Source organism: Choloepus didactylus, chromosome 3 (genome assembly GCF_015220235.1).
Source record: "Choloepus didactylus isolate mChoDid1 chromosome 3, mChoDid1.pri, whole genome shotgun sequence".
Classification (NCBI taxonomy): Eukaryota; Metazoa; Chordata; class Mammalia; order Pilosa; family Megalonychidae; genus Choloepus; species Choloepus didactylus.
Genome location: NC_051309.1, coordinates 64,867,825 through 65,012,003, shown reverse-complemented (window position 1 = coordinate 65,012,003; position 144,179 = coordinate 64,867,825). Strand labels below are relative to the sequence as shown.

The following is a 144,179-nucleotide window of genomic DNA, read 5'->3' as shown; positions in this document are numbered from 1 at the left end:
CTGTGTTTGCTATAAAGATGAAACTTTAAGTGTTTCCTCTACTTTTGATCTCTTCTTTATCTTTAGCAAAAAATCAATAAATTTTTCTGCAAGAACATTATTTTATGCATGTTGTAAAATAATCTCCCTTAATTTATCAAAATAAATCAGTGGCTTTAAAAATAGGGATCCTATGTTCACAAATGTCCCAGATCAAATGACAATTTACAATGTGCTCTTTCTAGCCACACCCTACCACTGCAGTGAGTGAGCTCCAGGACCAACTATGACCCAAAATTATGATGTCTGAGATCCCCTCTGTTGGGGGAGCATACAAGTGACCTGGACCATGGGATAGTGGATCATCCACAGGTAATGAGGCATTTGGGAGCAGGCAAAACAGAGTCCGAGTATCTGTCCAGTTGCAGACCAGTTTCATTGCAATCAGATTGTATTAGCCAAGGTTCTTCAGAGAATGGCTCACATGACCTTGGGGCCTGGCAAGTCCAAACTTCATAGAGCAGGATGCAAGCTAGAAACTACCATAAAGGTGATGTTGAAGTTCTTAGTCCAAATTTCCCAGGGGAAGCTGGTTGGCTGGAAATTCCATCCAAAGCCACTGCTGAAATTGAGACAAATTGTTCTGACCTCTGAAATCTTCAGTTCTGGCTCTTAAGACCCCTAACTGATTGGAGAGGGAGACTCCCCACATTGCTGAGGACAATCTCCTTTGTTGATTGTAGATCCAATCAACTAATTATACATGAGAATCCCATTTACAAAAAGACCCTCACAGTAAAAAGCACTTTACCAAACAACTGGACACCATAACCTGACAGTTGACACTTCAGATTAGCCATCACTGAGGTGTGCATCTCAAAAAGCTGAAACTTGTCTATTTGTGAGCCTCTCTATGGGTGGTTGACAAGGTCCATGCAGGGCTCTTGTGCCTTAAACTAAAGGTATTTTCTGTCTATACCTCAGACAAGAACATGGATTTTTGAGTCCTTCCTTTCCTGACTCCATTCTTTCTCTTCCCCCTTTTTGCCCTGTCCTTCCCTCTCCATTTCTTCCCTTTCTTCTTTTATCTTTTCTTCTCTTTCTTTGTGATCTTATACTTTTTATTGATGCTTCACATGATTTCTCTAACTCATGTGATCCAGCAGAGGTAAAATATTCTTAGGATACAAGCTACAGAAATCGCAAGGAAGCATAGGGAACACACCAATTAATCCTTCAAGAAATCATCCTGTCCGGCATTTATGTCTCTGTTTGACAAGAATTTATAAACAAAATTGAACAGGGGAATAGTGGTAAATGAATCTCCAGTCAAATATAATTCAATTTTGTTTAGATATTCATAAATGTACTTCCCATTTGCACTTTTCTTTTCTTGCTGCTGATGTGAAATCATGACACTTGCTGATTTATTTGTTCCAACATACAGATTTGCATTCCATATTCACCACTGGAGACCAATTCACTCTTTGTTTATGATGTTATTTTGGGTTGTACTATTTATATTGCTCTTTTCATCACATTATATGCTTCCATAAATCACATTTTAGTCATGGGTTCATTTCTGAGAATTGATAATATAATGCAGGACAAGTATAAAAACAAAATTATAAATTTAATAATGTTAACAGTAGCATGAAAACAGCATGAAAATGTATTAGGTGAGACAAACTATCCTATTAGCTAAATATTTGCAAACAAATAAACCAATGCAGTCCTTAAAAGGACATGTAGAACTTTAGAGGGCATAATAATCACTAACTGTATGAATAATGGGATTTCTATGAAAATAAAAATTTACATTTTTATCTCATATTTGTTTAAGGCTGTGAATAAAATGGTTTCATGGATCTTTCCTCTTAAAAATGGCAAAATTCTTCCAACATGGCCACAAAGCATACTTTAATAATTCTGCTCTGGCTGTCAAAGCATCATGTCTCCTCTCACATTTCTTGTCTCTAAATTCATTGTACATTACATTTCCTTTTTTGTGCATTTTTTTGCATTTTCCCTAAGACATTATATGTGTACACACACACACACACACACACACACACACACACAATCATTAGAAAATAAATTGAAGTTACTGTTTTGACCTTTTATCATAATTTAAAGCAATTAATAAAGAGCACAGCAGCATAAAAACTTATCTTGACCTTAGAGTGCTCATCTCTAAGAAGCCGGATAAAACACAACAGCAGTTTTCATGGCTTTCATTTGGCTACAGCTTACATTATTTCCATAGAATATACAATGACTGCATCCATACTCAAGAGGGATGCCATGTTATATTAAGAAAGCAAAAAATCTGAAGGAAGGAAACTGAAGTTACAGAAAAAATTATTATTACAACAATAATGGTATTGCATATTCTGAAAAGAACCCAAATTTACCTCTCCTACACACATTCAACACTATAGTGAATAAGCATATGTCTATGTGTAAAAAAAAAATACATAATGATTTTATAAACATAAAAAGTTGACAAATTATTGTTGCAAAAATAATCATTCACTACCTTAGCACTAATAAACATATTGGTTTGTATTAACTTCAGTCTCCTTACCTGTAAAATAAGAATACTAATACCTACCTTTCCTCACTTCAGAGTATATCATGAATAGGAAAATGTTAATGAAATTAATTTGAAACCTGAAAGCAGATATATAAATGTGAAGTGCTAACATAAAAAGACCTCTGTTCAAATAGATGAAAAATAGATAATAATTATAAGTAAAAATGATTTCCTAAGTAATACAGTTTATTATTTCTTAGAATAAATTAAATTATATGTTGAAGAGAATATGTACAAATACTTTTGGCACACTGATGTATAATCATATACAAAGCTTTATATAACTACATATGCATGAATAAAATGATATAAATATACATAGATTGATTCAGTCACATATATTGAACATATACCATGAGCAAGCAAGATCCCTGTTTCAGTTTCCTAGGCTGCTCAAGAAAATACCATGAAATGATTCGGTTTAAACAATGGGAATTTATTTGCTCACAATTTTCAGGCTGGGGAAATGTCCAAATCAAGGCATCATCAAGATGATGCTTTCTCCCCAAAGACTAGCATTCTGGGGCTGACAGCTGGTGTTCCTTGGCTCCTCTGTTACATGGGAAGGCACATGGTGGTGACTTCAGGTCTTTCCCTTCTCTTCCGGGCTCCATTTGTTTCAACTTCTTACTCCCTGTGGCTTTCTCTCTATCTGAATTGCATTCTCTTATAAAGGACTCTAGTAATAGGTTTAAGACCCATCTTGGTTGAGATGGGTCACACCTTAACTGAAGTAGCCTCAACAAAAGGTCCTACTTAAAATGGAATCACATCCACAGGAATGTATTAAATTTAAGAACATGTTTCTCTGGGGTACACACAGCTTCAAACCATCATAGCTTTGAAATAATACTTAGTGCTGACTGTCCGCCTGCACCATGTGGTGGGGAACTGAAATATGTGCCACTGAAAAATTCATTACACTAAAATTTACAGAAGGCAGAGGTAAGAACAGCACTTACTGAGTTCTCAACATTCCTGTTCATATTTTATCATTAATTTAAAAAGTTATATTGAGTGATATCACTTACTTTATGAGTGGCTTTATGAGAGGATCAATTATATGTCTTGAAACTGAATGAAAGAAAGGAGCAAGAGTGCTACAAGAGTTGCTTTACAGCAGGAATGGTAAAGGGAGCTTTGGGTAGCTAAAATAAGTTAGCAAAGCAGATAGCTTCTATCATCAGACAGGCCATTCATAACTACATCTTCCTTTCCACTCACGGCCAGGTAGATTTCAAACATAATTACAGAGAAACAGCTTGCTAAAAAGTCATTATGTAACAAGGCATCCTAAGATCTGTTATAAGTTTTTTAGTGTGTTTTATCAACTTGGGAGCAATTATAAATAATGAACTTTCTAGGGCATCTTTTATATTGACAGAACCAAGAATTCTCAGTTCTATTATGATGATAAAATTATGTCATCTGTGTTAAAAGCCATCCATTATTACTATTATATTTCATATATCTGAAGAGAAGGCCATATTTAAAATTTCCTGGCTATTATTTTGAAGAACTAGAGGATTCCTAAGGCACTCAGGTCAAAGAGTTCATGGTCTGAAAAATTGGATAATTTTTGAAAATTTAAAATAAAAAATAGCATAGAAAGAAAACAGAAAGGGTGCTTTTATAAGGTCAACTAAAATATTACAGTCTCTTTGACAAATATGGACCCTCTGATAGATGTTTCATCTATCTACCTACTATCTATCTATCTATCTATCTATCTATCTATCTATCTATCATCATATTGCTTTTTATGATACACTTGAAGTAGCTCTAAGTGGTTTTGACAAGGCTATTATTAGAAGTATGCATCTATGATAAATATTGTCACTTAATACTTGGCAAAGTACTTTGAAATCATTCACTAGCACTCATCACAACATAAGCCAAAATAAGAATTAAGGAAATAAAGATATTGAGAGTTGCCAAATGTCACAATGATCATCTTAGGACTGGAGCACAGTAGTTTCTTAATTTAAAGTCTACTCTAAGGAGATGTAGAGTCAGAAATAAGGGGAGATTTTAGGGAAATGAAGAAAAGTTGTTGAAATATTTAAATGTCTTTATAAGAAATTAATAAGCCTATAAAGTTAAAAAAATGTTATGACTGTATACTGGGTATATAAATTTTGGGATGATAAGTTTTGCTTTTGCCTTGAATAAATTAATTGATTTCCTCTTACCAGACTTAATATAACAGGAGTAACTTGGCATAAATTACTCCTAAGATTCCTCCAGGCATGGATAAAATGGAAAGATTACAGCTTTTAAAGTCATCACTGCCTGGATTTTAATTTAAAATTCACCATATGTAGGCTGGGTGAGCAGGGGCAAGTTATTTAATCTTCAAGAGCCTAAATTTACTCTTAAAAAATAAATATCTACCATCTAGGATTGTGGTGGACATTACATAAAATAATGGAAATTAAGGTGATGGCAAAGAATGTCATGTGTTAGGCACCAGAACATATTAGTTCCTTCCCCTTTAGTAATCTAAAATTCTATGATACCCAAGATGTATTCTAAAGATTCTCTAGGCCTTTTTAGCTAAGTGAACTTTGGCTAATAACTGAGTATGTTGCTTCATGTGTAAAATTAGGGTTAAAATATATGCTTTGTTTTCCTCTCTGCTTGTTATAATAATAACAATAAAAAGAAGTGAATCCTTGGTCACATAAAAAGTTTCACTTATGGACAGGGAGGGAATCAACACTTCTCGGCGCTTACAAGAATTCCTGCTGCTCTACCTGCAATACTATTCAGTCTTCATAACAATATTGTGAGGTATTTCTCTATTTCATAGATGAGAAAACACAGAATGTAAATACCTTGGCCAAGGTTACCCAGCTGTTAAGTCATAGAACAGGAAAGTCAGCCCAGTGTGCTCACCTACCCACTACACACATAGCTTCTAAAGTACTAAGGTTGTCAATAAGGGTAAAGGACTTTTTGATCTTAAAGCAGGACAGAGAAGGGTGAAGAAATAGGCCAGTTGTCGCTGTGAGCAAGTATTTAAGTGGCTGCTCATTTAGCATAATAAAATAAAACTCACAGATGAGAAGTAATAGACAAGTAAATAAATCACAGTAAAAAAAATTGGGTAATTACTAAATATAGATACACCTGTTTAATGCATATGCATAAAATTATTTTCCTACATTTATAAAATGAACAGTGAGAAAACTAGGAAAAATCTACCTTAATTCATCATATATTTTAATACTCTTCAGCTATAGGTTGAAGGAACCATGCCAGTTGCTGTGACTCCAGACAGAACGGAGAAATCCTCTACAAGCCCCATGGGTTTATAGAAGTCTATCAATCACCCTGTCAGTCTTCCGGATCATTATTCAAGTTGCTGTCCCCAATTTTGCTGGATATATCAGATCAACTCCAACTCCACAGGTAATTTTTCTCCCTAATGGATTTGGAATTTAATCATTTTTTATTATTTTTGGGCTAGTGTGCTGCTCAAAGCCTTTAAAAATGGAAGAATGTCAATCATTAGTGATGTGTGTGTATGTCTGTATGAATATATGTATACATATATATAAATATATATACACACATTTGTGTATAAGTGTGTGTGTGTGTGTATAATATGTATTTAATCCACAATCATCTTATAACTACTATACAGGGAATGTAAAGTTGTATGTAGAACAGTTGTATTAACTTTGAATATCACGCATTCTCATATTTTTATTAATATAATTGTTTTAGATATTCTTTTGTCTATTTCAAGGTTCTGTAAGGACAGAGAATAACATGTCTACATGGTTCCAAGTTGAAGTAGAAATTTGGAAGTTATCTAGTCATTTGATCAATGAAGACCAACAAATTGGAAATATTAGGTAAACATTTATCAATCAACAAAATGATAAATATATTGAACAAAGCAAAGATGGCTCTTGAATATGCTTGCAAAGAAAATTTATTCTTTCACTCAACAAGCATTTATTGCATATCTACAGTGTGTGAGAGATTGGGTTTATTATGGGTGACACACAGATGAAGAAGATCAACCCTGCCTTCAAGTAAAAAATCAATAATGGTAAAGAAATATGTTAAGTGTAATATTAGAGAGCATATAATGGCACATAAAATATGGGGACATCTCCCAGCCTGCAAAAATCCACAAGGCTTCATGAAGGAGGTGAAAACTAAGCCGAATACTAAAGATTAATAGACATTACCTAGGTGAAAAGGGAGGGGAGAGCATTGCATGTAGAGGCTAATAGGTAAAAAAAGCCACGGCTTCTGAGACACTCATAAGCATTTTTATATTTCTCATCTTTTCATCTTTTTTTATTCACAGACACATTCCCATTACTTAAAACAGTGCATGATAAATAGTAAGAATATTTGAAATACTTATTAAATTATAAAATACAAGTCAGGGAATTGAGTAATATGAATTTGGAATGGGACCAAATCACTAAAGGTCTGTAAGCATTTTTTAGTGATCCTTTGGTGGTAACCTTTTCCCTTTTAATCCCTTCCCAGTTCTAGGATATCTAGTGATAACGTAATTCCCCTTCTCTATAATTAATACTCCTTTTCATATTTGATTTCTAAACCTTAAATGCAGAAATTTTTTTTTGATTTGATTTCCATAACCTACCTGTGTCCATTAAAATTGGGACATATCTTTAATAAGAGGAGACAATTAAATTTGCCCTAAATAATTCATGGGAGAAAACCCTCTGCAGAGTGAGCCACTACATGGCGAAAAGAGCACTACTCACTGGAGTTAAAAGAATTAAATTCATATTTCAGATCTGAATGAACAAACTACAGCCAAAGTGCAACCTTGAAAAAAAATTTTCAAAATGCCTAAATCATAGTCTTGAGTAAAATTTAAATTAAATAATAAATGTGAAAAAGTCTTGCAAATTTTAAAACATGGAACAAATGTAAGAAATTATCTATTTAGAAAGGACTACTAGGTCTTGAAAACAAAATAAATAATATGAAAATTGCCCATGTGGGATAAGCATTTTGTAAAACATGCATAAGCATTTTTGTCAGCTTTCAGATCATATGATGTAGGCAGTACCTTTCTCCATCTATGTAAAAACTGGTATTAAAGTAAAACTGTATGGATAGTGGAGATTATGATTTATTGTCAAATAACTTTTGATCTCCTTGTTCCTTCTCAAATTTGGGAGGAATGATGTCCTTTGGTCCCTGTATAAACATTATTGCAATTAATTCTTATATGAACTAATGCTTCAAGATGGTAATCATCATCCACATTTTATAGATGAATCAGCTACGAAACCTGCTTAAGGTCCAACGCACTATGCCTGGCTCCGTTATATTTGGGCTTTCTAGCATATACTGCTGCCTTTTTCCTTACACTTGTTTAGAAATTGTATCTGGGACAAAGTTTTTGAGAAGAGATACCATTCATTATGATATAAACATGCATAAAATAACCATTCTTTTTTCTTATTGCTGTTACTGAAATAAGACAATTTTTTTGCCCAATGGGCAAGGTGGTTAATTGTCTACACAGTTTATGCTTTACTCATTATTCAGTCTCTGTATTGTAAGGCCTAAAATTTCCTATGCTGTCCTGATATCTTTGATCTTCACAGGGTCCAAAAGGCCTAACCGAGTGTTCCCTGCTATCACCAGGTATTTTCCCCACCCACTGGAAAAGGGGACCCACCCAGCTAGTTCCCCTGTCAGTTGGACTAGTGACACTCCACCTTGTCTCAGCCTAAAGGTGTTTCTTCCCTGCCAACCCACATAAGTCTCCAAACAAACCAATCACATCCTTTCATAGAAACCAGGGGGAACCACAACCTCTTGTTACTATGAAGGCTGTCTCCCGCAGCCGCTGTGGGTTCCTCTGTTCTCACATGCAGTCCTCTTGTGGTCTTGCGTGATGTGCAGTGTCCTCCTATTCTCCGCTGAGTATATGTGACAAACATCTGTCCACTCCTCTGACCAGTGTTGGATGCCAGGTGTTTGGCCACTTCATACTATTTTTTTTTCTTTAATTTAAGTTAGTGCTAATATTTTTATTATGGCATAAAGCAATATTTTATACATTAACTCAATTTTACAGTAAAAACATTTTTATGTATAACTGTGGAGAAACTGCTGTACAGATTGCCTCCAACTTAAAAATGGGTTGTATTTTAAAAGTCCATTGAGCTGTTTGAAAAGTAAATTGGAAAATATTTGCTCTGTAGAAACGAAAAAGAACATTCCCCAGACTGGCCTAATAGGCCATTTAAGCCAAGCAGAAATTGAATTATACATTTATAAATATGGCTTGAGTTGTGGGATTCAAAAAAAAACATTAATCTTCCATCTTATTCTTATTATATATCCAATTATTTTTCTGTAGGATAATCCACATCAGGGTTTTAGCTGTCCCTTCCTAAAGGACAGGTACCATATCCTTTCGGCAAGGCACCCAGCCCTATCCAAATTGTGACATGTTTTAGTTGTCATTAAAGCATGTCCAATATTTGGGTAAAAGTAGAATCTAAGTTTTAATACACAGTACAAATACATGTGGATTGATCAAACACCTCCCCCCAAAACCTCGTGGCTTGATTAGGAGGCCACCATCTCATACTATATAGGGTGGGGGAATCTCTTCCTTACCAACATGGTGAATAGGCAATGAATGAAACAATCTCATACTATTAATTTGTATGTTTATTATTTTTGCATATGCATGTATATGTATAGCACAAAGTAAACATATCTATCTATATATATACATGTATATACAGACTTAAACATACACTCAACAAACATTCATTCCCTTCCTTTGCTGCCTATATGGACACTTCCATTTATTTCTCTTTGAAAGAAAGGGCCAAATTTCTCTCTTACATAAACTAAAATTTACTTGTTACCAATCTTCCATGTAATTATTAAAATTAGAAGAAGGCTTTCAAATCAGACACGTGGTAAATTAGAGGCAATGAAATGTTAACATTAATTAATGTTATTTTGGCAGAAGCACAGTTCTAAAGAGCAAACTTTGTTCATCTAGCACAATGAGTGAGGTAGGTCATCATAAAAATGGTACTTAAGATCCACACATAATATGACATTGGTGAAATTCTCAGAAAAGAAGGCCAGTACCTAAGTTATAATGGTTTACTATAAAAATAGTCACAAACTCCCCAAATCATCATGTTTACTAGTTAATATATTTGATATGTCATGGATTTCCTCTTTTGTTTTGAGACTTAATGTATTATACTATAATATCCTTTACTATTTTTGAACATAATGACACCTCATAAAAATGATTGTAATATTTAAAAATATATTTAATGCTGCCTTTATTTTCTTTTATTTCTAGATGAATAGTGTGTTATCATCCTATTTTTAAAGACAGCAAAGTGGAAAACTGGTGACTGTTATAAGGACACACTGAAAAGTGCACTGTAACTATGGCAATAAAACAGAGAGCAAATGTTCAAATTAATTTCGGTAAAATTCAGTTTCTCTGTGTGAAAACTGTAGTTCCCTGCATTAAGTGTAAGCAAATATCCTTTGAAATATTTTCAATTGAATTTTAAATATTTACATTTGGTTTACACATATTGAACATCTACTATGTTCCTGGTATATCATGATACAAAGATGACTAAAATACCTTTGCTGACTTCCATAATATTGAAGCCTATGGAGGAAAATGGACAAACTGATGAGCTCAGTGCAAAGTAACAGGTAGTATAACAGGAGTTTGAACAGACACAAAGCAGCCAACACTTATTCTCCTTTTCCTTCTTTAGAGGGATTGGAAGGAGTACATTAGAGAAAGAGGTCAGGGAAGGATTTCAAGACCTATGGCTTTCAGAAATTTAAGTTAACAATATAAATATTTTTTCTGGGTTCAGTTACACAACTAGAATTATGGAAAACTAGTTAGTTTATTGTCATGATTCCAAAGTTGCATAATCTTTCCTATAAATGTTTTATCAAAAATGCTATTGTATGTGTTATTTACTGCTGCATAACAATATTATCACTAATTTAGCAGATTAAAACAACATACATTTATTATCTCTCAGTTTCTGTGGGTTTGGCATTTAGGCATGGTTAAACTGGGTCCTCTGCAATGCTGCAAAGTATCAGCCATTGCTGAGCGCTCATCTGAAGGCTCAGCTGGGGAAAAACCCACTTAACTGTTCATGTGGTTATTAGCACATTTAGTTCCTTTCTTCTGCTTTTCTGCTGGCTTTTGGCTGGAGGCAGTCCTCAGGTCCTAGAGGCTGCCTGTAGTAACTTGCCATGTGGGTTTCCCTGAATGACCATTTGCTACCTCTTGGCCAGCACTGGTGAAAGACCAGCAAGTTAGGCACTAAAATCTTATGTAACATAATCGCATTATCATATACAGACATATATATACATCCCACCACCTTTCCTGTATTTGAATGGTTAAAACAAAGTCACAGGTCCCACCCATACTGAAGAGATGATTCATAAAAGCATAAACAATAGGAAGTGGGGATTTGTGTGGCTGCCTTAAGAGTTTGTCTGGCACAAGTTATTATCAATAGAATGCGTAATCCATACTCTACCACAATATTTTAGGATTGCTTTACAAATTAATGAAAATTGAGACATTGCACTGTAATTCATAGTACTGAATCTCACATCATCAGCTGCATCATCATTATTAGAAAAGTAATGAAAAATGTATGGAAATATTAGATTCATAAATTGTATCAATATTATCTTCAACATAGATTTATATAGGACTTTAATGTAGTAAACACTTAATTTTAAACATTAATTCACTTAATGTTCATAATGCCATGTGGAACAGATATTTTTATTATCAATTCTATTTTAGACATGAGGACTGCTTTAGATTTTATACATCCTAGACTGTATAGGCAAATACCATGAAAATGGGTCAGGTTAAACAATGGGAATTTATTTGCTAATGGTTTTGAGACCAAGAAAATGTCCAAATCAAGGCATCGAGGCAATGCTTTCTCCTCAAAGACTGTAACATTCTGAGGCTGTCTCCCAGTGATCCTTAAGTTCCTTAGTTTGTCATAAAGCAAGGCACATGGTGGCATTTCCTGGTCTCTTCCTTCACTTCCAGGTTCCATTTGTTTCTTGCTTCCTGTGATTTTCTCTCACGTGTGAATTCATTCTACTTATAAAGGACTCTGATAATTGGGTTAAGACCCATCCTGATTGGGCTGGGCCACACACATCTTAACTGAAGTAACCTCAACAAAAGGTCCTACCTACAATGGTTTCACTCCCACAGGGATGGATTAAATTTAAGAACTGTTTTCCTGGGTACATGCAGCTTCACACTACCACACTCCACACTCTGGAACCCAAAAAGACATGTTATTTCTATATGCAAAATACATTCATTCCATCACAATATCCCAAAAGCCTTAAGTCATTTCAGAAACAATGCTAAATACAAAGTCTCATCATCAGCTATGGTTGTGGTCTGTTTGGGTCACAATTCCCCTATCTGTGGATCTGTGAAGCCTAGAGAACAAGTTATCTGCTTCTGATATAAAATGGAGCGATACACATAGGACAAACATTTCCATTCCAGAAGGGAGAAATTGGAAGGAAAACAGTGTTCATGGGTCTCAAGCAATTCTGAAACCCTGCTGGGGGTACTCCATTAGATTTCAAGGTTTTAGAATCATCCGTGGAACAGTGTTTTGTCCTCAGGGCCTGAAAGAGCAGCAGTCCCACTGCTTCCAAGTGCTGGCTCAGTGGCTATGCTCTCCTAGAACATTGGGAAGAAGGACCACCCTTTCAGAGCACTGGGGTGGCAACCAGGCTCTCTGCAATCCCCAGGGCACAAGCTCATCCCCTCTGAGCACTGGGGTGGCAGCACTTTTTCTGAACAACAGGGCAGAAGGCCCATCCTCTCCAAGCGCCAGAAGCAGATAAACCTTCTCCACACACAGAATCTTCTAAACCATCAATTTCTGGTTCCTTTATGCCCAGCAGTTTCTCAGCTCACCCCTTTCCTCTCATATTTTACTATCAGCAAGGAAAAACCAGGCTGCACTTTCCACATTTAGCTTGGAAATCTCCTCAGCTACATATTCAAGTTCATTGTCTTCATGTTCTGCCTTCCATCCAACATCGGAACTCAATTTTGCCATGTTCTCTGCCACTTTAAAGCAAGGATTGCCTTTTCTACAGTTAGCAATTCATCATTTCCATCTAAGGAATCATCAGAAGTGTCTTTAATGTCTGTATTTCTATCAACAGTCTCTTCAAAGCAATCTAGGCATTTTCTATAAAGCACCTCACAATTCTTCCAGCCTCTACCCCTTTACCAATTCAAAAGCTATTTCTACATCTATAGTATTTGCAATAGCAGTACTTCATACACCTGGTACCAAAATTTTCTTTTAATTTCCTAGGCTTCTCAAGCAAATACCAATGCAATGGTTTGGCTTGGACCATGGGAATTTTTTCACTCACAGTTTTGATGCTGGAAAAATGTCCAAATCAAGGCATTATCAGAGTGATGTTTTCTCCCCAAAGGTTATGACATTCTGGGGCTGGCTGCTGGTCATCTTGAGGTTCTTAGCTTGTCACATGGCAAGGTACATGGTGACATCTCCTGGTCTCTTCCTTCTCTTCCAGGTCCCAATTCAATTTCTTGCTTCCTGTGGCTTTCTCTCTGTCTCATGTCTGAATTCATTCTGCTTATAAAAGACTCCAGTAATAAGATTAAGACTCATCCTTATTGTGCTGGGCCACACACACCTTATCAGAAGTAATCTCGTCAAAAGGCCCTATTTACAATGGGTTCACACACACAGGAATGGATTAAATTTAAGAATATATTTTTCCTTGGTATATACAGCTTCAAACTACCAGAAGGACATCAAAGCACCTCCAGTTTAAGTAACTTTCCCAATGTCACACCACCTGTGAATAAATTTTATTTTATTTTTAAAAATAAAAATAAAAGTAAGTACAAACAGGTCACTTGGTTTTATAGTCTTGCTGTCAACCACTAAGCTATGTCATTTCTTGCTATGCTGATTGTCGAATATGCTCATAATGTGCTACAATTGTATTTTTGACAATAGAAGATTTCAGATCTTTAAAAATACTAGCTTAGTAATCGTAATACAATCCTAAGAGCACATTGAACAATAATCTTTTTTTGAAAAGTTCTGTTTGGGAAATGACATACAACAACAGCAAGATGACTAAATTTTAAAAGTCTGACAGTATTAAGTGCAGGCACGGTTGTGGAACAATGTAATTCTTACACACTGATAGTGAGATTAAAAATCAATGCAACCATTTTGGAAAATAGTATTGCATTATCTTCCTCAATTGGAAGATATGCATGCATATATCCTAGCAATTCTGTGTCTAGTTATATTTTTGGAAGAAATGTTTGTGTTAACCAAATATCATGTATCAAAACACTTGGAACAGCATAAGTCTTAATAGTCTCAATCTAGCAACAAGCCAAATAACCAATAACTGAACTGAAAATTAAATTGTGTAGAGCTATATAATGGAACATTGGCAATGAAAATGAACTGTTATAGAAATGTTAAAGAAATATATAGAAATATTAAATGCAATAGCATAGTTATATCAAACAAATATTATTTTGATCCAAAGAAAAGCCAGGTAGAAAAGAGTATTTACTGAAAGATGCCAATTATTTAGGTAAAAATATAAATAAAATAATGAACTGATTACCATAAAAGTCAGAATACTGGTTAAACACCAGGATATTCATTATCTTTAGGTGGAACAGAGTAGTAGTCAATGAGAAGAATCATGCAGAGGGTTTCTGGGGGACTGACAATGCAGCATTTTCCACATAGGTGGATATATAGGTGTTCATTTTATAATAATTTTTTAATTGTGAAGTTTATGTACTTTTCTTTATGCATGATATATTTTGCACAAATTTTTTACAGAAAAAAATTACAGAAAAATACATGAGGTATAAGATCAAAATAATAGTTTATGTAGACTTAGCAAAATAAAAAATGGATAGGAAAGGAATAATTCCAGTGGAAAAAGTAACTCGCATAACAATATTCTTTAGTGGATCAAGAGAATTTCTAGAACAGGATTTCAAATACAGACATACTCTTTCTAATGGCAAAGCCAAAAAGGAAACTACAACCTGTGACAATATATGCAATGCCTCAGAGATCAAGTCTCACCAATTATTTAAGAAAAGCAGGTAAGATAGTGTTAAACAAAGAAAATGCAAGTGGTGAATTATTTATACAATAGTGAATTTAATATAGCTATTGTACTTTTAATGTAGGTTGATAACATAATGCCAGTTGAAAACATATGAACATTTATACTGAGGTTTATGGTGTACAAAGAGAATTACAAAAAGTCTGGCGATGTCGAGTAATGATAAAGAGAAGCCCACATGAACTACGAGGCTACAAAAGCAACTGAAGAACAGATGGGAAAGTACCTGAAATGAAATTCTGATGGGTTTATAGTTTATGTATGTATACTCTGGTGCTTCTCACCTGTGCAAGTGTTCGTGTGTTTGTGTGTGTGTGATAGAGAGAAAGACAGATTGAGTGTACATGTGCAAAGGATGAGTGGTGGGGAGCAAGAGAAGGAGTGGTAATGGACACATTCATGACTTAGGAGTTTTACAAAGCATGATAAATATGATAAGTATGATATGATAAAGCATATTTAATATACATGCACTTTTATTCCCCAAAATAAAAACTATAGGAAATAAATCTTAACATTTTCTTAATCAGTAAGAATATATAGAAGAAAATATGAAAAGTTAGCATAGAAAATAATCAGGTTGTAAGAATCTGCCAAAGAAAAAATAATTAGCATGAAACCATGCTAATTCACTGCTTAAAACCCTTCAGTAGTGAAAACTGGGAACATGGTCTAAAAGGCCTTTTGAAATCTAGACCTTGCTTAATCTAAAGTCCTATCAGGTGCCATTCTCCCTCTTTCTCCATGCTCAGGCCCTCTGACCTTATTTAACTTCTGTGAACATTCCTCCTGCCCCCAAAGTCTCTCTGTATATTGTTCTCTCTGCCTGGAAGAGCTCCCAAGTTCAAGCATCAGTTTAAATGTCCTTGTCAAAGTCTCAGCTTTCCTTAACCTCCAGCCCATTACCACCACTGCCACCACCACCATCACCACTCTTGTAGACCAGCTCAGGTCCTTCCTATACATACCTTAGGTGTTGACGTATAATAAAGGCACAGTATATATTTGTTGGGCAGAAAGGATTTTCAAGATCTGATTGTAATGAAAAACGGGAAGGATGATTGAAAGAAGTTGAGACTAAACATAGCAGGATGAGTGCATAAGTTTCCTAGGGCTACCATAAAGTCCCACAAAGTGGATGGCTTAAAACAACAGAAATTTACTCTGGAGCCTAGAAGCCTGAAATCAAGGTGTCAACAGGGTCATGCTTCCTATGAAGTTTCCAGGGAAGAATCCCTCCTTGCCTTTTTCTTTCTTCTGTTGGCCCCAGGTGTTCCTTGGCTTCTGGCAGCATGATTCCAAAATCTGCCTACATCTTCACATGGCCATCTTCTCCCTGTGTGTCCCCATCTTTCCATGGCATTGTCTTCTTTCTGTGTCTCTTCTCTAACCGATCACATCTGCAATCACCTTATTTCCAAGTAAGTTCACATTCTGAGTATTGGGGTCAGGACTTCAATGTATCTTTTTGGGGGACACAAACAATTCCATCAATAATAATGAGTTAGGAGACTTTTTAATGAGTCCAAAGAGATTTAAATAAAAAAGCTGGAAAAAGATATACATAAAATACAAAGGAAGGAGAGAACAAATCTCATTAAATGGCTCAGAGAAATCTTTACTATGGATGGACATTTGAGTTGAACTTAAAGGAAAGTGGAAGGTTTAAACAGCAGAGATAGAAGCAGAGAAGGTTATGGCGTAGATAGATTTAAGGGCCCCCAAAGATATCTGATCCTAATTCCAGGAGCATGTGAATATTTCCTTCTGTAGGAAAAGAGACTTTGAAAATTTAATTACGTTAAGGATCTCGAGATGGAATATAATGCTAGATTATCTGGGTAGACCCAATGTAATCACAAGGGATTAGAAGAGGGAGACAAGAGGGTCAAAATCAGAAAAAGATTTGACTATGGAAGTTTTGGAGTAACATGCTTTGAAGATGGAGTAAGAGGCCATGAGACAAGGAATACAGGAGGCCCCTAGAAGATGGAAACGGCAAAGAAACAGAGTCTTTCCTGGAACCTCCAAAAGGAACATCATCATGCTGACACCTTAAAACTTATTTCACACTTTTTCTACTTCTAGAACTGTAAGATAATAATTTCTGTTGTTTTTAAGGCAGTAAGTTTGTGGTAATTTTTTATAATAGAAATAGAAAATTAATGCAGTTTCACAAAGAAAATAACCCAAGTTAATGTAAAGTTGTCAGGTGTGTATGTGTGTGTGTTCATAGGAATCTTGGTAGGTGGGCTGTGAATAAGAGTGAAGGCTAATACACAACTCCTATTAATTATACTTTGTTATTATTCCAAACCCTCTATAGGTTACTAGATGATGGGAGTATTTTTATGTCAGCTATATCAGAAGAAAAATAAAACATAAAACATAAAGAGGGTGGAAAAGGCTGCATAAAAGAAAGAAACAAACTAATTGCTGCCTAGTGTCATATTGCCAGTAGGCAAAAAGTAGAAAAATAAAAAATGGCCAGTGTTATACTTTTTGTTTTGCTTATATTTCTATTCTGGTTTATTTCTCCAATTCAAAATGTTCTCCAAAGGATGAATTTTGGAACAGTTGTCAGTTTATTAATAGAGGTAGCACTTCTGACATCAAGTGAGAATCAGTTCTATATTTCAACAGTAGAACACTAAAAGGCTTGAATTCCTTAAGGATTCCACAAACTGCTTATTAATCTTTCACAGGCTGCTTCAAAAAGCAGAAACAAGAGTCAGGTGAAAAAGCCTTGAAGAGAAAGTTCACATAAGCAGCACTGCCAAAGACAAGGTTAGATCCAAAGCTGAAGTTGACCGTTTTATGATGAGGAGAGTTGTGGTGAACCAAAAAAATTTTTTTCATCTGGACACTTACTGGAAACCAGTGCAGGACTTGTTGGGTTATAACTATAGATGCCATTATTCTCAAATCCTGAATCAAATACAGTGTCTGGGCAATTTTTTTGTAAATAAAGTCATCTCTTAAGAGATTGAAAATGATTAAAAGTTGAAAACTTGGATTCTTTCTATGTGTTAATGATGTAGCCTTCACACAGCAAAAGGTGTTTCCAGGAATAAACTTTCCCCAAGAGCTCAATTTCTTCTACAAAATTTATCTCCTATAATTATAGTACATAGAATAAAAAATATTACTAAATCAAAAATATGGGAAGGTACATAATATATAAACAGACTTAATTGTCAATGTATACTTTTTCATCTACATGAAATACTGCCAGTAATTTCAAACAGGTGCCAAAATAGAGGTAATACTTTTCATCATTATGATTTCCTTATAAGGAGAAGCTATTTCATAGCTGCAATCTTTTATAAAAAATTATATGCTTCAAATAAGTGAAAGCTGCAAATATAGCCTAGGAGAAGGGACTACTGCACTATGATTAAATTTATACAGGAAAGTTTTACTCAAAAGAAAAGATTGCAGGAAATGGTTCCATGGTAATAAAAAAATAACTTTTGAATATAAACTTATAAATATTGAGAAAATATATGTAAAGATGATAATTTAATAGTTGGTGGGGTTTAGTACCTTGCTTTAGTTGTCTGATATGAAAATAACTTCATCCTACTCATCTACAACAGTGCTCTCTCCTCTTCTGTGTCAAAAAGCAGCTGAAAACTTATCTCCTTCAAAAAGTCTTCACCAAGTAACCCTCTCAAAATCTGTTTTCATTGCATATTTCTTCTCAGTATTTATAATGGTAATCTGAATTAAATATAGCTTTGCAAATAATATTAAACCCTTATCCTATATATAATATCTAGAGAATTGAGTTCATTTATTTTATTATTTTTGTATCCCATGGTATCTGGCACAATGTCAAGTATGCATTGACTACTTACTGTTGAATCCCTTAGAAAAGTCATCATTTTCTGCATATTTCATTGCCTAGATTACTAAAATGTTCAAATTAGCTGTACAAATTTATTGGCAAGAAATTGTTAAAATACAAATGTTCCTAAACTTTAATTTGAGCATTTATAATTCTAGGAATAATAGAGTCTGCAAGCAAATATTATAGAAAACTAAGCCATGATTTAAAAATGCATTTGATCTGGATAATTTTACTAATTATATTGCTTTCTAGCTATGAGTCATTTAGCATTCAATAACCTAGTTTCCTCATATCCAAAATAGAGATTTCATTTGTCCTATGAGAATCAAAGTAGGCATAAGTGAATATACTAGTGCATATTAAACAAATGAATGTATAATTATAAAATTTTATGTATTTTGCAACAAGTATATAAAAATATACAAATTTTTGAGTGTTTATGCACACTTAATTTTTTATGCACACTTAATGTGTTTTCATTATTAAACATTTAATATAATATTTTAAATGCCTATTTAGTAGTTCATATAAAAATTCAGAACAGTAGACTTCAACTTATTACCTTGGTCTCCTTTGCCTAACAAAATTCTTCTGGTGTACTAGGTACTAGATGAGTCATCTTTTGCCTCTCTTTCCGTGGTACTTCATAGGGATATGAGCCTGATATTTCAACCCCAGCAATATGGTTGGAAAACTTCTAACAACCCAGGAACTTTCATGATGTATTCTATATATAAACATCAAATTATATACATATAATCATAACACTTATATACATACATATATGGAAAGAAAGACTGAAAGATTTAGACATAGATGCAAATATAGATATAGATATGTAGAGAAGTTAGACAGATAGATAGATGAAAGATAGGTAGTATAGTGGCTTGAACTTACGTATCCTAGAAAAATATATTCTTAATCTTAATCCATTCCTGTGGGTGTGAACCCATTGTTAATGGGAACTTTGGATGAAGTTACTTCAGTTAAGATGTGGTGCAACTGAATCAGGATGGGTCTTAATTCTATATTCTATTACTGGAGGCTTACAGAGAAGATCACAGAGAGAAAAAACATAGAGATAAGCCAAAATCTGAAAGTCAGCAGAACCTGGAAGAGAAAGAAGCAGCTGTCATCTGCATTGCCATGAGATAGAAACACCATGGATTTACAAAGACTGCTGACCAGCAAGAAGATACTAACCCAGGGAGAAAGCAACTTTCTGACCTTTGAAACCATGAGCGAAAAAATTCCTGTTGTTAAGCCAACCCATAGCATGGTATTTATTTTAAGAGCTAAGAAAGCAAAACGCATAGATAGATAGATAGACAGATAATAGATAGATAGTGTTCTGGTTTGCTAATGCTGCCAGAACGCAAAACACCAAAGATGGACTGGCTTTTATAAAAGGCGGTTCATTTGGTTACACAGTTACAGTCCTAAGGCCACAAAGTGTCCAAGGTAATACATCAGCAGTAGGGTACCTTCACTGGAAGATGGCCAATGGTGTCCAGAAAACCTCTGTTAGCTGGGAAGGCACATGGCTGGTGTCTGCTCCAAAGTTCTGGTTTCAAAATGGCTTTCTCCCAGGATGTTCCTCTCTAGGCTTCAGCTTCTCTCCAAACTGTCACTCTCAGTTGCTCTTAGGGCGTTTGTCTTCTCTTAGCCCCGGAACAAAAGTCTGCTTTCAAAGGCCGTCTTCAAACTGACTCTCATCTGCAGCTCCTGTGCTTTCTTCAAAGTGTCCCCCTTGGCTATAGCTCCTCTTCAAAATGTCACTCACAGCTGCACTGATTTCCTTCTGTTTGTCAGCTCATTTATATGGCTCCACTGAACAAGGCCCACCCTGAATGGGGCCACACCTTCATGGAAATTATCTCATCAGAGTTTTCACCTACAGTTGGGTGGGGCGCATTTCCTTGCAAACAACCTAATCCAAACGTTCCAACTTAATCCCCACTAATATGTCTGCCCCACGAGATTGCATCAAAGAATATGGCTTTTTCTGGGGGACATAATACATTCAAACCAGCACAGACAGATAGATACATAGATGCATAGATACATAGATACATAGCTAGGAGAAAGATTAATACAGATAAATGTCAGTATGCATGTGAGTATGCATGTACAAGTAAGGTGAACACACCAAAATATTGCCAGACAACCTATTATTGAATCAAAACTAAATTTATTTGAATTTATTCAATAAGGGAGAAGAATACTTGACAGATTCTTAGTTGTATCTCAGAAGGGGAAATACAAACATGGGGTATTTATAAGATGTTGGGATCCAGACTCAAGTGATTTAAACAATACTTTCCAAGGTGGGAATCTAATTGGTATTGGACAAAATTTAAAGCATGATAGTTTAGGATTTACAGAAATAATAAGTCGAGAGTCTTGAGGCAAAATTTATTAACTAAACTGTTGGTTGATTAGTAAGTTTTTGCCCAAGTATATTCTCAGATAAACTTTCTGGAAATTCCTACACCAAACAGTGAAGTTATTTAATGGTTTACAAATTATCTCTCTTGGACAAATTTTTCCTGTAACAAGTTAAGTCATATTAACATAGGTGGTATCAGTTCTCAATATATAATTATATACATACATAAATTTCTCAATTCCTTAGCTCTCTCAACTGAGATAGCCAGCAAGCAGTGACACCCAATAACAATGAGCAAACTTACAACTCAAATCAGTTTCTAGATAACATTCTCTACTAAAATGAACCAGGGGTTCTTGGAGAAATGGCTGATTGCAGAGATAGGTTAGGGAAAGAACAAGATAAGCCTGGAACATTTTTTATCACTGAGTAAACAATTGCTCAAATTATGAAAGCATGTCAAAATGAAACAGAAGCACAAATTGAAGGGACTTAAAAACCCTATCAAGGATAATTTGAGTATCAACATAAATAATTGCAGTAATAAATTATAACTCATTGAATAAAATAGGTATCAAATACTTCCCAAGAAAACACTTTTTTAATTATAAGGGAAAAGACTAAGTTTATAGTGGAAGATTTGTAGACAACACCTTAATCAAGTTATAAAAGTTAACATAACCACTTATGGGATAATGAGAACATAGTATTACATGTGTGATTTTCCTATCAAAGATGCATAACTGGATATAATCATGAAGAAACATAAGGTAAATCAAATTGTGGGACATTCTATACAATAACTGGCTTGTATGTGTGGCCTGTATACTTCAAAAGTGTCCTAGTCATGAAAGTCAAGGAGCAGCTAAGGAAACTTTCACACTGAAGGAGCAAAAAGAGACATGACAATGAAAAGCAATGGTCAAATTTGGACTAGATAATTTTGCTAGAAATAATGTTATTGGAATGATTGCCGAAACTTGTCTGAGGAAAATAGGGGACTGAGGAAAATTGGGATCTGATGAAATACTAGTAACTTCCTGTCTTTGATTGTTGTGTTGAGGTTATCTATAAGAATGTGCTGGTTTGTAGGAAATGTATAAGGAGTTATTCAGGAATAATGAAGTAATGTCAGCAAGTTACTCTCAAGGGTTTGGGGAAAGAAAGTTGAAAGAGAGAGAGAGAGAAAGATAGAAGGGAGGGAGGGAGGAAGGAGTAGAGTTATTTATATCATACTTAGAAGTTATCTATAAGCTTAAGATTGTTGTGAATTGTTCTAAAGGTTTAAAAAAATGAATAATATGGAATAAAACATTTTCAGGTATTTAGATTTCACTCTCCCACCCACCCTCTGTTCCAGCAAAGTAAGAGAGTATAAAAGAAAGGAAGAACATCCTATCAGAAAAGAATGCTTCTTCTCAGGAGAATGGAAAAGAACTGAAGATCTACCACAGAACCAACTGCCTAGAGTGGAGTCAGGGGACCCAGAGGATGAAAGCTCCAGGAAGGAAGACTTGGAAAAAAAGAGAAAATGTAGTAAGATACCTAATAGAGTAGATATGAAACTAGCACATACACAAAAAGAGAAAAGATTACTAGAAAGCAGTATTACAAAAAGAAATCAGTAGGAATCCTGGGGTAAAACAAAGATTATATGTGGCTGAAACTTCTATCTGTCCTCCAATATCCATCCTCATTTTCATCCAGATTAATAGAGATATCAGAATATAAGGAAGAAGGAGGCAAGGAATGTTAGCTTTTTCAATCAGGAAAAGAAGAGACAAAAACTTGATTAAAAGGAGCTTTATTGTCCCAGCATGCACAGGTGGGCTGAAGCCTAAGATGGTGACAGCCCTGAACCAGGGGAGCAGTCAGGCTTATAAAGGATTGTTGGTGGGAAGTTCTCTGTCCAGGGATGGGGAGACTGGCAGGTCTAGGTTGGCAGCTTCTCGGTGGCTACTTTGTGGAAGGGGGTAGCTGGCAAGTTTGCATTGGCTGGTTTGAAAGCAGGAGCTGGGGTAGTGGAAACTGGGGAGCGGAGACTTGGGAGCTAGAAAATTCAAAATTTTAAACGTTACTGCAAGCTTGCAGAATTCCTGAGGACAGGGTCAGTGGCGGTGGCTTATTGTGGATGTTCAGGGTTTCGGAGGGGGGGTGGGGAGCTTTATTGCAAACTTGCAGAATTCCTAAGGGCAGGGGTTCATGGCTCACCACAGATTTGCAGAATTTTAAAGTGTGTGGGGGGGGGGCAGTTGGGGGGGTGGTTACTGCCTAACAAGGAAGGTGATAATGGTGATTTCCATGGCAGGAATCAGTTAGGTAATGTCCAAAAATCGATACATCAAGGTATAGCAATATAAACTTAATTAGACATACGGAAGTAACTACCAAAAAAAATGAAAAAAATAGTTCAAAGTAATTAGAGGAATTGGGAAATTAGAAGAAGAGGTGTCATTCATAATAAAATTGTATTTTTTATGTATCGTTCAGGTTCATATAATAATTTTGGTTTTAGTAGATTATTTTTAATATGAGTTAATTTCATGACCAGTGGTACTATTATTTAAACAGAAATTCTTTAGAGGTCTGTACTCAAGTATTCAGATACCCAGACCACAGTTCTCTAAATTATAGTTTATGATTCATTACAAGATAATGAAGTCATTATAGTGAGCCTTGTTTTAGGCTATTTTTGCTTGAAGTAGAGTGGACATGGAATGGAGTGGAGTGAGTGGAGTGGAGTGGAGTGGAATGGAGTGGGGTGGGGTGGGGTGGTATGGGATTGGATGGGATAGGATGAAATGGGATAATAGAACAGAATGGAATGGAATGGAATAGAATAGAAAGAATAGAATAGAATAGAATAGAGTAGAGTAGAGTAGAATAGAATAGAATAGAATAGAATAGAATAGAATAGAATAGAATAGAATAGAATGGAATAGAATAGAATATCAGTGGAACACATACACACACACATACAAAGGAATTCTGGGTAATGTTGTAAAGGTACTTTCTGTTGTGGATCCCAGTAAAAAATTTTGAAAGCCACCTTATCTAAACTATTACCGTTTCTGAATTTTTGCAGCTTCTTCCCTTTTTTCTGTATTCAAAAATTAGATTAAAGAATAGAAATAAAATTGAAAGAAAATTTAAAACAGAAAAAATAGAGACAGGAGATAGAGACATACTAATGCATGCAACAATGCCAATTGAAAAAATGGGTGATCCTCTTCATAAATAAGTTAATCAAAATATGTAGTATTGAAAATATACATGCATAGGTGAAAGATGGTTACACATATATATACTGTACTTCAGTAAAGAATCAATGATCAATAATTTAGATCAAGCTTCAGCAATCTATGGTCTGCAGGCCAAATCTACCCATAGCCTGTTTTTGGAAATAATGTTTTACTGGAACACAGCCGCACCCATTTGTTTTTGTATTGTATATGCAGAGCTGAGTAGTTGCAACAGACTGCATGGCCAACAAAGCCTAAAATATTTCATATCTGGATCTTCACAAAGAAAAATTGCTGTACCCTAACTTAGACAAATTCTAAAATTCATTTGGTAATAGATTTGGGTATTTGTGCAATCTGGGAGAAAAGAGATAAGCAGTTTGAGAAAATTTATTGTATTCTATTGTAACCAGATTAGATGTATAAGGGAAAAACTAACTAACTGACTAAACCGACAATGCTTAAACAATTTATTAAAGCAATAATAATTGTACCATTTGTTAAATGTTCAACCCTTTGCTTTATTTACATATAATATCTCCTTTAATAATACCTTTAATAACAACCAAGATATTGTTATAGTTCTTTTTCATGTGATGAAAATGAGGTTTAGAAAGATTAGGAAAACAAAGCAAAATTTACCTAGCAATTTACCTAGGAAGTGATGTGGCTGATATTTGATTCCATGTCTGCTGAATTCCAGTGCTCTACTTTTAACTACCAAAAAAGATGCAAGATGGTGTACTTTTGGTCCTGACCAGTGACGTGTCTCATCAACACACATTACCTAGAAGAAAATAAAGTTCAAGTTGAATGCCCCACTGAGAATCAGTCTACAGACTCTTCCTTATTAAACACACACACTCATACACATATAATTTATTTACATTACAAGCATTTTCTTTGATAAGAAGGGAAAATGGCTGGGAACATAACTCATAAAAAGATTCATTACATGACTTTATAAGACCAGTTACCTACTGCCACTAAGAATAGAAAAAGGACATACAGTTATGTTGACTCATTAGCAGATGCTTTGATATTCTACCAGTTGTGCAACCTTATTCAAACTGTTCAAAGTCCTCATCACTAAAATGAGAAAAAGAAATTTGCCCTCACATAAATACTGTGAAAATTCAATAGAATGGTGATACAAAATGCACAGAACTTAGTAGATACTAAATAATAAATGACTAGTTAGAAAATACATTGGTAATATAGGAATACTGTTTTCCTTGTAACAATGTTGATTAAAAATTTAATTCATTTTCTAATGGTATTCCAAAACAATATTTTTCAATTTTTCTGAAATTGTGTAGGTCTAGCTTTCTTGTCTGAGTATGTAGTCTATGAAAGCAGAGATCAATAATCACTCAAAGCCTTTCTATTTCCACCACCTATGCAGTAGCATTATCAGGTTACTGGATACAAAGACCTGACTTCAGACACAGCACAATGTCACATGCTTGCCCTTGGTTCTCATCATGCCAGCTTGTCTGATCCAAACATTGCCTACTTTAAACTCTCACAGGCCCTTGACACTAACCTCACCCATTTCCGGAAGCCCAGTTCAGTGGACTGTTTCTAATTATCTACCACTATTTATTAAAAAATAAAATAAGCAGAAAATAGAGTTTTGTGTCAAACTTGTTTTCTTAGTTAAAACAAGATATTGAATCTTGTATTAACTGAGAATTCTCTAAGCTAATAAACCTGTGCCACATATATAAATAGACATACATACATGCAAATATGTAGTAAAAAATATTGCTGTCTTTGTAGCTATTCTTTCAAACCTATTTTAAGTCCAAGAAAAAGATCATTTTCCAAATGATCCTAATAAGCAACAGAATATTGTTATTAATTGGTGAGCTGCTCACTGTTTTAACATTATCTAGATTCTTCTTCCCTAACATTTACTAGGTACTAAATATATCATATCATTTAATATGCATTAAAACTCCATGAAGTGGCTTCTAAATGTATGTGGAAACTGATTAGAAATCATACATTTATTATCCAAAGTCTCACAGCTAGTATAAGGTAGAATTGGGACTAAGAGCCAGCCCTGACACTAAAATGTCTGCTCTTATACATTAGGGAATATTTGCATTTCAATTGTATTCATTTGTTATAGAGACTCTTCACCTGCAAATAACCATTATTATATTCAATGTGTGAGGGATTAGAAAATATTTTTTAAAAGCCTAGTATAATGACAGAGGACCAAAAATGTCAATGTGTTTATGGCTATATTCACTTCATTAGATATGCAAAACAAAATAGGGTACTGGGCTGAGACTATTAAAGCAAATTCTTTTGTACATTGACAAATCCCTGGTATCAAAACGTCTTTATACAAAGTCAGACTAATTAACAACAAGCAAAGAAAAGGAAGGCTACTGAAGAGCTGCCTATTATGCTTCAACAAGGCAAAAATACTTTCAAATTTGTCTCTCTATTGACACTGAGCCTGTTTAATTTCAGTGGGAACCCAGGTGCAATTGAATGTGAATCTTGTCTTCTGTAAATCCAACCTCTTCTTTATGCCCTCATCCCTCATTTCATGCATCCAATATATGTCTCACTCCACCTCCATTTACCTCAAGCTTCAAAACAAAATCAAATTGTATGCCAAATTGTGCTTGGGCTTATTGACTCTGATAAAACCAAATTATATAAAATTGCTCTTTCCTCAGGATATTTGCATTTAAGCCTTTTAATTCTCATTTACATCAAAGGATTTTTAACTTTTCTTATAGTGAAGGAATTTTTGACATTACAAGGAGCTAGAACATAGTTTTAGAGACAGAGACCATGTGAGTCATGGCGTTAGCTATTTTACAATAAAACTCTTGCAGATGGCCATACAGAAGGAATGGGCCCTGGTCCTGCAACAGGTTAAAAGAAAGAATGACCCACATCAGTGAAACAGTCTTAGGAGGTGTTAAGAATGGGGAAATTCTTTCACCGCATCGAGAGTTTAAATTGCACAGACTTGGCACTTGACCCTTTACTCGGGGACTTCTGCTCTGACTTTGTCTCTTAGCCCTGTCAAAGGTCTTTCAATGCCAAGAAGTCCAGATCTATAGTATATTCTTTCATTCATCTATAATACTTTATTTTTCTATTAATAGTTCCTTCCTTTTTATTGCTGAGTAATATTCCACTGCATGGATGTACCACAATTTGTTTTTCCATTCCCCCATTAATTGTCATTTTATTATTATGAATAAAAATGCTATGAATGTACATAAACAAGTTTTTGTCTGGAAATATGCTCACATTTATCTTAGGTAAATATATAAGTAGAATTGCAGGTCTATGTGGTAAGTACATAGTTGACTGTTGGTTTTTGTTCCCATTGTACTTTCCCAGGAGATGGTATGAGATTTCCACTTGCTGCACATTTTCACCAACTCTTAGTAGGGTTAAAATTAATTGAATAACTATGTTTGGGCCTGTGTCTGAATTCTCTATTCAATTTTATTGCTCTATGTGTCTATTGGTATATTACATTCTGCCAATATCACACTGTTTTGATTATTGTAGCTTTACAATAAGATTCAAAATAAGATATTTTAAGTACCTCGGATTTGTTCTTTTTCAAAACTGTTTTGGCTATTCTGGGTCCTTCATATTTATATGGAAATTTTAGAATCAGCCTGTTAATTGTAACAGAAAACATTCTGGGATTTTAATTGAGAGTTCATTGACTCTATCAATTTTAACAAAATAACGTCTTCTGATTTATAACTATCCAATACCCATCCACCCACTTATTACTCCTCCAAAAATTTCTCTCAGCAATGTTTTATCATTTTAAGTGTGTATATTCGCACCTATTTTAAAAAATACTTCCCTTAGTTTTACATGATTTTTGGTGTGGTAAATTTTACTTTTCATTTCCATATTTAAGATTCATTGCTAGTATATAGAAATACAGTAGGTTTGTTTTCTGGTGAAAATGGGCCACATATAATGTCTCCTCCATCTCTTTTTGTAGTAATTTTTTGTGAAATTTAACATATATACTTAACAGTGATAACTTTCAAAGTACAATTTAATGAGTAGCTATAGAATAAATTTCAAAAAATGTTATGGGTCACAGTACCACAATTTCAGTTATTTCCTACTAGTTATTCTAATACCCTAGCATCTAAAACAATATTTATATAAAGATTCAATATTCATAATCTTTTGTTAAATTCTGTCTTGTCTGTTGCTACCTCTTTCTCTCATTTGATCACTTTCTTGATCTTCAGGGGTGTCTAGGCAGTGACCACCCTAACTTGTTCATATTGAAAAGGGCTGTCAACATTATGGGGAAGGGGCTACATCTAGCTGTTTTTCCTAAAGAGGATGTTGCCTCTGGGTTTTAGGACTTGTCTGGCATAGGAACACTCTGGTGGATTTAAGTTTCTGAGAGATAAACTTAGTGAATGAAATTTTTCTAGAATCTCTGATAGGGACCTAGGTTTTTTGGGACTACTGTTGGTATGGGCTTAGCATACAGTGGCCATTTGGGATATCAAGCTGGAGCTTGCATAAGAGTAGCCCCCAGGATAGCCTCTTGACTCTGTTTGAAATCTCTTAGCCACTGTACCCTTATTTTGTGACTTTTCTTTTCCCCATTTTGGTCAAGAAGTCATTTTCAATCCCTCAATACCAGGGCCAGGCTTATTCCTGAGAGTCATGTCCCATGTCGCCAGGGAGATTCATGCCCCTGGGAGTCATGTCATATAATACTTTTTAAATACTGTGACACTTTTACAATGTCTTCTGGTTAATTTCTGTATTGCCTATTTGCAAAGGTTATGACGTTTGTTGTGAATAAATATCAGTAGCATACAACACCTCCATTAATGGTACCATTATTGTTCTCTAAGTTACTAAGCAATGCTGCTTCTAAAAGTAATAATTTCAAATATCAAATTACAAATTTTTTGCTGGGTATATTTTGATATATGATAAAATCAAAATTTCTATTTAATGCTAAAGTGTTGATTTATAGTTCATACTCAAGCATGATTTATTAAAAACAGGTCAAATTATTGCTCTTCATAAATCATAACTGAAAAAGCATAACAACAGGGAGATCTGCCTGACAATACATAGAATACATGACCACGGTCTAAATGTGACAGTCACATTGTATTCTATGAGGTCACAATGAAATACCCCAAAGTAATTATTTTCCAGTACAATTCTGAGATAATTGATTTAATATAACCAATCAATACCTGTTTGTTTCTGCTAATTTTTTTCAGAGAATTCAGATTGCTGCTTAGGTCAGCACTGCACATCTTTGTATGTCAAAATGAAAAGCAAGAGAGGTTTGTGAGTAGATGGTGGAGTAGGGCACTCCAGGACTCAGTCCTTCCACCAAAACATATAATAATCAGGCAACAACTGTCTTAAGTAACTATTTTGAAACTCCAGAGGCAAAAAGAACATTGTTCAGCATCCAGAGAAAAGGAGGAGGAAGAGGCTGATAAATTACAGTAAAGAATAATAAATTGCACTCTTTATACTCAGTTACTGGGACCCACAACCCAGTCTCATGGTAGGACACTGTGGAATTCAGATCCTGGTTAGCTTTCCCTGACAGAAAGGGAAATAAAAATCCTCTTCCCCAAGAACCCAGATGGACATGGCTGCTAACTGATCCCATTATGAATAACATACCTAGATCACTGAGGGCCAAGCTCTAAGGGCAGCTATTATGTCAACCAGCCCTGGACAAAGCAGCAGCCATTGTTTCAACCCACCCCAGGCAGGGGTGTTGGCTGTGGACATATAAAGACACTGCACTTCTTCAGGGCTGTGGGGAATGATTAGCTGAAGGGTTGGTCTTCAGGAGTGTCTAGGCAGTGACCACACTAACTTTCTGTGCAAGCCAGCTTTGGGGAATCCTTAGAGAAGCTCTTGGCACCCTTTCTGATCCAGTCTAGGGGAAATTTTGGAGCTGATCTATACCCCCTTCATGGATCCCTGGATCTGTTTTGGCTGGGAAAGACAGACTTGGGAAAGTCTTCTCCATTGTGCCTCTTCCCAGAATTTGCCTTCCAGGCAAAAGCAGCATGAGACACTGAAAGAAGTGTAGAAATCTGTAGAGGCAGACAGTCTGACACAAAGGCCTACCAGATTCAAACACTTGGGAGAGGGAGGTCTGTCTCCTGGGAAACAGAGGAGACAACCAAACTCCTATAAACAGGAAAAATCCAAAGCAACTAACAGACAAAAGCACAGGGCAAGACAGAGGCCCAGGAAGACAGGGAAAACCCTGCAAACTGCATTCACCTTGGGCAAGCTTTACTGATATGAGAGCTGAAATTAAATATCTCCAGGAGAGATTCAGGAGCAGGTTGGAGCTGGTAGAAGAATGAGTCAGTGAACTTGAAGACAAGATTCTTGAAATGAGTCAGACTGAAGAGCAGAAAGAAAAAAACAATATTAAAATTGAAAATAGCTTGACACCTCTGGGACACCATCAAGTATACCAATATTCAAATTATGGGAGTCCCAGAAGGAAAAGAAATAATGACAGAATTTCCCAAACTTAACAAAAGATGTTAATATGAAAATCCAAGAAATTCAGAGAACACCAAACAGGAAAAACATGAAGAAAGATACACCTGGTCATATACTGATTACACTATCAATGCAAAGGAAAAGGAGAGAGTTCTGAAAGATGCAATAAGAAAACAATGTGCAATGTACAAGTGAGTTCCAATCAGATTGAGTGCTGATTTCTGATCAGAAACCACGGAGGCAAGAAGATAGTAGGTTGATACTTAAAGTACTAAAAGAAAACAACTGCCAGCCAAGAATCTTACATCTAAAGAGACTATCATTCAAAAATGAGAGTTTAAGAGATTCTCAGATAAGTTTTGGAGTTATCACCACAAGTCCTGTTCTACAAGCAATCTAAAGAGAGTTCTTCATACTGAAAGGTAAGGAAAATTGACAGTGGCTCAACGCAGCATAAAGAAAGAAAAACTGGTAGTAAAGGTAACTATTTAGGTAATTATAAATGCCAGTAATATTGTAGGGTATTGTTTGTTATATAACTCTACTGCTCACTTCTTATGGGTACTAAAATGCAAATGTATAAAAAGTAATGACAAATCTATGTTTTGGGGCATAAAGCATACAAAGTTATAAGTGGTAACAAGTACAAAAAATAGGGGGAGGACAGAGGGGTATAGAAAAAAATAAATGTATGTACTGTTGAAGTTAAGTTGTTATCAAACCCAATATGATTGTGATATATTTAGGATGCTAAATTTTGACCCCATTATAACCACAGAGATGGAAAATACATCCAGATAGAAATCAGAAGGCACTCAAAATGGTAGCACACAAAAAAATCAAATAAATATAAAACTGAACATTAATGGAAGGGAGGGACAAAGAAAATATAAGACTTACAAAGGTTAAACAGTAGAATGGCAGAAGAAAATCCCATATCATCAATAGTGATGATGTAAATGTAAATGGATCAAATGCAACCGATCTAACTCTCCAGTCAAATGGCAGAGATCAAAGGAATGGATAAAAAAGCATGATCCAACTTTATGCTCTCTGCAAGACACTAGCCTCAAGTTCAAAAATACAAGTAGGTTGAAAGTGAAAGGATGGAAAAATATACACTATGCAAGTAGTAAACAAAAGAGAGCTTGAAGAGCTATACTAATATGAGCTAAAATAGATTTAAGTCAAAATCAGTTGTGAAGGACTGATTGTTATTGTATACCGATAAAGGTAACAATTAAACATAAAAATGCAACAATTATAAATATGTATGCATCTAATAGCAGAGCCCAAAAATATATGTAGCAAATACTGACAGAAAAAAAAAAAGCCCAGGACCAGATGGCTTCATAGGGAAATTCTACAAACATTTCAAGAATACATCTCCAATTCTGCTCAGACTCTTCCAAAACATTGAGGAGATGAGGGGAGACTCCCTAACTCATTCTACAAAGCCAACATCCCCCTCATACAAAAGCCAGATAAAGATGCCACATGAAATGAAAACTATAGACCAATATCTCTTATGAATATAGATGCAAAAATACTCAACAAAATACTAGCAAACCAAGTACAACAGCACATTTAAAGAATTATACACCATGATCAAGTGAGATTTATCACAGGTGTGCAAGGTTGGTTCAACACAAGAAAACTGATTAATGTAGTACACCACCTTAGCAGAATTAAGGGGAAAAAACCATGATCATCTTAATTGATGTAAAAAAAGCATCTGACAAAATCCATCACCCCTTCATGACAAAAACACTTGGAACACTAAGAAAAAAAGGAAACTTCTTCAACATGAGAAAGAGCATATTTGAAAAGCCCAATGCTAACATCCTAATAAATGGTGAAAAACTGAAAGCTTTCCTTCTTGTTTCTAATGTTTCTAAGATCGGAAACAAGACAAAGACACCCACTATCACCACTGTTATTTAACATTCAAGTCATTGCCAGAGAAATTAGGCCAGAAAGGGAAATAAAACACATCCAAATTGAAAAGGAAAAAGTAAAACTTGACTTATTTGCAAATGACATGATCTAATGTACAGAAACCATGAAAAATCTTCAACAAAGATTATAAAGCTAATAAATGAATTCAGCAAAGTGGCAGGGTACAAGATCAACACCCCAAAATCAGTAGTGTTTCTATACAGGAAATGAACAATGAGAAGAATTCAAGAAAGGAATTCCTGTCACAGTAGCAACTAAAACAATCAATTATCTAGGAATAAATCTACCCAAGGATGTAAAGGACTTGTACACAGAAAGCTACAAAACAATGTTAAAGAAAACCAAAGATCTAAATTAATGGAAGGAAATTCAATGCTCTTGGACTGGAAGACTAAGTATATTTAAGATGTCAATCCCACCCAAAACAATTTATAGAATCAATGCTATCCCAATTAAAATTCCAACAAGCTTCTTTGCAGAAATGGAAAAGCCAATTATCGAATTTATAAGGAAGGATAAGGGGCCTCAGGTAGCTAAAGCCATCTTGAAAAAGAATGAAGTTGGAGGACTCACACTTCCTGATCTTAAAGCTTATTACAAAGATACAGTAATCAATGCAGCATGGTAGTAGCACAAGGACAGATGTTTAGAACAATGGTATCAAACTGAGAGCTCAGAAATCAATCCTCACATTTGTGGCCAACTGATTTTTGAAAAGGTGGCATAGACCACTCAATTGGGAAAGAACAGTCTCTTCAAAAAATGGGGCTGTAAGAACTGGATCTCCTTTTGAAAAAAAAAAAAAAAAAAAAGAGGGTGGAACCCTACCTCATACCATAAACTAAAATAAACTCAGAATGGTGAAAGACCTAAATATAAGAGCTAGAACTATCAAACTCCTAGAAAAAAAACAGGAAAGCATATTCAGGATCTTGTGGTAGGCAATGGCTTGTTAGAAAGCAAAAGCCACAAGCCAAAGCACAAGCACAAGCCACAAAAGAAAATATAGATAAAAAGGACCTCATCAAAATTAAAAAAAAAAAAAAATGTACCTCAAAAGACTTTATCATGAAAGTAAAATGACAAGTTACACATGGTAGAAAATATTTGGAAACTACATATGCAATAAAGGTTTAAGATCCAGAATTTGCAAAGAAGTCCTTCAACTTAACAGCAAAAGACAAACAACCCAATTTAAAAATGGGCAAAAGACTTAAATAGACATCTCTCCAAAGAATGTACACAAATAAACAGAAAGCATACGAAAGGAAGTTCAACATCATTAGCCATCAGGGAAACGCAAATCAAAATCACAATTAAGATATCATTTCAAACCTATTAGAATGGCTGCTATTTACAAAATGGAAGATAGCAAGTATTGGAGAGGATGCAGAGAAATAGGAACACTCATTTATTGCTGCTGTCAATGTAAAATGGTGCAGCTGCTGTGGAAGACAGTTTGGCTCTTCCTCAAAAAGCCAAGTATAGAATTACCGTATGACCCAGCAATCCCACTTTTCGGTATATACCGAAAAGAATTGAAAGCAGGGGCTCAAAGAGATGTTTGCATAATGATGTTCAAGCAACATTATTCACAACTGTTTTGGGCATAAAGTCTAAAAAGATGGAAGCAACTCAAGTGTCCTTCAACTGATGAATGGATAAATAAAATATGGTATATACATATGATGGAATGTCAACCATAAAAGGAATGAAATCCTGATACGTGTAACAACATGGATGAATCTTGAAGACATCACATTGAGTGAAATTAGCCAGACACAAAAGGACAAATATATGATATCACTGATTTGAAACAATTAGAATAACCCTATTTCTAGAGTCAGAATCAAGAACATATGCTACTAGGGGGTGGGGTGGAGATAGGAAATGGGTAGTCAATGTTTAAAATGTACAGAGTTCCAAGGTGGTATTTTGGAAATGTTTTGCTAAATGGATGGTGGTGACTGTAGCATGCTATTCTTAATGCTATTAACATCACTGAAATACATATATCTTAATATGATTAAAAAGGGAAATGTCAGATTATATGTAAGGTAACATAATTTTTTTTAAATCCTTGGAACTACACTACACAGTGTACCCTAAGTTAAACCAAAATCTTTAATTAATAATACAGTTATAAAGATGTTACAATTGTAACAGATGCTCCACACCAGTGCAAGGTGTTGGTGGGGGAGTGGTGTATGGGAGTTCTGTATTTTATGCATGATTGTTCTGTAAATGCACAAATTCTCTAAACTAAAAATAAAAAAAAAAAAACAGCCAGAGAAAAAGGAAAAGCAAAATACATAGATAAACTGAAAACTACAGAACTTTAATTTTACCACTTGAAAACTCAGAAATAATCTCTAAGTTCATTGTCATAAATACCTCTTCTTCCTTTGCAAAAGATGAATCATCTTTTGCTTCCACACTTGATTCCAGTTTCCCCCATATTCAATCCATGTCACTTCTTTAGGGCCTTGCTTAAGCAAGTATCACTTTTCAAATCATTATCTTCCTCCCTGCTATCCCACCACATTCCAATACTGGCTTTTTTATTCCCATGCAGAATGTTCATATCTCTCCAGACATGGAGAAAATAGATAGTACTAGGGCTTCCCTTATTCCCTTCTCTCTTTTACTGTCAAGTTTAATATATATTAGCCCCAAGTTGAACACCTCCACTTCCTTGCCTTATATTCCCATCTTTATCCTCAGAAAACAATATAAATAAATTATCTTCCAATTTATCACTCTAAGGTCACCAATTATTTTTTGGTGGTCAAGTTTGGTGGACCTTTTTCTGGGTTGATTTGTCTTTGAGTTCATTAATACTGCCTGCTCCCTTAACTTCCATGGAAAACCTTTGCTTCCTTCTTCTGTTATCTCGCTACCAGTTACTGCTTTTCTATCAGTTCCTTTTCCTCCCATTCCCTTAGCTGACACCACCTATATAAAAGTGGTTCTCATTCCTCTTGAGTGCACATGTATATATTCAACTAACAACTATCCATTTAGATAAACTCAAGACTACTCAATCTCATCATTGATTATCTCGGCACATATGGAACAGTATCTGTTCCTCATCTTAGAAGAATTTTTTGTAGAGTAAGAGGGCTGAGAATTGTTCTTCAGTTCTCCTTTCCCATACCCTCACTTAGTCAATAAACTTCCTAAGTTCTATATTCTCAGTCTCGCGCTACACTCTATCCCTACTTTCACTGCTTGTCTTAGTTTCCCAGGATGCTATGACAAGTATCACAAAACGGGTTGGCTTTGTGGGAATTTATTGTCTCATGGTTTCACAGACTGGAAGGCTTGCTTTCTCCCTGTGGAAATAGCTTCTGCCAGACTAGCAATTCTTAGGTTTCCTGACTTCCCCATCACAGGACAATGTTCTCTTCTTCTCTACTCTTCCAGCTGACTTCTGGCTTCTTGCTCCTCCCCCTAGATTTCTTTCACTATTTCTGAATTTACTCTGCTTATAAATTGCTTATAGATTACTTATCCAGTAATCTAGATTAAGACCCAACCTCATTCTGTTGGGTGACACCTTAACTAAAATAAGTTCTTAAGGAGATCCTATTTGCCATGGGTCTACCCCACAGCAATGCAGAGAAAAACCAAGAACATGTCTAAATTTGGGGTGCATTACTCAAGCCACCACAATCCACTCTCCAGACCTCAAAAAGATATGCTCCTCTCACATGCAAAATACATTCATTCCATTACAACACTGTAAAACCCTTAGGATAGTTTCAGTAACAATGTTAGTGAAAAGACTCATCAAAGTTATTAATGGGTTTGGTCTGCACCAAGGCAAAATTCCACCATGTGTGGATTTTCCAAACAAAGAAAACCGGTTATCTGCTTCCAAAAGTAGGAAAACAAGGGTCACCATTCCCAAGCAAGTCCAAAACCCATCAGGCAAACCCATTAGATTTCAAGCTCTGAAATTCATCTGTGGCTTGATACTTTGCCCTCTAGACATCTTGGAACAACATCCCAACTCTTTACAGCCATGCTCTCCCCAAACGCTGTGGTCTAGGCCCCACACTTTCTGGTAACTGGAGTTGTAATCTCCCTCTGTCTGAAAGCAGGTGTAGGTCCTACCTTCTCCAAGCACTGGGGTGGTGGCTGAACTCTCCACGAACACTTGGGCATAGTCCTCTCTCCCTTCCAACTTTGGAATGGCAGTGAACTCTCCATAAATGGAACAGGAGCCTTGCTTCATTCAAGCACCTAGGCAAGAGGCCCACCAACTCCAAAACCTGAGGCAGACCTGCCCTTTCCACCTGCACAAATGGGCCCTCTCTCTTGGCCTGGGAAGATCATTTCAGTCCAAAACACTGCTTCTTGGTCCTTTCCTTGAAATCATTCTTCCTTCAATTCATCCCTTCTCTGTCCCTTTCAGTCTAGCATGGCAGTACTTCTGTTCATACAAATTCACAAGACCCTTGTTGGCTTTGCATGCAGTTCAAGGGGTTCCAAACCATGATACAAAAGGACATTCCACAAATCCTTCCTGGATAACTGCATTTCCAATCCTGACTTCCTCTGAAATGGATAACTGGATTTGTTTTCATCACACTTTCCTTTAGAAAGGGTTGTTCATTTAAGCCTTCACATGGAGCCCCGTTCTTTGGGGACTCTCTTCCCGGAAGTTCACAAAGGTCTCTGATAGAGCTGCTTCTGGCCCTTGCCTCAGAGCATGCCAGAAGGATAGGTGGAGAACTTTCCAAATTAACAACTTCTGATTCCTTTGTGCTTAAAAGTTCAATTCCAGCCTATCCTTTCCCTCTCACATTTTACTATAAGCTGCAAGGAGGAACCACGCTGCAAGTTAGCTTAGAAATCTCATTTAAAATCTACAGTCATCACTTACAAGTTCCACTTTCAATCCAACACAAGGACATAATTCAGTCAAGTTCTCTGATACTATGTAATAAGGATCATCTTTCCTCCAGTTTCCAATAGCATATTCATCATTTCCTTCTAAGGTCTTATCTGAAGTTTAATGTCCATATTCTTAACTGCAAACACTTCTAAGCAATCTAGGCTTAGAAGTGGTCACAATTCTCCCAGCCTCTACCCACTACTCAATTTCAAAGCTTCTTCCACATTTTTAGGTCTTTGTAATAGCAGCACCCTGCTTTCTGGTAGCACAAATTATCTTAGGTTCTGAGCTGTTATGACAGTGTTCAAACATCTTGACACTGCCCATCTTTCTAGGTTTTGATCTTTTCCTTTAGCCTCTAATATCATCACTCCCTCTTTTTGCGAACATCTGACAATCCTTTATTCACACATAAGCTTGGTCCCTATTTTAACACATCATTACTTTCCCTATTTCTCTCAATAAAAATCTAAATTTCTTAACATGTCTATGCCAACTAAATTCTCATCCTCTCACTTCCCTCTAGTTAGGCTATTTTCTGCCACAAAAGTCATTTGTATTTCCTGAGTGAATGTTACTTTCTCAGGGCTTTCTGCTTTGGCATATTCCTTGCTGGAATGTCCTTCCTTCTTTGACTAATTATTCTTCATTATTTCAGCTCAGGGGATAAACATTACCTCATGTAGTATTCTATCTATGACATACAATTCTGGATTGGTACTCTTCCCTGTTTCCAGAGCACACAGAACATAGCCACTATTACATGGAACACAGCCACTATTAAATTACTTATCACATGCCACTATAAATTTTGATATTCTTGTCAGCCTCCTCTGTGAAATTCCTTTGGGACATGGAATATGTTTAATTCCTTGTGTCTCCTATACCTAGCAGCTATAATTAATCAAATATTTGTGGAGAAAATATTTTAGTCTATAGAAAAAAGATGCATGGAAATATCAAATTAATCACAAATTGATGTGTTAAATAATAAATTCAGGATTTTATCACCCAGTAAAGCAAAATTGAATTACTGATGACAATTATTCAATCTTTGAGGAGGAATTTTGAGTCCCCAAACATTTCAGAGCAGGATGTTGTTTAGCCTTTAAATAGGGCACATGCTCCTGGTGTCCTCTTCAGATGAGGCCAAAGAGTCTAATACAAAAAGAAGGAATTCTAAGCACGTTGAGCTAAGAACCATCAACAACAATGAATTGGGGAGCTGTAGCTGGGTGCAGAATTGAGTACTAAACAAGGAACATTTCCTATCTTTCCTATCTCCATGGGAGAGGTACAACAATATGTTTGTCTGGCAGAATTTAGGAATTACTACTATAGGCTTCCCATTTCTTTTGCTTTCTGCATGAGAGTATTTGGTGTGATTATCTGTGCTTGTACCACCAATGTGCATTGAATGTGTGGGGGGGGGCAGATAATTTATCTGTTCAGTTTACAGACTTCTATATAATAGAGCCTTCTGAGGAGAGCTGATCAAACTATCCTGAATTTGAACCTGATTCAGTGATTAAATGAGACCTTTTGAGAGCTTTCTTAGGCAAGGTAAGAGTGTATTTGTCTTGCAAAATGAAAGGAAAGGAAAATGTGTGACCAAGATGGCAGGCTGTGATAGGCAATTTCATCAAACAAAATCATTCACGGTACCCACCCCCGGCTCAGTGGGAGGCAAATACTTAACCTACCTTATTGATAATGTTTGTGGCTATATAACCTTGTTTTGACCAATAGAATGTGAGCAGACACAAAATACAAGCAGAAGCTTTAACTACAATGAGTATTTCAGCTTTGGCATCACACTTCTGCACTCTGCTACCAAAATGGCATGTCCAAGTTAGGAGCAGTTCCTTCAGTTCAGGTTCCCAAGTGAGCAGACATGAAGCAGAGTAAGCAGAGCTGAGTAGAGTCAACCAGAGCCACATCTGACAGCAGCCTACGTGAAAAATGAACAATAAATAAATTAATTCAGCAACTAAACTCTTTTAAGCCATAAAAATATCATTATTGTGTTATATGTCTTCTAATGTAATTATGAATACTTGCCTAAATTTGGAAATTTCTAAAATATATATCCAGTTAATGCTTTAATACAATTTTTATAGTCTCAAAATTCACTCTTCTGTTCAAAATCCCCCATGAGAATTTTGTCTCACTCAGAAAAAAAAAAAATCAAAATCTTTTTCAAAGCCCACTAGACCCTTAAAATATAGTGATTAAAGATTTTGCAATATATTTTTAAAACTTAACAGATAGGCTGGGAGTAGGATGTTAGAACTCTGACCTTTCTTTTGAATTTTTCTGGCAAGGAAAAAAATACATAAAAATTGTCCCTGCCTCACTGATTTTGCACTTACAGTAGCCCTTTGCCTGGAATATTCTTCTCAAAAATATCAACATTATTTACTCCTTCACTGCCTGTTTGAACTGTGCTCAAATGCAAGGTAATCAGAGAAATCTTCCCCAACCACTTGTATAAATTACAACACATACCACTATCACTTCACTTTCTATCCCATTACCCTGCTTTATTTTTGTAATGAAACACTTATCACCACCTGATTTTTGTGTATTTATTTATGTATGCCTGCCCTCATTTTACTGTAAAGTCCATGAGATGGGTGACTTTATTGTATTCATTGATAAATCCTCAGGGCTTAGTAGAATGCTTGGCTCATGGTCAAAACTCAATGTTGAATAATGATTAAATAAATCCTGGAACATTAAAATTTTATGAAAATGATTTCCTCTCCCATTTTTTACATAGCAGTCTGACTGGTTGTGGTAGGTTGAATCAGATACCCCAAGCAAATGTATGTTCTTAATCTTAATCCAGATTCCTCTGGAAGTGAACCCATTGTAAATAGGACCTTTTGAAGATGTTATTTTTAATGGAGATTTGGCCAACTGAAGCAAAGTGGGGCTTAATCCAGATTACTGATTACTGGTGTCCTTATTGAGAGAATCTGGAAGTCAAGAATCAGGAAATCAGCAGTAACCCAGGAGAGAAAGTTGAGGATATAGCCTTGTGATGGGAAAGCCAAGGAAGCCCAAGGATTGCTGGCAGGCAGCACCAGAATCTTTGGGGGAAAAGCAAGCCTTGCCAATATCTAGATTTTGGATTTTTTCTAGCCCCCAGACCATGAGCCAATAAGTGCCCATTGCTTAAGCTGATCCATTGTATGGTATTTGGGATAGCACCACTGACTAATTAAGACACTGATCTTGGAAAATATAAAAAATACCATGTCATTTGCTACTACACTTAGAACAAATCTGAACTATTTACCATGTACTACAGGAACATGCATGATCTGATCTCTGCCTTCAGTTCCACCATATAGTCACCAAGGGGTGTCTGTTAAAGCTGAAGTAGGGATTTTAAGATCCCAGTAATCTCTATCAGCCTTTTCAAAGCTGTCACAAATAAATATGCAATCAAATTAAAAATAGCGTGCTTGCAACCCTGTGGACAATCTCTCAGCCTATGCTTCCAAATATGCTCCTTTCTATATAGAGATTTTTAAGCCATACATTAACTATCTTTTAACCTTATGGACTTGAATTGTTTACGCAAACATTCCAAATGTTTTTACTCCTCAGTGCCTCTGCCTTTTCTGGAACACTGTGATGCCAGATTTTCACATAATAGGCTTTTTCTTATAATTTGACTCTCAAATATTTTCTCTGAAAAATATTGTTTTCAGAGAAGCCTCAGCTCTTTGTGACCTCCTCTGGGAGCTGCTTCCATAAAGCGTTCCACACACACCTTCACGTTCCACTTCTACCTCCAGGCTGCAGTTCTTAAATCACTGCACTTATCAAAATCTGAAATGTCTTCTTTTATTTGTTCCTGGGTTTGTGATTTGTTTTCTTGGCCACTAGGGAGTAAGCTCCGTGAGAGCAAAGCCTTGTCTTTTTTATTTAGCACTGGGTTTCCCAAGTTGGAAACAGTAGCTAACACACAAAAGGTCCTTAAAGATTATTGAATGAACAAGCAAACCTTACAATCAGCCTAAATTCTAAAGCATTAAGACATTTGTCTCAAACAACACTCTAAGTGGGCACCATTTATATGACTATGACCTGCATTATAGGACTAGTCTTTAAAAATCCTCTGGAACTAATTTATTGTGACCTTTTGACTTCTAAAGTTCTATGATTCTGTGCCAAATCCACTAGCAAATGTCATTCTGGTTATATATATTTGAAGTCTTAGCTATATTGCAGTGTTTTGGGAGCTCAATTTCCCACTGAATTCCTATTTAAAGGAGAATAAAGTAGTGTCAATGTATATTATATAGCTATGGCTACAAAATACTGTTGCTGAGTAAAGCATTTAAACTTTACTGTTTCAGCAATATCCTATGAAAAGGAAAACTCTGAGTCACTTGAATATTCTGGTAGCAATATTACATAGAACTTATTAAGCAATATTAAGTTAATACAAGTTATACTTTCCAAATGCAAGTAACCTAGCTCTAGGCTTAGAAGTCTACACACCTCAGTTGTTCAGTAATATACTGAAGACCACAAAGCAAGATGAAGACTGTGTTTCTAAAAAAAATTAGGATCTAGGAGTCAAACAAATCTGAATCCAATTCTTGTTTTAGCCACTTTGGGCAAATTATATAATCTTTCCCACTCTCAGCTTTATCATCTCTGAAAAGGGGGATAATATTTATTGTATTCATTGTAAGAATTAGCAATATTGTGTTTAATATGCATGTCTTGGCACAGCATTTTAAATGTAGGAGGTGCTCAATAAATTCTATCTACTATTATCAAGGTAATTATTCATGCTTGATAATAGGGGAAATTTCCTCTGATCTTCCTTCAGTACACAAGACTGCCCTTTAAAAAATATATAAAAAAAACAATGAGGATGGCAAAATCTTTTAATGGAAAGAAAGTTACATAATCTTTTCCTTAAAATATGAGTAAAACCTGCGTCATAGTAGTTGCTAATGATATGAATACATATTTGACCTACACTTGAGCATAAGTCCCAGAACTCATGTAAATAATAATATTGATAAAGAAAATATTTGTACAAAACAGAGTGAAATTTTCAGGTAAGAAATGTCATAAATGGATATCTGAGTGTAAAACAACAACATAATTATACCATTTACTGAGCCATAGCTATTCCACTAGAAACTCTACAGGGGAGGATTTATCAGCTTGCTTTGACAGATGAGGAACCTGACGGTCTCAATCTATGACACAGCATGTGCTTTCCAAACACAACTATGAAGTTATTTAAAAAATAATCCAAAGTAGCTTGCATGGTTTTTCCCTGATGAATAAATACAAAAGTAAATAGATACCTATCACTGTATTTAGAATACCATAGCTCATTCTAATCTATGAAAAGAGTCAATACAGCATGTGAAATTGTGGTAATTGGTGAATTTTAGATCATTTATTTATGATATAATTTTCAGATTTAAAAATAATTGCAAATATTTAATATGCATGCTTTGCTGTTCTCTCTGACGCCTTAGGTCAATTTCAAGATGGTAATCTTGGGAGTTCCTTGGTTTCTTCTCTGATCCTCTCTGAGTGATTTTGTTGTAAACTCTGATTATAACCCAGAAGTTTTAACTACTTAGCAAGAAGATTAAGTACCTGCCTGATTTAGAAACACAAGGATCCCAAGGATCTGACTTTAACTCTAAGCACCCTGAGTAAGAAAATTTGAAAGCTTATCACATCCGTGAGAAATATATCAGGAAAATATATGTGTCAGGGATTAGGCACACATATTTTCTGTTTTAGGTAAACAGAAAAACAGATATTCTCATTTTTCATGATTACCGGTCTGGATGAAGTATGTTACACTTGTAAGAAATGAATATGTCAGGAAAATAATCAAATTAAATGAATTAAACTTGTAAGTGAAATGTATATGTGAAAAATGTATCCATATGCTATTAGGCTCTAGCATATAAAAACACATGCATTTTATTTATAAATTTATAGAAATCCACTGTCACCAAAGTTAATTCAATTAAAAATATTTTCACTAAATATATCTTAATATTTCTCATATCACAGATTTCTAAAAGCAAATAGTATGAACTATAGGACAAATCCCTTTGTACTTCCACTTAAAACAAAATACATAGCAAACGGGTTCTTTGGCAGGACTTTAATTGACTTCATTTTACTTAAATTCCATAAATAATGAATCAGATGCAATGTTCCCCAAGGCAGAAACAAACTTTCTCAGGTTTTATAATTTCTATGACATCATATGTGGTCTAAGTTGTAAATAGAGGTGAACCAAATGTTTCCCATTTAAAGCTGGCCACAGCATAGATTTAAACTCTATCCCATGACATATAAATATTCTACGGGTGAGAGCTCAAGAAAAGCTTATAAAAGAGGCACCTGTGGTTTTTAAATTAAGCCCATTTGCTGTAATTAATCAGCTTTATTTTTCATAAGTCAACTTTTTTCACTGTTTTTTAAACCATCCCTGTGGTGGCCATAAACACCATGCAGTTTTAATGGGAGAGGATTTTGTTTCCTAAAACCCCGGGCAACTTGAAATCAAATCACTCAGGCCACTGCTGAAGAAAAAAAGAAATTGCAGGCATTGGTTAACTCAGTTCTAGTTGTAGGCAATTCAATTCAAATAAAATTGACTGGCGTTAGTATAGCTCCGTCTTGTACAGTCTCAGTAGATTTACCTTTCCCTCAGAAGTTAATTCCCAGCATGGTTGTTCTTAACTCACAGCTTACTTTTCTGCACAGTTAGGCCTTTAAAAACAACTGGCATCCAAAAGGAAATATATTTTGAAATAAAATCTCAAGGAAGTTTATAGAAAATATGTGACTACAAAAAAGTTTTAATATATATCTAAGAATAGCCAGTGAGTTTTCAATCAATACAAAGCAATTGCAGATTTGTTTTATGTTTGAGGACCTTTTTAACATTTATTTGAGCTTTTGTGTTTTGTTTGTTTTATCAGATATGGCATCAATATTGCCACCCCTAAAAATTCACCCAGAAATGCTGTAATGATTTAGGTAAACATATTTTATGTCTGTTGCTTTGCTTAGCTCTTGCTGTGAAAACAGAAACTTTTGATTCTTTTGTGCATCAGAACAAGATGCTCAGAAGATTTAATAGGTGCTTTTCACTTGAACAGAAGACAATCTCAGAAATCACTCACACTTACAAAAACAAAAACAAACAACAACGGCAACAAACAATGCTTTCAGACTAATTTAATTTCATTGTCTTAACAAAAAGAATTTTGTTAAGAAAAGTATTTCTACTATTCTGGGAAGCAGGGAAACTCCCCTATTTATAATAAATAGTTGATCTGGACAGGAAAAATTATAAAAGTATACTTGGTTCTGCCAAATCTCTTCTTTGATGCTATTGTACAATAGACTTTCAACAACTGTACTATGCTTCACAAGGCGGCAAAAGAATATAGATATTTGCAAACTTCCCAAAATAAGAGCATATTTTTAAACATAAAAAATTGTACTGAGCCTCAGAAATTATTAAACACTTAATCAAAGAACTTCAAATCCAAGAATTGATCATAAGGAAAGAAATAGAGACTTTCATACAGGGAATAAAGTACACAAAGAAATTCACTGTAGCATTACACATAATCATAAAGAAAGTACAGCAAGCTAAATTCCCAGCATTAGAGAACCACAGAGTTTCCATTCAAATAAATACTTTCCTAGGGTTAAAAAGCACAATTTTATTGGTCTAATCTTCTTGTAAAACAGTTTTCTTTTCCTGGAAAAGTTGAAAATGTGCATATTCTGTGATACAACAATTCCACCCATAGTATGAACCCTAGAGAAATTCATGTTTATACGCATAGGCTATAAATGTATACAAGTGATCAGAGCAGTGCTATTTGTAATAACAAAGTACTGAAAACAAATCACATGTTATCCATGTAGAATGAATAAATAATTTGTGGTATAGAGATACAATATTATAATATGTATTTTAAAAATGACTATTCTATTTACAGATTCTTGTAATACAATGCATTAGATATATAAGTGCTGCATTAAAGAAGCAAAACAAGTAATAGATACAGTATAATTCATTGTTTAACAATCAAAGAAAGCAAAACTGTACCATATTGGTTAGGGAAACAGAAATGATGAAAGTAATATACAATAAGAGAATAATTTCCATAAAGCCAAGTTAATGAATACTTCTTGGAATAGGGAAAGGGCTATGACTGAGAAAGAATAAACAGTAGGCTTCTGATGTTTGACTTTGTTCCATGAGTTATGTTTTACAGATGTTTATAATTTATTTTCTTATAAACATAAAGTTTAAGATGTATACTCTCAAAATTTATTTCTTGAAAGGAGAAAATAGCTGTTACAACAGATGGAATAACTGGATTTCCTTGGTATGTGTGTTTGTGCCTGTCTGTGTATTCATACATATACATACATAATAACTGTATTTCAGTAGATGTATAAATATTTATATGTGTATTTTAAGCTTTTTTATGTAATTAGCTTAAAATTTACTTTTGCTAAAATTTGGATGTTCAGAACTAACATAAATCTAATAACCAATGTAATCTTGTTTCTGAGTCTTTTCTCCCTAGGTATAAGAGAAAACTATATTTACTCAACACTTACTAGTTAGTCAAGCCAAACATTTAGAAAAATATAATGAATCAGTTTGGGGGGGTAATGATTCATCTTCTCTTAATTTTTTTTCCTCACCAAATCCCTGCCCCTCTCCAAGATCCCATCTGGATGAATGTAAAGAAGCTCATGTGACTTTGTGGAACAGAAGAGGTGGGTCTTTGGCTCAGCAAGGTGGCCTCTTCCTACTTTGGCCATGGCAGCAGCCCTTCTCCACCTGGCTCTGTTTGATGGCATTTAAGGAGGTGTCAGCAGATGGTACAACTCATGAATCTACCCCTCTACTCTGTTCTCAATAGTCCTTTCTGTTGACATGACCTCCAGCTAACTCTCATCTGCTGAAACAATTTTTGAATTTTTACAACATTTTCCATCTAAATCTGTGACCCATCTACAGTCCCCACTTAGGGTCCAGTCCACCCTTACAATGCCTGACCCTGGTGGATACTTGCCCTTAATTCAGCAAGCCACCATACAGAAGTCAAAGGAACCTTACATGTAAGCTTGTCTCTTTCTCTCTGCCTTAGCACAGAGCATTCTCTCTTATATGGCCACCCCATTTAAGTTCAATTCAGTTCTGTCCTTGGTGCTTTACTTAACTTTTCCATAATTTTCAATTATGTCCCCTCTCCCCCATTTTGAAGTTTGGTCCTTGGCTTGCATTGGAGACAGAGAAGACTGGGAACATAATTAGCCTCAGATTCTGACTTTCTCAATCCATTTTTGTCTTTCTTTTCCTTTCATGTCTTTTTCATGGTTCTACAATCCATGGTTGCATACCCCCTTCTTCCCATTTCTAGTCCCTTAAATCTTAAGAGAAGACAGGATATCTTCTCAGTAGTATCTTTAAAAAATAATAATAATAATCCTCTGTGATCTGGCCATTGATATGTTAACGTGAGAGGAAATGAATTTAGAAAATCCCTCCCTTCTCATAAACACTGGCTTTAAAGATTTTTTTGGAAAATCTTTGAATGTCAAAAGTTTATCACCATTCTTTCTCTATATATCTTCTCTAATAATCCATATATTTCCCCAGGTAAAAGAATCCTTGCGATAAGAAAGGCATAACAAATTATATTAATTTTCTTTCAAAATGTTACCTCATTGTATATGCATAATAAAAAGCTTTAAAAAGCCGTACCCAAAATGTTAACAGTAGTTTTTTTTTGATGGTACAATTATGGGTGATTTTTATTGCCTTCATATACAATTTTTCCCCAGATACTTTACAATGATGATGTTTTATTCTTATAACCAGGGGAAAAAAGCAATTAAACTTACTTTATAAAACCTAAAAAATCTAGATCATAAGTATTTAGTATAACTGTATAGTACAAAGCACTTGATTTTTATTAGCCTGAACAATGAAAGCACAACAAAGAATTCACAGCTTCAATCAAAGTGGGGAAATCTAAACAATTTGTCTTGACAATTGTAACAGTTAATTTCATATATCAACTTGGCTAGGAAATGGTGTCCAGTTGTTTGGTCAAATACTGGTCTACTTATTAATGTCAGAGTATTTTGTGAATGGGATTTGCATCTATAATCAGTTAATTACATCTATGATCAACAAAGGAGACTGCCCTCAGCAATTGGGAGTCTCCTCATCCAACCAGACCTCCAATGAGGTCTTAAAAGCTGGACCTGAAGACTTCAAAGGTCAGAAGTACTTTTGCCACAGTATTGGCTCTTGCCAGAATTTCTGGCCTGCCACCTTTCCCTGGAGAATTAGCATGAAGGACTTCAGCATTACCGTAATTGGGGTTTCCAGCTTATGTTGACAGTGCCTACAGAAGTGTGAGCCTATTCCTTATAATAAGTCTCTTTATATATACATAAAATCTCCTTTTGTTTCTGTAAGAAACTTAACACAAAAATTTAACAATTAAACAGTTTAATAAATGATTTTAACATTTATTTTTCTTTAATCACTGAGATAATCAATGTCCGAGCTCTGGAATCAACAAGAAATAAAATGAAAATATTAAATGTAAAAGTTATTCTAAAAAAAATTTGGTAAGCTTAGCCTTAATCATTAGAATTCAGCTCAGTCTATAATTGTCAGCTCATCCCTATAATTGTATTCTAACTTAAGGTTAATCGTGTAGCACTCAGAATTACGTCATTCAGAAGTTTGATCAGAAAAAAAAGACACTTCAATTTACCATAGCTTGAGTTATTTGAATGCATCAAGAAAATGGCTAATCAACAAAAGATATCTAATTTAAATTCAGTCAGTGACAGAAAATGCAGCCTCCGCTCTGAGCTCAGCAGTTTTGCTGATTAGTTTTCTAAATTTCTGAAAAATATTTGTCTCCGGTAGACTATTCCTTTCAGATAAACTATGCATCTTTAATGTTGAAAAGTAGTTATTTAAAAATTAAGTGTTATGTTCATAAATATAAAACTAAATGGATTAATGGTAAAAAAAAAATGAAAAGTTGAAGTTACTACATGGGTATTTTTTAAAATTAAGCCACTGTTTTTATCCTAACAAACCAGGTCCACATGAGGGCAGTAGACCTTGGAAAAGCCTGGAATATGAAAGGTAATACAAGGATCAAGAAAGAGAAAAAAACTTATTCAATTCCGGAATTCTTTCCCTTGGCCAGGAGCATAAATCTCATAAATGAGACACTGCAACCAACCTCAATTACTAGTATCTTGCTCATGACTTATATGTGTGGAAAGCAGCCTTAATTTTATATAAATACATATATATATTTCAACATGCCAGCAGGGAATAAACATTTTCTCTCTTCCCTCTATATAAAGGGTCTAATCTCATAGAACTTGCTAAACTCCTTGCTCCACTGTTTTCCTATAAGTATTGACAAAGGAAAAAGAAATCCCAGATAAATTGAAACTCCTGCTGTGGAGAAAGAGATAATTAAGTAGAGTGTCTGTTCAGTTTGCGGTTTTTAAAGCACTTTGAGGAATGACGGATCTTTTAGTTAAAAATCTAGAGAAAAGTTTAAATGCGCAATTTTTAATTCCAGTCCCCTAAGTAATCGAAGAAAAAGGTTATTGGAGCATTTAAATGTATCTGTATAATTATCAGGATAGAAAATGGGGAGTAAGGAAAAATATTAGGAATTCTACCCTCTATTGGTCCTTGCCTTTCCCATAGTTCATACATAATCTTCTACATACCATCTGTCTTATTTTTCTAATGTTACTGTAATAATTTACTTCAAATTTGATGGCTTGAAACAGCACAAATTTATTATCTCACAGTTTCTGCAAGTCAGAAGACTGAGATGGGTCTCCCTGGACTAAATCTGAGGTGCCCACAGAGCTGCATTTCTTACCAGAGGCTCTGGGGAAGAATCTACTACCATGCTCATTCAGGTTACTGGATGATTTCAGTTCCTTGACATTGTAGAATCCAAGTTCCTTTTCCTTGCTTGCTGTCATCCAGGGACCACCCTTAGTTCCTAGAACCCTCTCTCCAGTCCTCACCTCCTGCACCTCTGAAATTCATTTGACTCACTCTCAGGCTTAGAATCTCACTGATATCCCCTTCTGCTGTACCTTGTATGCCTTCTGCTGCTGCACTTTCCTGATTCCAACCAGAGAAAGTTCTCTGCTTTCAAGTGTTCATGTGATTAAATTGGGCTCAACAATCCAGGAAAATCTCCCTATTTAATGGTAATCTTAATTACATCTGCAAAGTCCTTTTTGCCATGCCATGTCACATAGCCTATTTAGAGGTTCAAGGGATTAATGTAAACATCTTTGAGGAGTCATTACCACATCATTTAATTAAGAAGAGACTTTGAGTTTAATGAAGCAGCATGGAGAAAACAAAGGAAAGGAATAGACCACAAAGAGATACAAAATTGTATTTCTGGTATTATTTTCATCTATATCTTTATTATCCCATATATATGCATATATATTACAAACTCATTCCTGTACCAGTGTCTTTACCTATGCTCTTTGCCCTGCCCAGACAGCATACCCTCCTTCAAGCACTGTCTATTGAACTCATAACCTGTCTTCAGGTTTCCAGTAAGATCCTTCTTCTTTAAAGTAACCACCAATATTTACTTAAGGCATTATTGATTTTTTACTTCTTGAACCCTTAAGCATTTAAGATCTAAACCAGTAACACTTACTAATGGAATGTTAGTCTCACCTCGTCCAAGTAGTGTATGTGAAGTTCAAGAAAATGGCATGTAGAACAACCTGTCAAAATTCATATCCCAGATCTGCCACACACTAGCTGTGTAACCTCACGCAAGTTGATTAACCTCTCTGAACTTCAGGTTCCTTCTTTGCAAAATGTGAATAATAATAGTAACAGCATGGATTTAAGTGAGTTAATACACGTGTACTGTTTAGAACATTGTCTAGCACAAAGTAGGTGCCCAGTAAATGTTAACTATGATTATTATTTTCAGTAAGTGGATGATTTGAGGGTATGTCTTATTTTTAGATTGTATTTGCCAAGCCTGCAAATTCTTTAGCTGTATGTAATTATTTCCACCTATATAATTTTTGTATGTATGTCAATAAAATACAGGTAAAAATGAATAAAAGTCACAGAAATATATGTTGATGCTCTTATGAGTATTAAATACTTTTAATTATATTTCAATATTTCCTCTGAGAATAAGGACAATGCCTACATGATAATTTATAACATTAACCATCAACCTTTAAAACAATATTACAGGTAGGGATCAGTATATCCTGATTTTACAAAGACTGTGAGACAGTAAGTAATGCACTGAAGGCCATAAAGCTAGTTATTGGCAATGCCTAGATTAAAATTCTGTTCTGCCATTCTTCCAAACCCAAGGTATTTCAGTATAAGATGCTGTTGCTCATTTACTATCCTGTTAATTTTTTTAGTATCCCCAGTACCTAATAAATATTTGTTTTACTTTTAAAGCTTTGTAAAGATGTGTGAATACATGAACAAATTAAATATACAGATGACTAAATTTAAGGATTTGAGGAGATTATTTCTTTCATTCTTCATTTGGGATCCCTGACTCATCCGCCCCCCCCCAAAATTTTTATAGAATCATGTACTTTAATTTTAACAGCAGCCCTTAGAATGCTTTAGTTTTGAAGTATCAATATACCTACAATCAATGGCTTAAATGATTTTATTATCAAATTGCAAATGACAAGAAGTCAAAAGGTTAATTCAGGCTTTCCAGTCATTTATGAGTCTCTTGATTCTTTCCTCATAATCGACAGTCTCCAAAGACTGGCAGCCCCTTATAATTGTGTTCAAAGGCAGAGGTGGAGAAGAGGAAGGGCCCTCTTAAGCAGACCCTTTTGACCAGGCAAGAAAGCTTTACCCCAGTTCCTCAGGAGAGTTACTCATATATTTTTATCCAGAACAGGGACAAAGATCAACCTAAACCAGTTATTGGTAAAAAGGGATGGGAGTAACACAGTTGATTTAATCAGTCATGAGTCATGCCCTGTGCAGATCAATTTTGCTTCCTCAAAATCAGAACAAAAACAGAGTTTTGTTCACAAAAATGACAGGAAGAATGGCAGATTCGTAGGCATCTGGCAGCAGTGGGTGCTATTTGCTGAGTACTCCCTGTATGCCCTGTACATGGCAGAGCTCAATACATTTTTCAAACATCGTAGAGACTGAACACATTTTCAATAATGTAACTGCTTGTTTGGCAGCATTAAACAAATACATAACAACAATAACAATAACTTGCACAAACCAATGTGATAGGTATTTTTGTTTTTCCTAATTATCAACAAGGGAGCTAAGATTTAGAGAATTTCATTATCTTGCCCAATATCATGTAGCAAAGAAGCTTAGAGTAGCTGAGACTCAAGATCATGTTTCTCTAACGCCAAAGCCGGAGATCTTAATGACTAAGATGCACTACTTAAGTGTCACTTGAGGACTGTAATTTAGAAAAATTGAAATGAAATCTTATTTCACATATTTCCCTTCTTTACTTTGTAACAGTTTTAACATCAACTGCTGTTCCTTTGGAATCAAAATCAGTATCTACAAGAACATAAAGATGTGCAAAGTATCACGTGTACTTTAAACACCAAAATTTAGTTTCTGCCTGCTTGAAAATAACAGGCTAACTTGAAAAACTGTCAGAATGGCAGTGTGTATGTTTATGTGTCCTTGTGTGTGGAAGGCTTTATTTCCAAAGGCAAAAGAATTTTTAGCAATAAAATTCTCTCCCTCTTTCTCCCAGGTGCGCACACACACAACTTGACCTTACCAATAGACAGCCTTAGTGAAAACTAAATACAATGTATGAACTATTGTCTTGGAAATGAAGAAACACCTGTCTCACCAGGCTACGACTGTGAATATACAAGTGTTATTAATGACTGCAAATGTCTAGAAAATGTCTAATAAAACCATGGTGTTTTTCAATCAATGGCAGATTAATTGAATTTAATATGGTAGGATTGGAAAAGTCACTGTAACTAATTGCACTTACACTTAGCCTCTAAGTGTGATATATAGTATCACACTTCAATATTTTAGTTAAGGGTCGTGTTATTAAATTACCTTGAAACATCAATGTTGGAGGTTATATAGCTCATTTACTATTTTTTGTGTTCTAAGATGGAAGGTCACCTTTCCTTTTAACATTTAGTTGTATTTTGCATGTGCCTGCGGCTAATGATATCAACCTTAAAATAGTGCAATAATGTTACCTAATGGAACAATAGCAATCACTCCTTACAAATATCTGGAGAAATTAAAAATATGCCACAAAATTGATTGATTGCCTAAACTACATCTTATCATCCAGTAGCTGGTGAGCATAATTTAGCTGTATGATGAGTGCTACCTATTATTTCTTTTCTGATTTCAACTTTAGTAAGCTCTGAAGAAGCATTGTTCATATGTTTCCAAACTGTCGCTGACACATACATTAGCCATTATCATGGGATAAAAAATAATCTGTCCTCTAAAATCTGTGTGATGTTCAGAGAATTATTTATTTTCTTTACCCCAAGAACTCTTCTAATATTGAAAATCTGTTAGTCTGTCCACATGAATATGTGTATATGTATAATTCTTTCTCTAACTGCTAATTGGGGTTCAATGTGAAACATTTATATTGGAGTCTCACAAATATCCAGTATTTCCAGAATAAATACATGAGTGAATTCAAGAAGAATAAGAAGCAAAGAGAGAGAGAGAGAGAGAGAGAGAGAGAAAATGCCTAGTATGTTCCACATACTGTCCCAGGCTTTTTGACATATTGCATCTCACATGTGAGACCTTGTCATAGTAGTAGTACTGTTAATAGTAGCAGTGGTGTTGGTGGTGCTTGTGATGAGAATACAATAAAAATACTACTATACCTACCATGTGCTAGGTACAGGTATTCTATAGGTACGCTATCACCTCAAAGCCTAACACAAATCATGCAAGCATAGTTGATATCTCCATTTGTCCAGATTGTACTCTCTTCTATGTATTTACTGTTAGCCAGTTACATTGCACATATTTTTAAACCAAATTTCCTTTTTGCTTTTTGCCTTCATACTTAATTTTCTTATCAATTACCAGGAAATGAGGCTCAAATAAAAAGAAATAAACTTCCTCGTGAATTTCTAATATACAATTACGATCAAGTAGCCTTCTTTGATAGCAACCCTAAAACACTGAAGCATCATGATGGAAATCGTATCCAACAATATCGGTCAAAATAGCATGAATTTTATTTGATGAATATCAATAAGAGATAATAGACAAGTTAATGTCTTGAAGTAAGTGAAAGATAAAATCTAACCAAAAAGAAGAAATTCTTTTTAAAATTGATATTCAGTTTTACAATTAAAAAAAAAAAAAAAAGCAAATGTCCCTGGTGCAATTCCCTTATCTGTTAGAGCAACTAGTTTCCTCTTTCCAAAAGTCTATCTTGACTTTTTTTTCTAATTCTTCAAAGATTCTTATTCATCAAGGAATATTGATAAGATGCAAGTTAATCTATTTAGGAATTAGAGTCTCTAATACTTATCTAGTTCAAGCAATGATCACAAAGAATTATCCGTCCTTTAAATATCGATGTGTTTATTAAGGAATCATTTGGTATTTTCATCCTTACCACAATTCCTGATAAATTTGTTATATATGTTGAATATGTGTCTGTAGAAAGGGTTGGAGAATAGTGGGTTGAGGAGCAGGACATCATTCACATCTTGACTCCATCATATACTATTTGTGTGAGTAGGTAGAAGTTATTTAATCTTTCTGACTCTAAATTTCATCATCATTAAAATGGAGCTAACATGCCATCTCTGGAGCTGCTTACAGGATTAAATGGTGGAATGTATGAGTGCTTGGAATGCAATAACGTCCAATTAATAGTAGGGGTCTTTTTCACCATCTGCATGCTGCAACTGCTTAATGTATTGAATTTCCATGTATTACATGTCTTTTATCCAACAGAAGGAATCCAGTGGGGCTGTGAATGGAAAATTAAAATAAAAATTGCAAGTAGTTGGACTCAACTCCATGATCACCACAAGGAAATTGAAAGAAAATATTGTGAACACCAGGATCAATCTGTAAATGAAAGGGGTAGGCATGGGAAATAATACATTAACGTTCTCTAGCTACATTTGCCCCCAGTGTCTAATCTAAATTTTACATGTGTTATCTTTAGGTGAGAATGTTTCATAGCAGCAGTCATCATAATTGCAGTAATTATAATTATAAGAACAAATGTTACCATTTTTGATTGCCCTTCAGGTGTCAGGCATTTCTCTTCTGCTCCCAGGGGTGAATTTTCAGGTAACTCTCTACAAACAGCCATTTTGGAAATCATATTTTTCAGCATAACTTATAGTTTTCTTTCCAAGTTCTCCTTCCTTTTTCAGTCATTTTCAATATGGAGATTTTATACTATCACATGCATTTTACATTTTTCAGAAATATATTACAATTGCATTTGTATTAACACAAAGATTTGGAGAGGGCAGGGTCATGACCTTGAACAAGGTTGTTGTTCTGTGCATCAGTGCTGTCTGCACTCAGCGCTGAACCAATACCCTTACAGTGTTTAGTACATCCTAAATGACCTTCCCATCTTCTATACCCTGAAACCCACAACTTTCGCACAATTGACAATGTTTATGTTTCTTTGCACCTGCCTTTAGTTTCCCTGCCTCATCTCTCTTTGTGACAAATTGTTAGCAATCCCTAGGGGCTTATAAGTGTATGGCTGCCATTGACAACTCCCCATATAATCTATGACTTTTACATAGCATAGACTTGGAAACCAAATAACATTCCTAAAATCCCACCCCCAAAAGAGAGGTAAAATGTTCTGAATGATAGCAGCAGAAGGGGTTGACAAGTTATTTCTGTATAGGGCCAAAGAGGAAATATTTTGGGCTTTGTGGGACATTCTATATGGTCTTTCTCCCAACTACTCAATTCTGCATTGTAGTATAAAAGCAGCCAGATAATATGCAAGTAAATCAGTGTGGCTATGTTCCAATAAAATTTTATTTAGAAAAAAGCAGGCAATGGGTCAGATTTTCATATATTGTTTATTAGTCAGGGTTCTCTAGAGAAACAACCAACACAAGTCCAGATTCTGTAGGGCAGGCCACGAGCTGGTAACTACAATGAAGATCTATGAACTCCCCAGGAGACACTGGCTAGCTGAAGAAAAAGTGAAAGTTCTCTCTTCTCCCTTAAAAGTCTTCAACTGATTAGATTAAATCCAACTGATTGGATTCTCTCATTGCAGAATACACTCCCTTAGTTCATCGTAGATGTAATCAGCCACAGATGCAATCAATTGACTGAAGACTTAATAAACCAGCCTTCTGGTTTGTTAACCAGCCATGAAATTTCCTTGCAGTAATGATTAGGTCAGTGCTTGCTTGACCAGACAACTGGGCACCATCACCTGGCTAAGTTGACACATGAACCCAACCATCACATACTGCATTTTCACTTTCATGAAGTATGAAATATTTTTAAATTCCTTGCAATTTCTTCCTTGATTTTTGCATTATTTATTATTGCATTGTCTAATTTCTAAATATTTTTGTTTTCCTTGATATCTTATTGTTATTAACTTCTAATTTAATTATTTTGTGATCTGGGAATGTATTCTATATGATTTCAAAACTTTTACACTTATTGAGACTAGTTTTATGGCCCAACATACATTCTATCTTGGTGAAAGTACTATGCGTACTCAAACAATTTTTTTTTTTAGTTATTGTCTGTCATATTCCATAAATATCAACTAGATCAAGGTGACTGAAAGTGTTATTCAGGTCATATTACTTATGTTTTTCTATATTTGTTTTGACAATTGCCAATTGCTGATTGCTATGATGGAATTTTCTAATTCTCACTTTAATTTTGTTCATTTTTGCTTTGTGTATTTTAAGGCTCTGTTATTAAGTGCACCCACATTTTTTTTATGGCAGTGGCATCATGATTAATTGATGCTTTTGTCATTATGAAAAGCCTCCTCTGTGCCTCTGGTAATGCTCTTTATCTTGAAATGTATTTTGTCTGATATTAATACAGCCATTCCAGCATTTTTATGTTCACTGCGTGACATGTTTTCCATCCACTGACTTTCATTACATATTATAAAGCTCTTATACACAACATGGACAATATAGAGTTGCATTTGCTTTCAGATCCATTCTGTTAATCCCTGTCTTTAATTGGAGTATTTAGCAAATTAATTAAATTATTGATGTGGTTGTATTTATGTTCTAACATTTTATTTGTTTTCTGTTTGTCTCTACTTTTTTTTTTTTGTTCTTTCACTTCTTTTTCTGCTGCCTTTTCAATCATTTAAATATTTTTAAGAATTACATTTTAATATATCTCCTGGATTTTTAGCTAAACCTCTTTGTACTATTTTCTTACACATTGTTTTATTAAGGATTATAATATGAATCCTTATCTTTTCTTGGTCTATTTATAGTCAATACTGTACCATATCAAGTATAACTTAAAATCTTGCAACGACATATATAGTTATGCTATAATTGTTAAAGGTATTATAACTACAAACATTATTAACCCCATAAGACAATGATATCATTATTGCTTGTAACAGTTGTCTTATAAAGCTCCTAAGAGAAAGAAAAATAGCTTTTACATTTATCCATTAGTTACTATGTCAAGAAGAGTTCTCCAGAGAGAAAAACAGAACCAACAGGGTACATGTATGTGTAAATATACACGTACATGCACATATATAAAGACACACATATATTTATTGTAAAATTTATTATAAGAAATTGACTCACATGATTGTGGGGCTGCTAGCTCTGACTTCCATAGCGCAGACTACAGCCTGGAAATTCCATTGACAATGATGTTGAAGTCTTGAATCTGAAACTCAGGAAGTTGTGGAGAGTGTAGTCTTGAGGTAGAATTAGTGTTTTTTCCCAGAACCCTCAGTTCTTTGCATTCAAGGTCTCCAACTGATTAGAGGGTAATCTACTTTACCTAAAGTCAACAGACTGTAGATGCTATTCCCATCTACAAAATATCACCACAGCAACATCTAGGTCAGTGATGATCAAATTATTACAGGTTGAACTACAAAAAAAAGTAGAATTACAAAGAAAGTGTGATCATCAAGTGTAACAAATTTTCACACCAATGCAAGTGTTAGTGGTGGAGTGGTGTATGAAAATCCTGTATTTTACGCATGATTGTTCTGCAAATCCACAACTTCTTTAATAAAAAAAATTAATTAAAACAAGCAAAAAAACTCCCAGTAATGAAATTAAGGAACATTTTCCAATAGTTTGCCTAAAACTGTTCTACCATGTATATAAGCAATGAAAACAACAGTAAAATTATAGGGCAACCCATAGTAATTTGATACAACAGTTTAATATAATCACATTTTTAGCTGTTAGTAATGCAACTTTTATGGTATCATATAAGCAAAAACCTGATGACAAGGGGAAGGCAGATTGTTGTACTCATATTTAAGATATTTTCAGAGCTAAATAAATCAATACAGGGGGAGATTAGGTTTATTGTTTCCCAAAATATTAACTGTTAGAGGATGTTTACCAAAAAGAGTTGTCTTTTCTTGAATCCTTTATGAAAGTCTAAGATAAATATTATAGTTTTTCACACTCTACATTGATTCTCTTTTTCCATAACTTTCTTACAGATGTTAAGATGATTGAGATGTACTTTTTAAAAAAATGTTTAATTTCATAGAGGCAGAATCATGAGAATTATGATGTAAGTCATACACTAATTACAAACAGCTGGGAAAGGACAGCAGGATATTACAACACTCTCCCAAATTGAGACAACCATTGCATAAGCATCTAGAAGACTTTAAAAAGGCAATCTACATTTACAAAAGCAAGCTTAAATTTTGCAATCTTATTTTGGTGGCATCAAGAATTACAATTATATTTCCTTAGTAAAAGATATGAAACCAGTAACATTTAGCTTTTGTTCACTCCACTTACCTGGGCATAAAATCAGCTTTTGGTAATATAAGTAGTATATAGCCTAGAGAAGCACATATTCTGCTGTCAAAGAGAATTAAGATAGATGAGAACTCATCCTGGCTTGTGAGTTCTACTTTTATCACTCATTGCTGCCAGAGGGGTAAAATTTAAAGTTATTTCCAAGGACTATAACAATTTTATATTGTTTGTTGGTACATTCTCCTCAACCCTCATTGCCAGTTTTGAACCCCAAGCATTAGGCTGACTAACAGGAATTCTGAGCCTGCCATGAACAAACTATAAATGACTTGGTGCCAGCCAGATGCAGGGCAAAGAATAATTCAACTCTATGGTGGTCATAATTTAAAATGAGTTGAAAGCAAGTTTGAAAGAATGAGAAAATGCACAAAAATAGAACACATGGCCAGAAATCAGGTAGAAGGCTTTGCCTTAAAATAGAGAATATGTTTATGGGCTAGTTATAAGCATATGCATTTCAGGTCTTCTGATTTTTTAGCACCAATTGGCTGAGGCTCTCCTTTTTCCTCTGTCTCCCATTAGTATCATATAACAGTAAAATAGTGCCTCCCTCACCACTCCAAACTGAACATTTAGGTTGGGGAAACAGTCTCCAAGGACTGCTTTGGCCAAATTCAGAAGTGAGAAACCTTCTGAATTTGGACTTGGATAAGTTACTTAACATTCAGAAGTCTCAGGTTCTTCATTTGAGCTGATAATACTACCTGTTCTAGTTTGCTAATGCTGCCAGAATGCAAAACACCAGAAATGGATTGGCTTTTATAAAAGGGGGTTTATTTGGTTACACAGTTACCATCTTAAGGCCATAAAGTGTCCATCAACAACAGGTACCTACACTGGAGAAAGGCCATTGGCATCTGGAAAACCTCTGTTAGCTGGGAAGGCACGTGGCTGGTGTCCGCTTGCTTCCAGGTTTCATTTCAAAATGACATTCTCCAGAATGTCTGCATCAGCTTCCAATGGTCATCTTCAAAATGTCTCTCAGCTCCAGCTAGCTGTGAGCTCCTGTTTGAGGTTATATAGTGCTCCAGTAAACTAAACAAGGCCCATGCTGAATGGGCAGGGCCACACCTCCATGGAAATTATCCAATCAAAGTTATCACCTACAATTGGATGGGTCACATCTCCATGTACACTGAACCAATAGTTTCCAACCCAATCCACACTAATAATTCTGCCCCCACAAGAATGCATTAAAGATTATGGCTTTTTCTGGGGGACACAAATATACAAACTGGCACACTACCTGAACATTTAGTTAGGATTAAAATAATGTATAACATCTTCCTGGTATATAATGCATACTCAGTAACAGATAACTATTTTTTTCACCCTCATGCATACTTTTATGAAAACAATAGTACTCCTTAAGGTATGGAGGAGTATCTTCAGTGTTACCCCTTGTAGTGGCTTGAAGCTACTGAGAAAAACATGTTCTTGATCTTAATCCATTCCTGATGTGAGAACTCATTGTAAACAGGAACTTTTTTTTGAGGTTACTTCAGTTAGAGTAAGGCCTAGCCAAATCAGGATGGGTCTTAATCCTGTTACTGGAGTCCTTTATAAGCAGAATGAAATTCAGACACAGAGAAAGTTACAGAAGGCTGCCATGTGCATGTCCATGTGACAGAAAAGCCAAGGACCCAGGATCACAGGCAGCCAGCCCCAGAACACAATATTCATAGTATTCTGGGAGAAAGCATCACCTTGATGACACCTTACTTTTGTACTTCTCCTAGCCTCAAAACCATGAGCTGCTAAATTATCATTGTTCAAGCCAGCTCATTGCATGGCATTCACCTCCCTTTAACCAAATTAATTGTGACTCCCCTACTACATTTACTAATCTCTATCATTCTATCCTACAGCAAATACTAAGCACTGAAGTTACACTGCAAAAGAAAACACTGTCAAGAAAGGTTAATCCTCTACCTAAATGGCATCACACATACTTCATCTATACCAAAAATTCTTCTTCAGGTGGTAGGAGAATTCAGTTTGCTATCTTTCTTCTGAGGGTGTTGAATTCTTGAAGGGACTGCTTATCTGGTTCTGTGAGAACATAGTCCCTCAGGGTATGAATTGTGTTTTCTGGTAATATTTATCAGAAAAGGTCCAAAGTCAAGCCCAATATGTATTTAAGAAAGGAGAGGGGATGCGTTCAAGGCAGAGAACCCCAGGCCTCAGAAACCATTACTGATCACTCCCTTGGTTGGCATTCCCTGGGCAACTCCTATACTCAAAAATTCACTGTTTTAAATGCTCAGGGAAAAGCAGCTTTGGGAGGAGGCAGTCTCCTTAGGTTACAGTTCAAGAATAATGAAAGTTTAGACGGAGAAGCATCAAAAATGGAAACTGCTGCGTTCTACCTGTTTTCATCAACTCTTCAGAACCGAAAGACTTTTCTGCTGTTCTGATGTTACAATTGGTCACCTGAACCACTGGTAGAGGCTGTGGCAGTGAAAGCACAGGCACACACCATTGACCTTCTGAAAGAAATTGTAGGGGGTGGGGAGACTAGTACAGAATTCTCACTGCTGCAATAGACTACCCTTTCCTCATTTCCTCTGCCTAGGCTGCTGCCATCTACTTTCTCTGAACATCAAATAACTTTTTGGTCTCCCCAGATATTTCTCATAATTGTTGTTTCTGTTATAGTATATAGTTCCCAGAATCTACAATCTCTTTCACTTTCTCTAGAGTTAAATTTAATGAAGGGAGCCAACATCCCATGCCAGTTTGTCATCTTAACATCACACTGCTAAATAAACATCTGGCTAATGCATATAATTTGTTGTTTATTAATTTAGTTTATTAATAATACAAATTTCTTGCTAAATGGCAAGTATAAATAATTTTCATCTAATTTTTATTTCTATAAATAAAAATTATTTTTTTAAAATATTAAATTTATTCCAGCATTGACATTTCTGGCTTTGGCATCATGGCAGACTAATAGTCCTTATCTCTTCCCCACAAAACATAGAAGTTCTAAATGAATTTTTAACAACAAAAAAAGAAAAAGTTGAGTTGAACAATAAGAAATGAAAGAAGGAGGGAAGGAGGGAAAAGACAGAGGAAAGACAAAGAAAGAAGAAAAAAAAAGATCTGTCTGTGAATAAATAAAGAAGGTATGTAAGGAAATAGAGATAAATTTACTAAATGATGCCATTACAGTCTTAGAGATATTGATCTTTCATCTTGACCTCAATGGTCTGCCTGAAGATTGGTTTTAATCATTCTTGGAGGCAGAGGCTAAGGTCTTGGATTCTTACAAATTTAGCTGAAGTCTATAGATCTAACTGGATCCCTGTAAAATCTTATTGCACTACAAAAAGAAAATTTAAATGTTCCAGAAAAATTCCACTTTCTGTAATGATTGAGTAGGTAATTTTACCCAACCCACCCACTGAAGACAACATCACAAACTGAAAATTAAAAAAAAAAAATTCTTAGATTTACTAGATATAAATAAGATAGTGAGAATTAGCAGGCTAAGTTAGACTCTATTCTCTGGAATCCGGAGAAATGTAGTGGCCCTTACACTAGGGACTGCTTTTGCTCTTAAGTATATTCCTTTCCAAAAGATGATACTGTAAGGCTGAGTGAAAATTCTTCAGACTCAGATAATTAGGAGAGCAAAAATCATCATCTTCTTTGTCTCTAGGGTCTGCGAAGGTGGGGACCTGGTAAATCACCTCCACCACTTTGGGGTGATACTGAAGAGGTTAAACCTTGGAGTATGATTAACTAGGACTAAACTATCCCTACGAAGCCAGTCTTCAAGTCATCTGGATGGACCAGAAACTCTTGAAATCTGAAATTAGATAAGGACAAACTGAATTGTTAGTGCCACCATGGGTCTAGCATAATGCTTGAAGGAAGAAAACATCTTATCACCAAGTAATTACTGTCTTAGTTTTGGTAGGCTGCAATCACAAGTGCCACAAACTAGCTTTGGCTTAAACAACAGGAATTTGTTTCCTTGTGGTTTCAGAGGCTAAAAGGATTGCTTCCTCCCAGAGTTGGTAGCATTCTGGCTGGCCAGCAATTTGTGAGTTCCTTAGCTTTTGTATCACACAGTGATGTCCTCTCCTTTCTCTTTTGGGTTCAGTTCATCTCCAGCTTCTGACTTCTCACTGTGATTTTCTCTGTGTCTGATTTTTTTCTGCTTATAAAGGACACCAGTAATCCAGATTAGGGCCCATCCTCATTCAGTCATGTCACACCTTAATCAAAATAATTTCATCAAGAAATTCTATTTAAAATGAGTTCACACCCACAAGAATGTGGATCAAGACCAAGAATGTGTCTACCTTGGGGTACTTAATTCAATCCACTACAACTATTATAAGAAAATTTCCAAATAAGTAGTGGGGGTGGGGAGAAGACACAGACACATAATAATTCTAAATACTGAAATTATCAGTAACTAGACTATAAAACAGTTAGGCTTACTATATGCTTCAGGGATAAAAATGAGTATCAATCTTGAACATTTCATCAGGGAACTAAAAACTATCCAGTGAAGTGATTGAACAGATCTGAAAAATTAATCAAACAGAATTTCTAGAACTCATAAATACTATTACCAACAATTTGAAATACTGATGAGATGCATGTAAATTTGGGGGAAAAATGAACTAGAATGACACAGTGGGACAAAAAAAAAAAAAAGAGTAGAAAATATAGATGAGAGAGAGAGAAAGAGAAAGAGAAAAGTTATAACAAACATTTAATTGGAATCCCAGAAAGAAAGTAAAATGTGGCACAGGCAATTTTTGATGAGCTTATGGATGAGAAATCTATTGTATCTCAAGCAGGTAAATAAAACATAATCTAAAGCTAACATATTATAGTAAACAAAAGGGTAAAAAAGACAAAGATAAAATATGTTTGAAAGCAATTAAATTAAAGACTACCTTAAAAATGGGAGCACTTAGACTTTAAGCTCACTTCTCAAGAGCAAGAATGGACCAAAAGCAGTAAAATAATATCTTCAAAGGACTGAAAGAAAATTATTACCAAACTAAACTCCTGTATCTGGGAAAAACACTTTTCAAGGATGAGAATATGTTGGAGACATTGTGAGATTTGAAAAAAAAAAAAAAATCTCCATAAGTTTATCAGCAGCAGACTGAAACTTCAAGAAACATCAAAGGAAGTTTTTCAGTCAAGAAATAGAGCAAGAGGAAGGGAGAAAATAGTACAATCATGACAAATACATTTAAGTCAGAAAGGATTGAACTATAGTTAAAGTATTCTAAATTCCTCATGTTATCTGGGGAGAGGATTAAAGAATTGGTTAACTTATGTTTTTGATAAGTCAAGGAAGTATATGTTAATATCTAGAATAAAGCCAAAGGAAAAATAGATTGTATAGCTTCAAAGTAAAATAGTATATATATTCATACACACACACACATATATATATGTATAAGTATTGGTGGAAGCCAACATTGAGGCAAAGGTATTATTAGAAATCAAGAGACTCAATTTACAATGATTATAGCTTAATTAACCAGTTCTATATAAGCATTTCAATTTTTAGAATCTGATAACTGGCCTTGAATATAAAAAAGCAAATATTGACAGAGCTACAAGGATAAATGGAAAAATCCATGATCATAGTCAACATTTTTATATTCCTCTCTAGGTAAATAACAAAAAAACAGGGGGGAGATCAGACTATTTGAACAACATGATAAGCAGAATATAACAGCTTTTCTAGCACATGTGAGGCCTTTATATAATTTTACTATATACCGGGTGTGCTGGTTTTGATGTATTATGTCCCCCAAAATGACATTATCTTTGATGTAACCTTGTGTGGGCAGCCGTATCACTGTTGATTAGATTGTAATTCTTTGAGTGTTTCATTGGAGATGCGCCCCACCCAACTGTGGGTGATGACTCTGATTGGATAGTTTCCATGGAGGCCCATTCAGCGTGGGCCTTGATTAGTTTACTGGAACACTATATAAGCTCAGACAGAAGGGGCGAACTTGCTACAGCCAAGAGGGACACTTCAAAGAATGCACAGGAACTGATAGAGGAGCTGCAGATGAGAGACAGTTTGAAGACAGCCATTGAAAGTAGACTTTTGCTCCAGAGAAGCTAAGAGAGGACAAACACTCAAGAGCAAGTAAGAGTGACATTTTTGAGGAACTGCAGCCTAGAGAGGAACGTCCTGGGAGAAAGCCATTTTGAAACCAGAACTTTGGAGCAGACACCAGCCATGTGCCTTCCCAGCTAACAGAGGTTTTCCAGATGCCATTGGCCATTCTCCAGTGAAGGTACCTGATTGTTGATGACTTACCTTGGACACCTTATGGCCTTAAGACTGTAACTTTGTAACCAAATAAGCCCCTTTTATAAAAGCCAATCCATTTCTGGTGTTTTGCATTCCAGCAGCATTAGCAAACTAGAACATTAGGCTATAAAGAAAATCACAAAAAGTATCAAAAGATTGAAATACAGAGTTTATTTTCTGACCATAACGAACTTACAATAGAAATCAATAACAAAAAAATGTAACTAGAAAATCCCCCAAATGTCTGGAAATCATAATGGAAAATTTAAAACATACTTTGAATATAATGAAAATGAAAATACCATATGTCATTACTTGTAGAATGCACTAAAGCCATTCATTGAAAAAATATATAGCTTTAAATGCATATATTAGAAAGGTAAAGGCCATCAGTGAGTTAAATATCCATCCAATGAGATAGAAAAAGAGCAAAATAGGCTGAAACAAAGAATAAAAAGAAAAGCATAATAATAGAGCAGAAATTAGTTAAATCAAAAAGAAGTATATTATGAGATCCACAGCCAAAGTAGCTTTTCTGAAGGAGGGAAAAAAACATAAAATTGATAAACCACTGGTGAAGCTGAAGGAAGGAAAAAAGAGAGAGCATAAAGACATGCAATATCAGGCTTGGAAAAGTCATACAATAGATCCTATAGTCATATATAACAGCAAGATTTATGATTAAATAGCAGGAATTGTGATCAAATTTCACAGTGAATATATAAGCACATTATTAGAAAATTACAACCAAATCTTGAATTACTAAATAACTACTGTCTTAGTTTTCTAAGGATGCCATAACAAAATACCACATACAGAGTGGCTCAAAACAACAGAAATTTATTATTTCACAGTTCTGGAGCTAGGAGCTCAAAATCAAGCTGAATCCTGGCTATGGGAGAAATAACACCAGAGATTGGATGCTGATTTAGAGCATATACATCCCCCTGGAGATCATGGAAAAGCTGGCTTACTAAAGTAGAGACAGAAATTCTTATTTCTGACTTCTGAAATTTCCAGTCTGGCTTTAAGACCTCCAACTGATTGTATGAGACTCTCCTTATTGCTGAGGCAAATCCATCTACAAAATACCCTCAGAGTATCAATCAGGCAAGTGCTTGCTTGACCACACAACTGAATATTATAACTGGACAAGTTAACATATGAATCTAACCATTCCTACAACATAAAAAATCAGGGCAATACATTTAGCATAAGAAGTGTGAGACTTTTATTGAGAAAACTGCTACACTTTATTGATAGAAATAAAGGAAGAACCTAAAATGAAGAGATACACTCTATTCTTGGATTGCTAGATTTAATTTTTTAAGATGTCCATTTACACATATGATCTACAGATTCAACAGATTTTCTGTGCCTGTGGGGAAAAGAACAAACTGAATCTGTAATTTAAATATAATGGTAAAGGGCCAATAATTGTCAAGAATCCCTTGAAGAAGACAAACAAGAAGATTTGCCTTACCATATTTTAACACTTATAAAACTGTATAATTGAGTGTGGTATTGGCAAAAGGGTAGAAAAATGCATCAATAAAACAGATTAGACAGCCCATAAAAAGAACACTTTGCATTCTAAAATGAACACATTTCAATTCGGGAAACATACACACACACACACACACACACACACAACAAACCATATAAGACAATGACCGAAAGGAAGAAGAATCAAAAGACAAAAAGCAGAAAGGTGTGATGCACACCAAGGACTTATTTCCTTCCCTTGAGATCTCTGGTTCCTCAGATCTTCCTTTTTCCAGGTTTTCTAGAGCTGGACTTTTCAACTAAACTAGGTTTAGTTGAAAGGCAGTTAAGGCTCAGCAAGTATTTCATATGCTTCTCTGCTTTCCCCAGTCATTTTCTGCAATTAACTTGCATGTATTTAAAATGTTCTGGTTAATGAACTGTAAGCAGAAGTAATGAATGACCCAAATAACCCTTCCTGTCCAAGGCAGTGCATCGCTGCTACCCTCTTCTTCCTTATAGCCATATCTTCCAGTATTACTTTACCAGATGGTGTAGTCTGAGGTGGAGAAAAGCTGCTTGACTTCCGTCAAACTTTACATAAGAAAAAAATAAGCCACTGGGATTTTGCAGTTCAATTTTTGCTTTGATTAGCCAGGGTAGGGGTCTGCCTTAGTTTATAAACCAAGAAAAGCAAGTTAGTAATTGTGTGGGGTCCAAATATAGAATATATGCTCCTTTTATCTGGCCCATTATAGCTCCCTGCAAGGAACATGAGAATGTTTTTACTTTAATTATTGAAGGAATTAAGAATACAGAAATGAAAAATCCATGCCTAATTGCCAGATAATAGAAATAAATCTTTTGATTTAGGCTATGATATGCAGAACAGCTTGTTGTCAACTACACTCACATTTCCAAAGATACGGTAAAGAAGGAAGATGATAGTGTGAACTTTAATTTTAAAACTGTAAGATTTTACTTTTTTTTCTTTTTATACTGAAGCAGATCTCATCTTCAAACATATTTTAGGAACTGTGACTTTCATTGGAAAATTTAAGCCCCAATATTTTTCCTGAAAGAGTTATGACTCCTAAAAATCCTCAAAATCATCACAACAAAAAGTTTCTTAGGTGAAGATTATTGTAAATATCAAAAAATATGTCACTGAAGAGTGATGATTTTAAAATTCACATATTTCATCAAGTAGTAGTCAACAAATGTTAACAGTAAAGAGCAAAAACCCTAGTCTTGTATTGCTTCAGTATGGAGAGATAAGAGGGAAAATATAAAAGTCCTGTTGGTCATAACTTTCTTAGAAAAGCATCCAATCTTTTATATTTAAAAATTGAAAGTCCTGACCAAATCTCTGTGATCTGATTTTTGATACTTTTGCCATCATGTTCTATTTTAAAAATGGCAAAATTCTTTAGACTTTGGGTACTGAATCATTGAAATCACATCAATGGATAGAAGAAATTGATACTATTTTATTGGAATTCCAAATATAGCATTTATCAAAGTTCTGTATAGTTTCTGTAAAATACAGTTATCTGTGGGAGACCAGGATATCAAATCTGCCAGGGAACCACTTGAATTTCTCCTTTTGAAACATGAGGTCAGGTAATCCCAACCTGCCTTACATCCTGATCTTAGTATCATAGACATAAACCCACCTGGCCAATGCTACTCTGCTTCTCCCCATATCTAACTGCCTCCTTCCTTTCAAACCTATCCACTGTACCCTATGGAAGCCTCAGTCCATAATAAAATAAATTCCCGTATATGTTCTACTTATTACTGAATTTTCTCTCTTTTACATTTCATTCTACATCAATGGCTTTTCCTTTTTTGGATCTGGTTTTCTGATAAATGTTTTTCCTCAGGGAAATTCTATACTGGTACTTCATCTCTTTTCTTCCTATGCACTAAGGGAGCTCATCTCCTTCAATTTCAGGTACTTTCTATATGCTAGTAACTCTCAAAAATATAACCCCAGCCCATGGAGCTCCCGTGAACCTGAGATCCTTACATGTAATTCCTGTCCTACCAAACACATGAGCCTTAAATTGAATTTATTATCTTCTCCCCTAATCTTCTGTTCCATCTCATTTAAGGGCACCATGACACTGTAATCCCACTTGTCTACAACAATATCCAATGTAGGCACTACTCTTACTCCTTCACCATCCACCCTCATCCAACTATACCATGTTATTTCAGTACTATCCTTGAAGTCTGTTAAATTTGCCTACTTTCATCCATTTAGTCTGCCACTACATTTGTCCAAATTACCACCACCTCTCATCTGGACTACTAAGAACATCCTTTACATCCATTCATGCCTTCCTCCATTCCATTCTCCACAAAGAGCCAAGCAATATCTCTAAAATACAAGTTTGATCATGCCCAGCTTTCAATAATTACTCACGATTCTTATAATAAAATTCAAGTTATCTATCATGACATGATTTGTCATCTATGTTTCCCACACTCTCCTTCCCTGTCTCTCTTACATTTCTGTCAAAGTAAACTTCCTTTAGTAATTTAACTATATTATCCTTATTAAAGATCTCTTTAAAATGTGATTAATTCTTCCAGGAACTTTATTCCCCCAACCCATCCTTTTAGTTTAACTGCCACCTTTCCTTCAGTTCTTCATTTAATTATCTTTCACTGCAAGCATTTTCTGATCCCTAAGCTTGGATTAAGTATCTTTCTACATGTCTCCATAGCACCCTGAAGTTCCCCTACTGTCTTAGTTTCTCAGGACTGCTGTAACGAAGTCCAACAGACTAGGTGGCTTAAAAAACAGAAATTTATTTTCTCTTGGTCCTGGAGGCTAAAAGTCTGAAATCATGGCATCAGCAGGGCCATGTTCCCTCTTAAATTCTAGAGAAGAATGCTTCCTTGCTTCTCCCTATCTTCTTATGATTCCCATCATTTGCATGGCCTGTGATTATGTAACTCCAATCTCTGACCCCATCACGTGACTGGCTCTCTCTCTGCCTCTCCACCTGTGTCCAAATTTCTTCTCCTTATAGGGACATGAGTCATATTGGATTAAGACCCACCCTCATCCAGTTTGGCTTCATCTTAACTAATAACACCTTTAAGGATTTTATTTACAAATAAGTTCCCATTCACAGAACCAGGGATTAGGACTTGAATATGTCTTTTGGGGGAACACAATTCAATCCATAACACCTACATTGCACTTTCATGGAGTATTATAATTGTCAGTGACCTAATTTGTTTTATTCTGTTCTAGATTTCTGGTGCTAGGTACACAACCAGGCATTTGGAAGAAAATTGTAATATTTAGTTAATAGATTAAACAGGTCAAAACTTCCGTGAGTTGTGCCAGTTTGAATGTATTGTGTCCCCCCAAATGCCATTATCTTTGATGTAATCTTGTGTGGGCAGACCTATCAGTGTTAATTAGATTGCAATTCTTTGAGTGTTTCCATGGAGATGCGCCCCACACAACTGTGGGTGATGACTCTAATTGGATAATTTCCATAGATGTGTTGGCCCACTGATTCAGGGTGGGTCTAAATTAAATCACTGGAGCCATATAAATGAGATGATAACCAGAAGGAACTCAGTGCAGCTGTGAGTGATATTTGGAAGAGGAGCTACAGCCAACAGGGACACTTTGAAGAACACACAGCTTCTGAGAGAGGAGCTTCAGCTTACAGAGACATTTTGGAGATGGCCTTTGAAAGCAGACTTTTGCCCCAGAGAAGCTAAAAGAGGACAAATGCCCCAAGAGCAACTAAGAGTGATGATATTTTTGAAGAACTGCAGCCGAGAGAGAAACGTCCTAGGAGAAGGCCATTTTGAAACCAGAACTTTGGAGCAGACACCAGCCATGTGCCTTCCCAGCTAACAGAGATTTTCTGGACACCATTGGCCATCCTCCAGTGAAGGTACCCTTTGTTGATGGACACTTTATGTCCTTAAGACTGTAACTTCATAACCAAATAAACCCCCTTTTATAATCGCCAATCCATTCCTGGTGTTTTGCATTCCAGCAGCATTAGCAAACTGGAACATGAGTAAACAATTGAGAACCATATATATGTAAAGGGAAATGCAAAGTCACCTTATTTTTCTTCTAAAATATTTTTTCCAGTGATTTGCAATTAAAAACTTACATTCAATAAAGAAACTTTGATCCAATTTTTCCCCATTTTTCCACTCCAGGTGCTTAATAAAGAATAGGAATAGAAAAGATAACAGTATTCCAAGCATGCTTAGCAGCAGTACTGTGAAATTCTGTATGCTTCTATTAGCGTTAATTGGCAACATTGGCCCTGATGGACAAGCTATTATCTACCTTAACCCTGGTTTTCTTATTTTGAATGCTTATCTTTATCCAATTGCTAGAGCCAAAATCTTCTCTATTGTTGTCTCCCAGGGAGGGTAATTTATTTGATGGCTCAGTTGCAAACACAACTTCTTTCCAAATTATCTTATCCATTCCATTATTCCCTTTCTATTATCTTGAAATTCCAAAAGACTAAGTAAAAAGATGAGGTGCCAGATTCACTGTAACTTTTAGAACCAGAGAGTGACATCATTATATCTTTTGATGAAATTTTGAGAGTTATCTCTGTCTTTCCAATTAACTCTTTATGATGTTGAGTGGTAAAGGATGGTGCTGAGAGTCTGTCAATGAAATTTCATGTAAATATCTACACATGTAGGTATTTAATATATGCTACTTAAAATTTTCTTGCAGGTTCTCTATGTGTATTTCATAAATTGGTTTCTAACACTGGTACAACTGTGCGGAATGAATTCACAATTTGCTTTAGGGCTCAAGGACAATTGTATAAACACTTACATAATTAGAGCATACTGAGTCGGTTTTGGTTAAAGAGAAAACAAGCATTGGATGATTAAGGAAGTCAAATATATAATACACTAAGGATTTCAATATGTTTAGTAAACACTTTGATATCAGATAATTTTCAGTACATAAGAAGAATCAGCAATTTACTTAGGTTTGAACCTTTATATTCTATTTTGATAATTTCCACTGTGAAAGCCTATTATTGGCACTTTCCATATTAACTTTTCTTAAGTGCATTAAGAGCATATTCCACATTTAGTCTCAGGACTTATTAATTTTTTCCTAAATGTTTTTGGCTTTACCGGGAATTGAATAATATATCAGCATTACCTTCTATTAATATAAGTATTTCTCAAATTTCAGTTTTAAAATATTGTTCTATGCTAACCACCATGCAATTTAATTGGCACATTTATCTGGGGACTGAAATAAGATGTGCAACTCTGAAGTGCTCTCACCCCTGAAAATCTATTGTAATACTAATATCCTAATATTATAAAAGGAAAACATAGTACGCTATATTTTAAAAGATCATTGAAAAATTATCTTGTTTAAATTTTTTTTTAAAAAAAGAAAATATCAGGTGTTGGCAAGGATATAGAGAATTAGAATTTGTCTACATTGCTAGTGAGAATGTAAAATGTAGCCACTGTGGAAAACAGTTTGGTGAGTCCTTAACAAGTGTGACCTAATAATTCCACTCTTAGGAATATATAAAGAGAAATGAAAACATATACCCACACAGAATCTTGTATATGAATGATTATAGTGGCATTATTCATAATAACCAAAAGGAAGAAACAACTCAAACATCCATCAACTGATGAATGAATAAACAAATAGTAGTTAAACATATATAACAGATTATTATGCAGCCCTAAAATGGAATGAAGTACTTATATATGCAACAAGTTTTATGCTAAGTGAAAGAATCCAGACAAAAGGTCACACATTGTACGGTTTCTTTTATATGAAATATCCATAGTAAGAACACCCATAGATACTAAGCAGGTTAAGAGTTCCCAGAAGGAGGGGGGAATTGGGGAATGATAACTGAAGGAGTTCCAGGTGTTCTGGGGTAAAGAAGAAGTTTGAAACTAGAAAGAGGTTGGTGGTTGCACAACACTGTGAATGCAGTAAATGCCACTGAATTGTACACTTTAAAATTTGCTTAATTGTATGTTACATGAATTCCAACTCAATAAAAAATTGTGAAAAATAAACTGTAGATAATATATATATTGTTCTATATTATTAACTTTCACCTAAATGATATTGAACTGTATATAACTTACTACAATTTAAATTTTTAATACTTAAATAACAAATTAAATACAGTCAATAGCAGGACTGTGGAAACATTATAATAATCGTTATCTCAGAGAAGAAGATAATGGGATTGGGTTAGGGTAGGGAAACCTCTCATTCCAACTGTAATACTGTCTTTTCTTAAAAGTAAAGCATTAAAATATATGAAATAATTTATATGTTTTATAATTTAATAAATTAATGTCCCCAGGTTATTCAGCTCACCATCATGTTGGAGAACTATTAGAAAAACTACTGGTCAATGTAATTTATCATCCAAGCTGGGCCATTGTTGAGTTTTAAAGAAGGTGTTATCAATAATTGTGCCAGCAGGAGAAGCAAACTGGAATGTACTATAATCCTAATAATAAATTATTTTAAGTCCAATTTAATGCATGAAGTTCTTAACAGGAAAATTTATTTCTTATCTTTTCTGCTAGTCTCCTTTTTTATAAGTTATCACAAATAGAAGTCATTGATCTAATTTGCCCAACTTATCATTGAAGCACTTCAAGGTAATATGTAATTTTAAGAGTCATATAACAAGCAGTGGAAATACAGGAATTTCTAAAAATTAAAATGTCTCTTCCTAAGATGCAATAAGACATAATCAGTCAACAACCTTTACATTTACAACAAAACCAAACAAAACATTTACATTTACAACAAAACCAAACAAAATAAATACAGTCCTTGATCACAAGAAATTTCTGTTTTAACTAACAATATAGACCAATTACACAAAACAAGCCAAGAAATACAAACTCTCTAACTGAGTAAGAAAAGTAATGGCCACTAGAAGACCAAGCACTAATAGACAGTAAAGATAAACATAGGCAGTAACATGACCATCACCCATTGCCAAGTCCAAGGGCTCAGGTATTTCTCTTTTCCTGAGTGTATCCTTGCTATCATGGTAGGCTCTGATTGGACTCTGGCTTTTCCAGTTTGTGGATTATCTCACCAACCCAAAAGAATATTTCTCTTTTGTACTATTTTGACCAAGACAAAAAGGTCAACCAGTTTCAGTTAGAATGTTTTATATAACTAATGCAGAAAAGCCATCCCAAACAGACATGATGGCTCAAGTAGGGGTATAGCCTGGTTGTATATTAATCTAGGGCTCAAATGAAATGATCAGGGTACATTTACTCTCTTGCATTCTTGGTTCCTTTTTCAGTATTGCTTTCATTCTCAAGCCATCTTCCCTCCCAACCAAAAAATTACTTCCTGCAATTCCCAGTTTATTGACCTGGAGATTCACATGCATAGGAAAAGAAAATCAACTATTTCCCTGGTCTTTCAAAGAAATATCCTGGAATTTCAAGTAAAAGTTTCTTTGACTAGCCCAACTTGAGTAAGTTGTCTTTCCTTGATTCAGCTGTGGTCAGAACTAGAATGTATAAGTGTGTGGACTGGTTTACTCTAAATCCTGTGCTCCACTGAACCATGTCCTCCAAAGTAGACAGACTGTTAGTACAAGTAGGTGGACTCCAAAAGTAAAACTGGCAAATTATGTCCATAGGAAAGAAGAAAGAATACTCAATTGTCAAAAATGAAGGAAAGAAAGGAAGGAGGGAGAAAGGAAGTGAGAAAAGAGAGAGGGAGGGAGAAAAAAGGTAAGAAAGAAGGGAAGGAAGAAGGAAGGAAAAGGAAAGCATGGGAGAAGAGGAAAAGAATGAAGAAAGGAAAAAAGAAAGAAAATAGTTCATGACAGACTGTAATATGTTCATAAATTTTTTAAGAACCAGCTCTCCAAAAAAAAAAAAAAAAGTCTTGTTTATAGTGTTTGACAATTTCCATGGTACAAATAATCCTACTATGATAATGTCAAGATACCAAAATGAGGTCATTGAATGCAGAACTGGGAAAAGATGTACAGTAATACATGATTATATGCATGAACATAAAGATACAATAGACATCAATAACCTGAAGAGCAAAGGTAATAGAATATAGTAAAATAATTAGAAAGTAACACTTTTTCAATATTTATTAACTTTTTAATTTATTTTCATGTAATTTATTTGCTTGCAAGTATAAATGTTACTTTTTAATAATGTCTGCATTTTTAGGAACCTGCTAAAAAAATTCCTTAAATTTTAAAAATTGGCACTTCCATGCTGATACAAGGTGGTTCCAGCACACCACTAACAGAGCTTCATTCTTAAGTTGTTTTAAAAAATCACTCACACAAAGCAAATAATGCCTGTGAGATAGGTTCCAAAAAAATGTTTAATGAGCACTGGAGGTTTTTTTTTTTTAATTATAACAAAATGAAACTTCAAGTCAATTAAGATAAATTACTGTTCTTAGACGTTTATTATCCCCTACACTACTGGGACTTTCACAACTTTTTACTATCCATTTCACCTCAGAAAGTGGCCCCACTGCTCATATTGTCATATTGCCTTCTCCCAGTTATATCTTCACATGTATGTTCCCACATCCCCCACCCACTGCACTCCCAACAATTCTTCTTACTCTATTATGAAGAACCATTTAACTGTACTCATCTCCTACACCCAAACACAGCTGCAGGCCTCTCATCATATTTCCAAACCAAATATGGTTTGGATCATCTGCATAAGGAAAAGAGTATTTCTTTGAAATGCTGATTCCTCTGTCCTGCTACAGGTCTAATTAGAAACTTTGGGATAGAGGGTGTAGATGTATGTTTGCTTATGAAATACTTTAGGTTTCTTTAATGGACTTGACTGTGTAGTATATCAATAATAAGCTCAATAGAACAGTCTATCTATTTTACAAGAAACTTGCATTTGGCAATGTAGTTTGTCTTAGTTTGCCTGACTGCTATGACAAATTCCACATCATGGATTGGTTAAAGGCACATATTAGCTCACAGTGTCAGAGGCTAGAAGTCCAAAATCAAGGTGTCATCATTGCATTCTTTATCACTGCAGTCTATAGCATTCTGGTGCTGACCTGTCACAATCCTTGGGACTCCTTAGCTTGTATCTCTGCCTCCTGGCACATGGCCACGTGTCTCTTGCTGTATCTGTTCTTCTGGTTTCCACTGATTTCCAGCTTCTTGCTCCTCCCTGTGGCTTTCTCTAACTTCTGGCTTCTAGTTTCTTTTCTTTACAAGGCTTCTAACAACGTGGATTAAGACCCACCCTGATTCAGTTGGCTACACCTTAACTAATAACATCTTCAAAAGGTCCTATTAATAAACAAATTCACACCCACAGGAATACAGATTAAGATTAAGAACATGTTCTTTAAAGGGGTACATAATTGTACATGGTTTTTAATTGATGTGCGTTTTCATGCTTTTCATTCAAGATCTCCATGAATACTTGAAAAGTCTAAATATCCATTAAGACTCAACCTAAGAGACCCCTCTTAACAGATTTTCCTGGCCCTCTCCTAATCTTAGGGCTTTCTGAGACCTTCATCTGTCCCCATCCATTTAAATTTAGATGTTTCCTCCCCTAGGATTTCATAGCACTTCAATAGTCATTCAATATTTTCATGATTGTTTCTTCAGTTATTTCTCCTAATGAAGTGAAATTTCCTTGAAACTTCAGACCACTTCATGAGCATCTGTGAATTACCTTTGTTTGGCATAATGCCTGATAAATAATATGCATTCCATAATACTTGCTTAATAATGAAGCAAATGAAGAAACAGAGCGTGAGGGAAGGAGAAGATATTTACACACACACACACACACATAAATATGGAGAGAGAGAGAGAGATTTATTTCAAAGAATTGGTTTACATGATAGTGGGAGGCTGGCAAATCCAATCCATCTGGCAGGCCAGTCGGCCTTTGGCAGGAGTTAATACTTCAGTCTTTGGGGTAGAGTCTTCTTCTATGGGAAATCTCAGCTTTTGCCTTAAGACTTTTTAAGGCACATCCACATTGCTGATGGTAATCTTTACTTAAAGTTAACTGATTATAGATTTAATGACATTTACAAACTACCTTTACAACAATAACTACAGTGAAGTTTGACTGAATAACTGGCTACTGTAGCTAGCCAAGCTGACACAAAACTATCAGAAGTAGAAAAGAGAATGAAGAAAGAATGTAACAAAATGGAAGTGTTTTTAATAAATTCTCATTTGGATTTAAATTCTAGTTTCATTGAATACTATATTATTTTGCTCTCAAAAAATTCAGGTCTCAAAAAATAAAAACAAAAAACTTTTATTAGATTGGAGATTTCTATCACTCCAGGTACCCATCAAAATGCCAAGTTTTAACATTGATTACCACTTACATTTTTAAAAATTCCTATTCAACAAAACTCTCCCTTTTCAAATGTATTTTGGAAAATATTATAAGTCAAATAAGCATAAAGATTACAAAGTTACAGGATATGCAATAAAGTATCAAGATGAAGAACTGGATTCCAGGCTGGCTGAGATTACACAAAGCCTTTCTTCTGTGGAGACACTCACCCATTAATTTTTTTAAAAATAAAGAAGTGAAGCTATTTCTCTAGTTGTAAAGGACCCCCTCCTAAGGTACTGGTTATCAATTTGGATTTGCAGGTCCCCATGTGTCCTCAGAGGTACTCTTCCATGTCCCCTATTAAAAAGAGTTCTCCTACATTTGTGAGTTCTGTTAAAGAATTTTTGTGCATATATTTACATTTATATTTACAATTGAGTTGCCTCCAGGAAATCCAACTTTATATGTCAAAGGTAAATTAATACAGAAAATAGCCCAATTTAATATGTAAATACTGTGTTTTTGAATCAAAGCTGAGTAAAGACAAAATGATAGTAGAGAGTACTACATGAACTTATGTGTACCCAATTGTTTAAATTGGAAAAAAGGTAGTAAATTTGAAGCCACAGAATGCAGCCTGTTCTTGAGTTGTGCCAAAATCAGAGAAACTTCAATATAGCAATCAAAATAATAGTCACAATGGTAATTGCAATACAACTTCAGCAAAATAGCCTTATCTATCATATCAAATCAATTTTAATTTGAATCTTATTAGTTTTGTAGGTCTGTTTATATTTTATGTGTAAATTTTATTTTGGTTTCATAGTTGAATAAGAGTGAAAGGCACAAAGAGTTTATCCCACATTTCAGGTGAAATATATAAATAACAGTATAATGAAACTATATAATAAAACTGGCAAATCATAAGAATTTATCTTTACAGAGAAATACTGTATTAGAACAAAGTGCATCATTGACATATCATTTTGTCCATTCAGAAGGACAAGTGCCAAACTTTGTTGTGCTACATTTTTTTATTAGAAAAGTTGTAGGTTTATAGAAAACTCATGCAGAAAATACATAAAATACCTTATGATTTTGATATAAGTTTGATCAGACCTTGTGGACTACATACTGTTTCCTTTTCCATGTTAACTTCTCTATATAGCTGAATTTACCACATTGCATTATAATAATTTATTAGCCAACTAGTGGTTAAGAGAGAGGACCCTGTAAAACTGTCTAGGTTCAAATCTTGGCTCATTAATTGCAACAGAGACTGGTTCAGATGTTCCCAAATTAAATTCCTCTTCCTAGATACACCAGACAACTACAATAATCAGCTTATTTTATACTAATTTTGGACCATGTGATTCATAAGGACAATGGATATGAGGGAAGTAATATTTGCCATTTTCCAGGCTGTTCATAATTCCCCTGTACAATCCCATACCCTTGCTAACTCCTTCATGATGACCTTGAGAGTAAGGTATTCCTGACATTGTGCCTACAATACAGAAGCAGCCTGGACCCTTGCACACCATTTGCAGGAGAGCTTCCTGAACCTTAGGACAAGAGAATACCAGCAAAAAATAGTCCTTTATTTGGTTGCACTATTTAGATTCTGGTACTTCTTTGATATAATAGCATGGCCTAAGATCTTGGTTAATAGAATAACCACATGACCTTGGACAAGTCAACCTCAGGGTTCAATGCTGCAGTTTCCTTACCTGTATAATTGGAGTAAAGTACCTACTTCAAGAGTAAGTATGAGAGTTGTGAATGGAAGATGTCAGCATAGGGAGGTATAGGATTTAGTCTGTCTTCAGGGAAACTAGAAAATAATCAGGAACTGTGTGAAACAACTGTTTGGGGGTCTTCAGAGACCAGAGGCACATCATACCCAGCCAGGAATGAGTGCAAGAATAGGACTGATAAATCAGAGGAAGAGCTGAAAGTAAAATCCTTCCACTCAGTGGAGCCCAATGTCCCTCCTGCACTGGCATGGCAGGCTGGCAGGAGTCACCCCTGGTGGGAAACAGAAGACCTCGCTACTAGGAGAAAGGGAAGGGGAGCTCATCCATGCTCCAATTGCAGATTTGATTAACAAATTTAGACTGCTGAATACCAGCTCTCAGCACAGATAAATCTACAACACAAAGAAGAAAGAAACCAGAAGTAATGTTTCCACTTAGCTTCCAACACGGAGGATGCAGGTCTGATGGAATAAAGCAGGGACTTCTGGAGTTGGTTGAGCTCATATTGCTGGAAAAGGGCTGTGTCCAAAGAAAAGGGGCATCTAAAGCCAGATACCAATTCCAGCTCTGGATTGGTAAACTCAGGAGATTGGGGACCAGTTTTGAGAATAACTTTTCTTTTTTCCCTTTTAAGTAGCCCATTAAAGAAAGCAGTGGGAGTTCTCCATTTTCAACCTTGCTCCAAGCAGGGGTAGAAGTAGGGTTGACTAAGAGACAAAGTAACTAATCATGAAGAGGAGATAGTCCCTGAATGGCAAATCCCCAAGGAAAGGAGGGCACAGGGCCCAGCACAAGTGTGCCATATATGCAAGGGAAGAATCAGAAAATTAAGAGCTGAAAAAATTCTGATCCATTAAACAGAAGCTATGTTAGAGGTCCAGAATGAGTTGAGCCAAATGTAAAAGAATGGTTAGAGCACAAAGCCAATCAACAAGAAAACACTAGGCAAAAGAGAGAAAAAAGCTCCTGAATAAACTGTTCAAGAAAATAGATACCAAGACACCAGCAAAAAATCAAACAAGCCATACTAGGAATCATAAAGATATGGCCCAGTCCAATGAAAAAATCAAAACTTTAGATGAGACATAAAAGTTGAAGCAACAAATTAAAGGTGTTCAAACCAATCTTCTGAATCAATTCAATGAGTTAAAGGAAAATGTGGCAAAAGACATGAAGGATATAAAGAAGATACTGGGTGACCATAAAGAAGTTCTTAGAAACTTCCAAAACAAATTACAGAATTTATGGGAATAAAAGGCAGAATAGAAGAGATGAAAAACACAATGGACACATATGACAGCAGGTTTAAAGAGGTAGAAGAAAGGATTACAGATCTAGAGAACAAACATCTGAAGTCTTACATACAAAAGAACAAATAGAGAAAGGATAAAGAAATTTGAGTAGAGTCTCAGGGAATTGGATGACAACGTCAAGTGTATGAATATATATGTTACGAGAATAGAAGGGAAAGGGGGCAGAAAGAATAACTGAGGAAATAATCACCAAAAATTTCCCAACTCTTATGAAAGACTTCAAATTACAGGTCCAAGAAATGCAATGTACCCCAAACAAAATAGATCCAAACAGACTTACTCCAAGACACTTATTAAACAGATTGAAAAATGTCAAAGACAAAGGGAGAATTCTGAAAGCAGCAAGAGAAAAGTGATCCATCAAGGGGAGCTTGATAAGACTTAGTGCAGATTTCTCAGTAGAAATCACAGAGGTGAGAAGGTAGTGGTATGATATCCTTAAGATACTGAAAGACAAAAAACACCAGCTAGGAATTCTATATCTGGCAAAAGTGCCATTCAAAAATCAGGGAGACTTTAAAATATTTACAGATAAACACACTAAAAGAGTTTGTGAAAAAGAGACTGGCTCAAAATAGTTGAATGAAGTACTTCCTTTATACTAATAACATTTAATGTTAATGGATTTCAGTTCCCATTCAAAAGATATAGACTGGCAGAATTGATTTTTTTTTTTTAAAAAAAGGATCCATCTATATGCTATCTACAAGAGACTCACTTTGGACCCAAGGACAAAAATAGGTTGAAAGTGAAAGGTTGGAGAAACACATTCCACAAAAACAGCAACCAGAAAAGAGTGGGGGACTACGCTAATATCAGTCAAATTAGATTTTAAATGTAAAACAGTTGAAAGAGACAAAGAAATATATTATGTATTAATAAAAGGGATAATTCATCAAGAAGAAATAACAATCATAAATATTCACACACCTAACCAGAGTGCCCCAAAATGCATGAGGCAAATACTGGGAATACTGCAGGGAGAAATAGACACCTCTACAATATTTAGAGACTTCAATACACCACTCTCATCAATAGATAGAACATCCAGACAGAGGATCAATAAGGAAACAGAGATCTTGAATAATATGACAAATGAGCTAGACTTAAGACATTTATAGGACAACACACTCTACAACAGCAGGATACACATTCATCTCAAGTGCCCATAGGTCATCCCCCAGGATAGAGCTGGGTCACAAAGTAGGTCTCAATAGATTTAAAAAGATTGACATTATACAAAAACTTTCTCAGATCATAATGGAATGAAGTTGGAAATCAACAACAGGTTGGTGCCTGGAAAATTCACAAATATATGGAGGCTAAACAGCATACTCTTAAACAAACGATGGTTCAAGGAAGAAGTTACATGAGAAATCAGTGAATATCTTGAGGCAAATGCAAATGAGAACACAACATATTGAAACTTATGGGATGCATCAAAGGCAGTAGTGAGAGGTAAATTTATTGCGTTAAAGGCCTATATTAAAAAAGAATAAAGAGCAAAAATAGAGGACTTTGAACTCTAGAAGGAACTAGAAAAAGAAAGCAAACTAGCCCCAAAGAAAATAGAAATAGAGAAATAGAAAAGTTTAGAGCAGAAATAAATGAAGTTGAAACATGAAAACAATAGAGAATCAACAAACCAGAAGTTGGTTCTTTGAGAAAATCAATAAAATCCATGGACCCTTAGCTAGGCTGACAAAGAAAATATGAGAGGATGCAAATAAATAAAATCTACTGACCCTGCAGAAATAAAAGAGATAATAAGAGGATACCATAAGCAACTGTATGCTAACAAACTAGATAACTTAGATGAAATGGACATCTTCCTAGAAACACATGAACAACCAACAATGACTCAAGAAGAAATAGAAGACTTCATCAATCCAATCACAAGAGATTGAATCGGCCATCAAAAAACTCTCAAAAAGGAAAAGTCCAGGCCTAGATGGCTTCATTTGTGAATTCCACCAAGCATTCAAGGAAGAATTAGTACCAATCCTGCTGAAACTCTTCAAAAGTTTGAAGAGGATGGGAAAGCTACCTAACTCATTCTATCAAGCCAACATCACCTTAATACCAAAGCCAGACAAAGATACTCTAATAAAAGAATATTAAAGACCAATCTCTTTAATGAATATAGATGCAAAAATCCTCAACAAAATATTTGCAAATTGAATTCAGAAGCACATTAAAAGAATTATAGACCATGACCAGGTGGGTTTTATTCCAGGTATGGAAGTGTGGTTCAACACAAGTAAATTACCACATCCACAAACTGAAGGCAAAAAATCACTTGATCATCTTGAGTGATGTAGAAAAGGCATTTGACAAAATTCAGCATCCTTTCTTCATGAAAACACTTCAAAGGATAGGAATGAAAGGAAACTTCTTCAACATAATAAAGGGAATACATAAAAAATGCACAGCTGACATACTCAATGGGGAAAGACTGAAAACTTTCCTTCTAAGATCTGGAACAAGACAAATACTGTATGGTCTCACTGGGAACAAACCAAAATGAGCTAATTCTGAGAGTTAAATTTGAGAACATGGGTTACCAAGAGATAGAAAGAGAATAGACACTAGGCAATTGATGCTTAAGGAGTATAAATTGTTTAACAAGATTGATTGTAAAGGTTCAAAATGGAGAACACAATATTGTGTGATGGTAGCACAATACTGTAAGTATAATGAACAAAGCTGAGTGTAAATATGGTTGAAAAAGGAAGGCTAGGGGCATGTATGGCACCAGAAGCAAAGAAAGAGGGTAAAAACTGGGACTGTGTAACTTAATGAAACCTAGAATGGACCACAATGGTGATTAATTGTACAAATATAAAAAAGTTTTTACATGAATGAGAATAAATATATGTCACCATTATGAGGTGTTAAAATTGTTTATGGAAAAAGTACAATTAATGCAAACTGGGGTCTATGGTTAACAGTAACATTGTAATATTCTTTCATTAATTGTAACAAGGGCAATATACCAAAGCTAAAGGTCAATAAGAGGGGGATATAAGGGAAAGGTATGGGACTTTTTTTTTTCTTTTTTTCATTCTTTTCAGAAGAAATGGAAAGGTTCTTATGTAGCTTATGGTGGTGAATGCCTAGCTATGTAATTATTCCAGGAGCCATTGACTATACACTTAGGATGTACTGTATGGTGTGTGAATAAAAATGGCTTTTTTTAAAGAGTAAGTGTGAGAATAAATGTGTTATTTCACATAATTCTAAGATAGTGCCTGGTACTCAGCGAGCTTTATTATGGATCTCCTTCCTCTAATCTAGTGGAGTTCCCTGAAGTTGATGTCTTTCTGTCATTCAGCTTTTATTTCCAACATCTCTTCACAGTGCTTAGTATGCAATGGGTACTAAATATTGTTTACTTTATTAATGAATCTAATATCTTCACAAAATTGAAAGTCCTATTGAGTTCATCTCTGGACTATGTTCAATTTATGGTGCTTTTCTGGCTTCATGACAATCGTTAAAAATCCACCCAGAAAACATAGGCACAGTTTTGTGGAGAAAATATCCTTTCCCCTGGATCTTCATTTTTCTCCATTGTTCTCTACTCTCATTTATAAAATTGATTTACATTTGGTAAAAGTCAATAAATACTTAAATAATGGGAATTTATTGTCTCACAGTTTAGGACACAGGGAGGCTTGCTTCCTCCCAGTTCGTTATCTTCTGGTTGGCTGGCAATTCTTGGGGTTCTTTGGCTTTTTCATCCTATGGTAATGTCTTTTCTTTTCTCTTCTTGGTTAGGTTGACTACCGGCTTCTCACAACACCTGTTCTGGTTTGTTAATGCTGCTGTTTTGCAAAACACTGGAAATGGCTTTTATAAAGGGGGTTTATGTGATTACAAAGTTACAGTCTTAAGGCCATGAAGTGACCAAGGTAAGGCATCAACAATAGGGTACCTTCACTGAAGGATGGCCTTTGGCATCCGGAAAACCTCTGTTAGCTTGGAAGGCACGTGGCTGGCATCTGCTTGCTCCCAGGTTGTGTTTCAAAATGGCATTCGCCAAAATGTTGCTCTCGGGGCATTTTGTCCTCTCTTAGCTACAGCTCTTCCAAAGTGTCACTCTCAGTTTCTCTGAGGTCCCCCTGTCTGTGAACTCCTTTATAAGACCCCAGTGATCCAATTAACACCCACCCTGAATGGGTAGGGTAGCACCTCTATGGAAATTATCCAATCAAACATTTCACTCACTGTTGATTGAGTCACATCTGCATAGAAACACTCAATCAAATAATTCCAATCTAATCAACACTAATACATTTGCCCCAAGATTGCATCAAAGAACATGGATTTGGGGGTATATAATATATGCAAACTTGCACACCACCCCATGGTCTTTTGTTTCCATGTCCAATTTCCTTTGCTTATAAGCATTTCAGTCATATTGGACTAAAGAACAACTTGATTCAGTTTGGGCACACTGTGCCATTATGAATGTATTACGTCCCCCAAATGCCATTATCTTTGATGTAATATTGTGTGGGCAGGAATTATCAGTGTTGATTAGATTGTAATTCTTTGAGTGTTTCTGTGGAGATGCGCCCCATCCAGCTGTGGGTGACGATCTGATTGGATAATTTCCATGGAGGTGTTGCTCTGCCCATTCGGGGTGGGTCTAAGTTGAGTCACTGGAGCCATGTAAATGAGCTGATGGACAGGGGGATCTCAGTGCAGCTGAGAGTGAACTTTTGAAAAGGAGCTACAGCCAAGAGGGACACTTTGAAGAAAGCACAGGAGCTGCAGATAAGAGACAGTTTGAAAACAGCCGTCGAAAGCAGACTCTTGGTCCGGAGAAGCTGAGAGAGGACAAATATCCCAAGTGCAACTAAGAGTGACATTTTTGAGGAACTGCAGCCTAGAGAGGAATGTCCTGGGAGAAAGCCATTTTGAAACCAGAACTTTGGAGCAGATGCCAGCTATGTGCCTTCCCAGCTAACAGAGGTTTTCTGGACACCATTGGCCATCCTCCAGTGAAGGTACCCGATTGCTGATGTGTTACCTTGGACACTTTATGGCCTTAAGACTGTAACTTTGTACCCAAATAAACCCCCTTTTATAAAAGCCAATCCATCTCTGGTGTTTTGCATTCTGGCAGTATTAGCAAACTAGGACACACACTATAGCTAATAACATTCAAATGTCCTATTTACAAATGGGTTCACAGCTGCAGGAATGGTTTAAGATTAAGAACATTGTTCCAGTTTTCTAATGCTGCCATTTTGCAAAACACCAAAAATGGATTGACTTTTATAAAGGGGGTTTATTTGGTTACAAAGTTACAGTCTTAAGGCCATGAAGTGACCAAGGTAAGGCATCAACAATAGGGTACCTTTACTGGAGAAAGGCCATTGGCATTTGGAAAACCTCTGTCAGCTGGGAAGGCACGTGGCTGGCGTCTGCTTGCTCCCAGTTTGCATTTCAAAATGGCTTTCTCCAAAATGTCAGCGTCACCTTTCAATGGACATCTTCAAAACATCTCTCATCTGCAGCTGCTCTGAGATCCTTCTGTTTGTGAGCTTTTATAGAGGTCCAGTGAACTAATCAAGACTCAAGCTGAATGCTCAGGGCCACACCTTTATGGAAATAATCTAAACAAAGGTATTACCCACAGTTGGGTGGGTCACATTTCCATGGAAACAACCTAATCCAAAGATTCCAACCTAATCAATGCTAATACATCTGTCCCCACAAAATTGCATTAAAGAACATGGCGTTTTGGGGGACATAATACATCCAACTGGCACAAACATATTGTCTTTTTCTGGAGTACATTATTTAACCTACCTGTTGTAGTTTGGAGCTATGTATCCCAGAAAACACTTTCTTGAAATTAATCCATTCCTGTGGGTATGAACACATTGTAAGTAGGACTTTTTTATGAGGTTACAACAGTTAAGGTGTGGCCCAATTCAATCAGAATGGTCTTAATCTTATTACTGGAGTTCTTTAGGAGCAGAATGAAATTAGGACACAGAGATAGAAAGCCACAGAGGAAGCAGCCAGAAGCTAAAAGTCAACAGAACCCATAAGAGAAGAAAGAGGCCAGGAGAGGCTGTCACATGCATTGCCATGTGACAGAGAAGCTGAGAACCAAGGATCACTGGCAGCCAACCTCAGAAGAACACAGTCTTCTGGTAGTGGCATCACCTTGATGAGGCCTTGATTTGGACTTCTATTAGCCCCAAAACTTTGAGCTAATAAATTCCCATTGTTTAAGCCAACCCATTGTATGGTAGTTGTTTAAAAAGCCAAGGAAAATTGGAAAAAAAAAAATTACATCTTTGAAGGTCCTATTTACAAATGAGTTAACACTGGCAGAAATGGAATAAGATGAAGGACACATTTTTTTCCTGGGATACATAATTTAATTTACCACAAGATATGATTAATTTAATTAAGTTTAGTACCTTTACAAAGAGAACAGATCTCCCTGTGTCATTTATATAGTATTCTCAAATTGCAATGTAAGAAAAATGCAGATGTGAAATTGCATATGTGCCTGTTAAATAATTCTAATGAACATCGTTAGCAATCAGTCAGTGTGGAGGATGAACTTAGGAGAATTAACCTTTCCTCTGGCTCATGCTCACAAACCTATTTCATGTTTAGCTATGCTAAAGCTAAAATGAGATGCATCCAGCTCTTTGTTATGCAGAGATGCATCTGCCTGTCAGCTGTGGCTTCTACTTTCTTTTGGAAACTGCTCTTTTGGTTATCTACCTATTAGCACCTACACCAGGTGCTTAGGGACAAAATTCAAAGTTCCTCTATTAGCATCGCTGGCAAATGGCTTGATCAAGGAATAAATTAAATTATTGAATAAATGCATTAATTTATTTGTCTGTGGATTTCAAATATATGCATACCACCATCACAGTTTCCATAGCAAGTTAAATTGAGAATACTAGATGAATGATCTGGGTTGTGAGGTGAGGGAATGTTCACATTAACAGGATGGCAAGATTTTTCTCGAGTGCTCAGAGAAGAATTACAAATACTGCAGCATATTGTGCAGGAAGGAATTGCCAGGGCATGGAAAGGATGGAAAAATAAAATGCCATACTATTAAATAGCTGAATTCACCAATAAATCCACACATTTATTCAGCTATATTAGAACATATAGAAAGAGCACAGTTCTTTGAGGCATCTTTTAATAAGCAATTACCCCTATGTTTCTAGATAATGGGGGCAAGTGGACTGACGAATAAGGAGATTAAGTCCTTTCTACCTGTAATCATAATTAGACAATGGTAAAAGGACACAGCAAATATAGCTTCCTATTCTGCAACAAATTAAAAGGTAACTAATATTTAAATTTTAAACAAAGAAATAAAAGGGAAATAAAGAATTATTCAAATGATCAATTTTCATTGTTCCTCTCAAAAGCTATCTATGGGCTAAATGACTGCACTGGTACCTCATGGGGATACAGGTTCAGGGCATGTTTTGGTTTGCTAGAGCTGCCAGAATGCAATGTACCAGAAATTGTTTGGCTTTTACAATAGGGATTTATTAGTTTACACATCTACAGTCCTAAGACCATGAAAATGTCCCAATTAAGGCATCAACAGGATGATACCCAGAATTAAGACAGGCTACTGGTATATGGGGTTCCTCTGTCACATGGGAAGGCACAAGGCTGGCATCTGCTCATCCTTCACTTACAGGTCCCCTTCCTTTCTACTCCTGGTTTCAGTGGCCTCTTCTCTGAGCTTCTTTGGGTCCTCTCTTTGCATCTCCAGGGCCTTTCTCTCCACATGCTCTGGGTGTTTCTCTCTTTGATCTCTCTGTCTTTTTTCCATCCTTTATCTCCTCATAAAGGACTCCAGTAAAGGATTAAGACCCACCTTGAAATTGGTGGCTCACATCTCAATTGAAACCACCTAAGCAAAATGTCCTACCAGCAATAGGTCTGCATCCACAGGAATGGATCAAAAGAACCTGGCCTTTTCTGGGGTGCATTATAGCTCCAAACTATCACAAGGCAAAATGAAAACCTTTAGCTAATGATCCCTTTATTGTACAGAATAAAGTGTCCAGAAAGGGCAAATCTCCACACCACTTACATAGTTCAAAAGAGCAGGGTAAGAAGTTTCACCATTGCCTTCTCCCAAAGTGGCCAAAAACTGTTCCAGGTCAGTGGGTAGATAGCAGCTCTGCACATCCACTTCCTGCCAGAGAAGAGAGATAGATTTATACTATTGCAGTGTTATTTTTAACCACCTTGGTGGGAGGGGACCCTGCCACAGAGAATTCCTGTTTTGATAAGTATTGGGGGCTATTTCTTCCTGGTTTCTGATTGGTTTCTGGATTTAAGGTCTGGCCAGTCCTGTCCATTAGACTTAACATCTCCCCCCACGTTGTAGAATGACACACAAAAATAGAAATGAAAGTGGGGGTATTTGAAAGCAGAGAATGGCCTCTTAATGAGCATTTGTGACTTCCCCAGAGAAAGGGGTGGGGTTGGTGATTTTGGATAATGGTCCCTTAACAGATGTCTGTGACTTCTCTAACACCATCATTTCTTAAAATGGTCTTTTCCTCCAAACCAATCTATTTTAAGATTTCTTATAAAATAACTTTAAATTTCCTTTGAAGAAATTGACAAAAAGAGAAAGAAATATTTCCCTTCTGTATTATGGAAGACTATACTAATATGAATCTGTTTACTATAATACATTTCTCAAAGAAGCAAATCTATATATTACATTCAGAAAATCAAAACAATCTTGTTTCTTTTATCCTGCTAATATTATAATATTGATCTACCACATCGGATAGGAGTAGTGGTGGGATTTTATACATATATGTATGATGTATATATGTTTGTATGTATATGCATATATTGTGCATATACACATCACACAAACACAAAAACACACACATACACACACATAGACACACACACACATATGTATATTCCAGTCTGGTAAACTACCCTATACAATAATATGAAGAGTTATAGTGGGTAACTCTCTTATTTTGGTGATAAATGCTCAATCTTTGAGGTTTCCTTTCCTTCTCCATATAGAAAATAAGAGCTTTTTTTCATCATGTCGTGCATACATCATCAAATCTGTATGAATGAGACTGTATACCATCCTCTTGCTCCTCTGATTTCCACCATGATGCCTCTTATTTGCACACTTGATGTGATCCACTGGGTGGACCCAATGCTGAAATCTGAGACTGGTTAACAAGTGGGATGAAGGGCTCAGGACAAGTGATCCGTACTCTGCCCAAATGATTCAGTATTTGCTGACACAAACAACTGGAGTTCTGGCTGTGAATTTCATTTTTTCCCAAGGGAAGCTGATCTTCCCTATAGGCCTTGTTTTAGTTTACTTGTTGCTAGAGCAAATACCATGCATTTGGTTGGCTTAAACAATGGGAATTTGTTGGTTCACAATTTTCAGGCTAGGAGAAGTCCAAAATCAAGGCATCATCATGATGTTGCATTCTTCCCAAAGACTGGCATTCTGGAGCTGGCTGCCCATGATCCCGAGTCCTTGACTTCTCTTTCACATGGTAACATATGTGGTGCCACCATCACCATCAACACCACCACCACTGCTGGCCTCTCCTTTCTCTACCAGGTTTCACTTACTTTCAGCTTCTGTCTGCTCCCTCTGACTTTTGGGTCTTGACTCTGCTTATAATGGAATCCAGTACTCCAGATTAAAGCCCAACCTGATTCATTTGGGTAACACCTTAACTGAAGTAACATCTGATGAGATCTTGTTTACAAAGGGTTCACACCTATAGGAATGACTAAATTTAAGAACTTGTTTTTCTGGTGTACATAGCTCCAAACCAACACAGGTTTCAACAGCAAGATTACTGCTCTGCCCTCAGTGGTCCCCATTGGTTATCTACCATCTCAGACTCTAAGCAATTACCTCATCCCTCCTCAGGTCTTGGAGGAATGTCTGAGTCCCTTCACACTGCATGGAATTCAAGGGATGCCTGGTATGAATGACAGTGCAAATTCCAGAATCTCTGTCGGAGGACACAGAGAGCTGGTGTCTACACAGAGCCCCAAATGGGAAATGAAATTTGGCCCAGAGTGGGAGATTCATGATGTAATATCAGGTGCAGGTTTTCTACTCCAGCCCCCTCTCTCATCAAAATTTCTTCAACGTTCTGTTCTTCCAGCAATAACACATACCTACACTTCTCCTGTAGGGCTGTAATGGTGAAAGTGCTGCCAGCATACTCTCTAAGAAAAGGAAATAAAATGCACTTTAAAGAAATATTTTGAAATATTGGAATTCTATTTTACCTCCCATGAATTGGATTGTACTTTCCTTTCCTTTTGTTACTTGTGTGCTCTCTCTCTCTCTGTCTCTTATTTCTCAATAGTCAGGGCTTATAAGCAAAACCATTGTTAAGTGTTCAGGTAGAAACCCAAAGAAGGGAATGATGACATAAGGAATGCATTATAATTTATAAAACACTTACACATGTTATCTCATTTGATCCTTATGCAAAATCACCTTGGAGATTGGTGTTTCACTTCCCTCCATTTCTACAGATGATGAAATAAAATCAAGTTTTACATAAATAATAAAATCATAAAGTGGTAAACAAAGTGGAAGATAAAGTATTTTATGGAGTTTTCTGCCAAATTATTTGAGTGATATTAAGAACATATTTATAAACATATAAGAATTTATAAAACTAATACATAACTAATGGCAAAAGCAGGTAAGCTATACTTCAGTAATATTTCTGCTTAGATGCTTATTAGGCTCATATATCTCAACTGTTACACTGTAGACCAATCTGGCTCTGGGTGTTTTTAAATTTATTTTTAAAAAAGTATAAAATTGAATAATTTCTATCAATAGATCTAAAAAAAGGAGAAAATATTTTATTATGAAGAATTATTTCCTTCTAATTTTTATAATGTTTTATTTTATGTAGTATTTACTTTGTATTATGCAGTACTTTCAACCCGGAGATTAGAAACTTGAGATACAGCTGACCCCCTCCTTCCCCCATAGTAAAGCTTTACTTATTGGAAATTGAGAAGCAACGACATGCAATCCCTTAAGGGCACATAGAATCTGCAGATCTTATCTAGCTTCAGTATCCATGATTCTATGGTATTCCTGATGATCAGCAAAACTCTAGAGTGCAATTAGAGACATCAAATTTTAAAAAGAGTGGAGCTTAATCTGCATTCAGATTTAAATTGATTTTTTATCTAATTCCAGAGAAGTTATTCATTGATGCCTATTATATATAACATTTAGTTAATCAAAATGTTCCATGAATTGGATTATCTTACTCACCAACCCCACATTCCAGGGGATTCAGTAGTAAACAAGACCAATGTATTCATAACTTTCATGCAGTTTATAATCTGATGCAGGCAAAATACCACAACAAGAAACCAAATAAATAATTTCACCTAATGATGCCATATGAAGAATTTAAACCTAGTTGATGAAATGAAGAGTGTTCAAGGGGGACCAAAGAGGCCACAGAGAAAGAGTCTAATTTAAATTATAACATCAGAGAAATCTTCACTGGGAAGAGATTTGTGCTAAGACCTGAGTGTTTAAGGAAACAACCATGCCAAGGTCTGGGACCAGAGAATTTCAGGCTGCTGAAACAGGAATGATCCTGGCATTTTCTGAGAAAAAAAGTAAGTCAATGTGATTCAAGAAAAGGGATTGGGGAGATGAGTAGAAGAAATATGGTCAGTGAATTGGGCCACAGCCCAAACATATAGATCCTATATGCTATAATCAGTAGATTAAATTTTATTCTAAGAGCACTAAAAGGCAAATGGAGGCTTTTAAGCATGGGATTATCATAATCTAATTTGAGATTTTAAAATATGACTGCTGTAAGGAGAATGGATTGAAGGCAAGAATAATTTCAACCTTAAATTCTAAGAGAATAATTAGGATGACAAAAATGCCTGTAAATGACGTGTTGGAATACCTAATTCATGAAATGAGATCAACACACAAATTTATTCTTTTTATCTGACTGACCCTATGAAACCTATTCAGTGGGGCTAATCTCTTGTCTATGAAGGCAAAGTTAGTCAGTTCCTGTGAACTGACTAATCACTGTTTGCCAATAGATATTGCATCACAACCTAGCTATTACTCAAATGCTTTAACACCCATTCAAAACTAGAACTTTTCAACACTTTTCAAACTTAGATTTATAATGGTGCTGCCTGCCTTTGGAGAAGGGGGTAAGGTCAACATCTGCACTCTCTCTCTGCTCAACTACTCCACCTTTTCCTAGCCAATCTTATGGACCCTGACCAAAGGTTTAAGTATGGAAGGGACTGCAGGTGGTAAAATGTGAAAGATGGAGAAGGTAATTTTTATTTGATCTTCATCATTTCACTTGGATGAGTATCTTTATTCTCTGTTGGTGTAGCAGATGTTTAAGCTGACACCTACTCTTGTAAAGCTTTCTTAGATCCTTCAGAGATTTCCATGCCTGGGGGCCCACCTCCTGCCATTCCTTTGACTTGGATACAGTTAGCTCTCTTATAATTCTGACTGGTAGTTTGTCACTTATTTCTAAACACTTAGTAATCAATGTTCACTTCCAGCAATGAAACTTTCTAAAAAGGAAAATCACTCCCCAAACTATCATCTTCATCCTGCTTCCCAGGAGGCTTTGGATTTCTTGGGCTGAGTCAACTCCAGGTTTATACCTCTTTCAATTTTCAAATATGTCCTATTTGAGTCCACTTTCTAGGCTTCAGATGAAGGAGATCAGTAGAGCAACAGCCTTATCTGAAGAAATATCTTCCTCAAATCTTCTTGTCCTCTCTACATTGAGAACTATTTTATCCCTGAAATCTTTGATATGGCTAAAATTTCCAAAGAAGTAGAACATAACTATTCTACTTTGCGGAAGCTGCCAGAATGCAAAATACCAGAAATGGATTGGCTTTTATAAAGGGGTTTTATTGGGTTACAAATTTACAGTTCTAAGGCCATAAAAGTTTCCAAACTAAGGTATCAACAAGAGAATAGCTTCGCTGAAGAAAGAACAATGGCATCCAGAACACCTCTTTTTGCTGGGAAGGCACATGGCTGGCATCTGTTGATCCTTTGCTCCCAGGTTCTGGTTTCAAAATGGCTTTCTCCAAAATGTCTCTGGGCTTCTGTTTCTTTTAGCTTCTCTCTCTCTCAGCTCCTGTGCATCCTTGCTTATTCTCCCAGGGTGTTACTTTCTAAGCATCTAGGAATTGTCTCTTAGCTTCTCTGGGGCAAACCCTGGGCTTCATCTCTTAGCTTAGCATCTCCAAATGTCATTCTGTCTCCATCTTCCAGCATTTCCAAGCATCTTGGTCTGTGTTGGCTCTTAGTCTCTCCTGTGGGCAAACTCTGGATTACATATCTTAGCTTCTCTCCAAAATGTCTCTCTCAGCTTCTCTGAGCTCCTTCTCTTTGTGAGCTGTCTTAAGGACTCCAGTGATCTAATTAAGACCCACCCTGACTGAGGGGGATCACATCTCCATAGAAATAGTTAATCAAAGGTCCCACCCCACAAGATTGGATTAAAAGATCATGGTTCTTCTGGAGTCCATAATAGCTTCAAACTGGCACAATAACTTTTTGTAAATTTTGTGCATGGCCATCTATTTCACATTCATCTTGGAATCTGATGTTTATTATTGACATCTCACTTTAAACAAAGAATTACCATTTTAGTACATACCTGACTTTTTCTTAAAAACTTCATTTTTGATATCATTTTCTTTGTCAAGAAAACATCTTTTTGGTTTGGTTCCATTATTTCATCAACAAACATGAATTTATGCATGTTTTTAGCTAAGCTATAGCTATGAAAAAAAAGACAGGCAACTTCCTTATTCTAATGGAGCTTACTTTCTAGTGGACAAAAAAAACACATACCCTAGCTCAATAAACAAATAAATAAGCAAAATAATTTAAGGTAATAACATGGGTCCTGATGGAAATAAAGAGCATGCTGTGATAGAGAGCAGTGGACCACAGATGAGAGATGAGTGTTGGGGAGGCCTGCTATAGATGAGGTGGTCAAAAACCACTTCTCTAAGGAGACAAAATAGAAATTGAGACTTGAAAGATGGGGAGGAGCAAGTCATGGGAGAAACAGGCAAAAAGTGTCCCGGGCACACTGGAATAGAAAGTATAGAGACCTTAAGGTAAGAAAAGTCTTGAGGAGATCAAGGAACTAGGAGGCCACTGAGAAACCAGAGCCAGCAAGGAAGAGGATGGTTCCAGATAAAATATGATCCTAGAAATTTTTGCCAGTTCACAATGTTTAGAAGGTATGAAACCTTCCTTTATGAAATCTATATTAACAGTTTGTCTCATGTGATAGTCACATTAATATAAATAAATCATGTTAATTTCAATAAGAGAGCTAGTTATTATCTACTATAATTTTTCAATGATCATTTAAACTAGGCCTTGAAAGAAATAGATCCACTTTCAAAAATATAATTCAATTTTTTTGCTGAACAAAGAGATTCTGAAGACCCTCGGGGTATAAACCATTTTTTTAATGCATTCTGCTGAAGAAAGCCAGCAACTATGCTCAGAGTGATTTTAGCTGCCAAAACTCTGCAACAAAAGACTTTACTCCTTGCTGAAGCAAAAATTCTGCTATGAAAATTTCACATGGAAAAATGTGGATAGTTCACTGTTTAATGCAGTTTAAAGCAAATTAAATGTCCAAAAGCTCTGCACATTTAATCAAACAAATGATCATACATAAAGCTTATAAAATAGAGATTTTTAAAGACAAGGCCTCAAATTAGAAAGATCCTGATGCATACTAGTTTTTGCTATAAAATTGAATCCCAGCTTGTTTGCAAATATTTTGGAACTGATCCTAGAACAAGTCCCACATGAGCCCCAAGGTAGAACTTCACACAACTCTTTAAATTTTTCTCTAACTAGACCAATTGCTCTTCTGGGCCAAATTTCTGGATGGGGGAAGGCATCCTGAACATCAATACCCTCTTCATTTTATTCAGGCAAAATATCTCACTTCCTTTCCTGTGCTCCCTTGACATTTTGTAAGTATCTGCTACTTTACTTGCCCTCTTATAGTGTAGTTAGTTGACCTTGCAGTCTGTCCCTCTTCCCTTTTTCCCTTCTCTGTCACAGCTACCACCACTAGGTTATGTATGAAACAGATTTTAGTTCCCTTTCAGGGAAATATATATTTGAAACTCAATATATATTGAATAAGTGAGTGAATGAACAAATGAGTCAATCAGTCATCAATTAATAAAATATGGAGTATATGAATTGAAGTTAATAGAGGAATGATTCATGCAAACATTTATTCTTTCTGATTCTCCAAACTCCAACAATTAAAGAAAACTAATATTTGATATGCATAAAAATTGAACCACAACGACATCTCTCCTGCCTTTTCCCCAATGCTTCTTTAAAATGGAATTAAAATTATAATGTGTTTGTAAGGAGAATCATAATATACTAAGCACCTAATATCAGGCACCATGCTAGACACTTAATTGGATTTTTTCATGCAACATTCATAATTCCAATCTTTCTTTTAGAGTTTCATTTTTAAAGGCATAGAAAGATTATGTAAGATTTCACAGAACCAGTGAATTACAGTTTTGTGGTTTGCTCATAAGCCCACATTGTAGTAATTTTTTATTAACAAATAAGTACAAAATCCATCCAAAGAATTGCACAAATCATAGCACAAAGCTCAGAAAATACCACAAGCTAAACATGGCCACTGTCAATAAACAAAACATTATCAGCATTCCAGAAGTCCATCTCAAAGAACAAGTATTATTTTTAAAACACAAATTCCTTGATATGGAAAGGCTTTGTAGGTTATTTGAGCTTTTATCCTTCTTAATGTAAAATGTTTTCTTTTCTTCAATTAAATACGGATGAAATAAGAATGAGGATTGACTCCTGAAGTGTATCTTGATCTCAGGAAAGAGCTCCAAATCCACATGGGTTCTGGGTTCAAATCCAGCTTCTATCCCTTACCAATCATAATTTCAAGTAAGATACTTTGGTTCCAACTTCCTCACCTAAAAAAATGAATGTATCAAACTAGGATAGTGTTTTTTGTGTTTTATTTTGACTATGATTCATGGAACCCCACGGTTTCCTTTGTGGTGTTCAGGATTGGGGAAAAACAGATAGATTTAGGGGAATTTGATCACAGCAGGGACTACACAATCAGTTGTTTGGAAAGAAGTATGTATGAAAAGAACATTTAGACTCCATAACTGGGATAAATTTTTGTTGTATTATCCCATGTTTTTTTCCGTATTTTCCCTTTCCCATCTCCATTTAACATCTGAGCACCTAGTGACCATATACAGGAAAGGGTGGTGATGGTGGAAACCGCAGTATTTCTAGGTAGGATTCTGAACTGAACCAACTTCAGACCTACATGAGTTGTGACTATGACTAATGAAATCTCTACTCCATGATCTTTGTAAGACTTTTTTGAAGGAAGAAATCCATTAGCTTTAAAAATATTTCATACGTGAATAAACTAGAATCAATAAAATCTAGATATAATTTTTTTAATTATAGCAAATTACATGAAACATTTTTAGTCATCTTAATTGAAAGAAAACATAGTTCAAAGTGATAATCTACTCAAAAGTCAGTTATTTCCTAATTTGCTGAAGGGAAGTTATCAACTAACACATTGTTCACCTTTTAGTTATCCACACATTTTAAGTCCAATTTGAAAAGTAACAAAAGATGGGTACATTCTAGCACAGATTAGAAGAAAAATTCTACGGAGGTTACACACTTTTTTTTGTTATGTATTTTATAGTAGCAGCATACATGTTTAAGTTTTTGCTCCCATATTTATGAAAAAGACCAATTTATGATGGAATTGCCTATTTAATAACATTTTCCTATTATTTTCAGAGAACCTTTTTTTTAACAAAAAGGTACAAAGTTAGGGATCAAAAATCATTTGTAATAATAATAATGATAATAATCTCTTCTGATTTTAATTCTTATGAATATTTACTTTTCTTCCAATTACATTTCTTCCCTTTTATTCCATTCCTCTTCAAAATTTAAGAAGGTAGTCATATATTCTCTGCAAACACTTAAACAATGCATAGAGTAGGTGGGGCTGTTCTAGAATGCCTACCCTTGAATCCTCTTCCACTTGCCTGTAACCAATGTTAATAACATGATATATTTCCTTCCATACCACTAACATACACACACACACACACACACACACACACACACACACACACACACTTAAAGGATTTAGTTGCTGCTTTTACTTTTTATGACCATACTTTTTTAATTACTCTTAAGTTTTTATTTATTGTTTGCTCTATTTTTTTTAACCTAGAGTATATCAGATCATTAGCTATAGAACTAACCCTATTAACCCTTTTTATGTAATACTTTCATAATATTATTTAAAATGTTCATATCACACTTCTTTCAATGATTTCTGTTTTGATAAATATTGATAGACATCAGCTTAGTTGCTAATGTCTTTTCAGTATAAACAATGCTGTGATTTAGATCCATATATCTATATCTTTATTTATATCTATATCTATTTATTTAGCCATATATAGTCTTACATACTTCTGTATGACTGCTTCCCTAAAGTAGAAGTTCTGGGACAGATGATAGATGGTAGGTCTACTTTTTTTAATGTTAAAGGTAGAGGCAATTTACATTCCATACAGGTTATAGCAATTATTATTTCCATTAACAATGTATGAATATCCATTTCCATGCATTGTCACCATCATTGGAGGTTTTAGTTCTATTTTGTTCTTCAAAATAATAGGTAAAATAAATTAGAATATATCATATTGAGACAGAAAACTACTCAGGAAGCTTTAGGTTCCTGTCACATGTTTTTTGGCTAGTAGGTGTCCTTCTAATGTAAATTGATTACTGAAATCTTTTGCCAATTTGGAAGGAGGTTGGTCTTTCTCCTATCACTTTAAAGCTTTTTCTGTACTGAGGATATTAACTTTTTAACTGTAGTATATATTGTAAATATTTATCCTTCTATTACTTGCTATATACCATTTATGAAAGTTGCTTTCCATACCAAAACAGAATAAGATAAAAATAAAATAAAATCAGCTCTATATTGTCAAATGTGTCTATATTTCCTAAGTAGCTTCTGGTTTTCTCATAAAATTCTTGTCACACACAAAAGTCATACAAATGTTCCTCTAATACTTTTAATGTTTAATATTTTATATTTAAATCTTTAATAAAAGCAAAAGCACTTGATTTTAAAAATGTAAATTTTCAATGTATTGTTATTGCATTAATTGTCAACATTAAATATATGCATGTTACTAAATAGATTACAATTTTAAAATTATAATCTCTTTTGACTCTAGATCTAATTTCAATTTATAGTTGCCATGATAAGTTATACATAAGACTTTCAAATTTCATATTTGAAAATGTTTATTGTGTGAGTTACTAGCAGGGAGTTATTATATTTGGAAAATTTTTGCTTCCATAAATCTGAATTATTGGTAAGGGAACTGCAAATAAGTTGGGCATTATGTTTGAACTACTTTGGAAGTCAGAGTAAACTGAAATAAAAATAGATACAATCTTCCCATCATTCAGTCTTACAGAAAATATCTCTTCCTCCTATCACCGCATTATATAACAGGAAACACTTAATCTTTTGAATCATCCATTTTTAGAGAGGCTTATCACCTTCTCGTTATGATAGATAATTTTGATCCATATGTTTTTCCAAGATTTCTTGTTTATGCACTCATTTTTCTATGTTAGATTTTTTTGCTTTTTTAAAGAGCTTAAGGAGCTCATCTTATTTCACTTTCTACTATCTGTGATCCAACTTCAAACACTATTCAAGTTTTATGGGAAAGAAAGATTTGAAAGCATAGCCAGGCTCATTACATATGGAAATGATAGCTATTTTATAATTTTGAAGTAAAAAAAAAACAATTTTCTAAACCTGATATCCTGAAGCCATAAAGAAAAACAATAAGAAATTTAACTACATAAAGATTAAAAGAAATGTGTTTTAAAGTTACAACCATCAGGCACATGCACATACACAAATAGAGGGAGTTACACATGCCATGGGAAGACTGAGCATGAAGAATAGAAGCTAACTCATGTTCCTGAGGGTCTGGTGAGTTTTCCTCAATTATACCAATCAGGTAAGTTGTTCTTCTCTAGGGGAGAAGTTGGCAGGGGCAGTAGAGAGAGAGGAAGGGAAGAAGATTGGAAATAAACCTATGATTTTAGGGAAAATCTCTCTTCATCAAAATAAAAAACAAAGAAGTGGTATTCCCCTGACTACAAAAGTACTTTTAAAGAGCTTATATATAATGAAAGGAAATATAAACTATTACAAGAAAAAAGCAATTCACTGATAGAATGTCACATTTTGGACTTATAAAAAAGATCACATGGCTAAAAGTGAGAGAAAAAATTACAAAGAAATATGATATAAGTGAAATTAAAGAGATTAATAGCTAAAGGAAATGACAGATAAGTCATGGTAGTGTTGAAATAAATAAGTGAAAATTAATGTCTTGATATGAGTTTTTCCTTTCCCACTCTTTTCCCCTCTGCCTTTTGGATTGCAGTCCATCTTCCACAATTCCTGATAAAAATTTAATATATTTATAAAGTTTAATGGATAAAGTATGTTCAGACTGCATTAACTTCTAGGTTCTTAACTAAGGGTGAATTTTTAGGAATACTTGTGCCCAAGATCAGAATCTTTTGTTTTCTCATATGCTTAAAAAATAGTCACTTTAATTGGTTGTGACTTCACATTTTTCATCCAATCTTGTGATTTTTTTTTCGTAGTCTGCCATGTATTTAAACTAAAATATTATATTCATTCTGCAGTAACACAGAGGACTAGATTGTCAAATCACACTCACATAAATCTAATTAGTAATGTAGCTTTATTAATAATTTTGATGATATAAAAAATCATGGTGCACAGGTAAACAAGGAAAAGTCCAGGATAATGTATACAACTGTATTATTTCCACATACAGGAGCATCTATGTCATGAAATATCTCCCTATTGTACTCATATAGTTACATAGTTTGGAGGACATTTTCTGGAGAGCTGTCCCATAAATATAAATTTCCTGTATTTGTTTACCATGAGTTTTTGTACTTGGCACATCTTGCCAAAAGCATCCCATAGATGTAGGCCCTCCTATTAGCAAATATCATTAGCTTGTTTGCCAAGAGCTCTGTCATTAACTTATTTACAAGGAAATTTGAATGAGACAACTTTCTTGGGGGCAGGATGGTAGATCCCCTTGAAAAAGAAAGAATACTTTGCAGACCTACTGTTTAACCACTTCCATCTGCGCTCCTTAGATGGATTTCCAAAAAGCCCTTTTGCAAAAAGACAGATATATAAATATCAACCACTCAGGACAGGTATATGTAAATAATTAATTTGAGATATAAATAACAGAGAGGAACACATTTGTTATCCACATTGGTTGGTAGATCTCTTTTTAATGATCAGTTTCTTGAAATTGCATGTATTTGCTAATTTGTAAAGTTGCATCAGCTTTTACCACACTGGTGCCTAAAAGCAAATAGTAAAGTGCATTAAAAAATGATAGTCTTGTAATGCAGAGTTCTATTTCAGGATTTATATAAGTTAATAATTAACTAAGGCTATATTCCTTTCAACTGCTATTCTTGTTTGGCCCTAAGACTGAAGGACTGTTAAATTATTTAACTTCTTGTACTTGACTAAAATAATCATTAAATGTGGTAAACACATTATCATTAAATGTGGTAAATACTATTAGTCTAATAGCATTTACAATGCATATAAGGAATTAATATAATACTGCATCTTATAGCAATTTTATAGGGCATGTCTACTCTAAAGACGCATGTCTGTTTTACCATTATGCTAACATTTTGCATGTCGTCTCTAATGTATCTCTAATATGAGAGTAAGACTCATCTTATGGTAGAATTGTTCACAAAATGTTTGTTAAAATCAGTAAAAAAAAGAAAAAAAAAAAAAGTTATTTGAACATCTTTCAAAGTCCAGATATCCAAATCCAACCAGAATTACAAGAAACGGTAATAGAATTCTGACAGAACCTGCCCCTACCAAATAGTCCATTTATCAATTACTGACAGATAAAAGACCTATATTCACAAAAAGTGAATTGAAGGTATTTTTAATGTATTGTATTTTATACTTTGCGAGTTTTTAATCTTATCAGAGGATTTTCTTTGTTTGTTTTGTCTTCAAAAGCTTGATTAGGTAATAGGCCACTCATCTTTTAACTCAAACTTTGATAAAAGTGGGCAATTTTGAAATAAATTAACTCCAGTTTATCCTAACATTTTTTCCTATATTTCACACAGACTTGAACCATCTCATGACTCTTAACTAACTTGAGACATGTATAATTTAAATAGAGACTAATGATTACTATGTCAGTTAGTAAAATATATGTAGGCTTAAAAACATTGGACTGAAGTGTATTAATTTGCACATAATCCATTAAGTAAAACCTATTATTCTAATTAGTGAAAATGTAACAGATTAAGATATAAAATTTGATTGATACATTGAAATTTAAACTTAATCAGTAACTGCTAATCTAATTAGCAAATGTAATAAACTTAGTGAAGTGTTGCATCTGGAAAAAGAGAAATGCAATACTGCCAACAAAAGAAAAGAATAATTAAAAACTTAAATTGTGCTTACTTTAACACCTAAGACCAGAACTTAAAATCAGAAAGCTCATTTCAAGAGATCATTTTATCTATGGTCACCCCAAAACTGTCTTGTATCCATGAGAAATCATAGGGGTCATCATTTTGTTATTTAAAAAATATTTGAGATGCACATATATGTGCTTGAAACTAATAATACTTTTGAGAGCTTGTCACAAATTAAACATGGGAGAATGAATGTATTAGACAGCAGCTATTACCTGATCGATGATAGCTTCTAGGAACCCCTCTAGAATTCCTTCTTCAAGTGTTGAAAATCCTGCACCACCATTTTCATGAAATAATTGGAACTAATAGTCCTTAACTCTTATGTTCAACGAAATGTAAGGACTTTTTGTGCTTTCTCTAAGAGATATGCTGCATCGCAGCAATGAAAGGAATAAAATGTCTACAAATTCTTTGCTAAAAGCCTCCTTATTTTAAAATGAGGCTTGATTACTTGTTCTTTGAGATACAAGTAATCTCAATCAGAGAGTAAATTGTATGAGCCTCAATGGTCACAGGCTTGAGAAGATAAAGTGCCCTGCAACAAGTAAACATTTAATCTTTCATGTACTTATTTACTGACAGCCTACAATCAACATGATAGTATTAAAGTTGCTGGGGACACAACACTAAGCAAGGTAAACAAAATCCCTACCTTTCTCAACCTTACAGGATAGTGGGGACAGAATACACTGCACAAAGAATTTAATGTACAATGTAATATCAAAAAGTGATTAATGCCTGGAGAAAAATAAAGCAGAGTGAGGTTTGTACTTTAGGTAGGAATATCATGGTAGTCCTCTCTGTGGAGGCAGCATCTGAGCAGAAACCTTAATGACATAAGAGAAAGAACCATGTACATTTCTGGGGAAGAATTTTCCAAAGTGAGGGAATAGCAAGTATAAAGGTATTATGGTGGGCAAATGTTTGACTTGTGTGTTGAACAGTAAGGATAGCTATGTGCCTGTAATGGAACAAAGGAAAGGGATAGATATAGGAAAAGGCAAGGCAGGTTAGACATAGGAAAAATGTCTTGCAGACTCTGAGGCACCTTTGGATTTGGTGCAGGGAGTGGGGAGGCATCTGGAGAGCACATTCAGGCTCCTGAAACCCAAGGAAGTTAAACAAAGTAAGACACATTTTTCAAACACAGTGCATGGACCAATCACAATAACCCATTCACAATTCTTGATTTGAATGTGAATTCAACTTATTGCAATAGCTTACTTACAAACCTTGGATTGCATGTTTATTGACCAATCCCAAGAATGTATAGACAGCCAATTGCAATAGTCTACTTAACACTACTTAGTTTGAATGATTACTCACCAATCACAAGGTGCCAAGCGTAACAACATTTCAAACCCCACCTCCCTTTGTTTGATTTGATAAAAAGTCCTTGTGCCAAACCACATGTGGTGCCTCTCTCTCTTGAGCATGCCCCAGGCTCACCCCTTAGAGTGTGTACTTTTCACTTTCCTGAATAAAGTTTTCTTACTTGCTTATACCTACTTGTCTCATCCTTGAATTCCTTCTTGTGATGACATAGTGAGCCTGGCATGGAGCTCCATAATGTCTTTCTCAGCAGAAGGGAGCTCTGCTAACAATAGTAGATGATAAAGTTAGGAAAGTATCTAGGTACTTATCTCATGAGCTCTTGTCAGCCATACTAGGGCTTTCTGTTTTTTTCTAAGTGTGTTAGGGAAGAATGGGAGGGCTTTGAGCATTGAGGGTATGACTTACATTTTTAAGGGATAATCTGACTATTGTGAGAAGAGACTGTTAGGATTAGAACTAAAATATAAAATATAAACAGTAGACTGGTTAGGAGGCAATTATAGTGACCAAGGTGAGAAATTTTGCTGACTAGTAGCTCTGGAGGGGATGATAAGTGGTAGAATTTGGAATATATTTTAAAGTAGAGCCAAAAGATCAACTGGTGAGACTCAAGATGTATGTTGAAAGCAAAGCAATAAGGTTTTCTTATCATTGTGATATGGTTGTGAAAGAAAAAGTCAAGAGTTTTCCCATGTTTTTAGCCTAAGCAACAGAAATAAAGGAGCTGTCATTTACTAAGTTAGGAAAGACTTGAGGAAAATAAGTTCTTTTGTTGAGTGGGGTAAGAATGTCAAGAGTTTGATTTTAGGCATACTAATTTTGATTTGCCTTTTAGTCAATTAAGATAAAATGCTGAGTAGAAAATCAGACATATGAGCCTCAGAGTCAGAAGCAAAATCGGAGATGAAGAGTTATATTTGACAGTGATCTATATTTTGAGCCATAGGATAGGATGGATTACAATGGCAGAATGTGCAAACAAAGAGAAGGATATTGGTATTCTATCTTACAATGTCTCTATCTTTCCAAAAATATTTCTTGTTGATTTCCACCAATACTATATATGTAAAATAAAGCTGTTTATATTACCTGATTTCCTTAGAAAAATCGAATACACAAAGGAATAATTATATCTTCTGTGTTTCTTCCTCCAGTTTGTATAATACATTTGATAACAGGGTAGTAAGTAAGCACTTATTATTACCTGTTCTTGGAATGCTTTCACTGAGATATTTGCATGGCTCACCCTGTTTTTTCATTCATGTCATGCTAAAATAGTATCTCTTTAGAAAAATATTTCCCATTGATCTTCAAGTCATGATGGAATAACTGGTATTGGACTTTCCCTCGTCATATAAACAATTATAACACTGAAAATAATGCCTGAGTCAATTATTTTCAGGCATTGGATAAAAGGCAGCAAGAACTAATCTTTGAAGGAGGAAAAATACATGATATAAGCCCCACATCACATCAACTTTCTGCCTGAGGATACTTTCCAAACAGCAGTGTTGAGAGATGGAGTCCAAGCAGAGCGTCTCATCGAGCTAATGTGGCAGAGGTCAGCTGGAGCAGCAGAGGAGGCTGGAATTTCCAGGGCACAGGACCAGAGAGAAGAGAACTACATACAGGAAGTGGTAGGTAGAATTCTAAGATGGTGCCTACAATTTCTATTCCTTAATGTGCACACCCTATATAGTCCCCAGGACTATGAATATTGTAAAGATTACACCCATATCAGGTTATAGTATTTGGCTCAGTTGATTTCAAGAAAGAGAAATTATCCAGAATGAGCCTGACCTGATGAGGTGAGCCCTTTAAAAGCAGAGAGTTTTCTCCAGATGGTCACAGGGAAAGCAGAGAGATGTTCCTTCCTTTTACAAGGAATAGCAACAACCTTTTTGTGAACTGCTTACAGAGGCCATATGAAAAGAAATGCAAGCAACCTCTAGGAGATTAGAGTGGCTCCCAATTGACATCTAGCAAGGAAACAGGAAACTCGGTCTTACAATCACAAGGAACCAAATCAAGCCAACAACCTCATTGAGAATGGAAGTGGATTTCTTCTGAGATCCTTCAGAAAGGAACATAGCCCTGCTGAAACATTGGTTTCAGCCTCATAATATCTTGAATAGAGAAACCAACTACTGTGTGCTCTTCCTCTTACCTACAGAACTGTGAGCTAATAAGTGAGTGTTGCTAAAAGCTGATAAATGTGTGGTAATTTGTTACAGAGCAACAGAAATATAATACAGAAAGGAACATCAGAAATTTGTGTGGGAGTTTTTGGATGAGCACTTGGCTGAACATAGGTATAGTAAGATTTTATAAGGACTAACAGAGAGCATCTGCTGAAACTGATAACTGGATGCCATAATCTACTGTTGGCACATAAAACTAACCATCATACTGACTAAGAACCAGAAAAATTCCACCCAAACCATTGCATGGTACTGTGACACCATATCAGGGAAGGCTTAGAAAACTTCAGAAATGATTGAGTTTAAGTTTTTACCAACTCTTGGGAATGGAGCTCAGAATCATAGGTTAAATAATACCTGATTATCTGTCTCTATCTATCAATGTAACATATCTATTATCTACCTGTTGATAGATACACACAAACATATATATATATACAAACATACACACACACACACAAACTCATACTTACACATATATATGTAGATATCAGTCTCAGTTGCCACAAAGAATGAAATAGACAGCCTCCCAATTGTCTCCCAATTACTAAGCATGGACAATTTGATTCTTCTGAAGCAAAAGAAAATGATACAATAAAGTCTTAAAGTCCTCCTTCATTAAATTCTCAATAACCTATGGGTTACATGAAAATTTGTCACTGAATATATATTTTCCAGTGTGTGGAAAAACACCAAAACATACTATAAATCCATTTTAATAGAGAAGAATTTTTGAATTAAAAGGAAAATAGATACAAGCCCATCTTATTCATGTCCGCCACATTCAGATGTTTAGCAATATGTGTCAATTAAATGTAGACATTAGAAAACATTGACAACATATTATGCAGAAGTCCTGGCATCATTTGTGGAAAATCTTGGCTCAAAAATAAAAAGAGTGTACAAATGATTTAAGACCATCTTAGAATTGAAAGACTTTTTCAGATACCGCATGCTTTCAAGATTTCAGGGATGGGTGTAAGAGTATTTAATTAAGTCATTGTTGACTCCTACTTTATTGTTAAGGTAAGGGGGCCTCTAATTAGAAATGCTAGGATAAAGACAATGGATGTTGTTCTTGGTAATGGAAGCCTAGACTATTTAAACCAATCCTCTCAATGAAATAACCCAAATGTTTTACCTTTAATTCAGATAACCCAAATGTTTGTATCAGTAATTCATCTATCCCAGGAGTTTTTCTTTGCACTGTTTGCACTTCTGGTGGTTCCCTCACACTGCAGCCTCTCTGGAAGGCTTCCTGCTGCGAGGGACTGCCCCTGCCACTGAAGTCCTGTCAAAGTTCTGTTCCCAATAAATAGCTTGCATATTACTTCCATCTAGTGGTCAAATCTTTTCCTTGGTCAAACTACAAAGTCCTTTAATTCGAACTCATTACAGAGACCCAAGAGACTGACTACGGAAGCCAAATATAGAAATCCGGAAGTAAGACTCTCAAAGGACAGAAAATAACTGGACTGTGGGGTAATAGGGGAAAAGTAGAGAAAGAGTCCTAGTACGGGAAGGTTTTGCTGACTGGGAAGCTATGACCAGTAGCTGCCTTGAAGGTAGAAAGTTAATATCCTAAACACTCTGGAGGATATAGGCCAGATGAAGGGGAGATGTGGGCTATTTTACCCTGTAGAAAAAAACAAACCTCTAACAGTCTGTGCATTCTGTTAATAGTATTTTCTCATTTGAAACTAAATAAAGCCATTCCTTTTCCTCTATTACTCCAGACCTCCCTAAGATCCATTTCCAGTTGCTGAACATCCTTACCTAACAAATAATGTATGATTCTTTCTTCTGGGTTTTTTTTAATAAATCATCCTATCTATTCACATTAGTACTTTTTAGCTTGTGTTATCAGTTTCTAGAAGCTGAAAATGTTGCACATGTGACTTACATTGTACAGATTCTAGGGCTATGATATATATAGGGAGACATTTAATAAATGTTCTTGGTGTGTTAATTTTGATAAAACTGAAGCACAAAGTAATAATTCCTTTAGCTTCAGGAAAAGAATGACACTTAGTCTCCAAAAGAAGGACAAAGGAATAAAGTGGTCCTGATAAAAGTATTATAAAATATAATTTTCTTTTCATTTCACCTTACTGAAAAGCTATTATCAGATAAAATCCAGTGAAAATCATGTCTGGTTAGGATTTTGGTGACTTAGGGAGGCAAGCTGTCATAAACAGACTGTGTTTCAGATATTGTTATTTCTGGTGTCTTTTAAAATCAAACTCAGTAAAGTAGAGAGTGTTATATCATCCTACTCTGGATAAGGAGGCACCTGTTTCTTTAAGATTCACTGAATTGAACAAAATAATTTATACTCTGTTTTTCTTTGATGAAAACTAATAGTATTTATATTTGTATATGTTCTACAGTTTACAAAAGCATTTATATATAAGTAACTAAAGTTACCATGAGTGAGTTTTAACCACAACATACTTATATTTTTGGTAGATGAGACTAAAAGAGAACTGAACTGTATTTTATCAGCTACAGGATAAGGCTGCTCATGTTACATATATGACATTATTAAAAACCAAAAAATGCAGACTCTAAAAAATATACTAATATCTTACTATTATGTTATTTTGTTTTGGGGCCATGAGATAGATCATCAAACGATGACTGGAGATGAGATTTCTCCTGAAGACAAACATTCTCATTACCATTCAGGTTCCAAAACAAAATGTGGGCTCAGCAATAATGCCTTTTCTTTTTAAGGTTGAGGAGTTTATTAGTTAGGGTACTCTAGGGAAACAGAATCAATAAGAGATATCTACGAATATAAGATTTATAAAAGTGACTCACGCAACTGTGGGTATGTGTGAGTCCAAATTCTGTAAGGCAGTCAGCAAACTGGCAACTCCAATGAAGATGTTTGATGAACTCAGGAGACAAACTGGCAACTTCAACGAAATCCTCAGGAAATGAACTGGGATCTTCGACGAACGTGTTTGATGAACTCCTCAGGAAATGAACTGGCAACTTCGGCGAACTCCTCATGAATCGCTTCACTGGGCAGTCGAAGAAGAAGTGAAGGTCTTCTATCTGTCTTGCTTGAAAGTCTTCAACTGACTGGATTAAATCCAGCCAACTGCATTTACTCATTGTGGAAGACATGCCCTTCATTGAGTCATCAGTCACAGCTGCAGCCAATTGACTGATGATTTAATAAACCAGCCTGTTGGTTTATTAACCAGCCACAAATGTCCTCACAGCAATGGTTAGGCCAGTGCTTGCCTGACCAGACAGCTGGGTATCATCACCTGGCCAAGTTGACACATGAATCTAATCATCACAAGAAGTAATCTCATCTTACTCCAAGGTGTGCAGATCTTGGAGAATTTAAATAGCAGAGTGTTGGGGTTCAGATAATACTTACCACATGGAGGACAGTTGGTAATAAGGGAGGATAAGGGACTCCAGAATGGAGTAAGTTCCATGTATTGTTATGAATTGATTTCTGTGTTGTATTTCCTTGGAACCTGGACCTTCTTAAAAGTCTTCTTAAATTAGTGATCTGGACCCAGCTGTGCTTTGTGGACTTTGCATCCCAAAATCAGATGCTGTCTCATATCTGATACAGTAGCAGAGGTCTGAATGATAATGCAGAGGACTCTTTTGAGGTCAGAATGTGGGTAGAAATAGTCGATCCAGCAGAAGTCCTGTATGCTCAAAGACTGGAGACTTTAGGTCACCTGAGAAAGCAGGCAGCCATATGGTGGTGTGACAGAGGGATGTAGCAGAGGGACTTCAAGACTTGAGCCTGAGCATAAAAGAGGCAGCACCCTGCAGATCATACAATATTTGTCCCTTTTTTCTGGCTTATTTCACTCAAAACGATGTTTACATGTTTCATCCATGTATCAGAACTTCATTCCTTTTTACAGCTGCATAAAACCATATTTTGTTTGTCCATTCACGGGTTGTTGGACACTTGGGCTGCTTCCATCTTTTGGCAATGTGAATAAGTCCACTATGAACATCACTGTGCAAATATCTGTTCAAGTTTCCGCTTTCAACTCTTTGAGGTGTGTACCTAGACCTGGGGTTGATGAGTCGTATGGTAATTCTCTATTTAACTTTCTGAGGAATGGCCAAACAGTCTTGAACAGTGGCTGCCCCATTTTACATTCCCACCAACAATGAATGAATGTTCCTATTTCTCTACATACACTCCAACAACTGTAATTTTCTATTTTTTAATATTAGGCATTCTAGTAGATGTGAAATGTGAAGGACATTTGAGGAAGATGGATGCCAACTATTAGAACCAATGAGAGCTCAATCCATAATCTGGGCATGAAAATAATTTTGTAACAGTAGGCTAGTAAGGCCTGGGACATTGGCATTAACATTTTTTTCAGTCATATCAAATCAATTTCCAAATGCCAATGAAGCTGTATCCGTAACACCTCAATTCTTTTTTCTCCATTGCCGTTGTCTTAATTTAGGCCATTACCTCCTGCCTGAATTATCATAACAACTACCTAAATGGAATCCCTCCCCATTTTATGTAATCTGTCTAAATGATCTTTATAAAATTGTGCCAGTGTCTTTTTTAAATTCCTCAGTGGCTTACTTCCCATTACACAGATCATGGTATATAAATTCCTTACTGATTTAATTGGTGTTTACTCATGCATATTCATCTCTCAGAATGCTTAATGCTCCTTCTTGCCTCCACGTTTTGAATATGCTATTACCTCTGCCACCCACTTCCTTCAGAGGACTGTTCTTCCTTCTTTAGTCACATTTTTCTCTCAACAGAGTCTCTCTGAGAAGTCATCCCTGATACTTTCCCACCATACATACACTAGAGTGGGTTAGGTCATCAGCTTTCCTCTCAGCAGTGCTTATACTATATTGCAATTGTCTGTTATTCATTAAGGAAAAAGACTATGTGTTGTTCATTGTTGCATCCTCAGTTTCCTGTACCATGCCAGATAGAGAGTAGGTGCTCAAAAATATTAGTTAAATACATTAATGAGTTCTCTCATTAGTTATACAACCACCCTATGATTTAGATGTAATTGTTATCCCATTTTACAACCAAGAAAATGTGCATAAAAAATATCAAATGACTTTTCCAATGTTGCAGAAATAATCAATGACCCAGTCAGTATTCATATTGGACCTTTTGACTACAAATCTAGTAATTTCTAATGTTATAGTGCACAGCCTTAAAGTACTCATGATTTATAACATTCTCTAAAAATGTTGTTTTGCTAGAGGACCAAAATATGTATGTTGTGAAAATTCAATATTGCAGGGATGCTATTCCAGAAGAAAGAATACTTATCTGAATAAGAAGTGTCTATCCAAGTGTTTCTCACATTTAATGTAGATCAAAATTACCTGGAAGGCTTGTTAATGCACAGATTGCTTAAAGATGGTAAGAAGGTTAAAGGTGAGCTTATTAATCTCTGTCATTCTACAGCTCTACTTATAGAAATTGAAAAAAAAAGACCTACTCTAGAGCTTTTCTCTTTTACTTTTTAAATTTAGTCCAGTCTTTTCCTCATATAGTGCACTAATAATAAGAAGGGAATTCTGAATCAACCAGTTACTCAGAAAGTAAGCCCATACATGGCTCAAACCTATTACTGGCAGAAATCTATCTTACTACTGCCAAATTTACACTGGCAGTCCAAAGACTCTGGGAGTGTGAGAGCCACAAACATGGACACAGTGGCAACATTCCATGCTGTGCTTCATTCACTGGACATCTTGAATATTAAATGTCCAGAAAGCTTGGACAGGTGGCAATGCTCCTCTCACATCCAGGCATGAATGAGAACTAAATTTGGGAGAAACTCAGAGCTGGAAACCTAATAGTCTTTATGCTGATCACAGATGCCTAAGAAATGATATTTGCCAAAAAAAAAAGAATGGTCAACTCTCCACACAACAGATATGTCAATTTAGTACCATAACTCCTTTTTACATCATTGTTTAAAAATTCTTATTCCAAATGTTTGTTTGTTATGCTGGTTCTGTTTTCTTCCATGCATCTGCTCCTTTGTTTAAGTAAAATCATCTAATTTTTGCTTCTGTTTCCTCTAGTTATAATATTACATCTGCTTACCATATTTATTTTTAATTGATTTGTGATAAATGGCAATTTCATGCCTAACTCTTTAGCTTGCAGTTTAGGGTTTACTTTGCATAATCAAAAGACAAAATTTTAACCCCACGCCCCTCCTGCTTTTCTCTGCAATTATAGGGTCAAAGAATATGTGTATTTTTTCTACATGTGTCTTCCTTTTGGCTTGGATCCCCAGCTAGGAAATTTTACTGTCAATACATTGCCTGGCATAGTATCAACCTTCAATATGTGCTTGTCAAATATTGATAATGCAGCAAGCTAGTGTCTCCATCCCAACTTAGAAGATACTGGGCACAGGGGATCAGAAGAAAATATTATTAAAAGTTAGTGAAATAAACAAATTCTGTATCAGGCAAATCACAGCTATCACAGTGGCCCATATCAAACATTTTCCAAAGTACTCTCTGAAGACACCTTTCCTAATGAGCATTGAAATCAACAATATTCAAAAAGTCAGCTAAAATGCCCTTCTGCTGGATGGTCTTCTCACTGAACACAGCTCATGTTCACATTCTACCACCAGCACATTCTACCCTTCCTCTCCACAAATGTACTTCTTTGCTGATTTCTCTCAACTCTGCAGCTTTGTAGCTATTAACTTTAGCAAGGGAAGCCACCTAGTTTTCTCTCAAGCTAGTCAGTGATTACAGTGACTTCACAGCTGCGTCATTGGCACAGTAAGTACAAGGATGCAACTGCCTCTTCTTAACAACTATTTCTTTTTTAAAATTTCAGCTGCTTTTGGGGAGGGATCATATAGAGCAGTTTTTCTCACTCTTCTGTGTGCATCAAAATCACCTAGAGGACTTATTAATAAATACAAAGGTTTCCAGGCCCTATCTCTAAAGATTCTGACTAATTAGGTCTGGGAGGGGTCTTAAAATTCTGCATTTTACAAGTGATATCACTGCTGCTTGGCCTCGGGCCATGCTTTTGGAGCCACTGATATTTTAGAAGTAGACAGTCTTGAGTTTGGATTGCAATTGCTTTAAAAATGGCAAATGATACCAATTAGAGGAATTGTGGGAATTCAATAAAATTAGAAATGCACACACATACACACATACATATGGCTTCTAGTTCAGTGTTTGACTGACTAAAGGAACTGTTCTTTCCAGAAATGTTCATCTCCTTTCCTCTCTTTATTTGTGCATAAAGAAGCACTCCTCCTGAAGACATACCTTTTGGTCTTTTCACAAAGAAACAACTTCTCCACTCTGGGCTACACTAACTCAACTTCAAGATAGGTACTCTTTCTCTTAAATATAGTGTTAACAATTCTTCCCCAAAGAAATACTTCTTGCTTTCCCAAGAGCTGTCAAAGTGTTCCAGGAGCCTCCCAGTTAGTCTCATTAAATTGTCTGTGAAAATAGCCAAATGACAAAAGGGTTTCTAAATGACAAACACTGATCACTGGCTATAAACACACTTGAAGGTGGGTTGTTCACAAGTTCCCAACTCCTGTCTATCTTTGAAAGCCTTCCTAAATAAAGAAAAATTAACCTAGGAAGGAGGAAACTCAGACCTGTTAATTCCCAGTAAAGGATAATGTAGCCAAGCAAGTCTTACTGCTAGCTAATTTTTTCTCCTTTTAAGAGTAGTTTTAAATTGAATCAAATAAATATGTTAACCAACAGAATTGTGCCTTCTCAAAACTTTTCTTCAGATAACCAAATTTCCATTATCAATCTTAATTTGATTTCATGTGAATTGTTAGAATGTAATACTTGAACAAGGAAGAGGGAACAGTGAGGCAAGGTTGGAAGCTGATGCCAAGTACCTAATGATAATTCCAATCTTTTACTGAGCACTCAATTTATACAAGGCAGCAAGCTGAAACATTTTACACACATCATTTCACTGGATCTGACAATAATTCTATGGAATATGAAAGTATTTCACCCTCATTTTATATATGATGGAAATGAGATTATAAGGAATACAGTAAGAAGTAAAGCAAATTCACACAGCTAATAAGTGGCAGAGCTATGATTCAAACTTAAAACCTCTCTCATACTTTTGCTTTTAATCATTGTGCTGAATTCTCTTTCTTCATACTGACATTGAAAGTAAGTCCCTTATTCCTAAAGATGCGTGCTGAAATATTCAGGGATGAAGTACACACAAGCACACACAAATGTACAAGCAAATGTGTAAAATCTTAATTGCTGAATGTAGATGAAAAGCTTTGGGTTTCGTTGTACTATTTTTTCTGTTATGTTTCTAAATTTTCATAATAAAAAGTTCGAGGAAAAAGAGGCACTTAACAAACTTCATAAGGTGAGAGCATTGAGGATGAATTAAAGATACGGATGTAAAAGGAAGAGAAGACAGAACACAAATAAGCAGTTTAGAGATGAGTTTAAGGACCGAATTGAAAACTGAGACATGACTATTTGTACATTTCATTTTTCACAGCTTAGGGTTAACTAGTCTCTGAATTAATTCTATGTTATGTCTTCCCTCAATTCCCTTCACCCTGGACCATTAGCTTCCATAACCCCATAACTTTGATTGTCTGAATATCTTCCTATGCTCTCTTTAGGCATCTACAATCATCATGAAAAGTTCACTTCACTCATGTCAGTAATAAAAATCTTCTCATAGTCTTAAGAGAATCCCCAGAAATACATCTTTCTATCTCCCTTTTTTCTTTGAGATAAAGCTTTGGAATTTCAATGTTCTTCCAAATCAATGATTATTTCAAAAAGTATGATGATCTTTTCTAGCAATCCAAGCAGCAATCTGTGGAACTTATTTTTTAAAAAGCAAAGTTAAAGTAAACCAAATTAGATGATATTTACAGAACACCACTAGTGTCACAATTTTTTAATAGTATAATTAAGTTAAAATGCCTTTTAAAAACCACAGGATAGGTTTATGGTTTGCAATCTGATTCCTGAAGAACCTGGATTTAAACAGTCATTAGACTCTGCTTAAATGAATGCAAAAAACATCACCCAGGAGGCTTGTACTATAACAATTACATTTAACATTAAAAACCTGGCCTGTCCTTTTCCATATCCAACAACAACATATCTTACATGTAATTGATTCCCAAATATAATAATTCACCAGAAAATTTTAAATGCCTGTAATTACCCTCTAGGCTGTGGGCCCAGGTATGTTATTAAAACCAGAATTGTCTGGTTATAGAAATGTTTAAATCAACAAAAAGAATTTCAGAATTTTTTAAGATGATGCCCAGGTATTTTCCTTTGAGAGCTGCTCCTACAAGAGCAGTATGAAAAGGAGGTAGCTTGACCTTGTGAAACAGAATACTTATCTCAAAATTGCTCTGTAAGCTTTGGGCAAGTAATTTCATCTTTTAATCCTCAGATTATTTATTCCATAAGTGGAAATAATGATAGAAACTAGGGGATAATATTGTAATGGGGTTAAAATAAAACAATCCATGTAGAATGTATCAACAGTGCCTTTTGATAATTAAACATATAATACGTGCTACTCATTATTATTTCCACTACTTCTACTTGGATGTGCCAGGGCATCCAAAAGTCAGAATGTCAAATATTAAAATTATCCTCCTTTACTCCATATCTGCTGCTGCTTCTACAGTCCTTACCCTAATTAACAGGACCATGATCCATCAATAACCTCAAGGTTAAAATCCAGGAAATTTTGCATTTTGTTTAATCAAAATATATATTCAGTAACTACATCATATCAATCATTTCTCCTTAATATCTCTCAAATTTGCTTTCTCTCCTCCATGCCCTCTAACGGTGACTTAATTCAAGCCCTCATCATTTTGCATATGACTATGCAATAGCTCCTTTCTGACTGTCTTGCTCCCCCCATTATGATCTCCATAAGGTTTTTGCATAGTAACTCTTTAAATTAATGATGATTTTAATTTTTTTAAAAAATTTTTCAGTATCTTCTAAGCTAAATGTCGTTAAGATATCAATTCTACCCAAATTGATCTACAGATTCAATGCAATACCAATCAAAATTCCAAAAACCTACTTTGCAGACTTAGAAAAGCTAGTTATAAAATTTACTTGGAAGGGAAAGGGGCCTTGAATAGCCAAAAGCATCTGAAAAAAGAAGAATGAAGTGGGAGGACTTATACTTCCTGCCTTTAAAGCAGTATGGTGGTCACAACAGTATGGTGCTGGCACAAAGACAGACATACTGATCAATGAAATTGAATTGAGAGTTTGAGAATAGACACCCAGATCCATGGCCAGTTGATTTTGACAAGGCCCCCAAATCCACTGAACTGGGACAGAAAAGTCTCTTCAATAAATGGGGCCAGGAGAACTGGATATCCATATCCAAAGAATGAAAGAGGAACTCTACCTCACTCCTTAAACAAAATTTAACTCATAGTGGATTAAAGACCTAAATATAAGAGCCAGTACCATCAAACTCCTAGAAGAAAATATAGGGAAACATCTTTAAGACCTAATACTAGGAGGCAGCTTCTTAGACCTTGCACCCAAAGCACAAGCAACAAAAGACAAAATAGATAAATGGGAACTCTTCAAGATTGAACACTTCTGTACTTCAAAGGACATTGTCAAAAAAGTGAAGATGCAGTCAACTCAATGGGAGAAAATATTTGGAAAGCATATATCTGATAAGAGTTTGATATCCAGTATATATAAATAAATCCTACAACTCGGCAACAACAAAGGGACAAACAACCCAGGTATAAAATGGGCAAAAGATATGAATAGATATTTTTCCGAAGAGGAAATACAAATGGCTAAAAAGCACATGAACAGATGTACATTTTCATTAGCTATTATGGAAATGCAAATCAAAACCACAATGAGGTACCATCTCACACCTATAAGAATGGCCGCTATTAAACAATCAGGAAACCACAAATGTTGGAGAAGATGTGGAGAAAATGGAACACTTATTCACCACTAGTAGGAATGTAAAATTATGTAGCTGCTGTGGAAGACAGTTTGGCAATTCCTCAGAAAATTAAATATCAAGTTGTTTTATGACTCAGCAATTCCACTATTGGTATATACCCAGAAGATCTGAAAGCAGTGACACAGACTTTTCCACACTAATGTTCATAGTGGCATTACTCACAATTGACAAAAGATGGAAAAAATCCAAGTGTCCATCAACAGATGAGTGCAGAATTTATATCTTGATAATTCAACATTTAACCTATTAAATTCTTGGAGTAATTAGAAATATATTCAATGCTGAAATTTGATGCAGGAATGAAGTATCACCAGATGCTGTGGCTTGATTACCAAACTATTCAATTTCCCTATCTTACTTCCTACGGAGTTATCCTTTCATTATAAAGTCTGAAAATACCAGATTCTCACATTCAAGCCTCCCTTACAGTAAGACTTGACCATAGTTCTGGCCAAAAAGGTAAAAGGGAAACTTTCTGCATATGTGGTGAAAAGTTGCTGTGTATGTGGGCATCTGATAAAAAGATAGAGCTGTGAAGATAGAACATTTTCTCTTTTATTCCTTGGGATACTCTCATATGAGGATGAGATACCAAAAGATGCAATATCAATCTTGCAACCATGAAGCTACAGCCTACAATCTGAGATGCCAGCTTGCTAAGGATGATAGAGTGGAAGAACCCAGGGTTTTCGGTGACATTTTTTGTGACAAGGTTGAAGTAATCTCAGATGTACTTAGCTTTAGACCTCTTGTCATTTGCAACAAATATTTATTTTATTTAATACTGAGTAAATTAAAAATAATAAAATTCCCCAAATCATATGAAAATACATCAAATGGATTACTCTCAATTACTTTAATATTATATACAGTTTAGTTATCATATCCCCCAAAGACTGTTAAAAAACTATTAATCCAGTAAATTTAAGTTTATTAAAACTTTGTCAGTATAGGAAAATACCACTTTGACAGAGTTCTAGATGCATCTCAAAAGGAGCTGTTCTAGGAGCTGACACAGCTTGTGAGTGCAAGCTCAAGGTTCAAGGCAAGGAATTCTTTGTAACATAATAGTTGAGGATTGGTCAGGTGAGCTAAAATTTTAATAACTATATGATATGTCACCTGTTTGCACAGGTGAAACTTCTGCTTTCTTGGCAAGAGAGATGTTTGTCCAGAGGAGCAATCTGTTTGCCAAGATGAACTGGTTTACAACAGTAAAGTTATTTTTTTGGTTTACACTCTTACTTTCCTGGAAAATAATTTCCTGGAACAAACAATTCTGTCATATTATCATTGCTGGTCACAGTTCTGTATGCTCCCTTGTAATAATTCTTATGACTGACCTAAGCAAATAACTCAGTATCATCTGGGTACATGATCAGTGCAAGTCTGAGCCACACTTTTGAGGAATCATGACCATGTAACAAATGTTCTGGTTGTGGTCATTTCAACTTCCATAAAATTTTTCGTTTTCAATTTTCTTTTTTTGATAGAGTATTTTTTTGAGGACAGTGGCTGCACAACAACATTTAAGACTCTGGAGATCATGTAGTTGAGTACTGCAACAGGGAAAACATTAAAATAAAGATTATGATGAGGACTTTTAATTTTATTCCAGGCCAGGAAATAAGAGAGCCCAAATTTAAAGTCAATTGCATACATTTTACTCTATAGCTATTCTAGAATATATAAAAATAATAACAAGGTAAATATAAATTATGGTGAAAAACCAATTTGTTTTTAACTTTTCCTTTCCTAGAAAGTGTCCAGTGTTTCCAGGCTGCCAAAACAAATACCATATAATGTGGTGACTTAAACAATGGGAATTTATTGACCTATGGATGAGGCAAGGAGAAGTCTAAAATCAAGGCATCATCAAGGCAATGCTTTTGCCAAGAAGACTGGAAATCTAGGGCTGGCTGCTGATTATCCTTTTAATTTAATAAATTAAATTCAAGTCTTGTACTAACTAAAATATTGTGCTAACATTCTTTATACATGGTGGTAAAATTGGGTAGAAGACATAATTGTTTTAAGCTAAAATTAAAATACTCTAATTAATTTTAATAGTTATTTCTCTATCTAGAATATCACATAACTCTTTTAGTATGTTATTTATAAACATTTCTATCCTTCCACATTTTTTTTCTCCAAAGTCTCTTGCTCTCTGGTGATGACTTGCTGGCAATCAATCCCTGCCTCCAATGCATGTGATCAGTCACCTTCAGTCTCCTACTGTTTTTTTGCCACCTAATGCAAAGTTCCTCTCCTTATAAGGACTACAGTCATATTTGAATTGAGGCCCACTCTCATTTAATTTGGCTTAGTTTTAATGGAATCTTCAAAGATCCTATTTACAAATTAGTTCGCACTCACATTTCTATGCGTATAAGCGAGAGTTCTCCAGGGAAACAGAACCAACAGGAGATATCCATAAATATGAGTTTTTATAAAAGTGTCTCTCACAATTGTGGGGGTGCACAAGTCCAAATTCCATAGGGCAGAACAGAAGAGTCTAAATTCAATTGAGCAGGCAGCGTTGATGAAGGTCTTTGATGAACTCCACAGGATAGGCTGGTAAGCTGAAGAAGAAATGTAAGCTCTCTCTCTTCTCCCTTAAAAGTCTTCAACTGATTGGGTTAAATCTAGGTGATTGGATTTTCTCATTATGGAGGACACTCCCATTGTTGAGGTAATCAACCACAGATGCAATCAATTGACTGATGATTTAATAAACCAGGTTTCTAGTTTATTACCAGCCACAAATGTCCTTGTAGTAATGGCTAGGCCAGTGCTTGCTTAACCAGACACCTGGACATCATCACCTGGCCAAGTTGACACATGGCTCTAACCATCACAGTCCACCTCTTCTCAACTTGGCAGCTATACATGTCAACTTAAATCATACTTAATCTCTAAATAGAACACAATAACAGACATATGTTTCATCAGCTGTCCTGTGTACAACCAGAAATGCACTAAATCTCTCCAGAATAGGGTGCAAGTCCTTGGGTAACAGTCACTCTAAAACCTGATATCCTATAACTTAAATACCATGGAGTGAATAATACAAGTCATGTGATATGATAAGGGGAAAAGATAGAGAAAAAACAAAGATATTTGCTTTATGTACAAATATAAACATACTCATAACAAAACAAGGAGGAAATATTCATTCTACCACAGTCCTCAATTCTGTAACTGATTACATGGTCATAGCTCATATTTATCTCTACCTTCTTCCACTACCCATTCCATGATTCCTTTACCCTCAGGAAGCACTTCACCATGGTTCTTTGCCTGGTTGGGTGACCAAACCTTCGTTCCTGAAGTTTCTGAGCCATTGATAGTCCTACCTGGATTGGGTTGTTGCAGTTTTCCATTGACTTTAATCACAGTATATAGTAGAACTAAGAGATGCCCTAGGAGATCTTCTGTATTCCAGGAAAATTCTTCTTTACATCCATTGTGTAGTTGCAGTCCTATTTCCCCTTGATACTCAGGATCAATCACCCCAGTCAGTGCATTAATCCTCTTCCTTGCCTGTTAAGTCAGAGGCATAAGAAGCCCAAAGTGACCAGGTGGCCGTCTTAAGTTCTAGTTCAATGGAATTATTGTTGTGTTTCCTGGTGGAACCACTCCTCCTTTTGGAAATAAGACTTGTACACCAGCAGAGCTTAAGGTTGCAGGGATAGGAAGTAAAAAATTTTCCTAATAGATCATTAGGGGTGATAGTGAGTGGTGCCACTCACATTTTCACCCCTTGATTCCTGGGCCCACAAATCCTGGCTATGGGAGAAAGAGCACCACAGAGTGGATGCTGATTCAGGGCATACACAGCCACCTGTAGAACACTGTCCCAGCCCTGCAAGGTATTGTCACTTGTTGATATCATAATTGAGTCTTCAACATGCCATGTAACCATTCTAGCAACCCAGCTGCCTCTGGATTATAGGGAACATGGTAAGACCAGAAAATTTCATGAGCATGCACCCATTCCCACACTTCATTTGCTGTGAAGTGGGTTCTTTGATCAGAAGCAATGCTGTGTGGAATACCATGAAAATGATTAAGGCATTCTGTAAGTCCATGGATGGTAGTTTTGGCAGAAGCATTTGGTGCAGGAAGGCAAACCTATATCCGGAGTATGTGTTTACTCCAGTGAGAACAGATTGCTGCCCTATCCATGATGGAAGTGGCCCAATATAATCAACCTGCCACCAGGTAGCAGGTTGATCACCTCAGGGAATGGTGCAATGTGAGGAACTAGGAGTAGGCCACTGCTGCTGGTAGATTGGGCAATCAGCAGTGGCTGTGGCCAGGTTGGCCTTGATGAGTGAAAGTCCATGTTGCTGAGTCCATACATAACCTGAATCCCTACCACCATGACAACTTTGTTCATGAGCCCATTAGGCAATGACAGGAGTGGGTGGGGAAAGAGGATGATTGGTATCCAAAGGATGGGTTATTTTGCCACATGATTATTAAAATTTTCCTCTGCTGAAGTCACCCTCTGGTGAGCATTCACATGGGACACACATATCTTCATGTTTTTTTGCCCACTCAGAAAGGTCTGTCCATATTCCTCTTCCCCAGACTTCTTTGTCAACAATTTTCCTATCATGTTCCTTCCAATTTCCTTACCATCCAGCCAAACCATTGTCTATAGCCCATGAATCAGTGTACAAATGCATCTCTGGCCAGTTCTCCTTCTAAGCAAAATGAACAACCAGGTGCACTGCTCAAAGTTCCACCCACTGGGAGGATTTCCCCTCACCACTGTCCTTCAGAGACATCCCAGAAAGGGGCTGCAGTGCTGCTGCTCTCCACTTTTGGGTGGTACCTGCATATTGTGCAGAACCATCTGTAAACTAGGCCCGACTTTTCTCTTCCTCAGTCAATTGATTGTAAGGAACTCCCCAAGATGTCACAGCTCTGGGCTGGGAAAGAGAGGTAATGTAGCAGAAATGGGGACCATGGGCATTTGGGCCACTTCTTCATGTAACTTACTTATGCCTTCAGAACTTACTTGAGCCCTATCTCATATATACCATATCCATTTTATGATGGAGTGCTGCTGTGCATGCCCAATTTTATGACTTAGTGGGTCAGACAACACCCAGCTCATGATAGGCAACTCAGAACTCATCATAATTTGGTGGCCCATAGTTAAGCATTCTGTCCCTATTAGGCCCAATAGCAGGCCAAAAGCTGTTTCTCAAAAGGAGAGTAGTTATCTACAGCGGATGGTAAACTTTTACTCCAAAATCCTAAGGACTTGCATTGTGATTCTCCTATAGGATCCTGCCAAAATCTCCAAACAGCATTTCTATTTGCCACTGACACTTCAGCACCATTGGATTAGCTAGATCATATGGTCAAAGTGGTGAAGCACCTTGCACAGCAGTCTGGACCTGTTGCAGAGCCTCCTCTTTTTCCTATCCATACTCAAAACTAGAAGCTTTTCTGGTCACTCAGTAAATGGGCCAGAGTAGCCCACCCAAATGAGGAATATGTTGTCTCCAAAATCCAAAGAGGCCAACTAGGTATAGCGCCTCTCTTTTGGTCATAAGAGGGACCAGATGCAACAGATTATCCTTCATCTTAGAAGGGGTATCTCAACATGCCCCACACCACTGGACACCTAGAAATTTTACTGAGGTAGAAGGCCCCTATATTTTTGTTGGATTTATCTCCCATCCTCTGACATGCAAATGCCTTACCAATGAGTCTAGAGTAGTTGCTACTTCTTGCTAAGTCCAATCAACATGATACAATATAATGGACCACTATGGTGCCATGTTGGAGGGAGAAATCAACATCACTGCAGTCAATATTATGACATAAGACTGAATAGTTGATACAATCCTAAGGTAGGACAGTGAGGGTATACTGTTGGCCTTGCCAGCTTTATGCAAACTGTTTCTGATGGTCCTTACTAAAAGCTATTGAGAAAAAAAATCATTTGCTAGATCAATAGCTGCGTACCACATACTAGGGGATGTGTTAATTTGCTCAAGCAATGATACCACATCTGGAACAGCAGCTGCAATTGGAGTCACCACCTCATTAAGTTTATGATAGTCCAGTCATCCTCCAAGACTCCTGTTTTCTGCACAGACCAAAGAGAATTGAATGGGGATGTGGTGGGAATCACCAACCCTGCATCCTTCAAGTCTTTAAGAGTGGCATTAAGCTCTGCAATCCCTCCAGGAATTTGGTATAGCTTCTAATTCACTATTTTGCTAGGTAGGAGCAGTTCTAGTGGCTTTCACTTGGCCATTTCTACCATAAGAGCCCTCACTCCATGAGTGGGAACCAATATGGGGATTCTGCCAGTTGCTGAGTATGTCTATTCCAATTAAGCATTCCAGAATGAGAGAAATAATCACAGAATGGGTCCAGGGACTCACTGTGAGATGGACCTGAGCTAAAACTCCATCAATTACCTGACCTCCATAAGCCACTACTCTGGTGGACCAGAGTGACATTTTGGGTCTCCTGGAATTAATGTCACTTCTGAGCCAGTGTTTAATAATCCCCCAAAAATATCTGATCATTTCCTTTTCTGCAATGCACAGTTACCCTGGTAAAATGCTGCAGTTAACCTTGGGGAAAGCTGGGAGGAAGTTTAACAGTATAAATTTTTGGCAGCATAATGGGGTCTTCTTCAAGGGTACATGACCTTTCTTTCATTCAAGAGTCTCTGACTCTTCAAAACTGTCTCAAGTCTGGGAATTGATTAAGGGGCCATGACTCTCTGTTTTGGTTATTCAAGTTAGACTTTTATTCACTTGACCTAGAATTCTTCTGCTTATATAGATCAAACAAGAATTTAATAGACTGCCAATCTATTTAACTTCTGGGTACTCCATGATCTACTAGCCAACATCATAAGTCTCTGTAAATCAGATTACTTTGACTGATCCTTTGAGCCTGCTGTCCACTATGGTAGTCACACTGTTACAGTTTGCTAATGCTGCCAGAATGCAAAATACCAGAAAAGAATTGGCTTTTATAAAGGGGTTTATTTGGCTACACAGTTACTGTCTTAAGGCCATAAAGTGTCCAAGGTAAGGCATCAACAATAGGGTACCTTCACTGGAGAAAGGCCATTGGCATCAAGAAAACCTCTGTTAGCTGGGAAGGCACATGGCTGGTATCTGCTCGCTCCCAGATTGTGTTTCAAAATGGCATTGTCCAAAATGTCTCTATGTCAGCTTCTCAGGGCAAACTGTTGGCTAGTACCTCCAAAGTATCAACAAAACTCTGCTTTAAATGGCCATCTTCAAAATGTCTCTGTAAGTTGCAGCTCCTCTTCAAAATGTCACTCTCAGTTGCTCTGAGGTCCGTTTGTGAGCTCTTTTTATAGTACTCTGGGGAACTAATCAAGACCCACCCTGAATGAGTGGGGCCACATTTCCATGGAAACATTCAATCAAGATGTCACCCCTAATCAAAGGTGTCACTCACAGTTGAGTGGGTCACATCTCCATGAAAACAGCCTAATCCAAAGATTACAACCTAATCAACACTAGTACATCTGCCCCCACAAGATTACACTAAAGAATGTGGCTTTCTCTGGGGGACATAATATATACAAACCAGAACAAACACCCACCTTGTTTTTGGCAATTAACTGATGCCATGTGGTTTCTGTCAGCTTGGGATCTAATTATCCCCTTTGTGTTTAAGGATTCCAGCTCAGTGACAGTGTTTCCCATAGTAATATCTGACCTACAAACAAGGGTGACTACAGAGCTCTTCAGGGATGATGGAGCTAGCCTCATAAATTTATTCCTCACAGTCCTGGTAAAAGGTGTGCCTTCTGGACATTCCTGAGGTATGTGAGCAAGTCTTCCATTATAAATCCACCTTAACATTCCAATCTCTTTATACCTTTAGATCCCCTCCTCTACATTATACCAGGGCAGTTCTGGCATTTAGACCTCAGGTAATGTCAGCCACCTTTTGATACATGTTTCAGCCAGCCAATCAAACCATTAACACCCTTTCTAACTCCTCAGGCTACAACACTGTATGCAGAATCGCTGTTTAGTGGGCACATATCAATAAATTCAGCCTGATCCAACTTTATATTCCTTCCAACATTTCCCACACCCTTAATATCAATTCCTACTTGTATTCCCCTGATTTCTGTCTATATAAATTGGAAAACTCATGCAATTCTTTTGGAGTATATCATGCTGCCTCATGGGTCACCCTAAGTACCTCACCTTTTGGGGCCCATTGGGACTTTAGTCTATTTATAGGTCTTGAAGGAAAGAGTGGTGGTAGGGATGGGGTATGAAAAGAATTAGAAGTGTCCTTCAAGTCAATTACCTTAAATATTCCATTGCAGTTTCATCTACTGAAATAGGATTAATCTCCCCAGACAAGGAGTGAGGGCTGTTTCTTAGGGGAGGTGATTACAGGTCTAGCAGACAATGAAGGTTTAGTCTCTTTAGGTGGAAGTTGGATGCCAGGCTCCTCAGGGCAGACTGGACATGGGGGGGGGGGGGCTGTTTCCTCAGGGAAGGCTGGATGTGAGGTTTTTTTTTCCCTCCAGACCTACCATTACAAGCATATCTAACAAAAACTCAGCAGAATTCAGGGTTCCAATGTCCCCACTGTCATCATTATCAACCCATATGTTCCCATCCCAATTTTCAAAATCCCATTCTTTTCCAATCAATGCCTTCACTTTAACAGCAACCCTGCAAGGCTCAGATTTCAGTTTACATTGTAAATCTGCTACTTGCACAATGAGACCCTGAGTCTTGTTTTCAGAGAACTCAAGTCTGTAGGCACAGAAAATATGATTTTCTTTCAGAAACTTTTACATCTGTCACATGGCTTTTAAGTTTCAAATTTGAAGCCTTCAGCTCATCCTTTTCTCTTATAAGCATATCCAATGTATCTAAGGACAATCAGTCAACATCATTACACCTTGTAACTCCAAAAAACTCTGTTAAGTTATCAAAAACACTGTCACCCAGAGCCCTGCCTTGTACAAGAATGGAATTAGGAGAATCAAATGGTGATATTTTGTGTATATCCATTGCCCACTCATGCCGTGGAATGTCAGTGTCATCTTATTGGAAATAGAGTCATTAGTGCCTTTGAATCTAATCATAGTAGAACACCAATTATAAAAGCCCATTTTAAGATTCTGTTTCTCAAGAGCCACTCCTGGTACCAAGCTGTATTAGTTATGGTTCTCTAGGGAACCAGAATGAACAGGAGATATCTATTAATATGAGATTTTATAAAAGTGTCTCATGTAACTATGGGGGTGCACGAGTCCAAATTCCATAGGGCAAGATGCATAATTCCAAATTCCATTGGGCAGGCTGTAAGCTGGCAACTCCAATGAAGGTCTTTGATGAACTCCACAGGAGAGGCTGGTTGGCTGAAGAAGAAATGAAAGTTCTCTCTCTTCTCCCTTAAAAGTCTTCAACTGATTGGGTTAAATCTAGGTGATTGGATTTTCTCATTAAGGAAGACACTCCGTTTGTTGACATAATCAACCACAGATGCAATCAATTGACTGATCATTTAATAAACCAGTCTTCTTGTTTATTACTAGCCACAAATGTCCTTGCAGTAATGGGTAGGCCAGTGCTTACCCAGACATCTGGGCACCATCACCTGGTCAAGTTTACACATGAACCTAACCATCACACTGTGGTTATGACTTGAACATTTCTTACGGGGAACATAATAAATACCCAACATTCTGCCCTCTGGACCCCAAAAATACATGTTCTTCCCACATGCAAAATATATTGACCCATCCCATTTTCTCAAAAGCCTCAAGCCATTTCAATAACAACTCTGAGTCCAAAATCTCATCAAAATCAGTTATGGGTGTGGTTTTTTCTGGAGCAAAATTCCCCTCCATCTGTGGACCTGTGAAATCTGGAAAACAAGTTTTCTGCATCCAAACTATAATGATGGTACAAGTATAGAATAGACATTCCCATTCCAAAATCAGAAATTGGAAGGAAAACAGAGTTCATGGGTCCCAAGCAAATCCAAAACATGGCATGGAAAATTCCTGGGGATTTTAAGGTCTGAGATTACTCTGTGGCTTGATCCTTTGTCCTCTGGGCCTACAGGAGTGGCAGCCCCACTCTTTCCTTTTCCAAGCACTGGGCAGCAATCATGTTCTCCTCAAACACTGGCACACAGGCCCCACCATCTCTGCACACTTTCCCTGAACACCAGGGGATAATACCCACTCTCTCCAATCCAAATGCTGTGGCAATGGTTCCTCTACCTTGGCCCAAGGAGATCTCTGTTCAGACCACAGCTTCCATGGTTATGTCCTTGAAATCATTCTTCCTTCATTTCATCCCATCTCTGTCTCTTTCAATCTAGGCTGGCAGTGTTTCTGCTCATACAAAATTCTCAATTACCTTGTTGGCTGTATTAGTCAGGTTTCTCTAGGGAAACATAACCAAAAATATATATATTTGTAAATATTACAAGATTTATTATAGGAATTGGCTCACATGACCATGGGTATTGGCAAGTCTGAGTTCCTTAGAGAAGGCTGCATATTGGGAACTATGATGAAGGCTTGGATGAATTCTCCAGGAGAAACTGGCTGGCTGAAGTAGAGATAAAAATTTGTCTCTCAGATGTGAAGTGGGGCATGTGGAGCTGCCATCCACTGACCCTAACCTGAGCAGTGGGCCTCACCAGGAAACAAGCCATGATGAGATTTCTTCCCCTGCTCTTTTGGACCCTTTTTGCAATGTAAGTAATAAAGTGGTCATTTGTTGAGAATCTTTGTGTGCGTGATCCTGTGTTTCCATGATACACCATGTAACAACTCACTCCATAAGGGTGGAAGCCAAAGCATCTTTATTTATCATCATATTCACTGGGTAACTTTGAGCTTCCTGTCCCCACAATACTGGCTTTGCAGAGTTACATCTCGTGGTCCTCAGAGGATGAACACTCTTGCCATCAAAATGCAAACTATCACTGCCATACTTCAGACTCCTTAATTGTAGAAACCAGCAGACAAGGAGAGGAGTCATCATTTTAGTGGTGGTAATTGACTCTACTCAGCAGGAAGAAGGAAGAGGTAAGGTTGCTTTTATACAGTGGAAACAGAGAGGAGTGTCTGTTGAATCTAAATGTTTCACATGGAAACCACTTGGTATTCTCTTACCAAATCGTAACTGTGAATGCATACATGCAGCAACTTCAAGAATGAACAGTTGCAACAAGCCTCCAAGAACTGAAGAAGTGATCAAATATTCCTAATAAAAGAAAAAGATTCTCATATTAGATTTTTTTAAAAAAGCAACCATATGTGACTTTAAAAGATTGAAGAAAAGATATACCATGCAAAGTAAGTGATCATATTTTTATCAGACTAAATTGCAAGAAAAAATTAGTAAAGGATATTTCCTGTTGATTAAAATTGTCCATCAGCCATGCATATACAAGAATTCTAAATGTGTGTGCACTTAATAACATTGTCTCAAAAATATATAAAGGCAAATCAACAGAAATAAGTCAGAAATCTTTAAAAATCCATAAATATGTTGCAAAGTTTAACATACCTTTCTCAATTATCAAAACAAGAAAAGACCAAGAAAAAAAACTCACTTAAAGATAGAGAACATTTGACCATCTTGACTAGCAAATATTCATTTATCTGTGTAGAATTCTACACTCAACAATTATGAAGAATAAATTTTTTTTTCAGGTGGATCATTTACCCAGAAAGCACATTTCAAAAATTGAAATTATACAATGTAGGTTCACTAGCTGTAATTGAATGAAGTTCAACTGAATTAAAAGACAACTAGTTGAACAAATTAAAATGTAAGATAGCTATAAAATCCCTAATGTTTGGAAATTAAGCAATACACTTTTGAATTAATTATGGACCAAAGAAGATAACACAATGAAAATTAGAAAATTTTGTAACCTGGTAGAAACTAAATACCATTAAGAACATCTTGCAGAATGTAGCTAAATTTTTGCTTGTAGTTTTAAATGGCTGTAATAGAGATGGGCATCAATAAACTATGCATTGATTTCAAAGTTAGGAAAAAAAAATTAAATCCAAAAAAAATCAGAAATGAAGAAATTATACTGATAAGAGAAGACATTAATGAAATATATAATACATGTTAAATAGGACAAAAATTATTTCTTTTTAAAAGACAGATAAAACTTATAAACCCCGGGCAACACAGATCAAGGGAAAAAAGGGAGAAGAAATAGATAGCTAATATTAGATATGAAAACAGCATATCTATAATTTCTTTTAAAATTAAAGACTGTCAGAATAAATTGAAAAAAAAATACAGAATCAGAGTCTCAATGTTGTAAATATGTCAATTCTACTCAAACTGATCTAAAGATTCAATGACATTCCCATAAAAACCCCAATAGTTTTATTTTCAGTGGAAATTGACAAGAAGCTGATTCTAAAATGCATATGGAACTGCACAAGAAGCCAAGAAGAGCCAAGAAAATTTTATAGACACACAACAAAGGTTTAGAACTTAAATTAACGCCGATGTTAAATTATAAACCTAGGATGCCAGAGTGTTGGCCAAGCATAGAGCAATGGATCAGTTTAGAAATTTCATAAAGAAGCATGTACTTTTATGAACTGTGATTATGACTTGCAGAACGGGAAAGATAAGTCTTTTCAAAAAATGGTGCTGGGTCAATTGGATATTCTTATGGAAAGAAAATCACCTTACTCCTACTGCACACTATACAAAGAAGTAAATTGCATGTGGCTTGTCTGATTTATGCACAAATGTTCACTTTTGTCTACAAATATATTTAGGTATTTATATTACCACCAAATGCCATTATCACTTCTCTAACTTGCTATTCACTGTTTATATCATCATGATATTTAATGACAAGATTATAAAATGGTAGCAGATAAGTGTATACCATTAAAGCACTGTTTTTTGGTGTAAGAAAGTGTTTTATCACTTTCAGAAGAAATAAATATAGAAAAAATGGTCTCCAAAATGAGCTGTGTCAATTAATTCTACTTTTAATACTGTCTTTTAAGTTTGATTCTTATATACAAATGCATTAAAATAACTTTATTCATATATTCAACTAATACATCATTAGTAATATGTAATTCTAAAAATATTGTACTTTCCCCTTTATTTAATTCATGGTTATGACTTATTTTTATGGTCACAATAGAGATCTTTAAAATCATATTGATATTAATAAAGTGTAAAGTTAACTAATACTTTTAATACTTTAATCTTTAATCTCTTCATAAAAATTCTAAAGAACTGGAATATTTTAACACTGATCACCCTTCTCTATCCATCAATGTTATAGTTATATCCTGTTTTTAATCCACAAATTAGACACCAATATTATTTTATACAATTATATTTGCTTATATTCAGCCATATATTTGCAAATTTTCTTACCATCCTGTATGCATCTCAGACCTTCCATTTAGGATAAGTTTCCTTCTTCCTAAATGACATCTTTGGGAATTTACAAAAATCCTCAGAATAGAAGCAGGCTATGATATTTCCTTATTAGCAAATGTTTCCGTATTTATTTTGTATACAACACCTGTGTTTTTCTTGTCAGTTCAATATTTTTAACATGATGTATCTAGTTTTCATTGGGAGACATTCCAGGATATTTCATTTGAAAATTTCAAAAAATTTTGCAAGATTCAGTACATATATGCAGGGATTTTTTAATTTGACTGAAAATTTGCACCTTTATTTAAATTTTGCAAAATTAAATGGTTTCAAAAAACTCTGATTAATGTTTTTCACCTTAAACAAGTAGGTAATTTGGTAACTTATTTAGCAAGTTGTCAAATACAGGTGGCTTTAAGTTTAGTTAATTTTTTAATTGAAGGAGGTCATCACAAAGCCAGGGGCTTTCCATGTTTCCATTCTACCTTACTCAGCATATTGACTTTTGCTTTTCTGATGTCTCCTGAGATGAGTTTACTACTGCAGTTCTACATATCACATCCACATACAACCAAATCCAAAGACCAGAAAGGCTGTTTATCCCTGGCTATATATATTTTAACTTTTTATTTCAAAATAATTGTGGATTCATAGGAAGTCACAAAGATAGTAAGATAGGAAGTTGCAAAGAGGCCCTGCATACTCTTTTCTCAGTTTCTCCCAATAGTTATATCATATTTAATCATCTTATATAACCATACTATAATATCCAAACCAGGATTGGCATTGGTCTATATGTGAGTGTATTGCCATGTCATTTAATTAGATGTGTAAATTAATGCAATTGTGGCAATCAATACACAAATCTATTCCATCACCATAAAGATCTCCCTCATGCTACCCCTTTATCATCATATGCACCGCCTTCTGCTGCATCATCCCTAACCTCTGGCCACCACTAATTTGTATTCTATGTCTGTAATTGTCATTTCAAGAGTATTACATAAATGGAATAATACAGTTTATGATCTTTTGAGATTGGCTTTTTTCACTAAGTGTAATGCCCTTGAGATCCATTCAAGTTGTTCATTTCTTTTTATTGCTGAATAGTATTCCTTGGTAAGGATGTAGCACACATTCTTTAAGCATTTACTTGTTGAAGGATATTTTGTTTGTTTCTAGTTTGGAGTTATTTTAAATAAAGCTGCTATGAAATTGAGTTGATTTGAATTTTGAGAAGTTTTTATATGTTTTAGATATGTATTTGCCATACATGTGATTTTCCATTATTTTCTCTCAGTCTTTTAATCCTCTTAACATGGATGTTTTCAGAGAAAACAGTTATAATTTTGATGAAATCTAAATTATCAATTTTTTATGGATTGTGTTTTTGGTGTCATAACTAAGAACACTTCAAGAAGTCCTAGGCCCTTAAGATTTTCTCTTTTGTTATCTTCTAGACATTTTACATTTTTTAGTTATTCATTATATTAATTTTTGTATAAAATGTGAGGTTTAGATAAAGGCTCATTATTTTTATCTATGGGTGCTAATTGCTCCAGCACTTTTGTTGAAGAAATATCCTTTCTCCATTGAATTGTTTTGCACCTTTGTCAAAAATCAGTTGATTGAATTTGTGTGGGTCTATTTCTGGGTGTTAAGTGTTTTTACATAAATAATTGAAATTAGCCATTGTCTTGGTTTTCCAGGCTTTCTGTTACAAATACCACGGAATAGTTGCCTTAGACAATTGGAATTTATGGTCTCACAATTTTGGAGGCTAGAAGTCCAGAAACAAAGTGTTGGCAGGGTCATGCTTTCTCTGAAGTCTGCAGCATTCTTGTGGTGGTCTGTTGGCAATATATAATGCAATCTCTGCCTTTGTTCATCTGGATCCTTATTTTATTTTCATCTGCCTCCCTCTGTCTCCTCCTCCTTCCCATTGTGTCCAAATGTCCTCTACTCTAAAGACACTAGTTATATTGGATTAAGACCCACCCCGATTCAATTTGGCCTCATCTTAACTAATACCATGTTCAAAAATCCCATTTAAAAATGGGTTTACATACATAGTACTGGGATTAGGACATGAGTCTATCCATAACAATCATAGTAATTATCCCACTATTATTTCTATTCTTCTATCTGTTTCAGTACCTGATTTTTATTCATGAAATCCTTGGAAATTGTTAAAATTATAAAATATAGAATAATTTTCTGATATAACGTTTCACTTTAATAAAAAGCACATTTGAGCATTTGAAATTATTTTAAATATTTATTCAAACATTTTTTTCTTGATCATTCTCCCATCTTCTTCATCCAAATAATAAAATAGAAATATATTCTACAACATTAGATTGTGCTCACAACATAAAAGTTCTGTTCTCAATTAGATGAAATATTCGAAACAGTGATTGGGAAAGCTTTCTTATTCTACTGTAATGATATGATATCATTTGGAACATCATGTAATTAAATATTAGGAGTGAGCTATTGTTGAAATGAGAACACTATCTAAATGAATATTCTTTACTTACATAATTATTTGCAATGTTCGAATATTGGCAAGAAAATTTTTGTCTTGTCAAAGAGATCTGAAACACAATTTTTTCCATAGTTCTCTTTATAGAGTGAGCATGAAAGGAAAGAGAAATTGTTTCATTGATGTTCAACATAGGACAACTTTAACCAAATTACTCTAGGGAAACAACAGTCAGTTCCATTAAAATTATCAAATGTTTCTCCATTCCCCAATGATCTATAACTATCTAACTCTCTAGAGAGAAGAAGACAGGCAGAGGCCAGATGAGTTGTTTCCAATCCTTCTCTTTTCCAGCAAATACCTTCCCTGAACCTATTGTTTAATGCCAAGGGTTAGGACTTCTCAGTTTTCTTCATTTCGCTCTCTTTATAAAGAGTTAGGATTTAAAAATAGCTTTGAAACCCAGAGATGGAGAACTTCAGACTCTCTTTGAGTTTGAGTAGGTTTGAAACCGCATTTGATAGCATATAAAATATGAGGGATTTTTATATGACTCCATCTTACATATCAGAATTAAAAATGCAAGTCAGTGCAATTTTTAAAATTATTGCCCTATTTGTCTTTCTCAAATCACCGTATGTTGTTCCAAGTTCCAAGCTAACTTCTCTAAGCCATTCTTTTATATTATAAATGCATAGGATTAAAAAGCTTTGAAGTGTTTTTTCATTAAGAGCTCATTTTGCTTCATTATTATACAACTAGAGAAGTCCTCAGTTTCTTCTCTTAGACAGATATGATTACTATTTCATTGAATTCTAGAGCTGGATAAAATATTATTATAATTATTGTTAATATCTTATATAGTTATGGACAATTAATTGTACCAGGCATTTTTCTATGCCCCTTACCTTTATTTGTCAAATGAGGAACAGATATCCTAAAGTCACACAGTTAATAAGTGGCAAAGCCAGTTAAGCGCTGGCAGCCCATATCAAGAGCTTATACCCTCAAACCATAAGCCATACGACCTCCAGAGGAAACATCTCATTTTATAGACATGAATTGAATTCACAGACATTTTGAATTTTTTTATTTTTGTGGCAGAGTTTGCTAGTATTAATGTCAATACTCAATATTATTCATATGGCACTTTAGTATAGCCTGCTAGAAAGTATTTAATACAATTTTGAGTTTTTTGTTCTATAAATAACTGCAATGAAAGTGGTAGAGATTGACCATTTTATTTTATAAGATTTGCCCATCTCTTAATATCAGAATGCTAACTTATACTAGACACTGTCATTCAGAAATCAAAACTGATTTTAAATAATTCCAGTGCTCTAAGTAAAATATGAATTTACTAAATAGTTATACAACATATATATATCCTTCATTGCTATCATTGGTTCTATGTCTCCATTTATATATTTGTATATTTGTGCAATCCTTGGAAATTATTAAAATTCTAAAATATAATTTTATAAACAAAATATAAATATAAATATATTGCACATACATGCAGAATGTCTTAGTTTTCCAGGATTGCTGTAACAACTAGTAGAGACTAGTTGGCTTAACAACAGGAACTTATTATCTTGCAGTTTTGGACTCCAGAAGTACAAAATCAAGGTGTCAGCAGGATCATTTTTCTCTGAAATTTATAGTGTTCAGGTAGTGGCACGCCAGCAGTCCATAACTCAATCTCTGCCTCTACCTTACTGCTATCTTTTTCCCTGTTTTCTACCACTGTGTCCCAATTTCCTCTCCTTATAAGGAGAGGATCTAGTCATATGTCATATTATAGTCATAATATGACATATAATATCTAGTCATATTACATTAGGAGTTACCCTGATTTGGGTTTATCTTAACTAACATCTTCAAAGATCCTATTTACAATGAGGGTTATTCACAGGACTGCAGGTTAGAACTTGGCTACGTCTTTGTGGAGTAAATGACTCAATCCATAACACACATGCATACATGCAGAGGAAGAAGCAAGGATGACATATTTTCTAGTTTGTTGATAAATATACAATATACAAGTGCTCATTTTATATTGCTGTATGAATTATTTTCATTCATGGTATATTTGGATATATCAAATAAATCCAATAGATTTGATCAGTTTTCCCTCTTCCATCCCAAACAGAATTATCTGACTGGCTAGAAGAGATTGACGTGTGTGGCAAATGCAATGGGGGAATGTTTTCTAAAGAGAATTGCTTGTTCTGTAAATACAGTATTTAATCTTACATTCTCTGTGATTAACTTTAAGCTCAATGGACTATAAACTCCAGGTCTACAATTTCCTCCAAGCCCAAGAATTAGTCATTACAAAGAGCAAATTTTCAGTGGATAGAAACATCTGTAAATAAAAAAAGACATGTTTGGCTGTACTTTAAAATATTTCTAATTTTTCACATAGTTGCTTAAAAATAAAGCATGCTTTTGGGGTCTATAGCCACTTATTAATAATGATATTTGCAAGTATGATGAATTTTAAAAATAAATTTCCATATTATATAAATGAATAAAATAAGAACTCCAGGTCATAAATCATTTATTCTGACCACACCGCTAAGTAATGGCACAGAAAAGATTGCATGTTTTAGTCTCCTGGCTGCTAAATCAACTACCATACAATGGGGTGACTAATCAACTGGAATTTATTGACTCACAGTTTTGGGGCTAGAAAAAGTCCAAAATCAAGACACAATTAAGGCAATGGTTTATTCCTGAAGACTGTGGCATTCTAAGGCTTGCTGCTGGAATCTTTGGTCTTTGGCTTCTCTGTCACATGGCAACAATGCACATGGCAGCATCTCCTGGCTTCTTTGTTCCATTGACTTTCAGCCTCTGGCTGCTGCCTGTGCCTTTCTCTCTCTGTGATCTTCCCTAAATGGCCTTCAGTAATAGGATTAAGGTCCATCATGATTCAACTGGGTAACACTTTGAGGTAACCTCATCAAAAGGTCCTATTTACAATGGATTCACACCCACAGGAATAGAGTAAGTTTAAGAATATGTTTTTCTGGGGTACTCAGCTCCAAATCAGCACAACTGCATAGCTAAAAAAATGCATAACTAAGCACTTTATTCCACAAACAAGGAAAATAAGAGTGTATATTTCTCTGGACTCTGAGCAGGATGATCAGGGAGGAATTTCGGTGCCTGGTCTCTGAGATTGACTTGGGCTGTTTGGATAAATGAAGAACAGACACATTTATTACAGACACAAATCAAGGATGAGGTGGGTTTTAAGTAACTATAATTAAGATTAATAATTATTTACTATGTGCCACATGGTATTTTAAGTACTTTGCAACTATTAAGTCTATTAATATTAACACTTTTAAGATGAATTAACTAAAGCACAGTGAGGTTAAGTAACTTGCCCAGAATCACCCAGTGGTTAAATTCATGTCTAATGACTGTGCTTCAGGGCCTCTTTGAGTTGGTACAACTTTCCTCAGTACAGAGGACTTGTCTTTATATATCACCAGAAGCTGGTTCATAACCTACCATGTGATAAGTACATGGAAAGCAGTAATTTTGTTTCTGTTGAAAAACAATAGTTGGGAAACCAAAAGCCTAAACCATCAGCCTGATTTTTTCAAGTTCTCAAGGAAGATATGCAACATGGTCCTTTGCCCAAGAGTATTATGTGGTCTCCTAGATTATTTTTCATCCACTGACTTATCTAAATTAAAGAACAAGCAATAGCCTCTTTTTCCTAGGCCCAGATTCAGGCTCTGAAATCTACTCTTCTGAAAGTAATAAAAGATTGAGATTTTCTCCTAGATTATTTCAACAGTTGCTAATTCCATACCTGATTGCCATTACATCTCACCCTGGCTCTTCCAGACTCTCACACATCACCCTGGGAAGAGAAAGAAAAAGAGGAAGCTATACATCCAATGAGGGTAATATTACAAAATGAAAATACATTCAGACATGCAAAGAAATACCTAAAAGAATTCCTTTTGAAAATAGGAACTTTTAACCTCCCTGCTTTCCCCTTCTTTCTCTGTTCTCTTAATCTTGGACCCACTCTGTATAGTAAGTATTCCATTGTTTATAGCCTTTCATCCCTGTGACTAGTGTACAGGGAGAAATACTTTCTTTGCTTTTTTACACTCTAGATTTTAGAATGATCCCCTACTAACAGATAATTAACATAGTTGCTAGATTAAATTGAAGAGGCCATAGGCCATATTAAAATATCAGGATTGAAAAAAGTTCTAAATTCTACTTTCCCCAAACCATGAAAGCACTTAACATTCTCAATAAAAGACTTTTGCCAAATTTCTCCTGTTATGTTTGTAAGATGAAATTCATTCTACAAAAACATTTTCCAATATACTACTATTGATTAGATTAAATGTTTGCATTAACTTAATGGTATTTCCATACCATAATATTTTATTTATCAAAATCTTTTCAACATTTAATACCTTATAAACTATCAGATATAAATATCTCTTCAAGCTAGCCACTGATTACTTACATCTATAAAAATTTATAAGTCAAAAATCACTGCTAAATATCCAGAGGTCAAAAATCTCTTATCTCTATGCTTTACCTAGCTTTTAATAAGATAAATGCAAATAAAAACTATACTGAGGATAAAGGAGAGGACATCACCATGTGATAGGAGGTAGAGAGATGGAAGCCAAGGAAATCCAAGGTTTGCCAGAATGTTATGTTTTTCTGGGAGAAAGCAAACCTTGCCAGTATCTTGAATTTGGACTTTTCTAGCCTCAAAACCAAATGTCACAAGTATATAATCCACTATATAAAACAGTGTTTTCATTATGAAGACTCAATGAAAAACACTCTCAGATCCAGTACAAATAAACTGCTTCTGCAACTGATGTGTCTGACCCACTCCCTTCAGGTTGCCTTGTAAGACCTGCTGTGTACCCTTGGCCCTGGAACTCCCTTTACCTTTATTGTTCATATACTTAAAAAATATTTACTGGCTCCCAACTATGTGCTAAGCAGTTAAAAAAGCAGTTAAAAAATCTCCATCATAATATAACTCAAATTTCAGTGAGAGGAAACATAAAATAGATATATACATGCATGTATATATTATAAGAGCTGATGTAATTTCAAGGAAAATTATGGGAAAAGAAAATTATAGAACAATGCCCTTCAATTATTAATAGAAGGAAACTTCCTCAATCTGATAAAGGGCAACTACACAAAAAATAATGTACAGCTAATATCATACCCAATGGAGAAAGACAGATGCTTCTCCCTAGAATCAGAGACAAGACAAAATTGGGTCTCTTCACCACTACTTTTTCAGTATTATCCAGGATAACTTAGCCAGTTCAGTAAATTCAAATAAGCCTAAAATTTGACAGAAAGAAGTAACACTGTCCTTTATCGTAGATTCCATGATGGTAAGTACTGAGAATTTATGAAAAAGAAACTACTAGAACTAATATAGTAGAGTGATGATATAAAATTATCATATAAAAATCAACTGTATTTTTAAATACTAGCAATGACTATTTGGAAGACATTAACATTACATTAGCATAAAAAACAAACAGAAGAAACAACACACACATGCACAGAAACTATACTAATATAGTATTTCTCAACTATCAGGCAAAGATGCAAAAGTTTTATAATATACTCTAAGGGAAAATCTGTGAGAAAACAAACTCTGTAAAACATTTCTGGTAGGAATGCAAAATGTAATGGAAGAGAATTTGGCAATGTCTAGCAAAATTTCGTATGCATTACCCTTTAACACTGAAAGTCCATCTGTAGGGATTTATTCAAAACATACACTGATGAAAATCAAACGCAAGTATCCACAAAGCTATTCATTGCAGCACTATTCATAATAGTAGACTAAAAAGTACTCAGAAGTCAATCTATAGCAGATTTGTTGGGTAAAATATGGGAGTGTTAATCAAAATGTAGTTCATGAAATGCAATCACCAAAATCCAGACCGTGGGTAATTCCACAGAATAAATTTTTCTTCAACAGAAAAATTCTAAGGAAGATTTTAAAAATGGAAAGGGAGTCTATTGATCAAAAAGACTTAAGCAACATGCAAACCACCTATCTATGTGTATGGAGCTCTTGATCCTTATTTAACCAGACAAATTGGTTTTTCTAATACAATAAGGACAGGTGAGAACTAACTGGGTATTTAGTGATTTCAAAAATTTAATACCAATTATTTAAGTGTGATATTTGATTTGTGGTTATGATTTTTAAAGAGTCCTCATATTTTAAAGTCATACTAAAATATTTACAAATCTGGGATTTGCATAAAAATAATCATTTGGTAGACAGTAGGTGGGGCTATATAGATGAAAAAGGATTGGACAAGTCCTAATAATTATTGAAACTGGATGATGGGTATTTCATGTTCATTATACTGTTCTCTTTAGTATGTATGTGTGAAATTTTCTACAACAAAAAGTTGAAATGTTCATCTTATCTCTAAATACATATGCCAATAAAAACCTCATGAAGCCCTTTTACTGTTGTATTTTTAAATATGTGCAAACTTTAAAAAGCTTTCTTTGTTTGTTTACTTAGCATCAAAAGTCCTATGCACATGAAGTAATTTGGAAATACCCTATGGAGAATAAATATCATGACTGCACAGTCAGTATTTATCAAATATTTATGATGAGAGAATTTGTGTGCTAGAATATGACTCATAAAGAATCCTTTGGAAAGTGGGATTGTTCAGGAAACTAGGAAATATCAGTCATGTACAGAGGACCAGGATTTTGTTTTATATTCTCCTATGTAAGTCATTTGAGAGTATTAGAATAACTAAAGTAGATTAAGTAGCAGCAAGTAAGGCTTATCATGCCATTGCCTTTTATTCCTAATGAGCTAAAACAGAGAAAGTAACCTAAATGTACTGAATTTAGTTTCATCTTTTTTTGCTACTGGAGTGCAGGTTGTTATACAATTTTGTGACCTGCAACATTTAACAGAGTGATTTTGTTATAGGGAATCCTGAAGTACAGCTAGAGCATTACAGTTGTGTAGTATATAAACAGTTCATCCTAAGAAAGAAATTAACAGGCTCTTGTAAATAGGTAAGCAAAGGTTAAGAACAAGCATATCTGTTCAGTGTAGAGCTAGTAATGGGACACAGAAGCTTGGTTGGATTCCTTATAGAGACAAATATTCTCCATGTACCTTAGATATTGTGCTATCATTTTAACAAATGAGACTGAATCAGCTATTCATTCAGGTAATAGTAATAAATGTTCAACAGCTGTTGCACTAGTACAATTCCAAGTGCTTGATGGCTGCATGTAGCTAGTGGCTACCATATTGGACAGCACAGATATAAAACATTTCCATTATCATAGAGAAAGTTCTATTGGACCTTACTTCTATAGAGATCTCCCATTAACATAACACTATTGGACTTGTAAACTCCTTTCATTATTAAAACTATCCTAAGAGCTGTATGTCATTTACCTCATTTTTCTGATAATACCCTGATTTACCGGATATCACTCAGGTAACAATGCTTGTTCTTAGCATTCATATCATTTTATTTATAACTCTATTTACAAGACTTTATATATTCTGCTTTCCTAGGTGTGTGTGTGTGTTTAACAAATATGTGTCTGTTAAAAACAAAATATAATGAATCCCTTGATTCCCTGCACTGAATCTCCCTAAATCTCAGTTCATGAATTTGCTCATTCCAGAAACATGGATCTCATTTTTAATGGCTCTCTTTCTGTTGTGGGGTATGCCATAGTTTACAGGCTGCTGAGAAAATGTCATACAGTAGTTTGACTTAAACAACAGAATTTATTACCTCACAGTTTCAGAGACTAGGAGACTTGCTTCCTCCTGGGGTTGGAAAAATTCTGGCTGGCCCCCATGCAATCCTTTTGGTTCCTTGGCTTTTTCTGACATATGACAATGTACTCTCCTTTCTCTTCTGGGTTCTCTTGACTTCCAGCTTCTGTCTCCTTCCTGTGGATTTTGTCTACAAGGCCTCCAGTAATAAGATAATGGCCAACATATTCCACTGGGCCAGCCCTTAACTAAAAATAACATCTTCAAAATGTCCCATTTACAATGGGTTCACTTCCAGAGGAATTTGGATTAAGATTAAAGGAGTACATAATTCAACCTATCACAGTCTGCCCACGAGACCCCAAAAAGACATGTTCTTCCCATATACAAAATACATTCATCACATCATAATATAACAAAAGCCTTAAGTTATTTCAGTAACAATGCAAAGTACAAAGTCTCATCAAAAACTTTTATGGGTGTGGGCCATCCTAGGGCAAAATTCCACATTCTGTGAACCTGGGGGAACCTAGAAAACAACTTATCTGGTTCCAAAATACAATGGTGGGACAGGCATAGGGAAAACATTCCCATTCCAGAAGGGGGAAATTGGAAGACAAAAGGGTCATGGATCAGAAATGAGTTCAAAACCCAGCAGGGAAAACTCCATTAGATCTCAAGATCTGAAAGTCATTGTGACTTGAAGCTCTGTCCTCTAGGCCTGCTGGAGCAGTGGCTTCACCTTTTCCTAGTGCTTGATCAGTGACCATGCTCTTCTGAAAAATGGAGTGTAGACCCTACATTCTCTGAGCATTGGTATGATAGCCAAACTATCTGCAAAGGCCAGGGCATAGGCCCCACCATCTCTGAGCATTGGGGTGGTGACATCTTCCCTGAATATTCAAGCAATAGGGCAGACCTACCCTTTCCATGCATGTTTATGAGTCTACTCTCTTTGCTCAAGGAACTTTTTTGGTCCAGACCTCTGCTTCTCTGGTTTTTCCCTTGATGTCATTCTTCATTTAATTCATCCCTTCTCTGTCCCTTTCAGTCCAGGATGGCAGTGCTTCTGTTCGTACAGATTTCACAACAACTTTGTTGGCTTTGCATGCAGTTCATAGGGGTCCAAATCTTCAGACAGAAGGACTTTCCACAGATCCTTCCTAAATAACTCCATTTTGAAATCTGACTTCCACTGTAACGGCTGATTGATGCATTTTCAGCCACAATCTCATTGGCAATGGGTTGCTCAGTTAAACCCTTCATGGTACACTGTGCCCTGGGGACTCACTTCCTGGAAATTCATTCTCAGCTTATCCATTTCTTCTCACATTTGCTATAAGCAGGAAGGAGAACCAGGCTGTGCTTTCTATATTTAACATGGATCTCTCCTCATATAAATATCCAAGTTCATTGCTTACAACTTCTACCTTCCCTCTGACATCAGAAAACAATTTTTCCAGTTTCTCTGAACTTTATAACAGAAATCATCATTCCTCCAGGTTGCAATAACTTATTCATCATTTCCTTCTAAGTCTTCATTGGAAGTGACTTTAGCATCCATATTTCTTCCAACAGTCTCTTCAAAGCAATCCAGCCTTTTCTATCAAATACCTCACAAATCTTACAGCCTCTACCCATTAACCAATTCCAAAGCCATTTCCACATTTTTTTTTTTTTTTTGTATTTTCAACAGCAACACCCCACTTTCTGGTACAAAAATTTGTATTAGGGTGGAGACAAAGAGGTCTTGGGGAGAGATATGTGGGCAGACGTTTATTAGCGGGCAAAAAACATGAGAATATTTATGTCCCATGTAAGTGTTCACCAGAAGATGACTTCAGCAGAGGGGGAGTTTAATAATCAAGTGGATAGGGTGACCTATTCTGCGGATACAAGTCAGCCTCTTTCCTCAGCCTCTCCTCTCATTGCCCAATGCCTCATGACCAAAATGACAGTATTCCCCATCATCTTAAAGCAGCCAGATTGATAGAACAGTGGAATGGCCTTTTGAAGACTCAATTACAATTCCTTTTGGGTGGCAATACCTTGCAGGGCTGGAGAAATATTCTTCAGGAGGCTCTATATGCTTTCAATCAGCATATACTCTATGGTGCTGTTTCCCCCATAGCCAGGAACCATTGGTCCAGAGATCAAGGGGGAAATAGGAGTGGCACCACTCACTACAACCCCTAGTGTTCCACTAGGAAAGTTTTTGCTTCTGTCCCCACAATCTTATGCTTTTCTGGTTGTTCCAGTTTGCTAAAGTTTCTGGAATGCAATGTACCAGAAATGGGTTGGATTTTCAATGTGAATTTATTAGGCTATAAATTTTTAGATCTAAAGTCATAAAAATGTCCAAATTAGGGCATCAAGAGGTAGATACCTTCTCTGAGGAAAGGTTGATGGCATCCAGGGTTCCTCTGCCACATGGGAAGGCACATGCCTGACTGCTGATCCTTGTCTCCCAGGTTTAGCTTCTGGTTTCAGTGGCTTTCTCCAAAATGTCTCTGTGCTCCTGTCTTAGCTTCTCATTGAGTCCTTCTTGCTTCTCTTGGGCATTTTCCTTCTAAGCATCTCTGAGCTGTCTTCAAAATGTCTCTGCCTTATATCCTTTCATAGAGGGCTCCAGCAAGGGGATTTAGACCCACCTTGAATGAGTGGGGTCACATCTCCATGAAAACAACCTAATCCAAAGATCCCTCCCACAATAGGTCTGCCCCCTCAAGATTGGAATAAAAGAATATAGTCTTTTCTGGGGTATGTAATAGATTCAAACTAGCACACTCCACCCTCTGGACCTCAAAAAGACATGGTCTTTCCATATGCAAAATACATTCATTCCATTCCAGTATCACAAAAGCCTTAAATCATTTCAGTAACAATATTAAATACAATATCTTATAAAAATCAGTTACAGGCATGGTTTGTCCTTAGGCAAAATTCCCCTCTGACTGTGGATCTATGAATCTTAGAACAAATTGTCTGCTTCCAATATACAAAGGAGGGGCAGTCATAGGATAAACATTCCCATTGACATAGGCAGAAATTGGAAGTAAGATAGGGGTCATGGGACACAAACAGTTCTGGAAACCTACAGGGCAAACTCCAGTGGATCTCAAGTTCTGAGAGTCACTTATAGAATGATGTTTTATCCTCAGGGCCTAAGAGACAAGCAGTCCTACCCTTTTCAAGTGCTTACACAGCAGGACTGTTCTCTCCAAATACTGGGGTGATTGCTCCAACATATCCAAGTATTGGGGAGACCACCTTGTTCTCAGCCCTGCCCTCCTCAAGCATCAGGGCAGCCCCCCAGACTCTCTGGCATCTCCAGGGCATAGGCTCTCCCCTCTCTGAACAGTGGGGTGGTGGCCAGGCTCTCCCCAATCCCCAGGGAATGTGCTCCATCCCCTCTTCGAATTCTGGTGCAAACTCACCCTCTCCACATGCATGAGTGGGTCCATTCTACTGGCCTGAGGTGTCTTAGCTTTATCTCGGCTTCCCTGGTTCCGCCTTTGAAGTAATTTTTCCTTCAATCTATCCCTTTTCTGTCCCTTTTAGTCCAGATTGGCAGTGGTTCTGTTTATTCAGATCCCATTCAAAAAAAATTGTCAGTTTAGCATACAGAATACAGGGAACAAAGCCATCCAACAATAGGACTTTCCACAAATCCTTTCTGGAAAACTTCATCTTCAATTCTGGTTCATCTTATCACCACTGACTGGTTCCAGGTTTAGTTAAATCATTACATGGGGCACAAGTCTCTGGGGTCTGACTTTCTGGAAGCCCAGAATTTTACAGACCATCAATTTCTGGTTTTATTGTACCCAAGAGTTCAGTTTTCAGCTCATCCCTTTCCTCTCGCATTTTGCTATGAGCAGCAAGAAGCCAGGCTGCATTTCAACAATTAGTTTGGAAATTTCCTCAGCTAGATATTCAAGCTCATCATTTT

The 144,179-nt window shown here is 35.6% G+C and overlaps 1 long non-coding RNA gene across 1 annotated transcript; it reads right to left on the bottom strand.

The window, feature by feature from the left end:
* Window positions 1-24,929: 24,929 nt before the first annotated feature.
* On the bottom strand, window positions 24,930-102,337 carry LOC119528633. Its single transcript, XR_005215760.1, has 4 exons — window positions 102,114-102,337; window positions 88,204-88,308; window positions 39,402-39,649; window positions 24,930-25,089 (listed from the first exon to the last, which is right to left on the bottom strand). It is a non-coding gene; the product is annotated as an uncharacterized LOC119528633 (long non-coding RNA).
* Between the last annotated feature and the right edge of the window lie 41,842 nt (window positions 102,338-144,179).